Source organism: Perna viridis, chromosome 10 (assembly GCF_037379345.1).
Source record: "Perna viridis isolate PV_CMFRI_1.1 ecotype Kerala chromosome 10, ASM3737934v1, whole genome shotgun sequence".
Lineage (NCBI taxonomy): Eukaryota > Metazoa > Mollusca > Bivalvia > Mytilida > Mytilidae > Perna > Perna viridis.
The window spans coordinates 18896710-19018155 of NC_142454.1; the positions used below are offsets into that span (position 1 = coordinate 18896710).

Here is a 121446-nt window from a genome sequence, read left to right on the forward strand (position 1 = left end):
AAAAAAAAAAAAAAAAAAAAAAAAAAAAAAAAAAAAAAAAAAAAAAAAAAAAAAAAAAAAACCAAAAAACAGAGAAAAAGAACAAGATTTAATCATTACTAAGTATTATTTATAGTACGAGTGACTGCCTGTATCTAATTTACAATTAAAGGGCTTGGTTTTGATCGAGCCCGACAGGACGAGATCATATCCACAGCACTTAGTTGTCAAATAGATATAGACTGTCACGAGTGATGTTAATGATTTGTGGATAGGTCCAATCAAATAAATACGCGTCTTTGTCAATATTTTCACGGTACTTAGGGTTTAAAAAAATTGATAAGCGGCATTTTTTGTTAGAAAAAAAAGTGGTCTGAATTGGCCGATTTAGCTTTCCTTTTGACGTCGGAGTAGGAAGAAAGCACCATGTATGAAGCAATGCACTGAATCGTTAATTTTGCAAATTTAACCGCTGACAAAGAGCAATCAATCTGTGAAGTCATGGGTTCTACAAACTTGATGGAACCGGATTAATCATCATTGGACGACATAAAATTATCCCAAATAGCCGAAACAATGGTGAATGAACATTCTGTATTTACTGGGATTCAGGGCATTTCAATGAGTCAATCAATACGAACATTTTTTGACGAACCGCTTGATTTAACTTTTGATATCTTGCTTCCAGAAGTCAAATCATAAGCTCCAAAACAAGAATCGGATTCCAGTAAATCTAGAATTCAAAACTCAGTAACGGACAGCACGTTAAAACATTAATAGAAAACCATGAGAATTTGAATACGGAAAGCAACGCGAAATGGGCATTCAAAGGGTTTGGAAAGAGGAGGGAAAAGCGATTAAATGAGATTTCAGAAATTCATAACATGAACTTGGTGACAATGAAATACTGATTACAAAGGCTTATTGTGAAGTTTTTATACTCTTTTTAATTCAAATGTTCATGTTGTTTTTTTTCTTGATTAAATATACATTTCATATTTTTCAATTTATTGCAGCTAGAAATTGTCAGAATAACTGTACAAAATCTGGAAATACAGACAGTTATTGTACTGTTGTAATGACACAAGGAAGCTCCGCATGTGTTTCGGATTTACAATAACCAAAACATCTAAGAGACCGACCTACAACATTCACAAAACAGATTTGTGTGTCTCAAAAATCATTAACGAAATATATAGAAAGAAATGTTACAGTTGCGTCCCTTAATATGATTATTGAAACAAATGTAATAAAAATATATAATAGAAACGAGACACGAATTAAGTGAAATTACGTGTGTCACTGGTGTGAGAAAATAAGAAATGAGGCTTGATAGTCTTGTAAAAAATATTTGATATATATGCATGTAAATATTTCATCTTGGTAATTTGAAAAGCCCGTTGCAGATATTTCAAAACATAAATCAGGCTTATTTGGTTGAGTGCGTATGCCATTATTAGGGATATATGGTAGGTGATGCAGTTAAAAACAAAACTGGTCGTGACCTTGTTTTGGAATATGAAAAATACAGTTGTAAACTTCATGACGTATAATCATAATAAAAAGTAATCAATTGAACAAAGATTATAGCGGAAATCAAAGAATCTAATCCAAGGACAAGGACCAGACATGCAAAACGCAACAAGGAACATAAAGTAACTAATAGAATAAATACAAGGTAACAAAAGTAAATGAGGAACTCGGACTCCACTAAAAACTGGGAGCATGGACCAGGTGTAGCGGTAGGGTAAGCAGCCTGTGCTTTTCTAGAAACACCCGCCGAGTTGCTCATAAAAAGTCAAGTCCGGAATAGACGAAAGAAGAAAGTAAAACTTTAACAAGTTGAACAAATCAGCAGTTTTCATGATGCAGATGGATACACCTTAATGATTCACGAGTTCATGATGACGACCATAAAACTTCTGAAGTGATGACTTCAACCTTGTAGCAACATAACCCTGTTCCAGAAGCCTAATTGTAAGAAGTCTAGCGTGATACAAAAAAATCTGCTTAGTTACGACAAGACTGGCATAACTTAGGAGTTGTGATATGAAAACTCCATACTGGTGCTGAACGGATGTCGCCACAGTTGAAAGAAAAAAGTCATCGCGTTTTTCGTATAATATATTCAATAGTTTTTCTTCACCATCGATCCCTCAGTGTAGGTCGGGATATGAGGTCTGATTTCACAGTGTGTATAGTATCCTTTATTCAAGTTCTGTGGGGTAGATGCGATGTATCAAATCCCCGAAACTAGGATCGTTTAAAGATAATATGTAAACTATAAAGCGGAAACTGAGATCAAAGGATCTAATGTTTTAAGTCGGGATTTTAACTAAGTATGGGGGATAGAAGTTTACAGGGTTTAAAAATCATAGGATTTAATGCTATTAAATTCTGATATTAATTTCGACTTGAGGGCCTCCAGAAGATCTTTCGAATTTTTTTCCGGATCCACATTGAATTAATACCACTCCGTCAGTGTTGTGGTAGGGCTACAGACCCTATTTGACAGCTACATGTATGTGTATAGAAGTTAAAAGTTGTGAAAGAGGTTTGGTGGTAAATTTTGCAGATCCAGCTATGTAACGTTATTTGTATGGATTCTTTTGGGGTTTAGGAGTCCAGTACATAGAAAATATTACACAATCATCGTCTTTGGTAGAAAGACCAAAAGAGGATAGCACAGATTTATGGTTTTCCACAATCTCTTCTTTGGAGAGTGTGATAGCACTATATCACTGTTATTTTTTTCTACGTCTACTCCTGATGATAAACATTGGATGTAAAATGTTTTGCAGACAAGAACAATTTTGTTTAGGGCTTAGTCTGCTGGTAGGATAATATATTTGTCATGTAGTAGCCAATGTTTTTGCTATATCGGGGTCTTTGAAAATTGATGTAGCATTGGCACTCATTGACCGTCTTAAAACTTTAATTCGTTTCAAAATTAAAGAACTCACGGCCTTTAACCACTCTGCCAGAGAATTAATGTCTTCTTCTTCTGGCTTTATCCATGTTCTTGCATAGTCCTCTACAGCATCCATAAGGACTTTAAAGTTATCATTCCAGTTTATGGAGAAAAATCGTTTTCGATGATGGTTAAATCTCCAGTAACGACGTGACCGGAAGAACCATATTTGAATGGAGAGTTTTTGCAAGAACAGTCAGGTGGTTTAGCTATAGAAGTTAAAACTTTTAAAAGAGTTTTGGTGGTACATTTTACAGACAAGCAGTTACAACTATATACATTCGACAATATCTTTTGAAGAAAATTTCCTTTAACTTATCATGTTTAGGTTTCTTTTTATTTTTGGAAAAATGCTGCAAATATTAAGTACGAGGCTCCATAAGAATAAGCCGACTTGAAAAATAGACAAAAAAAAAAATAAAATAAAATAAAATAAAAAATAAACAAAACAAAACAAACAAAATCATAATTTAAAATACTAGTTTCATTGTAGCCACATTTTACTTACAGTAAGAAGGAAAACTAGATTGGTGAATTCACTTTCGGGTATTTACGTGCAGAACTTTTCAAATAGCATTTCGTCCTTTTATCTTCAATCTGAGTACTCCATCATATTAAACCATACTGTTCTTCTTTATATTTAGGACGTTGGTCTGTGACGTCTTTCAAAGAGCAAAATCTTATAAAGTCATACATTAAAATTTTCAAATATTTATGTTTCGGGGCTGTTTATGTCTATTTCTAGGACAAAATATCCTTTTTGAATGATAACAGTTGTAACTGTCTCGATGTTTTGATGTTTTGTAAATGGTAATATTTTGTTTTGATTTCAAAAGTTTGCCTGATTCTTGTAATACTTGTACCTAGGCTTTATGTACATAATGAAGCCAAGTCACATATTAAGTGAAACGTGATATAACATGAATAAGACATTAATCCTGCTGGTAATTCTTTGTGAGTTGTGGCCTGGTTATGAATAAAAAAAAGGAAAATGGACACGAATTCAATTTTAGAAGAAAATAAACTCCGGAAATAAAGTTTTCTAAATATGGATTGCAATTTAGAATCGCAAAATAACGGCTACACTTATATGCACAGCTCAAATAAGTTTCTTGTTTAATTATTGGAATACACAGACCAAATATTGAAGTAGGAATATTCAACAGGTCTTGAAAGATTGATTCATTGCAATATTTTCTTGCTTCGATATTATGATAAAACTTTATTGTTGTAGAAGACATTTAAGGAAGTAGACCTATGGTAAGGGACAAAAGTCTTACAAACCATTGGAACGTTTGTATTCGCCATTTTACATCAATCTCGTGTAGCATCAAGGAAACTTGGACTGATTTCATTTTGTTTCAAAGGAAAGCTTGGAAAGCTTTGGTGAAATTGAATATGAAACAAACATATCACTGATTTTAAGAGTTATGTCCCTTATCTTAGGTCCTCCTGAATAATATTGTTTTAAATTAATAGTTTTATCTAAGCATAATAGATATTCAATGAATACGATAATCGTGAAAAAGTCGACAATATGGCGATGGTAATCATATAACGTGTAGTTTATTCTATAGTTTTTCAATTCCAAGGATGCGTGTCTCACTTTTGTATCATCGTACGTAGCCGTGAAGACACAATCCATTCATTAAAATAAGATATTACATTGTGTTATCTCTATTCTATAAAATCTGACGGCATTTTCAGACCAAAGTGTGAATATTGCATCCTTCAAATATACGATGCATCTATGTTGCATCAAAGTACAAATGATCTACCACAAAGGTCATGATTTTTAGAAAAAAGAAATAAAAATACAATAACACGGACTTATTTACTTTAAAAGTAAAACATATAACAATTGTTGCATTAAAAATACATATATTGCTGTCTACACTCAAACAGGTACAGGAAGTTTACAAAATTCAATCAGCATCTTTTATTAAAAATGCTATATATTACTTGTTGAAAAGGAGTAATCAAGGGAACCAAGATTCTAGCAAAAATCAAAAGAATGTAATTATGGGACAAAAGCAATTTATTTGCAAGGCGAAATTGACAATAAATGTCAATAATTAAATATCTTGGCTGACAAATTCTAATACATGAATGCATACCTTTTATAAGCACAGAATTTCCTAATAAGGAATCTGAAAACCAGAAACAAGATTTGAATTTCTTATGAAAGAAAGTTCCATTTGTATAGAAATACATGAAATTTATAGAAAGATAAATTGGAAAAAATGAATCAACAGCGTGTGGTCTCGAGTTCCAATGAACTCCAAGATTAAACGAGTGTGCGCTTGAGTTCAATCCCCAAGTGTAGTCCACAAGAAATCATATTTTGGTTAACCACGAGAATGAATTGACTATTTTCTTAATCATATGGATGTTCTCTTAAATTTATACTTATTTTCTAATAAAGTTTGAAATGAGTGTTCAAAATCAGCAATGCTGTTACATAAGTGCTCCTCACAAATTGAAAAGTATAATAGTTGGCGATTAGGAAGGATAAAGAATTGAATTGCAGGCATTATTTTTCACGATTTGATAATTTCTAAATGCAGTGGTTGATCAAATAAGTGTAAACTGACCTAAAGCAAGTAGTTCATTTTTTTTTTGTGTCGCGGAGTGCCAAAATAAGTTATACATTATAACCTAGTTTGTTCAACCAATCAGAAAAGTTTTAAAACTGTATAATATTTCATTTACTTAAAATCTTGATTTTAGATGACGAAAATGTCTCAAATTGTGATTTGTACCAAAAACAAAATTTCTGTTTTGGTTTCTTTGTATTGTTGTGGTTTCAATATTTGCATCACCGTTACAGTAGTCCGTTACCTTCGTTTTCATGTTGACCGTGACGTTCTTTTTAAATTGCAGATTATATGTTTTGTTTCTTTTTTATTTAATAAATACCAAACTAAAATATTACAGGTGTAGATTTATTGGCCGCAATACATAGATTGTATATCAATAACATATTTATATAGATTTGATATCAAAAAGTTCCAAAATATTAAGATTAAACGATCACTTTCACATTAATGTCATATCATATTTCTAGTAGAAGAAAAAAAGCAATGGAATTTTTTTTTATTTGAAAGGGGTATAGCACTGGTTTTGTCTGCACATTTTATTACATATTTTACCTCATGTATCCTTTACTAGAATTTTTCATTTGATATTCAGTGTTCATTCCGTAAGCGAAATGCCTGAAGCTAACTTGTGAATTTTGTTTGAACGCGGCTCTCTTAGTTTTCATTTTGCCTATTTCTTGAAGGACAGATACTTGTTTAAACGATTCAAAATTCGTAATATTTAGACCCAGCTAGAGTTTATGTTTATTCTTGTTTACTACTGATAGAACATCATTTTACAGGACGTTGTTGATGCAAAACCTACCAGGGTCCTTATTAAGATGGAGTGGATGATATAATCTTTTTGTAGCCTTAACCACATGGGAAATAAAGATCAAATCATAAACACAGTATTGAATGATAGAATCTTGATCCGTTCATCCTTAATACGGCTACAGATTCAACTACCGTTGATGCATAGCGTTTGGTCCCTTAGAAACAGTTATTAAAGGAAAGTAATCAGAAAGCATCTTTTCACCAAAGGTCAAGAGTTGCAAGACAGTAAATTACTTTAACAGTGACTGATTTTTATTCCCCGATGAGAGTGGCTAGTTCTAGTTATCACAAGAAACAATAATGAAATTTTCCAGGGTAGCTTATGTGTTATCATTAGACTTAACTATTACTGTTTTTTTTTCAACACAACACAATGTTTAAACCTCTGTTTTTATGATGGAAAAAAAAATCGATGGCAATCAAAAAGTAGTTGTCATTTGAAATACATATAACACTTTAATTGACTTTTACTTTTTTCTCGTGTTTAATTTTGCAAGTGACCAATGTATTCAAATCGCAAAATTGCTTTTTTTCCGGGAATGGATACCCCATAGGGGTAACGGTCTTAGAATATTAAATGTATAACGTATAACACCATATGTTTAGACATCATGCGTCAATTTCACAAAAAAGTCTTCAGTGTAAAGTTACGTAAGTAATGACGCCACAACCTAAAATAGCATTGTGGCGTCATAATTTACGATCAATTTCACACTTATGACTTTTTTGTGAAATCGACGTCATGACCTTAATGTTACGAAAAAACGAAGAGCTATCGACGTAACACGTCTACGTGTTGTATGTTTCTATAACAATTTGGATTTATCTAGGAGGGTGTCAATGAAAATTCCAGGCAGTGGGTGACACATGACAAAATTTGTTCTAAAAAAACGTTTCTTATATTTTTATTGGAATTGCATTCTTTCTCAAAGTTGAATGTAGTTTTTTTATTAGCTGCACTGATTAAGGAAAAGTGAATTACAGAAAAAGCTTTTCAAATTAATTGAAAAAGGGAGATAACTCTCTTTCATTTTGTGCAAAATTAGGTTACTTTTTATGGAAATACTAAATCATTTTCTAAGCAATCCAGTGTCAATTAAAAAACAATTATATATGACATAAAAATTATATTGTAAAAAATAATTCAGTGGGATAAAATTTACAATGTACCACGTCCCATCTAAATCATAAGAACTGCTTGGTTTCTAAATGGACAGTAAAATAAAAAGAAAATATCTGTACGATTCTTTTAATGCATTTTGGTTTTTTTTTCGTTGTTATCTTATACATTAAACTGAAAAGAAAAAATGTAAATACAATTATCAAATAACAAGATATGTTTTACTTCAAAATGGAAATATATGTATGTTACTTGTCAATTACTTTCGCTTTGTGTCAATATATTTTAATACTGTATGCATCAAATTGAAATTGATACGTCGTCTGATGATACCAAATGCCTTCCTTTTCATATTTCATTAAATATTGTCTCTGAATGCGGTGGCTATCTATCTTCTGACCGAAATATGACGGTTTGTATATCATCATCGGCGATTATCACGATATCGCGTTATTATAATCCACCAATATTACTGTTGCACCCTGGGATGAAACCTGACCTTCGTCTAGTAACCCATTCATCATTCACGATGTTTGATCACAATCAGAGGAAAATTGCTATCTAAAATTGAGAACAGGTTCCTCAAGTGTCAGAGAAAATGAGATTTGTATTTTATAAAATGTTTTAATCTGGACATTATGTATACGGGTCTGTCATTTTGATATTCTAGATGTTGATGAATCGGAGAAAATTGTTCTTTTATGCAATTAATTGATTTAATTCCAGGCAGGTTCATGTCTGTGTGTAATGCAAATATTGTTAATAAGTTTGTTTGGATATATGCATTCAATTATATCATTACAGTACTATTTTTCAATCGTTTTTTAACACAGTTTCTTTTTTTTTTTGAACATATGCAAATATTTTCATTTTTTTTTTATAAATTTTGATCTAAGTAGGACCTGGGTATACACACCGTAAACAACACATGATCATTAATTACCACTTCTGAATCTAAAGTTAAGAGAAACTTCAAATTGTTTGTTTACTGACACAAAGTCAGTACATGTAACCACTTTGTGTTATAAGTGTCCTTTTACACTATTGGCCGATCAATCTAATTCGAAACTTAGTCAATCCCACTCTCCCTTGGTATTTGACAGTGTTAACAGTATTTTAGTTGAAGTTTGGTCATATATTTGTTGAATTGTTCTGCTGAGGAAAAGGATCGACTGATTTGATACTTGATGCAGAGTTGGTGTAAAAATCACAATCATTCTTTCTGGGTTTATCAGCAATTTTTACAACACTCAACCTCGGTTTGAATCTAAAAAAAATAACTTACTAATACTGTGTATTCATTGATTCAATAATATTGCTGTCCGATCGACATATAGTTTTATGTAAAGCAAATAACCCCATAGAAGTTTAGCTATTAAGGATAATAAAGCTATGTAGAGATTACAAAGACCAATTTATTCCAGTTTCATAAATGCGTAACTTCATGTTTTTCAACAACCTCTTTTTGGCATTTACTAGGCTTAAAGTATCATAAGCTGCTAAAATTGTATGACTATTTGAAATATATATCCAGAATATTTCAATTCTACTTGGTAAGTAGAGAAATGTGACAGGATCTTTGTGAATTTGTGTTTGTTGTGGTCGGCCTTTTGACATGTTCAATCCTTCACTCCCGGTTGATCTCAAAAGTTTTTTTTTCAGTTTCACAAACTTATTTATTTCAAATTACAGCTGAACGATTATATTGGTCACTTGCGAGTCTTAATTTTGCAACCAATAAATGTTAGTAATGACCTATCAATAATTAGTAGTGCTTGAAATGATGTAAAAATATAATTTGTATGGTAAAATGATAAAATTATTGGCAAAAAGTTTTGTCAAGGGGAGATAATTGGCGGGACATTGTTCTCAAGAATGAATGGCGGATTTCATTTTTTTTTCAAATTATGCAGCAAAAAGAGTTCGATGGCCACCAGTTTCCTTTTCAAAATATGAAGAATGTCAGTTAAGTATTCTTTTATATATTTTTTGAAGAATTCTTATCTACCAGTATATGTAATAGTTTGCGCAATAGTAAAATCAAGTTAATTGTCCTATGTTTTTTTTTTTATATCAAGATTATCAAGTATGTCATTTTTGAGGAAAACAAATTGTATACAAACACGTTTTTGATGTTTACTATCTACCTTAACCGTTGCCGACATTACTATTGTCTCCTTTTTAAACAAAGTAAAATCTAAGTTTTATAACATTTACCAAAGTATATAATTTGAAAAAAAAAAATTCAAAATTAATTCTTTTTCAAGAGGAATGCCATGCTTACATAATTTAGGGAAGTTCCTGTTGGGTACACGAAGTTTGAGATGTTTTCAAACAACCGAAATTATCAATAAATATAAAACAATAAAACAAATATCGGTAAAATCAACAACGGATTGTAAAATTTAAAACTTAAAAAAAAAGTAAGAAATTCTCCGTTTCTGCCATGCCATGCCGCCCATTTTTAAACATTTTATAGCAATCTTGTACGTATACAATTAATTGAATGACGTCAAATAAAATAAAATAAAAAAATGTCTTGTGAACTTATGTACATTCCGTATAGCAAGTGATACGTAGTAAATCTGAAAGCGGTTGTAAGTCTGCGGAGGCAACTGGAACTGTCCATAAAATGACAAAGAAAACGTATCATAGCAAATATATTTTGGCATTGAAACTTAAAGTTTGCTGTAAGATATTTAAATATAACTGTAATCATGAGATTCGTCATGCTTATAGCCGTTTTTGATTGGTCGAGAACGTCGCTGCCAGAATGTTCATACATGCATTAACTTCGCCAGATCGTTCATACATGCATGAACACCAATCAACTTGAAACCATTATGACGGCCGTGTAGTTCGGAAGAGGGTGGCAACGAACTGAACGACATAATATAGCCGTAAGCATACTTTTTACATGCACATTGGTTTCACCGGTCAAGTTTATTTAAAGAGAGTAATTTTCAGCTCGGGGAAAGAAACTTTTCACTGAGTCTGACCGAACCCTTGAAAAAACCTTGTTGTTCTCGTTAATAATTATATTCCTGCTGAATTGTTCACACCTCTTATTTGTCAATGCCAACTATCACTTCGTCCATGCTGCCTTCAGTGTCGTGCATACGATTATGTGTAAAAACGTGTGCAAGGGAATGCCTGTGTTTTGAAGCGTAAACATAAACACAGTGTATCAATATAACCGACTGATGCTCTCAGAGGGTAACTTTGACTATTGGATAGAATTATAAGGGTTGAACAGCTATCTCTCCACTCCTAAACATTACATGAACGGCCGTTCACGGAGTTTGGGAGCTCCGAGATCCGTTCATACATGCATGAACGACCGAAGATAGCTGTTTAATCCTAAAATGTAACAAAAATTCACTATGTATCTCAAACTTTGGAATAAGAAATTCGTGTTCACATACATTTAAAGGTAATAAAAAATTTATTGGACTCCGTGTGGTTTCGGTTGTTGATAGATCGATTGCGGTGCGATTCATATCCATGAGTTAAAGCAATTGAAAACTGCTACTTATTCCCAACATACAAACATGCGAAAAGAAGAGTGACAAAAAATTGATATAAAAAGCAACAAGCTTTCTCTACTACCTAGACTACTCCCTAAAATAATGTTTAAATAAATCTGCTCAGCGTGTCAGTCAACATCTATAAAGTAGTGCTCGTAATATTTCTTTTCCTGAAACTCATGATTTGTCAAGGGATATGATACCATTCGATCATTAAATCGTTCATGCAGAAATTGAAATTTTTATAGACTACATGATTAAAAAACATGCACAGTTGCATGTTCGATAATGTATATTCTAATATCTATCGATATCTCCTTTTGATCAATCATATTACGTGAAGAACTCTATCGTACTTAAAATACAATATACACAAGAATCAGATAAACATTAAACAAAGATAATTGTGTACATGCATTGTTTTTAGGAGTTCCCTATGATATTTTAACAGCAAACTCAGGTTATATAGACGTACAACTATCCAATATGTTATTATGATAAAAAAAAGATCAAAGATATGCTTGGATCTCAAACACGATGAGACTGAACAGTTTTCCTCTAAGGTCCGCAAAGCTGCTTACAAACAATTATTTCTAAAAGTACCCTTGAAGTGAAGCCTCGTTCAATATTTAGAAGAGACATTTCATTTGAAGTTTCTTTTTATATATATTTTTTGGTAATTGAACATAATGGACAACTTGTTGATGGGAAACAATAGTTATATAATGGTTGGTATTAGTTTTCTTTTCAATGACTTTTCCTCGAAGTATCAACTATTCTACAATTAGGAGGTTAACAGTCCCATAAAGAACTATCTCATGAAAGTTATTGTTAGGTTTCCTATGAGTGATTACATTGTACGCCGCTTTTGTAATTATTGGTGATAGAACTGCTTGATCGTTGAGTGTTGATATTGATTTGAAATAATAATAAATTAAATAAGGCTTACATTCTCATTTCTCGTATCTTTCGACATATGAAGGCAATTTATATAGGTGTCGTTGTATAGAATAATAATCATTCGTCGTGCATAATAAATGAAATCAAAAAGATCCTCCGGAAAAATTGACTCGTCTATTCCGTCATGGGTTAGTAAATTACGTTAGATCTGTGAAAACATTAGGCCTTTATCAATCTCTAAAGTGAGCACGAGTGAATATAGGCAATGAGACGATTTAATGGTCCCAAATGATATTCAGGATTATGAAACATAAGGTGTTCTGAATGGTACTTTTACCATACGCATGAGCAATAAGCCAAATGTCAACTTACGAGAGTTTTATCAAATTATGTTATGTGATAATTAGCAATTCTGTTATTTTTACATGAATGTGGTTTATTTAGTTTGAAAATAACAAGTCATGTTTTATTCATTGGAAATGTAACGGTATCTGCAGTTCGTTCCACTTGTAAACTGTGGCTCAAACAGAGAAGTCGGTGTGGTTGGCTTTTAAAGGCATAAAGTAAAGTTATATTTAAGAAAGGAATTAGGAATTAAAAAGCCATGAATTTGGTGGCAGTTGAAGTGACATTTCTTACAACATACATATGGATAGCATACCTCAGCTATGGGCATCGTAGTCTTGAGCATCAAATCAATGTCGGTAAGTACAAATTTTAATTGTTTCCGTTTTTTTTGTATTTATCAGTAACAAGTACATTCCATAAGAAATTAACACGAATCCTGGCTTTGTTATAAAAGGAAATGTTATTACATGTTATTTCTACGACAGCAAGGAAGAACCGATCAGAAAATAATATCGGTTTTTTTTTTGTTTTAACGTGGACGATAATATATGCAAAAGCCAGCTCCACTCAGCGGTAGACGTTATTTCTCTTACTTACCGCTGTAATCAAACCTTTCGAAATTCTCGGTTGTAATTCAAAACATACGTCGTTTGACAATTGGATAACGTCGCGTAAAATTGTTTACTTTTTCCCGATTTTGCAAGAAATCTCGAATTTTCTGAGTTGGCAGCGTATAGACTAAATTTCGAACGTCAGAGGTTGTTTTGAGCTCGATGCTTAACTCAGACATCAATAAATTTGACAATTCTTTGAAGAAGTTCTGGTTCTGGTCTGATACTCAAGTTCTGAAACCAGTTATTTTGATTACATATTAGGGCCATATATGTCTTAATTCATAACCAATTTTAAAGTACGTAGTCATAACATCTTCCTACCAATAATAAATGAGAACTGTAACCTTCATTCTGTGTACTACGAGTTAGCTTCTACAGTTTATATTAGTTTTATTGATATATACCTTTCATTGGTATATTGAACCAAATACTTAATTACTGGGTTGTTTTCACTTTAACCTCCATGCACTTTATCAGCATGGACAGTAGCTTGTGACGTTTATTTGTGTTCTGCTGTTCAGTTTCTTTTCATGATATACGCAACGTTACATAGTTTTTTCCTTACCGTTTTAATTCAAGCAAATTATTTTAATATACCTAACCAAATGTAGCTTAAGATTGAGAGTTAAAATTCATGTTGCTGAATATCATATTTAAACTAAGCTATGATAATTATTGTCAACTATGTATTATTAGCTGCTAAATATTATAGTATTATTGCGTAAGGTTTTCCATATTGGCTGAGTAATTGGTCCTCGGCAAGCAATATTGAACTTCGTGTTATTGGTCCGAGGCTAGCCGTAGTAGACTGAGGCATAGCCGAGGTCCAATATTGCTTTCCGAGAACCATTATTCAGCAAATATGGAAAAATTTATTCAAGTATACCTTTATTGGCTAACTTGTCCAATACGTCATATTTGCATAGGCAAAAATGGATTTTTACCAGGCCAATATAACGTATTGGACGGGTAAAAGACGAAGCGGACGGCATAATCCCTTATTGGATGGCTAAAATCCGTAATGGCGTACTTTTATATTTTGTATTGTATTGTCAGTTTTGATGATATTTAGGTTAATATTCGAACATTAGTCAATAATATGGATTATTGCATAGTGATTTTTATATTGGATTTGTTATAGGTCCAAGGCTTGTCATATTGACATGAGGTAACGCTGGATGCAAACAAGTCGATAACCTGTTACTCAGCCAATATAAAAATCACTACGTTATGATACCTTTATGAATTAACTACAGGTTTTAGTTCTTATTTTAAGTACCGTATAGCAAACTTCCCAAAGTCATTTTGAAAAAAAATGTTCACATTATAAGATTAACTCGACATGAATTACCTTATAGATTTTCCCTACTTATGCTTGTCTTTAGAGTAAGGTTCCACTTTTGCCATGAAGACTTTTACAACATCCAAAGTCATCCTTATGGTCTACAGATCTCATTACATGCAGCTCATAAAGAGTGAGATGAAAGGTCAACTAGTTGAGTTAAAATGTGTCGTAACATCATTTCCTTCATTTGAACTAACCAATTAATACACTTATGTTCTAAATTAGCATATTCAAACAATTCTTCTTGAAAATCGTTTGCTTACATTTCCACAAATCAACAACACCTTGTAGAACATGGAAAATCTAGAGGTACTCGAATATGCTAATATTGGCCTTGTAAAACCTAGGCCAATACTGGAAAAATCCGTATTGGCCTTGTACATTCTCGTTTTGGCATTTAATGACGAAATTATCGATGTTGCAGTTTTACCAGTGGTAAGTCAAATATGTTCTAGTTAATTAATAATGTTCAAGAAAGCTTTCCCAACCATAGTTACAGCGAGTTAAATAGTTAACTTCAAGGACCTTAAGGATAGGTATTCTAACGATTACATGATGAACTTCCTGTGGTAGTTAACTGGCAAATTGACAAACATGTTTCAACTTACAACAAACTACTTAGAATAAAATGATTATGAGATAATAAAATTTTCAATCTCCTTGTTACTAATAATGTGATTGTTACATGTACATTAAGTGCCTAAGACATTTTATCAGGCGATTGTCATTCAAACTAAGGTAGACCAACTCTGTTCCCTGTAAAGTATATTACTCGGCTATTATTTTTCAAGAACAAAATACACAGTTGTCTTAAAAATTAAAAAAAATACAATTCGTTATTATAATTTTTTTAAGTCAATTACTAAACATACATGTTTAAAGGAACTTTGATCATACACCAGAAATTAATTTTAGTTTTTTTTTAAATTCTAAATCATTGCTTGGCAGTAGACCAACGACTGAACATAATTATCTAATATCCAATCTCCCTCGAGAATGTCATCAATACAATATAGTACTTGCTGTTTGTTACACGCTAAAAATCTAGTCACAGATAAGCTGCTCCAGCATTTGTTAATTTGCTAATTGTTTGGAATCCTAGACATTAATGCCTGTACGACCATTTAAATGGGACTTTTATTATGCTTTTAAAGTGTCCGCCTTGTAACAATTAACCCAATGATGCAAAACTAAGTTTATGTTTGTTGGCATCAAAATAAAGCATGCAAAGTTGACTGTTATAAGTACAGAGCTTGGTTTCGTAATTAAAAAAAAATCTAATTGATTTTTGTTTTCACGTTCATGAGTTTTTCCTCAAATCTAAATAGATGAAATTTGGCATTTCCAAAAATGGGAAGAAGCTTTCAAATAGTAGTGTCGGGTGAGATTGCACGTTTGTGCAGATGCAGCGGCGAGATAGCTGTGTCTGTAAAAAACGTGTACTTCACTTTTTGCGCACCAGAGATATCTGTATACATCAAAGCATCAAACCTAACGATTATGACAGATTTATAGAAAATTAAATTGGGCATAAAAATAACAAGAGACTGTATCGATACTCAAAGATTCTTTATATTACTGTTCCCGGTATCCTTGATGTTGTTTCTGCTCTATGAAGTTCTGTAGTCACATAGATAGACGATAACATACTGTTTCTTTTTTACCTATAGCTTAAACGGAACCAGGCTTCGCTTTGTATTCAGATTTTGCTTGCATCCTCAGTATTGTATTGTTTTTTTTCTACTGCTAAAATATTTTTCTGTATCCATATAAAAGACAACGTCGTACGTCTTTACAATTTACACTCATGTGTATATGAATCATTTTAGAAAGAATCGACACAAAATAATTTTATAAACTCTTAGAACAATTTGTTTGTGTATGTTAGTTATTTACCGGATCGTTGTAAAAAAGGACAGTCTTGTTGATATTCTTTTGTATTTACTGTACTGATAACAACGAGGTAACATTACAAATAGCACACTACAAAAAATAGTCTATATGCTTTGTCAATATTAAAAATAAACAGTTACAGGACTGTCGTGACGAATGCTATAGAAACAGCGGGACCTCATTTTTTGATTGACAGGTCAATTTTGGCGTAATCAGATTTCACTATTTAAAAGAATATTATGATGAATGTCTTCCTGAAGGACACAATATTTTGACAAGATTCAATTGATTAGGAAATATTCTTCCTATTTGGGGAGAGCCATAACGCGAGGAATTGGTAAACTCTTCACTTTGATGGGAAATGAAACCAATGAAATGTCAGGCTTGATAAATTGGAGGTTATTCTCATTATGAGTTTGAGTATTGATTGATTGAGGAAAAACCTTGTATAGTGAAGATTTAAGGTAATTTTTTTTCTATAAGACACAAAATATTGGACATTTTATTCTTAATGATACTCATAGAACACAGAAAAATGTTATTCAACGGTAGCCATACACTCTAAAAAACTCTAGAAAGAACTTAACATTTCATTAAAAGAAACACATTTTGCTTTGAGCAAAGTTCTTTGACCAATAAGACCAAAATGAAATCCGATCTTATTTTTATCTAATGAGTTTCTATAAATACCTTCAGAAAATTCACACAAGATCTGACATAAAAAGAAAGTCAAGCTTTTCATGAACTTTGGGCATGGACCTTAGGGGATTTTATTGTGATGTTTCTCTAAACAGGCGTGGAGTTGTTAGGGACATGCCCGTAATTTGACGACTTGGCGGGTGTTTCTAGAAAAGCAGAGGACGTTTCCCCATTCGGTTAACCTGTTCCACGCTCCCAGGTTTTATTTGAGTCCGAGTTGCTCATTTACTTTTGTTCTTTATGTGGATTATTCTGTTGGTTATGTTCTTTGTTGTGTGCGTCTGTTTTCCCTGTCCGGTCCTTGTCCTGGATTGCGTTCTATGATTTCCGCTAGAAACTTGGTTTCCTTCATTCCTCGTTTACAAAGACACTTTAAAAAATAAACGAGAATAGTTTATATTTGTAGTTGAACCGAACATAGATTCTTTACGTCTTAATTACGATGCCCTTTGGTGGATGTGTATATAAATAATGTTGGATAAAGCGGTTTTAGGTGAGGTGGTCGCAACGAAATTATAACAAAACAGATGAAAACAAAAAAAGAAATCTAAAATTCAGTCTTCTCTCTATTGCCCAAAATCCAAAACAGCGTCTGACACTCGATATTGACTCTAGACGCTGCAGCCAGCCCTCTTAGAAAATGCAAGAATCTGACAAAGTCGGGGAAAGGTGAATGATTTTACGCGACGTTATCCGATTGTCAAACGATACCTTATTTGAAAAATGTCCGAGAATTTCGAAAGGCCTGTCTGTTACGGTCAGTAAGAGACGGAACGAACGTTTGCCACTGCGTGGAGCTTGGCTATTGGCAAGGTCTTATTTTTGTGCTGTATTGGAACTCCGGTCAAGAAGATCCGTTGATCAGTTATTGCCGCAATAAGTTCAATTCTTATAGGGAAAAATGAACAGACATTAATGAGAGTTGTACAATTTTTAAATTCATAAGTTTGTTCTGAAAATGGCAAGATCTCCTTACATACAATACCTTTTGGAAGAAATTCTGAGTATTTCTCTAAGAAGGTAAAAAATAACGTAATATAACAGCTGATCAACAAACCAAACGATGTATTGTTATTTAACACGACAGCACCGAGGTATCCTTGAGTGAAGAACATATTTCCCTCTCCGGTCATTCCTAAGAAAAGGTAGGAAATGACTTCGAATTCTATGTATATTTGAAGTGATTCTTATGTCATGTTCTGAAAAAAAAGAAAATTTTATTGCGAATCCATAAAACTAAAAAGTAAAAAAGACGTTATTCTATTGTATTTCATTAAAGGCAATCCTATATGGATGATATGTGAACTCTTACAACAAAGAGATGTTTAATGTTGTCATACCTGTGAGCAGATTAGAAATTGATATAACTATCTAACTCTGTGTGATTTTACAAAGCAAGTGTCAGTCTCGTTTAATTAGAATTTCCCATTGTTTAACATTCATCTCGTTATAATACTGCCTCAGCTTAATCACGATTTTAATAAGAATCTAATGACTTTGTACAGCACTTTAATTTTTTTCAAATTTCTCAAATTTAATCGAAAAACCAACATCCCTCGTGAATAGAACTCTCTCGATCACTTTGATGATCGATGGCGTTACTTGAAATTAGATAGATATGCAAGTTTTATTAAATTTAGAATATTTCGAAATTAATTAAAGTGGAATAGCATCCACTAGTGTAGTATCGAGGGACAAATAACCCACACTGAAAGTAAACATTGACATTTTGTAGGTTTCATCTGGGACTGTGATGCGAATACGATAAAACGAGCTATGGCGATAGCTGAGGCATTGGCAGACAACTCATCATCCAAAGTTAGGATGAAAATTTTCCAGCGTGAGACAAAAATATCAAATTGCTACAACTTGTCAACGGTTGGTAAGTAAAAACTTAATGTAGATACAGCTTGTGAATTTTATAAACTTCATATTTACACCATCTAGCGCCCCAATTCCCCAAAGAAAATTTCATATGCTTCATAGAAAAATTCCTACCCCGCACATATGATTCCAAATTATATTATGAATAAAATACTTCATGGCATTCATTTACATTACCTGAATGGGATAAAATTTCAATTTAATTGGGAAATGCAGTATGAGACAAAAGGGCATGGGTAATATGTGATGGATCATGGGCCAGGGAAAATATGGAATCATAATTAAAATATGCCCACTTTGTTAATAAACTTTTTTACTTAATATCTAAATATAAATTCAGTTTTTGTTTAAAAAGATGATAAGATAACATGTACAAACGTTGTTTATAAAGTACGGGCGATGTTGTAAGTGAAGGGATAAAGGGGAGAGTGGAAAGTTTACCCAAAAGATATCTTTATAAAACAAACATAAACAATTTCTAACAATTTTTACTGTTATCATGATTCTTATACTGGCGTTTTTTTCTATACTTTTTGAAAAAAAGTATTGGAGAGCAGTCTTATTCAATCACTTATTCATCACTTTTTTTCTGCTAACTACCAGTAAATATTATAATCATTGTACTCGTGTGTCATAAATGGTATAAAAAGATAGCAATAACTATAATGGATTCGGTACTTACATACTAATTGATTTCACAAGTATGGCAATAACTTACAAAATAGTACAACAAAAAATCATCGTATTCAATGAAAGTTATGAAAAAAAAAATAATAATAACAAAAAAATAAAACAAAATAAAAAAAAAACTTACTGAATCATTATATTATATTCAATTACACATTTGCTAGTCTAAAATATTAAGAAAAAAGAATTAGTTCAGAGTTAAGGGTAACGTATACTCTTTTACACACGGATTGTACGCGTGTGCTGTCCGTGTATAAATGAGTACAACACTACACACAGAATGGTACTACATTTATTTATATATATTATACATATATAATATTCTACTTGACGGAAACATGAGATTTAAGTAGTGAACTATAATTAGTACAGTGAAATATTAAATACCAATACATATAGAAATTTTATTAATACCTAAGGTGGAATATGAGTAATCAAGGGAACCAAGATGCTGGCGCAAACCAAAAGAACGCAATTCAGAAACAAAGGCAAGACAGGGAAATAGACACATACTAGAAAAGATATAAAAGTAACAAAACAATACGTACAAAGAAAGAAAAATGAATGAGCAATTCGGACGACACTAAACAATCGGAGCAAGGACCAGTGCAACGATGGGATATCCATCTACTGCTTTTCTAGAAACACCCACCGAAAAAAGACAAACATACAGTACAAACGATGCTTTTTCGGTCTGCAAATCAAATTTTATTATGTAACGATAGTCTTATCATGTATTCATATCCTTTTTTGTTGAGAAAACTACACATTCATCTCCAACTGAAAACAAATCCAACCAAATCTAACCAAACCAAGAACGGTAACTGTTTCAAGGTGCGAATTTCACACACAATCTATATAATATTTATCTCGCAAGGGGAACAACCAAATGACACATTTAAACTAGCTGTGTGCTCTGTTATCGTATTGAAATTGGGAACCTCATAACGCCTGATTTTTATAAAGATTACTACTAAACAACAAACACATTAACAAGAGCCTTAGATTTTATGCAGTTTGATTATTTTAAACTTTTAAGATAATTTTCTGTTTCGTTACGGACACTTCCCTCGAACAACATTTATATGCACTTTTTTGTAGTATTAAGACTCTTTTAATAGTTAGCATATCTAAATAGAATATCTGATGAGACGTTCAAGAAATGTATTCTGAGAAATATTAACCAAAATACATAGAACCAAATTATGATCAAAGTGTATATATAGTACAGTAAAATAAGAAACCGATTGAATGAAACAAATCATAAAACTAGACTTCGAGCTACCAGGTCTGTAACGATGTAAAGATAAAATTGATACACAACTGGTACTGTAGAAAATGATTTATTTTTGGTATTAGCAGTTTGGTAATATCAATTATTACGTAAATCTGCCAAAGAAGGTTCGATGCTAAACTGAACAATAGTGAATACTCGCACCTTTAAAGGCCACGGAAAGCAAGTTACATGTAAAAGATAGTGTAACACATAGTACGTCTAAGTAGGAATTATTTTTCTGTGCCAAGGCTGTTTGTTCCAAGTTTCAGCATGTAAAACACCGAACATGGTGTTCGAAATAGACATGTTGTACATGTTCTGTAATCAGTTAAGAAAAATTACGCCTTTAATTTAAAGACACAAATGAAATATTAATCCAGGAGAATTATAGAAAATAACCACCTGTGATCATAATATTAGCCAACCTTCTATGAATTAAATGCAACAGGCTGAAATACATGCATACAGTTATTTAAGTTTACCGCTTAATGAAAAAAATGACCCCCCTTCTTATGTATTGAAACCTGACTGTTCAATGCTAATGTATCGGCAAAGTCATAATTACGGATAAAGAACAGTAAACATATTACTTTAATCGCGTAGTAGTTAACAAATGATGATTCGTACTGTACGATTTTAATAATACGTGCGGGTATGTGTATGGTAACAATTCTTTACAAAGCACGGAAAGCCCAATACTCAAGAAATAAGTCGACTAAATCGTTGAATAGGCTAATTTGTAAGGGATATTATAAGTTATCTACGTTAGTACCCTTAGATACGGAGATTTTAAATCCCTGAAGTACGTTAGTACATCCTGACGCGAAGCCGAAGGGTGTACGGTAGTACTGAAGGGTTTAAAATCTCCATATCTGCAAACACAAACATAGATGACGATTTTATCCTCGGTTTCTCCGAGTATCTCATTTACTTTTGCTACTTTGTATGTATGATTTTAGTTACTTTATGTTCTTTGTTGTGTATGTCTGTTTTCCATGTCTGATCTTTGTCCCTGGATTACATTCTTTTGATTACCGCTATAACTTTGCTTTCCTTGATCACTCTTTCAAGCTTAAACTGGCGTTTTTCTAGGGATTTTAAACACAACATGTAACGCAAAGGTGACGTTTTTTTGCAAGTATTTTTAAAAAATATATAGTGAAATATGCAAATTTTGAGTGTTTCTTCTCGGATGTAGGATACTACCTTTGGTAGAACCCTATAGGTGCCCAAATATAAGGTGTTTTTTTTTATTGAAATAACAATGGAAATCGACAATGTTGTTTTTGAGCGCTACGTCACAGACGTCAAAAGTTCATGGGTCAGAGATGTGACGTCAAAACTAAACTGGTCAGGAATTCCATTGACGATGATGACGAAGAAGCAAAGTCATGTTCGTAAGAAGTCTGAAAAATAGGACAAATTAATGGCATCAAAGGATTAATTCGTTTAAAAGGTACGACATTTAATTACTCGGGATATATGGAGTGCACAGAATTTATCTATCATTGAGGAATGTCAAGTAATTTTACAAAAAACTTTATCATTCAATCACTGAAATTTTGCGCTATAATCGGAGTCCATGTTCATTTGTTTTGGTTAATGTTGATGTTAATAGATCCAATGTAACATCCATGAAATACCGGCATTTGCGGAACAGAGTCAAAGTTCAGCGTGCGCGTGACGTTCCCCGGGGAAATGTCTAGCAACGTCCGGGATATCGGAATTTGAGCGACGTGTAGCTAACCAATAAAATTTTAGTATTGATACTCAGCCGGGTATAAACTTAAGATATTGTTGTCAAATCTTTTGGTATTAACATTGATTTGCTTACAGATTCTATACATAGACTAACACACCTTATTAAAAAGCAGTTTTCAGGCTGGTACGGGTTATTTCATGACTGTATGACTTATTATGTACCGTAATCATCAACACTACAAGGAAAGACTTGGGATTGATATTACATAGCCTTTTGTAGGTTTAAATTGGTCTGAAGCTGGTATGGCAATTAACTGCTAGTAGTCCTTTGTTTATGCATTTTTGTGACGTATAATCAGTTTTCTCATTTCTGACCTTTTTAAATGATTTAAAAGTGTGTTTAATTGTGTAATATTTTCTTCCACAATAGCCGGTTTTCGGGGGGGGGGTAAATCGGGGGGGGGGGGGGGTGGCTATTCAACGTCTGTTTTTATTGCTTCGTTTTCAGTTTATTTTTCTGGTGTTTACGGTGACAACTATTTCGCTCTGGCTGCTTATAATATTGTTTTGTTCTTGGTCCAGCTACCGTAAGCAGTGTGGTGCGAGGATTTCTTCGGCATTTCTTAAATACCCATGGGTGGCCTTGAGCTGACATGTTTGATCCCGGTTTGTTGTCTTCGTGACATAGTCACCAAGTCCATTCTCATCATATTATAAGTATGAAATTAATCCAAATAAAAAAGAAGCATTATATTTTCTTCCGATATCAATGCTGATATAAAAATATAATTTTTTCTCATTTACAATCTTTTACTTTGGTTGATAATGGCAACATGCATTTACTGAATATAGAAAAAAAAAAAACACCAATGTTCAACTACTTTCATACACTTATAGGCAAGTATAACAGCATTACATTTAGTCCATGAATCCTCTTACAACTTCTAATTAAACAAAATAGATATTTATTATGTTATTGTCATCTTGAATACCACGTGTCAATTTCCGAATCTTTGACGACAGTTTGTCTACTCTAACAACAATCAAAACAACAGATCTTCACTTGGCTAAAACAATATTTACAACTCCTACATTTTAAATATACAATGTTGAGATGTCTCGTGTCTTCTTGTTTGATACTAAACTTTTTCAACCTGTATGTCTAACGTACTATTTTAAGTGACCTAGAAATGTCGTCCTTACGTCCTTATATTACATAAGTTGGATAAAAAGAGATTTTGAAAATATAAACATAAAATATTCCGTCAAAAAAAAGGGGGAGAGTGAAACTTGAATACAAACTTACGACGTGTACAATTTCTTTTTGTTTTCTGAAGTTGTTCCTTTAAAGCATGAATAAAAACTTGAAATCTTGATATAGAATATTAATATCTAAAAGTGTGTCTTTTTACATACATTTTTGCAATTTTGTGGGTAATATCATGTGCACCTGTAAATTGGTATAGAACGTCTTTATACTATATAATAAACACGATAATGCACCTGGTATTATGAAAGTATATCACATGATCCTTAAAAATGTATATGTATTTATTACTAGCTTGGCCAATTGGCTGACGTGATCATTATAAAACACTAATTCCAATTTATTGTTTCTGGATTAAACACTTAGGCAGACCTTGTGAACCTATTTTTTGTAAGTCATATTTTGATCGGGCTGTGTAATATACATGCTGAAGACTACGGCATCAAGGCAATATCACGTTAAAAATCTTTTCATTATATTGTATACCGTATAATTGCTTAGAAGTGCTCTCGTAAGTAACGATTTTGGGATTTGACGTCAGCAGTTGGGATGTGGTTGTTTTAACTTTTACCGAAGACGCACAGGTTCCCGTTGGTCAAGATATCAGCGATATAACAGCAAATATCAACAGAGTCAAAATACTTTTATTGGAGTAGAACGTTCTATACATGTATATGTAGGTTCTCTGATCCATAAATGATTCATTATCGTTTTTTTTTCGAAATTAACGTGATTTGAATAAATGACGTATTCAGTTAGAACTTTTAACGCCGACATAAATCAACTGTTTTAGGTAAGTATCGCATATTCCCGTTGGTGGCATTAGCGATATTTCGGTACATTATCAACAAAATCCAATAGAAGTGCAAATAGCTCTATTATAGGCAAAACCTAAAATTATATTATGATGTGAAATACGATATTGAAGACCAAGAGCAAGTTCAGTTATTGATAACAATGACATTTTGGAATGGTTCCAGCTGATACATTGTACGTTAGTCAATTCGAAAGTGTGCGAAATGGATAATGTGTTAAATGCTGTTTTCTGATATCAAATATTTATTGTCTGTGAAAAAGTTCTGTTGTTTGGTGTGAAAATGCATTAGAACTGAAAACAAGTTCACACTTTCTTGGTACAAGTCAGAGCTGTGAAAATAGTGTCATATAAAATGAAAATTGCCTCATCACTGGTTGAGAAACTACGATACATCCTTTAGAGAATACATATTGTTCCAGATAAACATACTGAAATATAACTTTTGATCTTTTATATCACAAAGCGCTGTTGGTGTCTACATCATTCTATAACTATACTGGGAATACATTATGTGTACCCCCTAAAGCTTACATTGATGCTAACATCTGGTTAAATAAATCTACCGTTTTGATACTTTCCAAAGGTGCTAAAAGTTTCACGAATGTATCTTATAATATCTTTTTCTGTCACTTTAATACTAAAAATCCTGATAGAATTGACTTGTTTAGATTATTTCTCTACTAGAGACATTGACATTTTGATGACATAAAACTTATATAAGAAGATGTATCACTGCCCAGTGGTTAGAAAGGTCATATGTATTTATAACCAGCTGACCAAGTTAAGAATATGACGAATATTCTTAAAATGTAACACAAACCCATTTATTTCGCTTGTTGCATACATACGTTTCATTTCATCAAAAATACTTTAACACATGTTTAAGCAAATATGTGCTTGAGATTGATATGTGCTTTGTTTAAGTCATCTATATATCTTCCTTCCAAACAAGTCTGGAGACGACGTTACAACGTTTATCAGTTATCTGTTGATTAATCCCCTTTCACGTCACATTATGGCATTCAAAGGCAAGAGATGACATTACATATTATAGAGTATCCTTCGCAGAAATGCCTCTAGAATTAAAACTGTCATTCCAAATCTCCCATTGTCTTCTGCAAGTTTCAACTGAATCAATTATGGCGAATTAAATTTGTCACAAACTGATGTTTGCGTCATTATTTTTGACTGATGACAGACAATTTCAAAAAGTCGTATGATTAATAAAGCTTTTGTACAATTAAGAGGAACGAAAGGGTGTACTTTCAATTGCAAAACGATCGTACTAAAAAGTCGAGTATTTTTATACACCAAATAGAAATGAAGATATTATTCACACAAGGAACACACACATCAGTGAAACAACTTTTGTAATGTCAATGACTCATGCTACATGACAATATCCTTGGTTAGATAACAATATTTTGCCTACTTTATAATGATCATCCAGGTCATTTTTAAAATTAAGAATACAAATTATTGATAAAGAATTAAGCATTTCGGTTTTAAATACTTAAGTTTAGCATATGAACTCTTATAAATATGGCATTAGTCAGTCATATTTTTTAAAATCAAAACGCATGTCGTATCCTTTTCGAAATAGTATGGTTTTATTAAGCACACTCTGCAGGTTTTCACAGGGGCTTAAAGCGAAATCTTCATCTCAATACATTTTAACAGAAATATGACTGTTTACTGCTATGCTTCCAGTTAATTTGTCTGAACTGTTTATTTACAAACAACGAAGAAGATGATCTAGCCAAATAAAAGAGAACTAAAAACATAAAATATTTATAGTAAGCATTAGTCAAATATGCCATATACATTGCCCCAACAATGGAATTCACACAGTATGTTTTAAACGTGCAAGTTTGAGTCAGTCAAAATTCATTACTGTATGCCATCTATAGACACTAGGCTGACGCATCATGTCAGTTTCCAATCAAATATAGTCAAAATTTGATTAAAAACTTGTGTAGATAATGTTAGCGATGAAAAATTAGTCTGCGATGTCTGTAAATAGGATAAAAAGCTGAGAGGAAAAAGCTACCACGCGATAGTGGTGTTTAGAAGTGTCCTAGTAATTTGTGTTTAGCACGGTTTCTTCAGAGAACTCGTGCCACAGTGCGTCGTATGCTATTGCTGGTTGTCTTGTAATCAACTAAAATGCTTATTCATTCTGAAAGTTTTATAATGATTGATATGTTTCGTCAATTACATGTATCACCAGTAAGGTGTTCAAAGAAATAAAACTAAAACAGCGATAATGACTTAAATTAGTAGATTAGTATTTAACGATAATATTGTTTTCTCCATGAAATAATATTTTTGATGATTGCTATTGAAATCTTAAATAACGATTAAAACTATGAAAACAAAGCTAATATAACCATGAAATCCTTAAAAAATACTGCATTTACAAAAACAGGAACAAATATAAAAAGTAGATTTCAAAAAGATGATCTTAGGTCAAGAAAATTGAACAAGACCCACATACATCCCATTGAAACTAACGAAAAATGTAGTCCTAATACAACAACAACAACAACACCAGCAAAAAAGACAACTTGATAATTGGGTAGGGTTGGATGGATAAGGGATGAGCACGGACAGATACTTCCCTGGTCTGCATTTATGATGGAAAATTATACTCTTTAGCGGTTTTCTGATACACTTGACTTTATTACAATTTTAAGAAATGCAACAGATATAAAGATATTAACCAAATAAAAGCTGAACTTCTTCTATAAAGCTCGGTTAAATTTAATAAAGAGTCTCGACCAGAGATAAACGTCAATTAATTAGGATATTGTTTTTTTACCATATGACACCCAAAATGCTATTCGGATCTTGTGTAAACAACAGGGATTACTAGATAATCAACCGTATTGACAGAGGCGTTACAATATTACATTTAACGTTGTGTTTCCCTGGAGAGATACTTCCATCTATTTCCTCTCAATCAAATCGATTCCATTTTATATAATTTAATTGTAACTGAATAGGCAATGAATTTATGATCTGCATTTTTAGGAAGAGCCGTCATAGTATCAGGCTTACACAAATAGTTTTTATTATCGCTATCTTTGTAAATTGTTTATACTTTTTGCAAATATCTGCCACTGTTTTTTATTAATGGACAAAAAGTGGCACTTTTCCCTATTGAATTATATCTTAAGAGAGTTTGTCACTCGACTGAGTATTACCTATTAACAAGTTTACATTGCTGTTGAAAAAATAAATAATTCAATTCTGATTTTCAAAACTGCATACAAAGGAACAAAAGCACTAAATATTGTATTCTGGAAACACCAATTAGGCGGAGTAAATGATCTCTCTCCAATAAAAGTGATAAGATGGAACTCAAACACATTAACAAGAGAGTAATGTCTCCTGTATTTGATTAATATGCTATTGTTTGATATAAGTGCAGTTGAATTGATTCCTGTTTCTGACAAAATAACTTGTTGACGGATAAGTTTATGTTATTACAATATCTGAACCGTAACTGGTTGACCATCAAGAAATGACACACTATAGAAGGAAAACAAAACCCACAACAAAAAAGAATAAAATTGAATTCTCGACATTTTTCTTGTAAATCACTGTCGATTAAATTTTGCCATAGACAAAAATAAAAGAGAAAATCATTTTGTTTATATACTGAATATATATATATTATATATTATATATTATTATATATAATTATATGTCAATGACAAAAGTGACAAAAACGCATTTCCTTCATGTACAATTAAAATGTTATTAGTACATTCATATGTATTTTGTATTCAAATCCATGTAAACAATGATATCTATCCTAAAACCTTCTTTTGGGATTGGAGCTCAGCAATTATTATTTGTATGACATCTTCAAACATATATTGTGCTTTTCGTTTTGTATTTTTTTTGTGAATGGGAAATATAGAGAAAAATCGTTAAACTTAACATTGTGGAACACGTATTAAACTTGGTAATATTGATTCAATCAATTTCGCAAATCTTATCCGGGAAAGAAGAATGGATATGCTAAAACGCAACAAATGCACAAGCATTTAATCTTACTACAAAAAAGTGAATACTTTCAGAGACCAATGGGTTCCCTAGAGCAGACAATTTCATTCCGGTTGCATTTTTGTCTTTTGACATTCATATCCATATCAGTTCTTTTTTATTCTTATGTGTGTACATGTAATCTTTTTATGAATAAATTATGTTATCAATTGAAAATGAAATCAAGGACCAGGATTGTAACCATAATCAAACAGAACACCATGGGATAAATAACGAGTAGACAAAGAAAAAAACACACACAACAAAGAACATGAAAATGCCAAAATACCACGCGCAAAGGTACAAATGTAGGTGAAACCCGGATTCCACTAAAACCTGGGGAACAGATCAAGACTGTCGTCAGGTAATCGTCGTCTGCTTTTCTAAAAACACACGCCAAGTTGCTTTAAATATCATGTTTGGGGTAAAAAGAAAAGAAATCTGAAAGGTACGACACCAAAAGTAATCAATTCTACGGTACATGTAACAGAACAATGAACAATAAAGACATAAATTTATAACACATATTTCCGGAATTTGGACAGACTCAAGAAGTCAGGGAAAACGGATACCCTAGTTTTTCAAGGCCTCAACCAACCCTCACTTTTTCTGTAACTACAATTTTTGTCCGTATTTTCTATTTTTTATGAATAAATAGACAATGATTGTGTTGCACAGTAAAGGTAATGTCATCATTTTAAATGAAAGAAAACAATTTTTGGCATTTTATGTTTTAGTACGATAGTAAGTACACTTTTTTGTAAGAATGGTTTTAACGGATAAAGCATGTTCAAAAATAACAGAGATGGTCAAAAGAATTGGCCATTTCTCTCCTATTAAATCCCCTACAGATCAATGAGGACACAAAATCGACAATGACATGGAAACGAGTCCCAAAGCCCGTAACCTTATAGCAATTGTGATCTTTGTTTATGGTTTGCTCCAAGAATGAACTACAAAGATGTCAGAAATAATTAGACACGCAATTCTTAAATTATAGAATTGTTTTCTTGACATTGTGTAATGGGTAGTCATAGCCAATTGATAATAAAGACAGAAGTGCATGTTACCCTTTTATTTAGAAAAATCACACGTGAAAGTAACATTAGAGAAACTGATATTGGCATTTTCTCGCCAAAATATCAAAAAAATATTTATTTGATGCTAGGAATAATATTACACATTATTATGAATAATGCAAAAAAGTCATTCTTTGAAAATATTCTGGAAGGTATATAATAATTTCTTAGTAATACGAAAATGAAGCAGCACCATTTTAAATTTTCTGTTTAGCATCATCTCCTTTTCATGTGGTTTTATGAAACATAAGAATTCTCAACAGATTGCAAAGAATTCATTGAGATTTCGGAAATCAATAAAACCCGATTAATTCCCGCTGTCCATCTTTTATGTCGGAATAATTGTGTAACGCTAGAACCCAACCAATTCAATTCAAACGTATGATTAACGACGAGAAGGATTTCACGAAGCATGAATATCCTATTATGTAGTTAGTTTTTAGGAAACAATTGATAATTCACCTACAATGTCCACACGACAACTAAATATGATCTTTATTGTTGGTTGTTTGTTTCCTGTGTAAATTCATTCGCGATGGTTATCGTTCATACTTTTATTGAAAAGTAACTGTAAAGTGCATCTAACACTCAATTTACATACAATAATTAATTATTTTTTCACTTTGGAGATTACTTGTACATGGTGTATGACCATTACCAAGCCTAACTTTTATATTTAATCTGAAAGTAAGGTACTGATCAAACCATCAGTAACAAATGTATAACAAAGCAAATTTATCTTAAGTGTTTGGTTTCATATAATGTATAAATAACAGTCAGTAGGCATCTTTTGGTTTTGATTATCTTGCTAAAATAGATACTGGATAGATGAGACACAATAGATGAGACAGGTATTTATATTAACCTTAACAGCATATGTCAAACATTCTAAAAACAATACTTTTAATAATAGGCTAAAGTGACAATGGACATGACAAGAGTTTATTTTTTTCAAAGATAGAAATGAGTGTCCTTTTTTTTTTATTGTATTAATGTATTATTGTATCTATAGAGCCCAAACTCACATAATCTTTGTTATAGGCAAGTCTGACTGTTGTACTGAATTGAGCATAAACAATATCGTAACTGATCATGTTTCCATACACAACCATCATGTGTTTGTTTACAATAGTATCGTGTTAAAATGTTTACATTTGGTTAAATGGATTATAAAATATTATTTGAAAACTAACGGTGTGATTGACTGATTGATGGATGAATGATTGAAAATAAATCTTCCGTTATTCTGTCATTAATTTTGCTATTTGTTTTCTTGTATAGTGGTATATAAAAAAAAGAATCTCTCAATCTACTCTTCTTACAAATATAATAACCGTCTTTTTCGAAAAGGAACAAAATAGTTTTAGGGAATATTAGTATGGTTGTTCAATTATTTTTTTTACATATCAAGTGATTGTTTTTTTTCGGTTTTTATGATTTACCTCTTTAGAGTATATAATTTCTTGCTAATCGATGAATTGATTAATGAAGATTATAAAATTAAGGATGATACTGTTTTCCCTAACATTGGGCGTGACCCCCCTTTTCTTTTGACTGTTCCTTTTGTCTATTGCCTAGATTTTATCAGATTGTTAATTATGTTATAACCCTTCATCCTTAATCCTTACAAAAATTTACATTTTATATTTTCTTCTCAATTTTCCATTCAAATGTTGTCGACAATACACGATCTTTTTGTGGAGAGAAGATCTAGACATGTTATATTTTCTACCTTAAGAAACACCAAAGAAAATCGATTGTTAGAACCCTGTGACTTTCAATCCACGTCACAGGTAAATGAGTAGAATTAATTAAAACTCAATTCCCAATTTGACGACATTACACTGTCTAATATTTTCAAAGGCTTAATAGGATTGTAATCAAATTGTTGAAATGAGATTTAAGTTTCCTTTGAGAATCATGAAACGTATTTATGTCTAATGTTATTTAAATGCATACACCATGAGAATACATGTATATGTACTTAGTGCAAAAATGATTATTCCAAAATACATATTGCATTAATGGTTTTTAGGTAAATTGATTTTGTACTTTTTGTAGAAAACCAGAGGACTGACATGTTCGATACTGAAAACGATAACGTTGTTTGCATATACATAAATTCAAATAGCGCCAAGTTAAATTGTATTTATTTTGTCATTAAGGTTCAATTCGGCTGTGCAAACGCGAGTGATGACGCGATATATCCTACATGTGGAACATATCTGAGGATTATTATTCCTTTGATGTTAAATTCAGACATGCATTACAAATATGTGGTCATGTAAAGTGAACGCCAGTCAATTATTTGAACATAAGAAAGTATGACAAAATGCGAATTTAATACGCATCAATAATCAAAACTAGACAGATAATACAGTGATTGAAGTAGTGTGTTAAATTAAAAAAGCAGGCAAATTTGAATGAATAATTACACATTTCATAGTATAGACCCATAAAACAACTTGATTACGAAAATGAAAATATGTAGCCCTTTTTGGGGTGTATCACATTTTCAGATTTTGCATGATTCTTACAAAGACTGCTACTTAACATTACTAAACTGGATTTCAAAACATTTCATAGGAATAAAACAAAAAACAATATTCTTAATTTAAGTTTGATAAGGAAATGTTTTAAAAAAAAAAAGCTTTGCCACTTTCCAATTCCTCAAACTTCTTTAAGACGAGTTAATCCAATGATATTAACTACAGAAGAAGTAGTTCTTATATGCGTTTTAGTAACTCTTCAAACAATTAACTCATCCAACTGCTGACTGATTTTCTTTTTTTTTTCGGTGTATTATCTGTGAAATGGACAGTTCACTTCTCATGTAAAATGTAAGTTGAAGACGCTGTAATAAAACAATGGTAACAAATTGCTATTATGACTAAATTGATTCTCAACTTTGTATGGAATTCCAACGTGTAAATTTATGGGATGCTTAAAACTAAGAACAGAGTGTTTGTATAACATGTATAACGGCTGCTGAATATCGTAAATGTATTTCCTCTCTTTGACTATTTCTAAATGGTAATGTTGTTAAACTTCCGTTCAATAAAATTGGTTTTGTAAAATATATAACGAGAATAGGAATGATGAAATGCATGTTTGATGTTAAACTACAGAATGATTTAAAAATCAGGCAAAACAGCAAAAACAATTTGTAAGTCAAATTCTGTAAACCATTTAAAACGAATCAAAATTTGTCGAAATGAAACACTTTCACCTAAAACATTACAATGAAGATTTCTATCTAAGGTTGTACAAGTAATAAAAATAATACTTGTACAATCTTAGAAAAAAAATACTTGTATAAATTTTATTGAAAAATATACACTGTAATTTTCCCTTTCGAAACCAGTCGTTCTTTTAACTTTCCAAACCTCAGACATTATCATTGTTGGTTGTCTATGTTTGATATAACATTCTGATTGTAATTCAAAAATGAAGTTTGCATGGAGTAAGTTTGAATTGCTTCACTTTTTATGATTCTAAATTGTTAAAATTAATCTTTGAAGACTATCTTGTAATTGAATATAGGATACAAAATGTTCAAAGTATTTTTTAGAACCACGATACCTTAATTACTGGTTTTGTGAAACGATGTAACTTTCAAACAAATACACTTTAATCAAATGTTCACTACATTAAATACACATACAAATTTCAAGATATTATTTCATATTATCATCCGTTGAAAAGTATATTATATATGAAAGTAACTTTGTACTGCAGCAATTCACAACCTTTTTTGTCTAGAACAAATGATAAAAGCCGTGCATTGGCTAATGCTTTTTAGCGTTGTTACAATATTGAACAAAACGGTCATTAATTTGAGCATTGCTAAAATACATGACGGAGCTCTTACAAATTCAGTAATACGTGTAGACACACACTGTCTAAGTTACCAACTATTTTAATGCGTGATGTAAAAACATATATCGTGTTTATACTTATTTTTTATCAGCTGGTCTGACAGTTTTAAACAGAAATCTACATACAAAACCTGCTACCATTTGTATCATTTCTTGCCATTCAAACATCTGTATAAGGATGATAAATCATTTCGAGGACGACGCTTTTCTCATTACTTATTAATCACATTACAATAGTCATGCAATTAATCAACTTTTGATATCGCCCACTATTTGTACTGACATCAGCTCACATTTTAAGACGTACATTTCTTTTCAAAGTCTAAGCCAAAAGATTAAAACATGAGACATAATAGGAAGAATATAGGTATTTTTACTTCAATATCATTTTGTTTATGATTTTTTTCAGTATGCTCGTTGTTGAGGGAGACAGTGTACACTATAATTGGGGCAGCAGACGTGACGTCATACGACGTCTTGGAGGCTTATAGTCAAGCTATGCACATACCAATAATTTTATATAATGGCGTTCGAAAGCCTCCAAAAACAAATTATACATACCTTCTTCACATTGTGCCATCTTACATGAATGCAATCGTCGATTATTTGAAGTTTTACAAATGGAAGATTGTATTTTATCTTCACGATAAGAATGACCGTAAGTATTTTTCTTTCTTCACTGTATGGTAAAATGTTAATGTAGAATAAACAAAAATAAACATGGAAGAACTACTTTAAGCAATTTATTTAAGTTTGAACTAAACATCATTACGTGTGTCATATTACAAGATAGAAAAACTAAGTTTTCGATATCTTACAAACTCGTGAATAAGACTATTACCAAATGATCTTATAATTTTATTTTAATCACGGCGTGAATTTATATTTGCATCAGTGCATTTCTTATATATTATATTATACAATGACGTATGATTGCTCTGTTTTTTGTTTTGTGATTGTGTGTGTATGTGTGTGTGTGTGTGTGTGTGTGTGGAAATGATGAATCAATCCTTGGGCAATTTAATAAAAACAAATGTACAAAAACGTTTTTTTTTTTTTCAAATAATATGACCAGCATATAAACACAAACGTAGTAATTTCGTTCTTTTAGCAGTAATTTATTTACTGAAAAGGCATATTTATTTTCCATGTATCTATCTATCTATCTATCTATCTATCTATCTATCTATCTATCTATCTATCTATCTATCTATCTATCTATCTAACACGGATAATTGCTGCATTCACTATTTGTTTGAATGATATGACATCAGTGTTTTGCATCTTAGTTGGTTGAACGTTTTTTTTTATATATATTTGAGCAAATAGTTCATTTTTATTCTAGCTTTGTGGGCTTGGAAAGTGTCGGAGTTTTTTAGTTTAGTGAGTGAAAATGATTTACACATTATACAACGAAGCCTTGATTTTCCCTCGTTATCCTATGAACAGCTACGTTATTTAGACCATATTGACTTATCTAAGGAACAGATGGATAAAGTTTTTGTTGTAGATATTACAGATAAATCTTTACAGTTATTTTTTACTCAGGTTTGTATGATTAAATCTATCTTACATTATGAACAACATAAGTTGAAAAATGGTTCAGTTAGTCGTAAATAAGAATAATGTGGAAGTGAACAGTACCCACAATAAAAGGAAACCAAATACAAATAAAACCAAATAAAACGTTTTGAAATACTACAAATGATGCCCATATTTCTACCTTATGGCCTTTGTCAGTGTAAAAAAGTTCTAAATATGGACAGACAGACCACTGTTGACCCAGAGTCAGAGAAAAGGTAGAATTCATTGTTTGTGATATATTTTGGAAAAGACACGTCAAGTCCAAGATTAGCATAGTGAACTAATGATAAATCAGTGAATATCGTGATTGTGTAATTAAATAATGGGAGTTCTTTTTTACATCAATGTGGGCAATTCTAAGAATACTGAAGTAAAAATTACTGAAATCTCGGACAATGTCATACATAATTATTCAAAGATACTTGCAGTTTCTTTAATGTGACACGCTGTTTGAGACTTGGAAAACGATTTTCAGAATAAAACACGACATCCATTTAGGAGAAGTTTGGAGAAGGTCTAATTATAAAATAGTTAAACGATAACAAAAATTTTAAATGAGACGTTCCACATACACAATGTAGACAACAAAATTAAGTACAATTGCATATGAAATTTAAAGAAGAGAAAAATGTAAGCACAGGTAAATGTAAATGAGCTATTGATGTTAAAACGTTTATTGTAAGGACACAAATCATGCTATTTGCTGTAAAACGTTCTTAATTAGATAACCCAACAAAGCTAATGAAAAACGTTATACACAATAAACTACAAAACGTTAGTCATTGGGATAGCTATTGACCAGTGACCGATTTTCAACTTCTTTTTATCTTTTTGAAAAAAAGATTGCAAACCTCCTTTGCGGTAAACATTGACACCAAAAAACATTTATTCTTCGAATCCATCTATTTAATGCCACAAACAAATTCTATTAGCAAATATAATGGAAACATTTCTTTTTTATACTTTCAGATAATGCAACTGGGAATGAACAGAAAAGGATATCATTATATTATTGGCGGGCTGGTATGAGATCTTAATATTGTTTATGACTTTTTCTGGTCATAGCGTTTTTTGTATTTTTCATGGACAAGAGAGGAAATATTTTCTCCGTGGTTTTTAATTATTTTTTTTTGTATCAGTTGTATAGTTGTATATCATTAAAGTATTATAAATATACTGCAAATATCGAATCTATTTCGATATTAGCATTTTTGCGTAAAATGTAAATAACTTACAGTCGCAATAAATATAAGCTCTCAAGTTTCTTAAAACCGCATTGTCGGCTTAAATTACAAAATCGCAGTATTTCGATAATGGCATTTTTTTTTATGCATATTTTTATTATTACAAAAACTGTATTTGTTTGTGAACTAGTTTAAAAAAAAAACCTTGAACATGTCCAGTTGATAAATGCTGTTGAAAAGCTAAGAAAATACAAACGTTTTCTCAATGTCTTTAACAGTATATGCGTTTACATATGTATATATTTGATACCCGTATTGGCTTTTTCTACATGTTTTGTAAAGCATAATCACAGGAAAAAAAAAAAACTATTCTTAATTTATTCCCTAAAGGAAATAACATCGGTGGAAATGAATAATTTGATACACGGTGGATCTAGAATCACAGGTTTCCAGCTACCTGTAAACAAAGAAGCGCAGTTAAAACTTAGTCTTTCCTGGAACAAGACAAAGTCAAGAAACGACAGAAGCCCTAGACCACTCTCGGTAAGGAAATCAAATTGACTTATATGCAGGTGCCCATGCAGTTGTATTATCATGGGTATGAAAAACAGTTTTGCTACATGCTTGGTGTAGCAGCTGAATCGAGCAACTTGTCTCTAAAATGTGATATAGATCACGATCAAATTTCTGATAAACTTTTGAAAGTGCTAAGTAATACGGTTAAAACTTTTTGCAACGCCTTTTAAAAAAAACATACTGAAAACAATCTATTTCGACTTGTAATCAAATAATGATTATTTTGTAATAAAAATCTCTTCTATTATGGAAGTTATACATTTCCATTTGGTTTGTAGATGAGAGAGCTACTTTTCTTCGACACTGTATGTTTTCTACAGCATTCTCTTGAAGTAATACATAAACAGAGTGACAGCATTTTTCGAACTCGCGGAAAGGGACTGCATTGGAATACTAACCGTACAAAAGAAGTCATTTGCCATAAAAATTGTTATTTGGAAAAAGGAGCAATTATTATAAAATATCTTAAAAGGGTAAGTATTCCCGTGTTTATCTATGACCACATAACTCTTTTAGTATGATTATCTAAACGTAAAATGCAAATACATCAAATATGTCGAATTCAGTTTTGCATCATTTCAATAACTACCCTCGAAAAATTTGAAGTCATGAATTATCATGCATAGTAAAATCAAAATAATTTAGTTCTTAAGGACCTATAATTCTAAATACATTTTAGTTGAATACATATCTTACCGGAATGACAATTCCAACTTGACATTTAACTAATTCAACTCACTTCCAATCTGAAGATTGTCGTTTGAGAACCCATCACATGCTTACCCTTCCAGAGCTTCTGATATTCATACTTTTTTGTGAGAGTTCTTTCAGTTTTTGTGAGCTATTATGTTATTCCAATCTTCAGTTTTAATCATGTTTTCTATCTTGTATATTGTGATAGTCTCTGTTTCCTGTTTTCACGTTTTTATTGTGTACATGGATTTTGATGTAACCGAATGGACCGAATATTATGATGCAACCAAATATTTGCCGATATCTTTTATTAATAAAGAGTCGAGTAGTCAGAATATGGCTTTTAAATATTTTTAAGTGCAATGTTTCTCTAGATGGATTAAAAAAGGAAAGTTATGGTCTTATCAGACTTAATTAACCCCACCGTCGGGAGATGTCGGTCATTAATTTGTCTTTAGAATTGTTATATTACTTTTAAGTCTTTTTTAATATATCATCATTCTGTAACCGCGGGATATTTTTTGTTGTTGTCGGGGCCTTTCAGAGATTCTTTTTCTGAAAGTATTTACTATTTTGTATTTAGGTTTTGCGCTGGTCAATTTGTAAGATTTCACCAAATCCGTTTTTTTTTATTATCGTCTTAATATTGTTGTTAGTAGAGTGAAACATTTCCTAGTGGAACCCTTCTTGAACTTAAAAAATGGTTCGGTTCATACAGAAGTTCAGTTGACCCAGGTTCAAAATACATTTAAATTATATAAAGGACCTTTCATTCTCAGATTCCGCTATATAAATGACGTATTATTTTTAAACAATACTAATTTCGGGGATTTGATACATCGCATCCACCCAAAAGAACTTGAGATAAAGGATACTACAGACACTGTGAAGCCATCCTCTTATCTTGACCTACACTTAGAAATCGATGGTAAAGGCATCGAAAACTATTGACCACACTTTACGACCAACGTGATTACTTTTCATTCAGTCAACTTTCCTTTCATCTGTAGCAACATCCCTTCAGCACATGCGTATGGAGTGTTCATATCACAACTCATACGTTATGCCAGATCTTGCCGAAACTACGCAGACTTTTTGTATCGCGCTAGAACTCTAACAAATAGGCTTCTGGAACAGGGTTATGTTGCTACAAGATTGAAGTCATCACTACAGAAGTTTTATGGTCGTCATCATGAACTCGTGGATCGTTATGGTGTATCCATCTGCATCATGAAAACTGATTTATTCAACGGGTCATAGTTTTCTTTTCTTCGTTTGCCTACCCCGGACTTGACTTTTTATGAGCAACTCGGCGGGTGTTTCTAGAAAAGCAGAGGTCGCTTACCCTACCGGTGCACCTGGTCCATGCTCCAAGGTTTTAGTGGAGTCCGAGTTGCTCATTTGCTTTTGTTTCTTTGTTGTGTATGTTTGTTTTCCATGTCTGGTCTTTGTCCCTGTATTACATTCTTTTGATTACCGCTATCACCTTGGTTCCCTTGATTACTCTTTTAAAGAATGTTTGGATTAGACATGCAGTTTTTGGAAATTTGTGGATAACATTTGAAAGTAATCACTGTATTAGCCTTTAATCTTAAAGGTACACGAAGGTAAACGGCAGCAACGATGCAAAGCCGACAATGCACATTTTAAATGTGTTTTACACAATACGCTATTTTTTGAAAGCGTTGAAAGCGATACTTGATGTTAAAACCAAGTCATAACATAATGCTCTTAAAAATTGCTTACAGACATATTTTCTTCTTTGAAAAATTATGTACACAAATGAAGTAATTATGGTGATTTCTAATGATTACTAGTACGTGTTTGTTTTCAGACACATGCATCTTGTTTAACGGGTACAATTGAATTTGACGAAAGAGGACGTAGAAAAAACTTCGCCCTTGAAGTATATTCGATGAGTAGGAATCCCTTACACAAGGTGAGGTGGGGTTCGATGTCAGGGTTAACAAAATAGAATTTCGATCTCAAAGGATGAAAGGGATGCAGAGATGACAGAAAAAAAAAAGACGAATGAAATAAAACCTTTCGGCACAATGAAAATAAAATTACATATCAAACATTTGTATGCATTATTTGATTGGCACACTTTAATATCCTAAATAGATTCTAAAATGTCAACGTAAGTTAATTTAATTTTTATAACCACACTTTAAAAGTTTTTCGTAAAAGGCATTGTACACTTAAGATGATTAAAAATGAACAAAGGCCACATGTTCTTGCCTTTACTTGTTGAATAGTTCAATCAAAACAAGGGTAGCAGGTGAGGTCAGAGACGATTTTGGATTGTTCAAAGAAGTATTCAAATAACAATTATCAAGTATGATTGGGAAATTATCCCTTACATTTAATTTCAAACTTGGAAAATACAGCGTTCTACAGTAGATATAATAACTTAAATGCGTCACTAATGGATATTTGTCATTGCAGTCGAGTGAAAGACGGAATTTATCAACACTCATGTACGAAATCTCAGATCATCAATACGTACTTATTAAACACCTTTTAATTTTTATATTACATTTGTCAAAGCAAACAAAAAAAAGCTGAACAAAAAAAGCAATAACACAAACAAAACACAAAAGCAAATGCCACATCGATTTTTATATCTATGCTATACCGTTTTACATGTTTTTGTTAAGATAGGAAATTGGTATTCCGAAAGAGGTTATGTAGAGTTAAATCCGATCAAACACCGAGGAGACACACCACAGGATCCTTATATTGTAACTTTAGTTCTAGTACGTATAAAAAAATGTTTTTGTTCAACTATTTTTTTTCACATTTCTTTCAAATAATGGCTTATACTTTCTATTACTTGATATAAGACACCACATTATTGGTATGAAATGCTTTTTGAGTAATCATTTGGTATTATGTGTCTTTTGATAACCCTATTGATGATTAAAAATAACATTTGATAATTTTTGTAAATTTTATTTCTGATAAGAAAAATAATATTAAATGATTTTGTTTAAACAACAGGAACCCCCATTCGTTATTAACGACACGGACAAACAAGGAAGAGAAATATTTGAAGGATACTGCATAGACATGTTTAACAAAATAGCCAATAGCTCCAACCTCAAACTTAACTATGTCATTCGGAAACGGAACGATACGAAATACGGGAACATAGTAAACCAAGAGACCAATGAATGGGATGGGATGATATCAGAACTTATTAAAGGAGTAGGTAAACACATTCTTATCTTATCACATTAAAATCGTTTGGTTAGATCCTTCGATCTCAGTTTCCGCTATGTAAATGACGTATTATCTTTTTTATCTAGGTTTTGCGCTGGTCAATTTGTAAGATTTCATCAAATCCGTTTTGTTTTTATTATCGTCTTAATATTGTTGTTAGTAGAGTGAAACATTCCTAGTGGAACCCTTCTTGAACTTAAAAAATGATTCGGTTCACACAGAAGTTCAGTTGACCCAGGTTCAAAATACATTTAAATTATATAAAGGACCTCTCAATCTCAGATTCCGCTATATAGATGACGTATTATCTTTAAACAATCCTAATTTCGGGGATTTGATACATCGCATCTACCCAAAAGAACTTGAGATAAATGATACTACAGACACTGTGAAGTCAGCCTCATATCTCGACCTACACTTAGAAATCGATGGTAAAGGAAAACTATTGACCAAACTTTACGACAAACGTGATTACTTTTCATTCAGAAATGTCAACTTTCCTTTCATCTGTGGCAACCTCCCTTCAGCACCTGCGTATGGAGTGTTCATATCTCATACCTCATACGTTATGCCAGAGCTTACGCAGACTTTTTGTATCGCGCTAGAACTCTAACAAATAGGCTTCTGGAACAGGGTTATGTTGCTACAAGATTGAAATCATTACTACAGAAGTTATATGACTGTCATCATGAACTCGTGGATCGTTATGGTGTATCCATCAGCACCATGAAAACTGATTTATTCAACGGGTCATAGTTTTCCTTTCCTCGTTTGTCTTCCCCGGACTTGACTTTTTATGAGCAACTCGGTGGGTGTTATTAGAAAAGCAGAGGTCGCTTACCCTACCGGTGCACCTGGTCCTTGCTCACGGTTATTAATGGAGACCGAGTTGCTCATTTGCTTTTGTTACTTTGTATGTATGATTTTGGTTGCTTTATGTTTTTCGTTGTGTGTGTCTGTTTTCAATGTCTGGTCTTTGTCCTTGGGTTACATTCTTTTGATTGCCGCTATAGCCTTGGTTCCTTTGATTACTCTTACTGTTTCTTCTTTTTTTTTGTCTATTTACCGCAATCTTGAATTTGAATTATTCTTTGCCGCAGATAAAACTTTGAAAGAGGAAAGCAAATCGTGAAGCAAGCGGTATACGTTGAAATTTTTAACCTGAAATCGAAGTTCACAATGTAGCATACCTATATATGGGTCTGTAAAATGAACAAGTGGGTGATAAAATTACATGCTTACATATAACAAATAACAGGGAAACGATTAGACAAACGGACAGACGGATGGACAGACATGATGGTTACCAAAAAGACTTACAATGAACGTATTAAGGTTTATCCGTGAACTTTTAATGTTTAGTTTACTAATCGGGATTAACTATTGAATAAAGCTGACAAGTACTTTCTTAAATGCGAATAAACTGCTGTATATGAGATTGTTTTATTGAAGTTGTATGAGAGTTCTGTCTTGCTTTCAGTTGTTTGTTTCTCACGACCGCGAGTTGACTTTAGTTTTAAACCCTTTTTCTCATTTGTTATCCTTCATATGCAATTCACTATAGAACATTTATTTTTGATGTGTAAAGACAAATACAATGTACAGGTACATCATGTATTTTTCTTCTTACTACATAAATATATGTATTATATAGTAGAAGGCATATAGTGAAGCATAAATGTATTTCCGTTATAGGAAGCTGATATAGCATTAGGAAGTATAACAATCACAGAAAAACGACAAGAAGTTGTGGACTTTACAAAACCTTTTATGAATACTGGAATCAGTATTATGATCAAAAGGCCGGACAAGCAGAAACCGAATGTATTTTCATTTAAAGAACCATTTTCAAACAGTATGTGGGCTTGTATTATGTGTGGGTTTGCTGGTGTTAGTTTAGTGCTAGTGCTTATTGGACGATTTAGCCCATACGAGTGGCATAATAATTCTGACGAAGGACCATCTGAAGACTTCAGCGTTTTAAATTCTCTGTGGTCATCATTTGGAGCCCTCTTGCAACAAGGTTCCGATTATCTTCCTAGGTAAATGTTTCTAGTGCACGAAGTAATTTAGTTATAAACACAACGAACGGGAATAAGTGATTATTTTAAATTCTTTGTAAAACAATAGGACCCCCATTGTCATATAAATATTCAAATTAATAAAACAGAATTTTTTTGTTTAATTGTTATATATACAGTAGCTCCATCAGAATTTTAATTTGGCTGATATACCTCAATAAATAAAATCACTGATTGCACTGCTAGTGGGCTCAGCGACTTTTTTTTTAAAAATATGAGTAGAAATGTCATGTAAAAATATACAAATCAAAATCTATTTCATATCCAGTTCACTTTAAAGCCTTTACGAATAAATCAAAAAGAAAGCATGAAAATTCCTAGACAATTTAAAACTTGTGTACATCGTTTATATATAAGACCAATATGACTGTCGGTTGAATCGGTTTTGAAGTTTTCTCTAACAGAGATGTATACAATTTGGCATGTACATTCAGTTTGCAACTAATGTGTACAAGGCGGCTGCAATAAGACAAATATATAACTAACATGGAAGATCTTACAAGAGAAAAAAATGAATTTCTTACCATCAATTATGAAAAAACGTATCAAATCAAACGTATCTCTCCTATCATATACCTATATACAGAGCCTCATCTAGACATTGATGATTACTTTCGTTTTATTAAATTCTGTTTGAAAAATTATCATATTGACATTTTTGTCTAGGTAACTTGTTACAAAAAAATTTCTACCTGTCAAGTACAAATGGAAAAATTAAGCACAAACAAGGGTAAGCTTTTGCTCATTTATCTCTCCAAAAGAGAAGGCCCTGTATATATATTTCAATATTTTATGATAATGCTTTCCGTTGACTGTTTGATTTTTATTTTGCAGTTCAGTATCCGGACGGATAGCAGAATGTGCCTGGTGGTTCTTTACACTAATAATAGTATCATCTTATACAGCCAATTTGGCAGCTTTTCTTACTGTTGAAAAACTAAATATTCCTATAGATTCAGCTGATGCCCTCTCAAGGCAAACAAAAATCAAATATGGTTTTAAAGAAGGAGGAGCAACAAATGAATTTTTCAAAGTAAGATTGTGTTCGTGTTTCTACAAATTATAGGTTGCAAAGTTATAAATAAAAATTGAATCTTTAAACTCATTTTGCGAAATATCAGGTAGAACATTTAATGTATTCGATAACTTTTATTTCAAATGATTTATTAGGAAAGCCATCATTTACCTGGAAACTGTATAAATATACAAATCTTTGGCTGGTTACTTAAAAAAAATATTAAGTAGATTGTGCCTTTTATGTTGAGCATTCTCTTCTGGCACCTTGCAAAATCATACAGTAGAATGTGTTTTCAATAAGTAAAGATGTTTGAAATGATTAAAAAAAGTTGTCTTTAAATAATTTTTTGGCATAAACTTATATATAGTAAAATAACACTTATGTAAAAAAAAATATTTTTAGGGGGAGATAATTGGTGGGAAAATGTCCTATAGAAACGTAACTGGAATTACAGTTGTTCTATATTATACTAAACAAAGTTAAGTGGCCCCCAATTTTCGTTTGGAATGTGAAATAATATCAGATAAATGTTCTTTACACATATTCCCGACATTTTCTCTTCCAGATTTTTTATAGTTAGCGAAACAGTGAAAATTTCTTATAGAATCTACTTAAAAAATGTTGTAAAAAGTCCCCTATATTTAGGCTAAATTTTCTCGATTAAATTTGGTGACCTGTGTTTTTTTTATTGTTTAAAGTTGTGTAGTATGTTCGTTCAATGTGGTCTATGGGGAAAATAGGAAAATCTATCTATTAAAAAAAATAAAGTATGATCTACCTTAAATTATACCGTGTTCCACCAAAAAAAAAAAAAAAAAATCAACGTCACTTGTCACTACATTTTTCAAATTAATTTCAAAATGTTGTTGTATAAATGTATGTTGCGTTTAAGATAAGTACTTACAACAATCACAATCAGTAACAATTTGGTAGGATACTATCAAACATGCGATACGTGAATATATACATATATATTTGTGTGTGTGGTAACTTTATTTTAGAACACTATTGTTCCTACATATAAAAAGATGTATCAATTTGTGGAACGTACTGTCCCTTCACCCAATGTGCCAGGCAACAGAGAAGGTTGGGAAAAAGTCAAGGACGGCAAAGGAGAATATGCCTTTCTTTTAGAATCAACCAGTAACGAATACTATAACCAACAAAAACCATGTAAAACAATGAAAGTAGGCGATGATTTAAATCAGAACGGATATGGTATAGCGACTCGTAAAGGCAGTTCTTTAAGGTAAAGTTTGTTTGTTCAATACCGATACTTAACATGCATGTTCAGAAATGGAACTTATTGTTTGATGTTCCGATTTATTTAACGAAACATATGCATTTTACTTCACTGTTCGTACGACAAAAATCGTTGTTTGACTTACTGAGAGAACAGTAAGTATTCGGGTATTTGCATATATTTTTTGCTAGGTTAGGACGATCACCAGTCCTTCAGTAACATGTTGTTAAATCAGTCACGGACGGACAGGGAGCATTGGCAATTTCTTTTTTTGCCGTTAATATTAAACCAGATACATTTTATTTGTTTACTACGTTGTGATTCATAGAAAGCAATTTTTATTTGAGGGGTCGATTTAAAAAATGATACTGGTGGTGGTGGTGGTGGGGGGGATGGGTTCCAATCAGAAAAAAAAAAGATGGACGCGATTCTGAGCCACAATTTGCTAATCCTTGTCGAAATTTTGCACAACATTTACATGATTTTTTGCATCGGAGGCGGGATTCATACCCTTGAACCCAGCCAAAGGATCAGCATCTTTCTATCCATATGTTTGTTTTCAGTCGACAGCTGAATTTAGCTTTGCTTCGATTAATAGAAAAGGGTGAATTGATCAACCTTAAACAGAGGTGGTGGTATGATAAAGGGCAATGCGGTCAGTCAGTGGAGGTAGGTTATTTGGCTAAAGAGTAATCAAGGGAACCAATGTTCTAGCGGAAATCAAAATAATGTTATCTTAGAACAAAGACCAGACCTGGAAGAGTAATCAAGGGAACCAAGGTTATAACGGTAATCAAAAGAATGTAATCCAGAGACAAAGACCGGACACAGAAAACAGAAACACACAACAAAGATCATAAAGTAACTAAAATCATACATACAAAGCAACAACAGCAAATGAGCAACTCGGACTCCACTAAAAACTGGGCGCATGGACCAGGTGGAAAGCAGACAAACATAACAACGAATATAAAATAACCAAAATAATACATACAAAGTAACGAAAGTAAATGAGCAACTCAGACTCTACTTAAATTAACAAATATATATGATATAAGCCTTTGTTCAATGTGTTTCGATATCTTCACCGATATTTGATTGATGATTAATACAACTCTTGTATCAAAGTAAACGGAGAATCAACGAAAGCCACGATTAATTCTTAAAAATAGCAGGGAATATGACAATGAAACAAAAACGGAAAAGGTCATTTACTTTACTTCTTAGTCTTATATCTGTAAATGCAAAGTTTACACCTTTCTACATGATCGCCTACATGTTTATTTTAATTCTTTTTTTTTCATAAAATGCTTGTTTAGTAGTTTGGCCCAAAATTTTAAGCATTTTATTTGTCTTGATTACAGTCAAAAGGGAAGCAATCACTATCATTGAGCAACGTAGCTGGAACATTTCATATTGTCATTTTGGGACTAGTCATTGCTATGATATTTTCGGCTTTGGAGTTTCTTTACCATTACAGAAAGCGAAATAAGTCTAAGAAGAAGGTATTTCATAAGTAATATGTATTTTGTGAAAAGAAGGACTTGTTATTGCAATAGAAAATATGTGTACCTGTTAAATTAATTGTTATAGTAATATATACAAAGTAATATTGATATATTGCAACAACATGTTTCAATATATAAATTAAAGGTGCAAAACTAACATCAATTTAACAAAAACACAAATACTTGATTATTCAGGATAAGAAATTTATTGAGCTTTTGTGCTAAAAACTTTCCAGCAATCATAATAAATGTTTTACTGTTAACCAAATATTTATTCTTAATTTGTGCAATTAAAGTATATTATCATGAATACCGTGCGAGATTTAGTCCATTATCGATACTTAATTTTTCTAGGTTATTCAAACTGTGTTAATAACAGATATTGACAAAGATATTGAAGAATCCCAGCCCTTAAAGGCGACTGTGAATGGTGCTCAAGATAATCAAGGAGTAAGTAATACTTATCTAATACCAATAAATCATCTGTGGCCCTTTTCACAAAAAATCGTAAGAGTAAAATTAGACGTAAGTTATGACATCACAATACTTTTATTTACTAAGACGTCATAACTTACGACTAATTTTACACTTAGGATTTTTTTTTGTGAAAAGGACCACTGGTCTTTCCTTTGTATAGAAAAGTAACATTTTCGTCACTTCCCTCTTTTAACTCAATTAACAGGATAAATTATTTAATGTAAAATGTTGTGTCAAGTATATGAATATTAACTGTATTGTACATAGCGAACGCTTAGTTACTCCATATTAGAACAGTAGTTCGTCATAAATTTTTGAAATTCTTTATTAGCCATGAAATGAAACAAAATGAATATGTATTTGCAAACAATGCACATGCAGAAAAAGCGCCATGTCATACTGTCAGCATTCTTTACTCTCATAACAGCATTGTACAACACGCATAATATTTTCTACTACAGTTTAATCATAAATATAGTACCATTACCGTCAAAGACATTTTATATGTATATATTATTATTTTTGAATATCTGAAAGAAAACAAAACAAAACAATTACTTCATGATTTTTGTGACTTTAAAAGCATCCATGTTTGTTCAAAGTGAGTATTAATTGCTTCTGTAGACAGTAGATAGCAATTAGACATATACGTATGGTAATAAAAAAAGGTTGATATAAAATAGGGTTTGATTTATACATCCACACTATATTAATACATTTTTATGTCGCAATTGATGCTGATATTCCCCTTAATATTTTGAATATAAACTTAGGTTGTAAAGATTTGTATCCTGAGCTCATTTTTCTCTTCTCTTAAGGAGGTAGACTTAGAGAATAACACAGAACTCTTGAAATCAGGGATGTATTTGTATTATATTTAATTTCAACAAAGCCTATCAAGCTTTCATTTGAATCAGAAAGAAATCAGTCCAAGTTATTTTCATGCTTACATGATATTGAGGTAAAATGCTGAATACAAACGTTCCAATCATTTTTAAGGTTTGTGTCCCTTACATTAGGTCTACCTCTTTAATATAAGATTTGAATGTCAAGTGTGCTTAAATAAAAGACATATACATTGTACTTCAACTATGCAGTCGTTTGTAAATTGAGGTTATATTGCAGTTTAACAGTAGTTTTGGTTATTTTAGGGAAAGCATACAATTTTTACTGAACAAAGAGATATGGTTTGTTTTTTGTTGACTATTGCATGCCGTTCATAAATGGATTACAGAGCTAAATTCATATTCAAATTTTACACATGTTGTGCTATTGAATTTTGGTTGATAAAATCGTAAACGTCTATGCAGACCTTATTTTACAATTTTTAATCGTAATATTCTAAGCTATATTCGGCATATGAGCACTTAAATAGGGCCTCTACTAGCTCTACTGACACATTGCAAGACAGGACAATTTACTTCCTTAATATCCAGAATTGATTAATTCTTCTGAACGTTATTATTATAATGCAGTTATTTGGTCCTTGTTATTGATGAGTCAACTGTACCTAAAATCAGTTGCCTTCTAATATAGTGAATTACTGGCTTTTGCCGGTGTACAATTTTGATGGTGTTAATAGGACGTAATCGTTTGCCTCAAGTCAGTACAAGTTTAGTAATCCTGCATATTGTAACACTATTGTATACTTGTTGTGCTAGAAGTGGTTGTTTTAGTACCTTATATTTATTAGAATAAAGAATAGAATAAAATAGTCCTGCTTTATTTTCATACTTTTATCGGAAAAGTATAGAGGCATCAATAATTGGACAATTCAAATACATTAAAGTTCAAGTACATGACCAGGATGTGGAAACAAGAACAAATGACATATTAAAACAAATTTTCCCAAAAAAAAATTTGTCCGATATTTCCAAATATTTTTTCAGTCTATTTGTAAAGGCAAGGTACCAATTTTTAAAGAGAAAAAGAAACATATATACATTTTATCATAAGTAACTTTCTTGCATCTTGTTTATTTGTGTATGATTATGATATTTTTTTTTAATTTTGTAAATAAAAGCAATAATGACAATTATTTTGTAAAAAAAACCGTAAATATCGATGTTTTGTCGCATTTTGGCTTAACCATGCTCATACGTTTAATTCTATCTTCAAATTATTATTTGTTTGCAGTACCAGACAACCATGAACTCTCCAGCAAACTTGATTATGTTTGAGTCCATGACAGAAAACGGCTCGACGATGTTATGATATGTCATTTCTAACCATGCAATGAGAACTGAGTTATGATGTGTATTCTAATGATAATTGGTTTTAGAACGAAAACAGACAATGGACGTTACTGTCTGAAGCTACAAGAAGACGTCACTAACGGGACTTGTAAATTTGAGATACACGTATACAAGATTGTTATCGATTGAAGTAAAATAAAATACATACTACTAAGGGGTAATCAATTTATCAGCTGTCCTGATTTACCTCGTTCTTAAAGCTCTTCTATCAAATTTTGCAAGGCACATGAGCATAGTTGTTTCCCTTGATCTCTACACATTTACATACATGTAAGGAGCGAGGTTAAGAAGTGTGTGTCGTTGATGTTTTAAAGTATTAAAATAGCGAATTTACCCTCTGCACAGAAAATGAGTGTTTATTATATACACCCGTCTATAAAAGTGTACTCTTTTCGACATTAAAATTGTTCGACATTCCAGACCTTAAAAAGTTATCTGATTTATACTCGACGTCACATACAGCACATTTTCGAATTGAAGCCCTACTTTTTAAACCGTCGGACTTACCGCTAGAGTTGTCTCTCTTTTATTTAATCTGAAGATAGTTCGCATATATGCATGACGTGTTAGTACCAACGAGTCGCTTATTGGCTTAAATCGCGCGAATCCGCCATGTTGGTTTCTACGGGACGATTTGTTTACAAACGAAGTTCGTAAGTTCCCGTCGAACTCCGGTGACAATCGTCTGCTTGATCAACTTCTCGGTATTGTACGCGTAAAATAAGTCCGAGATATTCGAACTTACACCGAAATGCATTCTGGGTTCTTTGGTTTTTGGACAAACCATTTAAACGTAAACAACATCTCCTAGCAACCCGATCATTGTAAACATGGCCGACTTTTGACAATATAAATATTGGGACCGAGAATTAAAATCTCACCGGAATTTAACGATGCAATGTTTAGGGAGAAGCCGTTTGGCTAAGCGAATGAACAAGTCATTTAAGACAATTTAAACGACGGTAGGTGTCAATGAAGTCGTAGAAAATATTTTTATTCAATTTTAACAGTATCTTATTTATGTGACGCCGAGTATAGACAGAATAGAATTTCAGCTTTCTCTATTTACATATGTGTGTGTTACAGACCATAATATTATTAGAACCGTTAGTGTAATATCAGGAATATATATTTGTCAAGTGTACATGTGTGTGAATGAATTTGGAAATTGACCAATTTTGAAAATCACTTTCAGATCATAATGTTTAATTAATTAATGCATTTGTTGTTAAGAGGTTACTTGTAGAAAGCACGTATCAAAATGTTTGAATGAAATATAAATTATAAATAATGTAGCCATGTGTAATTAATCCTTGAAAATCGATTCAATTGATTTTTAATATGATGGGGACATAACAGTTGGAACGTTTAAAATGGTCTGGAGTTGGCATGTCAGTTAGCTGGTACTAGTCCTTAGTGTGCATATTTGTGTAGTTTACATTCAGTTTCTTTATTTCCGGTGTAACAAAGAACTCAGACCTTTTTTGAACTGATTTTTAGGTGTGTTTAATTGTGTAATTTTTTCCACAGTGCCAAGATTTCAAAGAGGGAGGGTTGTGATCAAACCAATATACTTCAACCCCACTGCATATTTTTGCGAATGTCCCGAGTCAGGAATTTCTGGCCTCTGCATGTCTTGATTCATTTTCATCTTTTGTTTATTGTTATGGTACTTGTGTATATAGGGACAACTCTTTCGCTGTATCTGTGTAAGATAATTATGTTTTGGGGCTAGCTGCATCCTGTCCAATGGTATGAGTGTTTTCCCGTTGTTCATTGAACACCAATGGGCGGCCTTCGGTTGACATTTTTATCCCGGTGGGGTTATTGTCTCTGACATATACACCATACCTGTTCTCGTTAAAATAAAGGGAATGAGTTGCGTAAATGTACACTGTCTTTATACGGAAATCGGTATGACAATTTGCATATGGTCTGGGGATATACTTTTGATAAATTGTTTGTTATTATAAAAAAATAATTTATACTCACAGTATTTTCAATATGCGTAACTTGAATCAAATGAGATGAGACGCCCTACTTGTCTTGCCAGTTATGTTTTTGCAAAAATACAAAAATAAATGTAGAGCTGCTTATTTTAGTAATTTGGTTTAAAACTGTTTATGTATCATCTCATTGCTATTTGTTATAAACATTACATGTGTCTATGTACATTTATATCAGTCATTACTTTTTGAAGAAAATCAAATTTAAATAAAATAACAGACTTGTCCGTCTTTTGGATATTTAATAATTCATACACAGTTTCATTCCAACTACCTCGCTCTAAGTACTTATCTTATGTATTTGTCAAAACTATTGACATGACAAAATATACCAGAAATCAAGTAATTCGTGTGAATTTATTATACCCTCACATTGCAAGTTATATAGTGATGGGATGTCCGTCCTCCCGCTCGTACTTCCTTCCGTTAAGGAAGGGGCTCATTTTTTTTTCGTTACTCCTCCTATACCACGAAATGAAATTGAAAGAAACTTTCACAGAATCCTTATTAATTACATGTTCCCATTGTGCACCTTCTATTTTAGAAGTTGATCCGAATCAATTTTAGTTTTTACATAGCAAAATATGGGCGTAGTCATTTGTGTATTCGGGGACAAACAGATTTATTAAAATATAAATTTAGGGCGATTAGATTTTGTCGTCTAGTTTCAGTCCTACCCCTGCTTAACACTAGACAGTTTCATTTTTATACTTAATGCTTCATTGACATTGTGTGTACTTTATTTCACTATTAAAACGACAGGTATTAACAGAAAAAAACGAGGGATAATCCGTAGGTCAACTAATGTCAGACAAAGAGTAACTGATAAGTTCACACAGTCAGACGAACCCTAATCAATCTGGAGTGAAACAAATTTATCCATTAGCATAAAAGTTACGCTTCATGCAATCTAGCATTCTATTTGATTAAGGATGTGAAAGAGAAACATATTTAGCGTGTATATTGAAATGGGAGCTGTATTTCGTTCAATGGGGTAGCTATGATGACCGTTAAAACTAGTTAACACAATTTGAACTTACATCCTAATATATTGAAATGACTTATATATTCCACGGGACCACTTCAACTGATTAAAGAAAAACTCAACTGTTCAGATTTTAAAAAGAATACATTTATTCGATTTCAGGACACATTTAAAAACGCTACAAACTAGCAAACAGACGAACAAACACAAATAAACAAAAAAAAAAACAATAAAATAATTGAAAAGCATAAACAAAAACACGAAAAATTATAAAAAAATATAGTAATAAAAAGAGAAATCCGAACGAAATATTGCAAATCAAAATATCTGAGATCTTGATTGAAAATTGAAGGCAGGGATTTTTATAAGGAATCGAATATATATTATTTTTTTAAGTGCAACTATATCAAAATAAAACAAATATTTTTTAAATGAATTACTTGCACGTCTTGGAATATAGTTTTAAATTTATACCAATCAGTAACCTCAACAAGTATATACCAATCAGTAACCTCAACAAGTATATACCAAGTATATACCAATCAAGTAACCTCAACAAGTATATACCAATCAGTAACCTCAACAAGTATATACCAATCAGGAACCTCAATAGTTTTCCTTTCCTCGTGTGTCTACCACACACTTGACTTATATGAGCAACTCGACGGGTGTTTCTAGAAAAACAGAGGTCGCTTCCCCGACCGGTGCACCTGGTCCATGCTCCCAGTTTTTAGTGGAGTCCGAGTTGCTCATTTGCTTTTGTTACTTTGTACATATGACTTTAGTTACTTTATGTTCTTTGTTGTGTATGTCCGTTTTCCATGTCTGGCTTTTGTTCATGGATTACATTCTTTTGATTACCGATATTAACTTGGATCCCTTGATTACTGAACGAAATGGATGAACAAGACTATAATTGAACATTCAATAAGATGGAATTTCTTTGAATCAGCTAGAATGTAATTTTTATAGGTTTAAAAAATCAATATAAGAACGAAATTTTCTACACAAAATCTCAAAGAAAGCTAATGCATTTGTGAATTGTAGCAATATCATGTTTCTATATCAGAGCTACTTTAAGATATTAACTATGAAGCATGGAGAAACATGTATTGCAACCTTTGTCACAAGCAGTTACCTTTATTCTATACAAACATACACTGTAATACGCATATATGATACGAGTAAGAAATTTTACGATAAAAAGACTAAACCAAGATGATCTCTTACTTCTCTTTCTCTTATACATAATACATGGAAGTATCAAATATATCAAGATACACAGGAAGACAAGACACATTTGCCGTTAATTGTGGTGAAACCTGGCTTCTTGCGTTTTTTTTTTTTCATCAAACCATATTCAAGGCTATACCATAACTTACTGCATGTACAACATTTTTCAGTTTCAGATTTTCTCCATATGTAGTAAAGTATTGGATAAAGCTTTCTCTAATTTTGCTTCAATTTTCATACCGCTTGACCGGTTTGGAAAAAATGTTCTCATTACTAGTGTCTTTTTTGTTCTCAGAGTTCTATTGGCTTAGAATCGGTTGTCTTGCATTCTATCATGATTCGCCTAGATTGCCATTGTAGTTATATTTCAGTTAAACGAGATAATTTTGATGTTATATTACCTTAAATAAGAATTATGAAGTGACTCAGGACGATTTCTTTTGCTTTGATATGTTTGCGTTTGTGTGACGTCAACATGTTTCCTACGAATCGGAATCATAACGTTTCGCGCGCTTTTTTTGGTATTTTTGACGTTTTAAGGGCATTAAAGAAACAAAATCTACACTCAAAGCCTATTGATTATAAATTTCGCACATCTCATTAAATAAATTTTATAGTTTGAATAGCTTGGCAAGTCTCGCAATCAATACTATGAAAATTATTTCACTCGGTGTGAGAAATTCCATAATCAACTCGTTATCGTAGATTCTATATACTTTATCATTCACTTTCTTAATAATAGTTCTAATATAGTTACATTGTTTATCTTATGTTTACTACATGACTTGATCGGGCAGTGTTGTTATGTTTAAATGTATAGAGTTTAAAAATATATATGTTTTAGCTTTCAGCAATCGAATTATTCGATCATGTATACAGAACTTGACACAGATATTTTTTTTTGATGCCTAGACAATAATAGTGCACCGACTTGACATAATACTGAAAAACATATGAGGCTTAGAACTACGGGAAAATGTGCGATTGTGCCGAGAATTCTCATCGGTTTGAGCCAAATTCATATATCAAAGTTTTTGTCAAGTCAATGCACTGTTACTATCTTTATACTGCATCAAAATTCTAAAAGAAAATGCTGTTTTATCAAGAAGAAAAGTTTTTTTTATTTTAAGTGAACAACATCTTTTCAACTTCAAAACAATGGAACGCTCATGGAGTCACAAAACAAAAGATATATTCAGTCAGTGACCATATATCATTTGCAGTAAATATACAGTCAATGCATTTTGACTACTCAAATAGAACGGATGTAGTATACTTTCGCATATGAAATTATCTGTACTAAATAATGAATAATACATGCATTTAAGAACACAAGATGATTAATGTTCCACTAACAAAATTGTAAAATTCAGTCTTAAAAGATAAAGCCTTTGTTTTTTCCAAACAAAAATTTGAAAGAGTAATCAAGGGAATCAAGATTCTAGCAGTAATCACAAAATGTAATCAAAAGACAAGGCATCGAAAACAGACAAGCACAACAAAGAACATAGAATAACGAAAATAGTACAAAAGTAACAAAAGTAAATGAGTTACTCGGACTCTACTAAAAACTTGGAGCATGGACTAAATGCACCGGTAGGGTAAGTGTTTTTTGCTTTTCTAGAACCACTCACCAAGTTGCTCATTAAAATTCAAGTCCAGGTTAGACGAAAGATGTACGGAAAACTGACACGTTGAATTAATCAGTAACGTAACGATGCAAGAGTTCATGATGACGAACATAAAACATCTGTAGTGATTACTTCAATTTTGTAGCAACAACATAACCCTGTCAAAAAGTCTAATTGTAAGAAGTCTATCGCGCAACTTCTGGCATAACGTATGAGTTGTGATATGAACACTCCATACGCAGGTGCTGAAGGGATGTTGCCACAGATGAAAAACAAGTTGATGACAATTCTGAATGAAAAATCATCAAGTTTGTCGTAAAGTTTGGTCAATAGTTTTCCTTTACCATCGATTTCTTAGTGTAGGTCAAGATACCAGACTGACTTCACACTGTCTGTAGTATCCTTTATCTATTTAGTTCTTTGTGGTAGATGCGATGCATCAAATCACCGAAACAAGGATTGTTGAACGATAATACTTTATCTATATTGCGGAAACTGAGATTAAAGGATCTACCTAAACGATGTTCCTTCTTTTGGATCTTTTGGATCAGATCAACTAATAAGAGTGAATGAATAGGCCAGAAGGAGCACAATTTGTTCGATATTTGTTCCCATTGGTATATCGACCGTTTGTTGAAAAACAGGAAAATGATGTTTTTTTTTCTTTTTTTCTTTTTCTTTTTTTTTTTTTTTTTTTTTTTTTGGGGGGGGGGGGCGGGAATTACAATGATTACAAATTTACTAAAGACAAAACCTTTCATATATAATTTCCACCAAAACATCTATTGTCAACCAAAACGATAACCTTATGTCATACAGCAAAAGAAAAAAATATGAGAAAGTAGAACAAGCAACGTAATCTTACTCATTTCTGATTTTTTTCTGCTACCATAAAAGTTGACCTGAAGTAGTTACTTATTTCTATATTTCACTTAAAGTTATCCTTATGTCATCAATTTCTTCTTTGCATCTGTTATGTTCGGCAAATACAAAAATAAAAATGTCTAATGCAATATTGAAATTAATTTTTGCATCATCCAAACAATTCATTTTCATTAGGCAATTAGCGAGGCCCTTATAGGCATACCCAATCTCTCTGTGTTTTGGATGACTCATAACACCTTTATATGTCATTACTTTCAAACATTTTTCAAAATAAGGCAGTGCTGTTTGATATTTTCCAAGTTTGTAATTTACCTCAGCAATGGACATCAAGGTCTCGGCTATATCTCTATCACGTGGAGCAACTCTTTCTTGAATTTTAAACGCATCTACAAAATAGGGCAATGACTCTTCTAATTGCCCATACATGTTTAAGCATTCCCCAGCATGAAACATAGCACTCGCTGTGCGCTTATGGTCGCCTAATGTTTTCTCATATACATCGAAAGATTTCAGGAATTCCTTAGTACCATCAAGAAAGTTTTCTCTTCCAAGTTTGTAATGCATGTACCCAATGTTGAAATGCATGGCCCCAATTAATGCATGGTTCTTGTACAAGGTTGTTAATATATCTAAAGCTTTCTTGTACGATTTAATTGCATCGTTATAAAGCCTTTTATTCTTTAGAATTAGACCAAGCAGTGATAAAACTATAGCTTTGTCATGCTGAAGCCCAAGATCATCAAGCAGACCAATCGCCGACTCTACGAGAGATTTACCTTTCTCAAAGTTGTCAACTTTTTCAGCATCTTTTGTCCATCCAGCTCTTGATGGATACAAGGCAAGAACACGACCCTGTATGCAGAGTGCGTAAGCAGTTTCTCTTGTAGATTGTTTATTTAAAGTCAAAGTTGTATTTACAATCATGTCAACTTCGGCATCAACTAATTTCTGGATCTTATTGTATTTGTCTTTATGATGATAAAAGAAAACATCACCTCTGTCACCTTGGAGAAAAAGCAGTGCCAAATATCTAGGAACATCTTTACGTTGTTTGGCATCCTCAGCAGCATAGTCAAAAAACGACGAGACAAGTTTATCATCGAATCCAAACATAAATAAATCAGCTGCAGATAAAAGCATATCATAAAAACTTTCGAACAGAGACGATATTGTTAGGGCATTCAAAAGGGTTTTCCTAAAATTACTATCGTCTTCAGAAAATGCAACAAGGGCAGTTCCGGGAGTTGTAGAAAAAAATCGATCTGTTATTAACTTAATTTCATGAATGAAGAAGCTATAAAAACGTTCTTCGGTGTTCTTTACCATTGTAAGTACTTCATCATTACTTCCCAATTTGGATAAAGCATATTCTTGAAGTAGAGGATGCATTGAATACCTTTCTTTTTCTGCATCTACACTCATGTAAATGTCATTGAGAATATTAAAATCTAAAAGACAAGGAATTTTTGCCACAGATCCAGGAATTACAATGCCGGCAGCCTTATCTGAGAAGGAAACTTGAAATACTGACAATGCAATAAATGTTTTTTGTAAATCTATGTCAATTCTGGAGAAAAGTATGTCCAGACAATGCATCATACTTCTTTCGTCAATTTCGTTGTCGTCATTTAGAGTCACCAAGACACTGTCCTTTCGTAGTTCCTCTAAAAAATCATCAATAATTTCCCTTTGTCTGATACTGCTTTTTGCATGTCTGATATCATGTTTCAATTGTTTACCAGCAATACTCAACAATAAAGGAACACCACAACATCTTCTTGCAATTTCATATGCAGAGTCCATGAATGATTCTTCCGATAAAATAGGGCACATGTACGGGGACGATAATACCTTATAAGAAGTGTCCTGGTCAAGGACGTCAAGTCGTTTTACAGTGACGTCATAATCTCCCAAGCTATCAATTTGTTTTCTTGATGTCAAAAGGATATGAACGTTTGTGTTATACGCGACGATACGTAATAAGAGTTTTTTTGTTTCCCTTATCAAATCTTTAGTAAGAATGTCCTCAGCATTATCTATAATAAGCAATGTTTTTTCTTGGAGTCGATGTCGAAAGAGATCATCAAAGGCATCGTCGTTGAAATCACGGTATTCCCCACAGAAAGCCTTGAAAATTTTCTCTGTTACCCTGGAAATATCTATCATACCTCGAACCTCAACAAGACTTACCGTAAAGTTATAATTATCACGGAGATCTTTTGCGACAACTACTGATGTAGCAGTTTTTCCAATACCTGGTTGACCAGTAAACATAGTTATAACTGCACCATTCCAAATACTGTTAACGGTCTCTCTGATAACAGAAGACCTTCCCTGAAAAAAGGCTGGTTCAAGACGATTACCAAAGTCCGGGACAATGTTCCAGGGTAAAAGATTTTTTTCCATCACGTGCAGTCGAAGCCATAGATAAGCTATACACAGACCTAGAATGAATAACCCGGACACCTGTAGAATGAAGTAATTGTTTTGTGAATGAGCAAAGTCAAGAAACTGCTTCATGAGATTCAAATCGTGTTTTGATGGTGGTTGGAGGGTTTCGCGGAGAGACGAAACATCTTCTTGGATATCATAAAGCTTTATAAGACCCGTAAAAACACAGATACAACTGACAATTACTACTGTCACAAACATTATGTTTTGCCAAAGTTGCTTTCGTTTTTCGTTTTTTAAAGCTTGCCTTACAATATTGAATTCATCAACTGTAGGTTGGGTGGTTTGGTTTTTAATTGCGATCATTTGATTTAAGTAAGTCTGATATATTCCATTTTGTGCAACAAGATTTCGCATCATATTTTCTATGCCCGTGTACACGTTGTTAAATTCTGTGGTATTCATTGCCCATCGTTCAGAATGCATTACTTTATTTCGAATTGTTTTTAGTTGAAATATGTACGCTCCAAGGGTTGGCTTCGTGTTTTGGAGGTCTAGAGGTTTGGATTCAAGTAAAGCATAGGTCAATACGGATATATCCCAAGTCTCCCTTTTCCCACCAGACCTTTTCATATTTTTAGTCTTAAAGTTCGATGACGACTTTCCTTCCTTTGCTATGAAAATGTTTTGGCTTGCTACATCATCTAACCAGGGAGTTGCAGGGTATTTGCTGTCCCATTCAGTTTTAAAGACAGTACGTAGTGCATCAGTGACGATGTTTACAACGATATAAGCAAGTTTGAAAAAATTCTGCTCCTCTTCTTTTGACATTTCTACAAAAATATATAAACCATTAGGTTCATATAGAGAGTCAAGCTCCGTTAGCAGCGGGATACAGACTTGTTATCAAAGACAGTTTTTAAATAAAACATCGTTTGACGATCGGATGAAGTCGCGTAAAACCATTCATTTTTTCTATAAGGACTAATTGCAGCATCTAAATCATCCGAATATATGACCACTTCTGGGCATGGCCAATGGTAATATAAATTAAGCTACGGAATACTACAAAATAATAAAAAAAATGTACAAAAATGCCTCAGAAGGTATGGATCTCTCTTGCAATGTTTAGTTACGGTTTTAGAGCCACATGCATATTAACCTTGGAGATAACAACCTTAACAACATTTATAATGACAAAAAAATGTAAGGTTGTTTTATCTTTTTCTGTTTTTAATTGTGCCTCAGCAAAGCTGCCTTTATTTGATATAAGCCTAGAAAAAACATAGACAAGATGAACTTGATTATTTTCCATCAAGTCATTTTTATTATGTAAAACATTATTATCTCTGAAAACTGCATTACTTCCTTTTGTGAAAGACTAATCAAGAACAAAGATTCTAGCGGAAATCAAAATACAATGCAATGTAATTCAGAAACAAAGACTAGATATGGAAGACACACACAACAAAGTAAATAAAAAAACTAAAATGACACATAGAAAGTAAAGTAAATGAGCAATATGGAGTCCACTAAACACGTGGAACATAAACTACGTTTTTTTTACACAACGCAAAATAGGGCATGGGGCAATGGGCTATAGGAGATAGGCCATGATTATTTGACAATATGGCATTGGTAGAAAGAGTAGCCATTGGCAGCTGGAACTTCTTTTTGTACATGTTAATGTTTATAAAAAAGTTTTACATTTAAAGGTGTCATAGTGTATGTTTCATTGGCACGTAAAAAAGCATTAACTGGTGTATGTTATGTTTCTGACATGTGCTTCGGTCAACGCTTTTCACGCTGATGAATCATAAATGAAACATTCAATTCAATACAAAAGTTTTCATTTCATTTGGATGCGTTGTTTACTTTTTTAACAACGTATATAACGTCATTTCATGTTTTGAAATTCATTACAAGCCTGTTCAACATTTTAAAATAAATACAAGTTAAAAAAAGAACACTTACTACAAACCAACTGAAGAAGTTACCAACACACAAATATTGTTCAACACAAGAAATCTTTAAAAGTTATTGAAATTTAAACGTGTACACACGTTTATGCTAGGAGTCAGTGACCACACCGAACAGAAAGAAATTTAAATCCACACATTCAAGAGATATTTGATATTTATATGAAAATTTACCTTAAGCTTGCATTGTACAATGTAATGAGAGTGTCCAACGACGACCAGCTGGTTTTTAAATGTATTTATATTTAGGCCCTAAATCCGATTATAAAATTTATATTGATAACCAGGTATGACATATAAAGGTCATGAAACTAATTCACAACCTTCCAAGCTGATAGTTCATATATTATGCTTGGTATTTTAACAAATAGGTTGTAACTCGCAATAAAAAAGCAAATATCAGAGTTTAAATGAGACTACCTACATTAAATAAATAAGATATGACTTCTTTTTTTTATTTTGTTTAATTTTTAATAATAATTAATAATATAATCATATACATTGAGCCCTAAAACAACCTAAAAAGTTTGCTTAAGTACTGATATATGAAATCGCTGCGTGGAAAAGAAGCATATAGAGAAAACTGTAGCAAAAAAAGTAATTAAAGATGGACGAATGAAATGACAAAAAAAATATGATAATTATACATCTCCCTAATGAAGGGGTATACTTGATTATGCTTATCCTATAAAAGGTAAAGGTCGGGCTATTCGTAAATTGCAAATTTTTACATAAAATTGTATATAGAATGAAACCTGATGCTCACTGCGACAACAAAACTGCAAACTGAAAGTGCGCTAAAGACAACTAACACATTTTGCTTGTTTATATCGGTCATTTTTGTGTCTACACTCGGAACTTTACTTGTGTCAATATTTAGGTGTGGCATTTTACACCACATGAGCCGCATGCTTTACGTCCACCTTTTTAACATGGTAAGCGGTAATCCGTTTATGTCCAATATTTTGTTTGTTTATATCGGGCATTTGCTTGTTTCTACATTCCGAAATTGATTTAAATCTACAAATAGGGCTCTGGAACAGGGTTATGTTGCTACAAGATTACAGTCATCACTACAGAAGTTTTATGGTCGTCATCATGCACTCATGGATCGTTATGGTGTATCCATCAGCACCATGAAAACTAATTTATTCAACGGGTCAAAGTTTTCCTCGTTTGTCTAACCCGGACTTGACTTTTTATAAGCAACTCGGCGGGTGTTTCTAGAAAAGCAGAGGACGCTTACCCTACCGGTGCACCTGGTCCATGCTCTCATTGTTTAGTGGAGTCCGAGTTGCTCATTTGTATGTGTTACTTTGTATGTATGATTTTAGTTACTTTATGTTCTTTGTTGTGTATGTCTGTTTTCCATGTCTGGTCTTTGTCCCTTGATAACATTCTTTTGATTACCGCTATAACCTTGGTTCCCTTGATTACTTTTTTGAACTGGACCATACCTAGAAGTTAGGTCAATAATGAACGTATTCAGAGCTGCTATGACCTCTTTCAATTAATGTTAAAAAGGAAGAGTTAAATATAAAGTGTCATGTAATGCTCATAATTTAAGTGCAAATAAGACTTAACGTTTACGTAGGGTACAATTTTGAATTTTGTAGGGCGGGGGTGATATATTTAAGAAGTAGGAAAATTAGAACATTAGGACAAAAAAAAGGGGTATGTTGAAACGCAACAAATACACCAACGTATAACCCATATACAAAAGAGGAAATTATTTCAGAGGTATCAAAATGTCATTAGCAAGTAAAATTCACCATACTGGCATGATATAAACGGCCCTGAAAACAAAATAATAAAGACCACGAAAACAGAATGATGGAAATTCTTCAATTTCAAACTTAAAAGGACTAATAACGACACAAAGGCACATACATGACAAACATCTCCTAACTGGGGTAGGGTCAAATAATCAATTTAATAGACCTCAAACACCCCCTTAGATGTAAGGTAAAACATGATATGAAACCAGGCCTGTGGTAATGGTTATTTGTAATGGTAAACTTTAATGTAAAACAAGAACTGAATCATGACCTTGTTATGTGTAATGCTAAAATGGTAAAATGTAATGTAACGTGGCCAATTTTAATCTAATTGTAAAGTAATATTTAATGAGCCCAATTTTGTTTTCAATGGTAACGTTATATTATGCACTACTTTAGAAAATTAACCAGTAATGCTCCATAGCTTTCAATTAAATTTATATTACAATTAGTATTTTCATTTCTTTATTGTTTTGTACGAGCTGTAATTGTGGTAATTATTGTAAAATTCATAAATTACATTAGATAATGCAATATCAACAATTAAATATTATATAACACCTTGAAAATGAAACGATGTTAAAATAAAGACAATCATTTGTTGGACAAGCTAGGATCATTCAATGCATCTGTAATTATAGAATTTTGTACTGCAACTTTCATTAACAAAATAATGGTACCAGTAGGACTGGCCTTTACTTTTGTTACTTTGTATGTATAATTGTTCATATTTAGTTGCATTTCTCTTTATCAATTTTAATTAATACTAATTTGTTTATACAAATATATTACACTGTTACAAAATATGTCAACAAAACTACTCAAAACAAAATTCTTTTTCATTTCAAATCAGTTTTGTTTTCCGTGTACCGTGTATCGTAAACCGTGTACCGTAAACCATGTTCCGTGTACCGTGTTCCGTGTGATTTGGAAAGTTGATTGATTCAGGGAGAGTGCATGGTTTTTATTAAGTCATATCTTGTAATTAATAATCAAGAAATATGCCACTTCATAGATGTTTATTCGGAGACAAAATTACCATAGGGAACTTTCATGGACAAGATACATGTAAATGGACCATTTTGGAAGAGTAATCAGGTGAACCAAGGTTATAGTGGTAATCAAAAGAATGTAATCAAGGAACAAAGACCAGATATGGAAAACAGACATACACAACAAAGAACAAAAAGAAACTAAAATCATACATACAAAGTAACAAATGCAAATGAGCAACTCGGACTCCACTAAAAACTGGCAGCATGGACCAGGTTCACCGGTCGGGTAAGCGTCATAGTCTTGACAAGTGCTAGAAATACAATGATACCTGTCTAAACCAAATCTCTTTTTATGTTACATGGAACGATGTGTTTGTTCATATTTGTTTAAACATCTCAAAGATAACGATCTTATTTATAGATAAATATCAGGTGTTCTACCCTCAGCTGTCCATCAATTGATTGAAATGAAAAATAATATTGCTAATTCGCTTCGCTAAAAAAAGGAAATATCAGCTGTTTCGTATTCTGTGACTTTTTGAAGGCTTTCGATAAGGTATGGCATACAGGATTACTTACCAAAATGCATGGCTACGGTATACAAGGAAATATTCTCCAATGGTTCGAAAAATTATTTAGAAAATAGACAATACAAAGTTGTAATTGATAACTCAACTTCTCAAAGAGTAATCAAGGGAACCAAGGTTATAGTGGTAATCAAAAGAATGTAATCCATGGACAAAGACCAGACATGGAAAACAGACATACACAACAAAGAACATAAAGTAACTAAAATCATACATACAAAGTAACAAAAGTAAATGAGCAACTCGGACTCCACTAAAAACTGGGAGTATGGACCAGGTGCACCGGTAGGGTAAGCGTCCACCCGCCGAGTTGCTCATAAAAAGTCAAGCCCGGGGTAGACAAACGAGGGAAGGAAAACTATGACCCGTTGAATAAATCAGTTCTCATGGTACTGATGGATACACCATAGCGATCCACGAGTTCATGATGACGGCCATAAAACTTCTGCATTGATGACTTCAATCTTGTAGCAACATATCCTTGTTCCATAAGCCTATTTGTTAGAGTTCTAGCGCGATATAAAAAGTCTGCGTAGTTGCGGTAAGCTCTGGCATAACGTATGAGTTGTGATATGAACACTCCATACGCAGGAGCCGAAGGGATGTTGCCACAGATGAAAGGAAAGTTGACAATTCTGAATGAAAATTCATCACGTTTATCGTAAAGTTTGGTCAATATTTTTTCCTTTACCATCAATTTCTAAGTGTATGTCAAAATATGATGCTGACTTCACACTGTCTGTAGTATCCTTTATCTCAAGTTCTTTTTGGTAGATGCGATGTATCAAATCCCCGAAATTAGGATTGTTTAAAGATAATACGCCATCTATATAGCGGAAACTGAGATTAAAGGATCTAGCTAAACGATACTTTTTCTTTCGGATCAGATCAGCTATAAAGTCAACCTCATCAGAGTGAAGGAATATGTCAGCAAGTAGAGGAGAACAATTTGTTCCCATTGGAATGCCGACCGTTTGTTGAAAAACGCGTCCACCACACTGGACAAATATGTTGTTGATTTAAAATTCCAGCATTTTGTAAACATCTTCTCCTGTATATTTGGAAGATGATTTGGAATTGTTTCTTACAAAGTATGAGGAATCTCTACCAAGAACTATATCTTTGTATCTAGGTGTACCATCTTTTTTGGAAAAACAACGATGTATAATGTTTCTATGTCAGCATTTTAACTGAGTATGTGGAATAGAAGTATTCAGTGTTGAAAAATCATAGGTTTCAATGCTATTATTTTCTGATAATAGTCTTGAACTGATTGTCTCCAAAAGATCTTTCGAATTTTTCAGGATCCACATTGAATTAATACCATCACGGGAGTAACAAGTGTTGTGGTAAGACTGCAAACTCTCTTTGACAGCTGTGAGTATAGAAGTTAAAAGTTTTTAAAGAGGTTTGGTGGTACGTTTTGCAGATACAGCTATGTAACATATTTTGTATGGATTCTTATGGAGTTTAGGAATCCAATACATGACGGTAAATCACAGTCATCGTCCTTGGTAGAGAGACCAGAATAGGATAGCACAGATTATGGGCTTCACAATTTCTTCTTTGGAGAGTGTGGTAGCAGTATAAGTCTTATAACTGCTATTATTTTCTACGTCTACCTCTGATGATAAACATTTTGGCTTTGTCTGCTGGTACGACAATATATTAGTGATGTATAGAAGACAATGTTTTTGCCACATCAGTGTCCTTGAAAACTGATGTAGCATTGGCACTCATTGACCTACTTAAAACTTTCATTCGTTTCATAACTAATATTACCAAAACGTCATTCAAGGTACATTTTTGTAAAAGTAATACCTACATTACCCACATGCAAAACGGATCGTTTTTTATCCCAATCGAGAAACCTTCGAGCGTGCTGTCTACGTCCACCGTTTCTGGTGACAAATGTAAAGTTCAACTCATTAGCCCCATTGTGCAAATGGTTGAAATGGCTAAGAAGACCTTGGAGGACGAAGGCGTGGATATAAGAGAGAAAAAATGCAAACGAAAAATCAGTCGTAAGGACGGTGGAGCACGGAAAAAAGAAGGTGAAAAAAACAGGGCATAGAAAGGATACCTGTTAACAACACAAAATTTTACCGGAGCGCAACCGAGGGAACTAAAACTGTTTCAATTACAACCGTACCAGTTGGGGGTTGACTCCATCTCGCAAGTAACAGCATATAACCCCATCGAGTTGAGTTGATGGTTAGGAGTATATCGATCTAAAACGCACGAAATTGTACTTGAAGTTGAAGGAGAAACATGCTAACGGTGACAACATTGCCCTTGACGCCTCCATCCCAACGGTAAATGGATTTTTCTATGCAAGTGGACTGCTACCTACAGGGATCGTTAGTAACATTAACCAACACCAACTTTCCACACTAATGTGTGATGAAAACATTACTTTGGTAAATTCTGTTTGATGTCCGACGATGTCGATTCCGATCACGACATATCCATTGAGGACATTGTGATTAAAGTATGTAAAATCAATAATTTTTGCCCACTCGAAATGACTGATGAGCGGGAGTACAAACGCTCTCTGGAAAACATATTCCAAGACGTTAAACCAAAACGCATCGTCATGGGAATGATTTCATCAAATGCCCTAAATGGTGACTACCAATCAGGACCATAGCCAGGTTTTCTGAATGAGGGATGCGAACTAATCACTGATAAGCAATTGTACTTGGTTATCTGGTATGATTTCTCTTTAAGTACAGGCTAAGATGTAAGTCAAAGTTGTTGTTTTTCAAAAGGAGCTGCGATCGCAACCATCGCACCGTCTGGCTACGGCCTTGCCAAATTAACCTCAGGAATTTTAAACATTATGACTTACTGCATATAACTCTGTTTTGCGACGGTGTGCCAGTTGTCGTTATTCCTCTAAAACTAGATTTTGACGAAGACAGAGGACCCTCGAACATTGCAGCTTACATTAAAATGTTTGAATATTGTGGAAAGTGGGGTAACGATTCTGGAAACGACACCACCAGAACGGACTTTAATTAAGGTTACACTTTGTTCTGCTAAGATCTAGAGCCTCGTTTTTCCAGGCCAAAGTCAAACAGGGGAAAACACGTCTTGAGTGTCATCTCTCTCTCTCTCTTTCTCTCTCTCTCTGTTTCAAGTTGAAGCGGATGCATAACTTTTTTTATTGTGTATATTTGTATTTTTAATGGTTTGTATTTTCGTTTTTTTATTTAACAAACAGAAATAAACCGTTATACTTTATTAAATATATATACAAATAAATAAAAAAACATAAAACATAAAACAAAATAAAACAAAAAAAACACACACACACTATCATAACAAACAAGACGACAAATAGTAAAGTCAACAATATACATATAAAAGAGTAACATCTATACGGTATTTGCTTTACATTGTCTTTGTGTCCATATGCCTGTGTTTCTATACCATCGTCACACATCCAACGTCTATCTTCAAAAAGTACCATACTGTTTTTGCTGGTGACTGCGCAAAGATGTGATGGCGATAGCCACAAATGGTGGTCATTTTGGTGCTATACATTCTCTGCTGTAATAAACTCTCCTTGTACATCTGACGAGTGTTATTCCTTTCGCCGTACGTTTCTCCCCATCCTCGAAAGAATAGAAGTACATTTTGGCTCTTAGACCCACAAAAAAATCGGCGATGATTACACCTTGTGTTTCGTCTTTGAATTTTCCCAGTACTGTTTGTATTCTGTTCTGTTAAAAAGGAAGTGTTCTTTTAAGTTGTATACAAATGTATATGGTACAGAAATGAATCGGTGTCGAAGAAGCAGCTCTGAATTCGACTTTTTGTATAATGTTTATATGGTTGTGGTGAAAGTCATACATGAGGAATTTGGATAAATTTATGATCATGACCCCATGAAGATAGGTTGATTCAAAAACACATTGCTGTGAGTGTTTTCCACCGCAACTAAATTGTCGTTAAACATTGTGCAATTTTTGGAAGACGGTCGTGAGACGTATTCCAGAAACTTCCTGTTGCTGTGACATAGTTTCACTGACACGTGCTTGCGTATCTTCATTAGGGTTCGACCAAAACGCTCTTGTTCAACAATTTGTACAGTGACTTTTCAAACTTGTTTCTGACAGTTTCTCTCTTTTCCGTGTTAAATTCAACGCACTTTTATACCATGCTCTTTGTCTAAATATCAACATGCGATGAACTCTTTTCACTTTCATTACCCAGACTAGCGTACAATTGTAAATTTCTGTAGCGTAAAACGAACTTATTTTTATCGTACAGGTTCGGAATCAGTTATTTACAAACCAAGGTATGAGTCTGTATCGATTATCGATTTGTTTACAAATCCTCTTTTCGCAAAACACACACACACAACACACACACACACACACACACACACACACACACAATGTGAAAATCCTCCTTTAATTGTATACATGTACAGACTGAAGTATGATTCCGTATCGATTATTGTTTTCTCCTAAACCTCTTTCCCTTTTAACTTTAGCATACGTAAGCGGTAGATTTTTCAATTGGTTTAATCATATCTTTACATTAAATTCAATTCGCAAACTTTCCTCTCATTTCGTATACCTAAATGTTAGCCTTAAGTCAGATTTGTTACAATCCCCATTAAAATCATCTATCAAATCTAATAGTTTTAGTATTTGAAATTGAAATTTTGAAAGAGTGTGCTCATTGACTATTATAATCCGGAATTAATATGTACCATACTCAGATTTGGTCCGAGGCTTATAAATCATACTTGAAACAATCAAGCGTGGCTTATAAATCTCACTTGAACAATTAAGCGAGGCTTATAAATCTCACATGAAACAATCAAGCGGATATCCGAATGAGACCACAAAATTTGACAAAAATTTCTATCGAAGATTTCTTGCACACTAAACAAAACAACCACAGCAAAATGAATAGAACACACCACATATTAATAGCAACACGCAACACAAGAGTGTATTTTTTTACTTAAGCGTACCAAAGGTACTTGGGATCGGGATTTTGTTTTGTTAAAAAGAAAAAAAAAACGAAATCATGTGTTATAACAGCAAATAGTGCACTTATACTGTCCATATGAAGTTTTCTGATATATGGGGGGAGGGGGGCGTTGCTACTTTAGTATACTCCAGTCGATCCCCATATATCATAAAACTTCATAATGTTAGTAGAAGTGCACTATATGCTGTTATAACATACATAACACATGATTTCGTATTTTGTTTCTTTTTAACCAAAAAAAAAATAATCCCGACTCAAGGTACCTGCGACTAAATCTGCAGTATTTTTTTAACTTCCCTATAATGGAGTATACATTTTCGTTTTTATACATAAATATTGTTCAAAGTTACATTAATCTTGGTTTTATACTTTTATGAGTAACAGCTAAAAACAAAGGGTTGATATTGCAAAGGGTTGATATTATTTTTATAGCAAGCTTAGAACTTATATACAAAATAACATGTGCACTAGATATTCGCTCTATAAAACCTAAAAGAACACCGTTTTGTTTTAATTAATAATAATTGTAATAATAAGGTCTGATAATACCATGATTAAACCATATCATTTTATTAACGGTAATTTTCAGAAGCAACACTATTTCATTTCATCTCAGTGTCGTTTCGTTTAGCCAATAGAGCAAAAGTAAAAAAAAAAAAAAAAAAATGATGCACAGTTAGTTTCAACAGCCATAAAAATCTAAAATTTTTACTGTGCATGCAAGAACGCCAAATAAGATACGATTTACTAACCTCTTTATTTGTGTCTGTATATGTAAGTAGTTGAAGTGAAAATGACATAGGAAGAGGAAATTTTTGAATATATAAGAGCAATGCTAATTTTAGCCTTGTATGAGGATCATACGGGAAATTGAAATTTCCTCATTCACTGATTGTTCTCTTGTGTATTCTAAATATGTCTGTTTTTTTTTTTATTAAATTGGTAAACGTTTACATTGGGCACTCTAAAACATACCATTGGCCCGTTAAAATCAGGCTTTTAGAAGTTTTTAGTCTATTTTGTAACACAAATTTAGATTTTCCATTATTTTTTTATTCATTAGAAAACATATCCAAAAAAACACATGCGTTGGTTTTTTTCTTGGTATACACAGGCATTTGGTTCATTCTGTTTTCAATTCTGTATTGGTCAAAACAGCTTTTTGCTTTATTCAGTAGTCATTTACTGGCAGGTTTGCAGACTTGTTCTGTATAAAAAAAATGCATTTTTTTAAATTCAAGGTTTTCTGATTTGCTTCATCGGATCAAATTGATACAGGGAAGATAACGTAAGCATAGAAGGGTCTGAAAAATTCCAAATGATATTAGAACTGTCAAATTTGCGAATGAAATTTTGGAAATTTCCTCCATGGGACTGAGGTTGTCCTTTTCAATTACATCATGTGCTAATGTTTGCACTTTAGATTTACTTACGAGGAAGTATTGCTAGATTAATGAAAGTTGTATGTTTTATAGCCTTGTTGGTCGAGTAGTCTAGAGCGTTTAGTTTAGTTTTAACATATTTTATTGGAAATGAAGCAGTAGGATTGGACAGAAGTGATATCCCACGTATTAAGTCATCTCCAGATACAATCAACAACTGTTAGCTACAGCATGATTTCATAATATACATAATTGGATATTATAGTATGTGCATGTTAGGCAAAACTATATAAAACAAAGACTAAGATTTAAGTAAAAAGGGAGTATATGAAGAAAGGAAGTGAAGAGGAAGATTGGAATCGAGAACGCTGTAACTACTATTTAAAATACTAGAAATCTGTCAGATCCTTTAATAAAATTAAGGACATTTTTTGATATCTTAATATTTTCGTCTTCAGACAGTTCAGAACTTCCACAAATGAGTAGTATTACATCTATTTCCTGTCCTTCTGGAAGCCAGTTAATTTATTCATCAAAATTCGTCTTTGTTCAAAATAAAATGGACACTCGAGGAGAAAGTGGTGGACATTTTCCACTGCTGATCCACAACGACAAGATGGATCAGAAATGATATTACATTTCAAAAGATCATAATTTAGAAACGACGCGGAACATCGCAGTTGGGTAAGAATTATATTCAGTTTCATTGGGCCATAATAGAAGGTTTTGGGTGGTATGATTTTAGTATTACAATTCATGTTTTTTAATTCCATTTTAAATTTTGATATTGAATCTGCATGTCTTATTGTTAAATAAAGTGTGTTCCATTCACAAATGGTGGAAGAAATGAATGACTCTGAGGTCAATGAAAGACGACAAAACGAAACAATGATACCGTCACCGTTCCGTAAGGGATATTACTAGTCCTTTGGATGGAAGGGGGACGAGTTTGGTACTATATTCAGGGGCATTGTTATGCTGAATATTTTAAAACATTTGCAATCGCCGTTTTCTTCGTTCTTTACGCAAGGTTCCCATCCAACCTCTCTAAACAAAATCTCTTTACTTGTAAATGTCGGTAGACGAGTTACAATTCTAGCCGCTTCAAGTTGTAAACTTCCTAATTTAGTAATATAGCCAGTACCACAATTACCCTAAACTTCACATACATATTCAAATAAGGGTCGTATAAAAGCAAGATGCAGTTTCTCAAGATTATGTCTTGAAATTTTGAATTTGAGTTTTCGAAGAACATTAAGATGTTTTTGACACTGTTGATCATTGTTTCGACATGGCACCGTCATCACTAAAAGTGATACCAAGATGCTTATGAGTTTTGGACAAAGATATGTTTGTACTATTCATTGTAAATTTGAAATGTGGAACTTTGCTTTTTTTTGTTTGTTTTTTTTCTCGATAAAATCATTATTTCTGTCTTCTCGGAATTGACAAAACATCATCCATTCAAAATACCAGTTATTCAATTCCGTCAAGAGGGTTGGACTGGCGGTGTTGCAATTATTGATGTCAGAAAAGAAAAAGGGTTCAAATCCTGCAAATTGCATCGAAAATAAATTTGCAGTCTTGCATCGATTTAAGAATTCAGCGTAGCTGTTAATCAAAGAAATACCAGTTGCTTGTTGGTTTATTACTTTTATTAATATTTTCTCATTGTAGGCTGAGGTGATCAATTTGTCAGAGTATACCCTTACACATTAATTGATAAAAACTTTCTTTAGATGCAACAAGTTAATTCTTTGTCTAAAATGTTAGGCAGAAAACCAACGTTTCAAATTGAGTTTAGACAGAGAGTATAGTTACATGTAAGTACAGCAAGCTGGATAGTGTATAAATAGCTCTAACATTAACCTCGATTATGCCGAGTGAAGGAGGATGTATAAGTTAATGGTTATAGGAAATTGAAGCACGCAATGATATTATTGTTATAATAAAGATATTATTTAACACGCTTATATTTCTAAGTAGAATAATCCCCTGTAATTTTTGTTTCAGGAAATAAAATCAATTTAGATCGACCGTTTAAAATTTTACGCCTCAAATAATCGTCAAATTGCTAAATAAGGGATTAACCAAAGGAAAGAATGACAATCGACTAATATCTAAAAAAACAAATATTTAAAACTGAACACTAATTTAAATTCACCATCCTGATTACGAAGGACATTCAATTTAATTCAATATTCACGTGACACCATACCGGTGCAACATTATGCGCATTATTTTTGAACACCTTGTTAAATAAACTCTCCGACAAACTAATTGAAGTACAAAATACTAGTTAGCCTCTCACGGTTTCTAAATGTTTAAGTCGAAATTCAGTTTATCGACCTCTTGGTCGAAACTGTTTGTCAAAGTAAAGATAATGGTGTATTTCGGGTCTTATAGGGGGATATACATAATTTTATTGTTTCTGTTTACATTGCCTTCATATTTGCTTTTCTGTTGGTGAACTCGCTTACGCAGGTATTACTTTGCGAGGAACAGAGAATCGGCGGGAGGGACTTTAAACAACCCAAATTCACTTAAAGTGACATCTTTTACTCTTGTCACCAGCTAAGTCAATATATACAAAAATAATAATTAATAAAAGTTACAATAATACAAATTATATACAATTCAATTTATCTTTTAATCATTAAACATAATAAAACATTAATAAGGACACTAACTTTGAGCAGTAGTTTATGCTTTTAAATATTTATTTCCAAATATAAATAACTGAATTAATAACAACTTTATCTTAAAAAATGAATGCTTTATCAAAATAAATAATATCAAAATCACCCGAAATAAATACGCACCTTAAACAAACCAAATTAACTTAAAGTTACATCTTTTACTCTTGTCACCAGCTACGTGAACTTAAATAGTGAACTGGTATGGTGCCTTAAGCCAAAGTGTGCATTGTCCGAAATGTCCAAAATTTTCCAGCAAGTATTTTATTTCCTAAGTTTAAGTCAATAAGAATAATACTTTTTGCCCTTAAGAATTATGTAATATTGTTTTGATTTAGCAATACTAATTCTGTTTACCCGGAGGTTATCTTTAAAACATTTTCAATGAGTATTCTGATCTTATTTATCACTTTTATAATTATAACTTTTGGCAATAAACAATATAATTCTTATTTATATAATAATAATAATAATAATAATAATAATAATAATAATAATAACCACATTTAAACAGTAAAGATCTATATAATAAACTAAAACAATTTCTGAAGAAAAAAAATATTTATATAAAAACTAAGTAAGTTATCAGTTACACCTTTAAAAACATTTGTTTGATAGAAGATATATCGAAATAAATAAACTGTCATTTATCATTGAAAGAAATCAAATCTAAAACATTACCGTATATATTAATTAAAAATTAAAAAAAAATTTCTTAATTCTGAAATTCTAATTCAAACTCCTGTCCAGAGCTATTTTCATAATATATGACCAAATAACCGAAACAGAATGATTTTTACAAAAAAGTAATATCACCAGACTACAGATTTACACCATTCTTGAGAAGATTGCAAGTATTTTTTTTCGAACAATAGGAAGATGAAATGGACAGTGAAAACAATGAAACGGAGAAAGTCGATTTAGACGAGAAAAGGGATGAAAGTGGTATGAAATCCCAAAACAAAGTGTTCGTGCAAAGAAGTCTAAAAGTTTGTTTCCTAGCAAGAAAAGACGATTCAAGTGAATGCGATTCAAATCATTTTAAAAATGTATTGTTTGTCTTTATATTCTCAATAAAGTTTTTTTTTTTATTTTTAGCCTTACCTTATTAATTGATTTCCATACATCACTACCATTAAACGAACCGCGACTAAGAGTTATCAAATAAAAAACAGGGGGAAAATGAACAATTTAAAAGAAATTGGGAAAAAAGTGTGATATTTCTCTATGAAAATTGTACAAGTACAAATACAAGTAGTAAGAAATTTCTTAACACATCCAGTATCCCAATAAGAATACATGTACAACGGGAGGTAATTCAAACAATCTTCATAATCATACGTAGTCAGTCTTGAGTGTTTGAGTGAATCATCAATCTTCGATGGAAGTAATAAGTGTTTAATCTACGAGTGGTTTATCCAAAGTGTATTGAACGGAATCTCTTTTTCAATAGAAGTAATTAGCAACCTCTTCTCTTTTTTAATACAAGTAATGAATACCTTATCTCTTTTTTCAAAAGAAGTAATGAGAGCCTGATCGCTTACGTAATGAGCACCTAATCTCTTTCTCAATAGAAGTAATTATAATCCGCTAAAATCCGAATTAAGGGGAGTCATCCCGAAATGAGGTTACTTGCACCCGTAAATCATATTACTTTTATCTCTCTTTTTACCATGGCTGTTGTCTAGAGAGCTTTGAAGCACGTCATATTAGGATACATTTTTTACAATTTATAAATTCATCTTGTGACTTGGCCTAATATACACATGTTAGTCTTCAAAGTCTATTACCACTACTGTCATAAAGAATTAATAACAAAAAGTCCTCCTTAAGGTTTACACATTTTATTGTATGCATTAGAGTGTGAGATGAATTCTAGTTCAATTTTGTAAAGTACACAATACTTGATATTAGTCGAAGTAAAGACGGAATCTTCATGGGGAATAATTTAGCGAGTTTCATACATGTTAAACCATATTAAGTGCTAGATAAATTGTGTACTGTACATGGTTTACAATACTTGTAACATGTCTTAAATACTTTAAACGGAAAAAAGGATTGCAATACCGCATTAGTATCGTCTGCTTTACAAATGATTATATTTGGTCGATGGCATCTCATAATAAATAATGTAGTTTTAACGAGTTTGTGCATACAATAGCAGGCGTATTATATAAGAAATAATCGACACACTATCTGATTGTTATAAATATTCCCACTATAATGGGCCTATATTGCAATCACCTCTTCTGTCTGCCAGTCTGTCCGTTGCACTTTTCTGTAACAGATTTAGATTTCATAGCTTCTATTAAATGTGTGCATATTGCTTTTGCATGATGAGTAAGTCGCTTATCTGCCTTTTTTTTGTCGGAATTTCTTTGATATTTGGTATACTGCCTAGGCATGATGACCTGCACTGCTCCTCGGAAGTTGACCTCCACTTTTCAAGATGGTTGATTTTTTACTTCCTGTTGACCGTAGGACTTCGTTACTAATTTCATAACATATTTTTCAATTTGAAGGAATGACATGGAATTGATATTAACACACCTTCCACAGTGTAGTTATGCAACTGATCACTAAAAATCCCTTTCTTGCTTCTGCGTTCTTTCATTTATTTTTTTGTGACTGTAATTCTTTTTAGAGTAATCAACATTTCAATTTGAAACTTCCCAATTTTGGCCGGGGACGATGTATAGTTGGTTGAATCTAGGTACACAGGTAAAGATCAAATGATTACCAGATTGCGTAATCTTGTCTAGTGACACCTGTTGTGGTACCCCTAATGTCGATTGTAAATTTAATACCTGCACAGTCTACAGATAGCAAAATTTACATTGAATCTTGTAGTGTATTTAAGAAATAGCTCATTGAAATCAGCTCTTAGTGCTTTTGATTTAATATTTTTTTTCGTTTCTATCAAACATGTACGCACGGACATTTTCCATGTCTTTGTTTTTGTTTTTGTTATGTTTTTTTTGTTTGTTTGTCTTTGGAACTAAAATTTTGGCACGTGAAAATGAATCGTGTGATCGGAGTCAGATAATACAAAACCGGAATATAATTGTACAATTTGAATGCGAGTAGTCTTACTAAAATCTTTTTTCTAAAATAATTATAACATATCGAAGCCGGAGGGTAATCATACTTTTCCGGTAATAACATGGTATTATATACCGAAAATAACTCGATACAAAATCTAACTTTATTACCGATGATTTTATAGACATACAACGTTTTCGAAAATTGACCTTTTAATTGAATCATACATGTACTTTTTGCGGTTCCAGTTTAATTTTATTGAATAATAACTATGTGCACTTGTATTACTAATGATATATAATAGAAGCCTGGTTATATAAATGCCTTTTATAAATTATTTGTCTTCTCGAAGTCTAAAAATGAGAGAAAAGCACACGGAATGGACACGGAACACTGTACACGGAATATGGTACACGGAAATTGGCACACGGTACACGGAACACGGTGTACAGTACACGGAATATTGGTAATGTTGATTGATTCAAGGAGTGTAATTGAAGACCGTTAAATGATAACAATAAATAAGTAAAGCAAATTTCCAGGTCTAATGGGTACTAACCAAATGACAAAAAACAGTAATAACGATTATGTGCAAAATTATATAACCTTCAAAACACCATGAAAGTGAAGTGATCAAAAATGAATTTCTGTATAAGTATTCTTGTGCAATAGAGAATAGGTTTTTTTAAGTGAACTATTTTGCATCAATAATGAAATGTTTAATTTAATGCATTTCTTTGCGTTATGAGAGGCATTTCAGTGACTCCAGTAATATGAAATGCAAAGTTTAATATGCTGTAAAACGCATTTCAAGGAGAAACCTCTCACCAGCAGCACAAGAATGATATATATTGAAAAATATAAATTTAACAATTACGTGTATACAATAAATACTCAAAACCACAACTATCGAAAAAGGAAACCAAATCCATCACTGATCGCGAGAGGTTCTACAAGCTGCAATATGCCCCGTGCAGGTCCGAGTGTTAAAAGAAGAGGCCTGCAGCAGCGCTAAGCTTGTCGTAAAAGGCGACTAAATAGTGCTCAGAACCCTAGCCGGGGGCTATGGCGCTCTGCCCACAGAGTAACTTGGATGTGTGCCCCAGGTGGTTGAATGGGGTACCCCTGGTGTGTTACATGCTGGGGTTGTCAGGACATAATGCGGAAAACCTGACTGCAAACCATAGTGGGGCACCGTGTTGGGAAAGATTTTACGTTCCTCGCACGTTAAAGAACCCTACTGTGGTATTCTCCCGGAGTAGGAATCATAGGGCTCCGTTACAGGAGGCTAAATTGCCCGACCCTACCCACCTCTCCCTATTTCCAGTGGCAATCAAAATTTGTCGACCCCATTGTCCTTGTGTCCCATCCCTTTTTCATGTCATCATTATTCCATGTTCATTTTATCATCAATTTCATGTTCATCGTCTGAATATAGCTGAAATATTGCTGCTCGGACGTTAAACCCCAACAAACAAACAAACAAAACAAACAAGCTGCAATATACACCTCAGTGTTTAGGTATTTAAAAATCGTAACAATGCAAATTTTGATCACACATTTTGCAAATTTTACATGATTTTAATGCAATTTGAAGAACACACGTGCATTTGTAAGTGAACATGTACGCAAGATAAAACGCATACGTTTGCTGCCTTTATACAGTATTACGTTTGTTATGTCCATGTAGCATTGAAAACCAATCGTACTTATTTATACAGAGATTTCTGTCAAAATAGAATTAATGCTGATGATTTCTTCTTTGCATCTATTATGTGTTTCAAAAACAAATTTAAATATGTCTAGAGCAATGTTATAGTTAATTCTGGCATCATCAATGCGATATAATTTTCTCAAGCAGTTTGCGAAACCTTTATAGGCATAACCAATCTCTCTGTGTTTTGGATGACTCATTACACCTTTGTATGTCATCACTTTAAGACATTTTTCAAAATAAGGTAATGCTGTTTTATACTTCCCAAGTTTATAATTTACTTCCGCGATAGACATCAGTGTCTCTGCAGTATCTCTATCACGTGGAGCCACACGATTTTGAATTTGAAATGCATTTTCAAAATAAGGAAGTGAATCCTCAAGTTTTCCATACATATTCAAACATTCACCAGCATGAAACATAGCACTTGCTGTGCGTTTATGGTCTCCAATTGTTTTCTCGTATACTTCGTAAGATTTGATAAACTCCTTTGTGCCGTTGAAAAAATCTTTTCTTCCAAGTTTGTAATACATATACCCAATATTAAAATGAATTGCCCCAATCAATGCATGTTCCTCATACAGGCTAGTCAATATTTTTAAAGCTTCTTTGTAGGACTTGATTGCATCGTTGTATTGTCTTTTATTCTTTTGAATAAGCCCAAGCAGTGATAAAACCATGGCTTTATCGTGAAGAAGTCCGAGACTATCAAGCAAGCTGATAGCGTCTTGTATCAAAGATTTCCCAACCTCAAAGTTGTCAATTTTTTCAGCATATTTTGTCCATCCAGCTCTTGATGGATATAAAGCAAGTACACGACCTTTTACACAGAGTGCAAACGCAGTTTCCCTTGTTGATTTGTCGTCTAAAGTAAATGTGGCACTTACAATCATTTCCACTTCTAAATCAACTAGTTTCTGGATCTTATTGTATTTGTCTTTATGGTGATAATAGAATACATCACCTCTGTCACCTTGCAAAAAGAGTAGTGCCATATATCTAGCCTTATCTTTTCGTTGTTTAGCATTCTCAGCAGCATAGTCAAAAAAGGAAGATATAAGTTTATCATCAAATCCAAACAAAAATAAATCAGCTGCTGAGACAAGCATTTCGTAAAAACTCTCAAATAAAGAAGTAACCTCAAGCGCATTCATTAGTGTCTTTCTGAAATTATTATCATCTTCAGAAAATCTGACAAAAGCCACTCCTGGTGCTTCAGAAAAAAATCGATTTGCAATCCTTTGTATTTCATGAATAAAGAATGCGTAAAATCGTTCTTCGGTCCTTTTGATGAGATCCTTGACTTCTTGTCTATCGTTAAAGTTAGACGTTGCAAATTCCTGTAGCAAAGGGTGTATGGAATACCTTTCTGTTTTGTTATCTACACTGATGTAGACAGCACTCAGTATACTGTAATCCAAAAGTTCAGGAATATATGTAAGTGATCCAGGAACTATTGTTTCAGCAGCAGTATCAGAGAAGGATACCTGAAACACCGATAAAGCGATAAATGTTTCCTGCAAGTGTTGCTCAATTCTAGAAAAAAGAACATTTATACAATGCATCATACTTCTTTCGTCTATTTCGTCATCTTTGTTTAGCGTTACCAAAACACTATCTTTTTGGAGGTTCTCTACAAACATGCTAATCACTTCTTTTTTTCTATGAAAGGTTTTCGCATGTCGAAGATCGTGTTTAAGTTGTATCCCTGCAAGGCTTAGCAACAACGGTACTCCCGAACACCGTTTTGCTATTTCATGAGCTTTGTCGACGAAATTGTCTTCTAATAAATCAGGACACAAAGACTCCGATGTTAACACGTCAATAGAAGTTTTCAGGTCAAGAATATTAAGTGATCTAACACTTACGTCATAATCCCCTATGTTATCAATTCGTTTTCTTGAAGTCAAAATTACGTGTATATTGGTGTTGTACTTAACAATACGTAGTAATAAGCATTTTGTGTCTTTAACCATTTCAGGAATTAGAATGTCTTCAGCATTATCAATTATGATCAAAGTTTTTTTGGTAAGTCGTCGTCGAAAGAAGTCATCAAATGATTCATCATTATACTCTTGATAATTTCCTAAAAAACTTTTAAAGATCTTTTCAGCGACCATAGAAATGTCTATCATACCTCTGACTTCAATAAAACTCACAACAAATGAGTATCTGTCACGAAGCTCTTTACCTACAACAACTGCAGTGACTGTTTTGCCAATACCAGGACAACCAGCGAATACTGTAAATACAGCACCATCCAAAATTTCATTTTCGGTCTGCAAAATGAGAGACTTTCTTCCCCGAAAAAAATCAGGAATAAGGCTTTCAGGGAAATCTGGAACAAGATTCCATGTTTGATATTCAATGTTGTCCTTGACAGCAGGCATGTGCTCATTTTGGACTGATCCCACTCGAAAATATGAAAATACTAAGCATGAACAAATTAAAAATATAACAGATACTAAGAGAATTAAGTATTGGTTTCGAAGGCGAGCAAACTTTAAGAATTCTTTCATTAAGTTCAAATCATTTTCTGACGGCGGATGGAGACTCTCTCGCAAAAGAGCAATTTCCGTTTTTATATCATACAGTTTTTTATTATCCTGTTGAATTTTCGCGAAAACATTGATTATGTTGGGTTTGTCAATCTCCTCATCTTCTCGAAGATATTCTAAGACGTTGTCGTTTGGGAGTTTTTCTATAAAAGTATCCACTATTTTTGCTCTTTTAGCTTTCTTATTCACAAGTTCGCCTTTTAGCAACTTGCTCGTGATATTTAGCAACAAAGGAACTCCACGACATTTTTCTGAAATTATAGTTGCTGACATTGAAAACTCCTTTTCCGCTAATGCTGGGCACGATGTTAATAACAATTTGCGCGAAGTCACTTCATCAAGACGGTCAAATTTTGTTAATGTGACCAAATAATCTCCTATACTGTCAATGTTCTCACGTGTTGTCAAAATGATGTGGATATTTGCGTTTTGCTTAACTAGTTTTGTTAGCAGTTCTCTAGTATCATGAACCAACACAGAATCGAAAATGTCGTCTGCGTTATCAATGATTAACAACGTCTTTTTTGTAAGTCTTCGTTGAAAAAGTTCATAAAAAGAATCAATATTAAAATCTCTATATTCCCCTAAAAAACATTTGAATATTTTTTCTGAAACCCTTTTTATATCTAGCATTCCCTTGACGTCGACAAAACTTATAACATAATTGTACATGTCACGAAGTGCTTTACCGATTACAACGGCTGTAGCAGTCTTGCCAATACCCGGATGTCCAGCAAATACTGTAAATTTTGCACCTTCACAAATACTATTAATCGTCCTGTCAATTATAAGGGATCTTCCGTAGAAATAAGTAGGCTCTAGTTGGTCAGGAAAACTAGGAGCAATGTTCATTGATAGGCACTTAAGCTCAATAGAGTAGACCCGTAACCAGAGGTAGGCGTTTATCATGAAAATAATAACAACTCCAAACACTTGAAGATAAATGTATTTATGTTGTGAACGTGCAAAACTCAGAAATTGTTTCATGAGATTTTTATCATCTTCTGACGGTGGCTGTAAACTTTCTCGTAGATCCTCAAAGTCAGATTGAATATCATAGAACTTAAGAAGTGCAGTAATTACAGCAATAAAAACTACGACTATAGTTGTTACAGAAAGAAATGATTGCCAAAATGCATCTCGTCTCTCGCTTTCAAGTGCTTGTTTTACTTTTTGAAATTCATTTACCGTAGGTAGTTTTGTCTTGTTTTTAATTGCTATCACTTGATTACAAAATTTGTGATCAATGCCATACTGAAGAGCTAAACATTTCATATCAGTCTCTATGCGGTTGTACTTAATGTTGAAATCTGCAGTAGATATTGACCACTTTTTAGAATGCATTATTTCATTTCTAATCCTCATTTGAGTCCTCACGATAGCAGAAAGTGTTGGTTTCGAATTATCAAGGTCAAGAGCGTTAGAATGTAATAAAGCATACCCTGAAACAGGTATGTCCCATTCATCTCTTCTTCCGTTAGATTTTTTTATAGAATCAAATGCGTCTATAGACATTGATGGTCGATTTACGGATTTTGCTCTTCTATTGCTATAACAGCGTACATTTGATTTGGTTATATAATTATTTAGGCTTTCAACATCGTCTGACCATGGCATCGTTGGATATCTCTTATCCCATTCAGTTTTAAAGACTTCTCGGAACGTCTCAGCTACGATGTTTACAATAATATATGCAAGTTTAAAAAAGTTTTCCTCATCTTCGTTTTCCATTTCCTCACTCAAATGACGCTCTAAAATGAAACACACACAAATTAGCAAAAAAAGGGGAAAAACCCTTAAAAATGCAACAACCCCCCACCATAGACACCAAAACAATTAAATAAAAAATAAAATAAAATGGAGTGGAATTAAAACAGATTAAATCAGAATAAGAACAAGAAAGGAGCAGGAAAATTAAAACAACAGGAAAATAAAACATGTACTCTTCTATTACATGGGAATAATGGTAGTTTATTAAATTACCAACGTATATTTATTATTGATATATATATATATATATCCAGATAAAATATTAAGTCCTGCACCCAAACAGCTCGTGTAATGCGTCTGAGGCAAGGGAACGGATTTAAACATTTTTTCTTTAAATATTTTTCAGACTATTTGATTGCATGTTTTTTTTAATTACCAAAGACATCTTTTTTTCAGAAAACTCGTACATTCCTAATGAATAGTTTTCTTTCTTACCTGATACGTTTTCCTAAAAGAAAAGTAACTTAGTATACATGTTTTGTATCAGTTTTAACTGACAAATAATATCATTTGAATTAGGTTACCTGTCCTAAACATAACCCTTATTGACTTTAATTTGGTTCTAATTAGACAGGTGTGGTAAACCGAGGTTCAAAATTCATAAAATAAATATATGAAAGAATTTTAGAAAGTGTCTGTATTTTGGGCCGCTTGTCTCATAGTTTTCAAACGACACATGTATAATATATAATATTTGATTGTAATTAATCGTCCTTTGTTGATTTGTTTATGCCATTCTTTTCTGAATAATGTGTTATATGTTTCATAAGCAAGTAATTATATTTTTAAACAGTTAAAAAGTTCAGGGCGCCGGTTATCGACTTTTTTAAACAACGATATTTCGCTAAAGTTACATAGTTATGATGTATAATTTTAAACATTTTACAAGTAAATTCAAACATATGTAAACTATTCAATGAATTTAAATCCACTAGATAATACATTTATCGTAGTAAGTTTATAGCTGTACACATCTAAAAATAGGTTTACTGACAACAATGTTATACATCAAAATAAATATATGGCTTTTAAATTAAATATAGGTCGACATATATAAATGATCAATTAGCACGACAACATATGAATATGTTTACAATAAGTGCATGTTCGGATATATTGGCACGAAAATACATGTATAACTTAACTTGTTCATTAGACCAATTGAATGAATTCTTTTATCATCGAGATATATACGTTCACATTCTGATGAGTAAATATATACATACAATCAGCAAATAATTCAAGTACCCAAGTACTTAGTTATACTTACTGTGATTTATAATACATTGAGTGTATGTAATTGAAATTACAGGTAAAATGTCCGCTTTGTTAACAAATTTTCCATCATATTTGTTGTTCAAATAGCGTATACACAACTTTTGTTAGGCTTGACCGGCTATTTAAACTTCTACTAACGATAGTTACGGTTATAGGATATGTATTTCATAAATCGATTTTTGTAGTTCAACATTCTTTGAATTTTAATATCGAATCGCTTAATAAGTCACCTGAATGTAGGTACATATGTACCATAGTATGTATACTCGAACTGAATTCGGGATTCAAAACACATGAGGAGTTTTGGAATAATAATTATATCACGTTAAATTCCTATAATTATCATATCTGGCTGGGTAGCACGATATGGAAAGTCACAAATTTGGAGACAATATCGACTCAGCAGTAAAACTATGTAGCCAGTTTGATGGGTTGTTTTACGTAAAATCACCACCAGAAAGCAACGATAAATTGGAGCTAAGATTTAACATTACTCCAGTTAAGACTTTAAATACTCTTGTCAGTCGTATCATATATGAACATTGGTGCTATAACGACATTGTTTAATGTGATTACAAGAGAGAATGGAGTCCAGCTTTCGAATGTGCTACAAACTCTGGTTAAGTCGCTATGCATTTGAACAAACGGCATTAAAAGAGGATTGCACATACATAAACGGCATTGTATCATAATACGCTAAGATTGCTTATTGGGTATTTAACTTGACATTTTGTCCTGGTAATCTCAAATTTGTATTTAATTAGAACCGTCCAATTCTGCTCGGTTCATATGGTAATCATGTTATAATTTACATATTACAGTCACATTATTATCATTAGATTCCCATACTTTAATTTTGGCTTGGAAACCCAAGATTATCATATGCTTGTGAAAAACATAAATTTATTACATTGTAATCATGCAATAATCATATGCAACCAATATCATATCATATGTTAAAATCATATGATTTTCATTTGTGGATGTGTAGTCAAATCGTTTAAAATTCGTCTAATTTACTCATATTTGTTAGTGGTTCTCTTTCAATATGTAGATTTCTTATAGCACCGTCAATGCGTCTTATTGTGGTCTTACTTATACAGCACCGTTAATGCGTCTTATTGTGGTCTTACTTATACAGCACCGCCAATGCATCTTATTGTGGTCTTACTTATACAGCACCGCCAATGCGTCTTATTGTAGTCTTACTTATACAGCGCCGTCAATGCGTCTTATTGTAGTCTTACTTATACAGCGCCGTCAATGCGTTTTATTGTAGTCTTACTTATACAGAAGATGATTATTTTGATTCATCTTGAACAAAACAATGCATTGACGTAAAAAAATACTTCAAATAGAAGATATCATACACCAACACGTGTGTATCGAAATATAAATTCCAATTTAATGAAAATACTTTCTATTGAAAAGTAGAATGTTTCGTCGATTTTGTATCTTGTCCATATCATTGTCTACATTTATGGATCGTAACGGTGTATCCATCTGCACTGTGAAAACTGATTTGACCAATCTGTAATAGTTTTCCTTTCCTCTTTGGTCCACCCGGACTTGACTTTTTTATGAGCAACTCGTCGAAAGTCTCTAAAAAGCAGGGGACACTTACCATACCGGTGCACCTGGTCTATACTCCCAGTTTTTAATGGAGTTCGAGCGATTGTCTGTTATCCATGTCTGCTCTTTTTTGCTGGATGAAATGTGAATTCACAAAGAAATCACCATACACGAGAGACAAATGTATATTATTATAAATTAATAATAAAAAATTAATACATAATTGTAACTATAAAGCAATTATCAAGTATTTTAACTGTACTTCTAGAAATTTATACCAAGGGACAGGGCGATAACAGAAAGAACTGGCCGACTGATGTTCCAACGTTTGAGTTCTGAAACAAGCGTCCACTTGTTTGCCCAAATCTGTTCTATTTTCAAAATATTGCATTAGAATTCAACCGATGTGCAGTCTTCAAAGCTAAATGACAAATATGAATAATATATTTTGGATCAAAGTCAAATAATAGAGATAATCGGATAATTAACATACGTACTTAACGTTCTCACTCAATGAAAGAATCTCAGAAGAGTCAGTATTTTAAATTATGGTTATCTCCCTTATCTCATTTTTTTGTGATACACCGTAACAGTTAAGAATCAAATTAGAAATACATTAAGTTTGATATAAAGAAATTATACAGTTTGTTGTTTTGCCTTGTAAAAGTGAATTCTAACCGTATTTTCGGCCCATGGAAAGTATATTCGTTTGTATAAGTCTCTGCACCCACCACCAGTTTGGATTATAATTCTTATTATAAGCATGATCTATTGTTAGCCATGAAAATAATGGGTTGACACTTTATTTTCAAATGTTTGAGTCTTAGCTTATTTGAGGAAATGTACAAATGACTATATAGGTCATAAACATCTATATATACGTCTTAAAACTATTTACTAATATATAAATTACGTGTAGCAATCTTTGACATATGTATGTAAAATTGTTTTTTTTTTGTTGCAAACTTTAATAACATACACGTTTTCTACGTCGGGTACTTTACATTAAAAGATAAAATGATCGGTTAGCATTGAACATAATGTAATATTACTCAGTCTCTGATTCAGACACACGGACTCGTTACAAATTACTATATAAGTCATAAACATCTATATATGTGTGTATTTCTTTTTGTGGATATGCATAAGGCCAAAGTTGAGAGGTGTTATTGGGGCATTGTCGTCCACAGATAGGTCTTCTCACTTTTGAGAATACTGAACAACTTCACAGCAGTAGATGTTGCAACACATTGTCAATAGTACCAAAATTAGTAATCTAAGCGAAATGCATATCTTTACAACACCCGTGGCCAGAGGGTTCATAAGTTTGTTAAGATTCCCCTCACTTTAAAACAAATAAGCACTGTTTAAGTCGAAGTATTTTTTTGTTTGATTATTGACTATTAAAGTCGATAGCACTTCGCGATGCGAGGCGCAGGACTCGCTTTGCGAGTCCACATAACCCCCACTACAAACTCCTGCCTACGATCCTGTTTACTTCCGGCGTCGTCTATAAATGTTTTTCTAAATCAATCTGATACGGATGGTAAAACGAATCCGCGTTAGCTCCAAGGTATGAAGAAAGTGATTACTGTATAGTGAAGTCAATACGACATGCACGCTGACGTTTACATTACATACATATATAGTGAATACACACTACTTCCGCCAAAGACGGATAGGACGTGTACAATGTTTTGTTGCATATTCATAGATGACAGCTTACTTGAGTCTCATTTTCTCTCGCTTTCCTGACTTGTTACTTAATTGTTGCTTAGCCCATGTGTACACACAGTTGTTGTGACATAAATGTAGCTGCGCCACTCTTGTGAGTGAAGAAAAGTATACATGTACATGTATACCAATTGATATTTTAATCTCAAATTTTGATCTCTACTGTACATTCGCTCTAGTTGCTCATTTGCTTTTTGCTACTTTGTATGTATGATTTTAGTTACTTACTTTTTTTTGTTGTGTGTGTCTGTTTTCCATGTCTGGTACTTGTCCCTGGATTGCATTATTTTGATTACCGCTATAATCTTGGCTCCCTTGATTTTGCTTTTTCAATTTTTTTCTTGTAGACAGTGTAACTTAGGTTTTTTTTCTTTTTAAATATGTCGGTAATGATTGTAAACATATATGCATAATATACCAATTTGAAGATGATTTGGTTTATAATTGGTCAAAATTGTTAACATATCATAACTTATATGTGCTTTTTGGAATGTTTTAAAATTCGGGTTAGCATGTCCAATATTTTTGTAGGCATACCTCGCGAACCGCGAACTAGTTAAACACAAACAGGAAAAAAAAACAAGTACTATCTTTGAAAAAAAGATAGCCGACGCATTAAAATTTTACTTCTAAGTTTCTACATTTCTTCAAGGAGTTATAGAAAATATTTATAAATCCTTGAATTCTTTCAAGAAAATAACACATGGCACGCAATTTCAAATTTTCGATACAGTTTTTTCGAACGCAATTTCAAATTTTCTATACAGTTTTTATGAACGCCACTAAGTTATCTGTATTTGGCCGATCGGGAAACAGAATTGCTATCAGGTGACTTGCGTTTCAATAGAAGAGCGTCCTTAAGGTCAAAGGGTAAAAAGCGAAACTATACCGACTGCGTCGAAAAAAAAGACCTAAAAAATACCGAAATAAAAGTATTCCCCTTATCCGCCACGTTATCATTTGCAGATACTTATGAACTCAACAATAAAATGCATTTCCATTTTGAACTAGTATGTTTTGATGCCAGGGTTATAAATGTACAGGAGGTTATGATGTTTTAATTTTGTTAATTTTGAATTAAATCACATTCGGAAGATACCGATACAATTAGTACGGGAAAAAAGATTGAGTAATATCATATATCAACGTTATTAACCTGATATGGAGGTTCACCACCTAAAACATCACTGGATTGTATGGGGCGGTAATGGTTATACGTAACCTCTGATTTTACAGTTATATATGTTTTAAATGTTTTTGTTATAGTTTTGGTTTTGTTATATAAACCCCGCAACTGTGTACTCTCTGGAGAAGTACTAGAGTTTGGGTGGTTTAATTTTGACCATACCATATTTTAGTTACATGCATTCGTCAACTGAAAAAATAAAACAAACATAAAAAAGTTCCGTATTTGAATTACATTGACAAGAATTTGTCCATACATCGCTCCATTTTTACTTCTAATTTTTTCCTCTTTCTATCCCTCCTTTGACTGCTTCATACGCTTCTCTTGCCAGTTCATTTGTAGATTTTCGTATTGATGGTGTTGGTTGGTCATCATCATCCGGAGAAACATCCCCTCCTAGTTCTTTTATATTCACCGGAAGTGCTTCCTGCATTAATCCCCCTCTGGCTCATTTAGTTCACGATTTAGACCAGAAATGTCCCTCCTTATTATCTCTACGACTTGCTCTTCTATTTTCCTGTGGTCGAATGACCTCTTTATAGCCTACCAATTGATTTAAACTTTTAATAGTATTTCTCTCATGCATAAAACAGTTATCTGCACAAAACATGATAAAGTTAATGCACACTGTGGAACAGCTGAACCTTGTGTATGAATGTTTAACATCTATTTTCATTGCCCATTCATGTTAGAAACGGAGTTCTTCATTTAGTTGATAATAATGTAAATTTGAATAAAATGAAGTAAATAAATAAACTTGTGCATAAATGTTAAGTGGACAAAATTTATATTTACAAAAGTGTGAGTTAATTCAATGACACGTTACTGTCTTTTTCAATAAAATATCATACTATTCGAGCAGTCCGCAAATAATTATGCTTAGCTGTCGCATGTAATGGATTTGTACAAATCGAGTACACGAATGGAACTAAAGTTTATTCGATTAGGTTATTATCAATGATTGTACTGATACAAAAAAAGTATTTATTTGAAAATATAATTTTTTGTCTACGGTCAATCCCGTATTTAATAAAATACATACTTTACTGGCAATGGTTTTTCTTTGAAGAGGATGTACTCCTTTCCCTCCAGAATAACGCTCCTCTAAATCTCTGATTCTGCTTACAATTTCTTTCATGTCATGGGTAATGATAACAGCTCCTTCTTTTGTAAGCTTTCTTTTTTGGTCCGCCATTCTGCGCTTCAGACGTGGAAAGTCTCCTGTCTTGTACATGCGTTGTGCAGGAACTGGTAAATCATCCAAATTATTTTTATTTTTTGTAGTAAAAATTGTTTATTGGGTTTGTTTATTGGCGTAAATAACATAGCATTTAGTTTGGTATATCAAAATACCTATAAAATGGATCTAACTATCGGTATTTGAACCTAAATGGGGTACATGTACATGTACATTACGTCCGTAGGTTAAGTTGTTTATCAGATTATCTCTAATATAACCTCACGCACAATCACGACGCCAGTTATACACTAAGTCCAATCATGTAATGTAACATTTGTTCATGGCTTTCACTAATTATAGCTGCATCGGGTCCGTCCTTTTAAGGCTGTCACCAATCTTCACTCACAAACTTCCTGACATTAATTGTCAACTATATAACAAATCAACAATCCCGATATCGCACAGAAGATCAAGAAACGGTTCTTTTGATAAAAACAACATAAAATTGAACAAATAGCCCGAAGAAGGCCAAAAACAACGTATCGGAGTAACTGAACCGGGCCGTTTAAAATGCAACAAGCGAACCTACCAACAATACAAAAACCCTTAAATAAAATCATTAAAGTCATTTTAACAAACAGGACAAGACTTCGTATCACATAATAAACTACTCTTAAAGGTTTTCTTATCGCATAGCGAGCCAATTGAGTCGGTGCATGTTTCAAACGGGAAAGAACCCGTATCAAAGTAGCCATGAAAGACTAATAAAACATGCCGAGCAACACACCATGCACACTGAACTAATGCACTAGAGTTAGAGTTATCATTTGTTCGTTGCCTTTATAATAACGCACTTTAACAGGTTCTGTTGCATTTTTGACTGAAAGGGGATCTGGGAAAAAGAAAATCGTTCAAAGAATACAAGTCATTGTAAACAACTGACCCCCATGTTCTATATATATTTCTAATTCAAATTCCTAAAAGATACTTTTATTGGTTTAAACTCGCGACACGCCATGTTGTTACAAAAGAACAAACAATACCCATTAACCATTAAAGTGAGATACTACTACTGTAGTTATACACATTAAATAATACTTGGAATTAATATTTCACAGTTCTTGCTTGCATAAGCTGAAGTTGTTCTTTTTCACTTTGTAATTGGTCGACAATACAATAGTATGCACATCGCCTGCCTTTAATTTAGCTATTTTACTTACTGTTTTTTCAAACATTTTATTTTTATATTTGGCATAAATCCTTTTTGTTATGATTTTCACACTGTTCAGTTTGTGTATACAATTTTCTGATTCGCTGAAAGACTAATGAAATATAATTTTTCTACTTTCGATATTTGATATTTGATCCCCTAATGTGAAAGTAAACTGAAATACAATAAAGAAAAATTGTTTATTAAATAATCATATTGAATTCGTTATAGGGTGTATATAAATATGTAGCCCCGTGCAGGCCTGGGTGTTAAAAGAATAGGCCTGCAGCAGCGCTAAGCTTGTAAAAGGCGAGTAAATAGTGCTCAGAAACCTAGCCGGGGGCTAGGCGCTCTGCCCACAGAGCAACTGGGATGTGTGCCCCAGGTGGTGGAATGGGGTACCCCTGGCATGTTACATGCTGGGGTTGTCAGGCAATAATACGGAAAACCTGACCGCAAACCATAGTGGTGCACCGTGTTGGGAAAGATTTTACGTTCCTCGCATGTTGAAGAACCCTGCTGTGGTATTTGATAGGAGTAGGAACCTTTGCGCTCCGCCACAGGAGGCTAAATTGCCCGACCTTGCCCGTTCCCCCTTTTTATAGTGACAGTCAGAATTAGTCGACCCTATTATCCTTCACTTCATCATCATTTCATATTCATGTTGTCATCCACTTCATGTTCATCGTCTGAATATAGCTGAAATATTGCTGTACGGACGTTAAACCCCAACAAACAAACAAACAAAATATAAATATGTAAATAAAAGACTAAATTACTACCAACAATGATTGTACACACATTTGTACCCTACTGGTTGTTGTTCATGTGAACTTTTCACGGTCAAGTTATGGTATATTTTATTGTGACAGTGATATTGTCTGAAAGTTAATTTACAATAATGTCTCGATCTGAGATCATAGATGCCTTCTACTCAATAGCTTTTTTAATCAATTTCTTTTGTCCCTTTCACAATTTCAAGCGTTATCTTTAAATACAACATTCAATACTTTGACTTCTGATACGGGATATACACAGTTTGCAGCACTCTTCAAGAAAACAAAACTGTAATGCATGTAATTGTTCCTTGTAATAATAAAAATCTTTCTTAACAAAATATATGTTAAGTTCATGGTACTTGCTCAAAATTTTATAAAATAAATTTAAAAAAAAATGTAGCAGTTTCTCTGGCGACTCTAGATAACGTTATCAATCAGCTTGCAACCACATGAAGTAATTAATCCTGTATCTTTTATAAACACCTTGTTCTCCGATTTAGAATTTTTTTTAAATATATCATCTGTCTATATAGGGTCATGCAACTGTATGGGGACTTGCTATTTAAGAATGGAGTATAGATATGTTTTCATAATGTATGGATAAATATGATTTTACTGTTTTATTTGATACACATGGATGTTGTGAACAATATTATGGCTTAATTAATTGGTATACGATACCAGGTTTAAAATTGGACCATGCGTAGCAGAGGGATAGCAATTTTGTTTCGGAATTCCTTTGAATATAAGATTTATGTGGAGTCAGTTTATAAAAATCGAACTGACAATAAGGGACTGTCAATGAAGAAACCAGGCAATTCCAATGATATGGATAGCACATTATTAATTTCATCCCTCGATATTATTTTGTTCCAATATAATGTTTATATCACATGTATGTCAAGTATTACTACTAAGATTTTCCTAAATCGACATTGCATGGCTCAGAAAATAAATTTTAGTTCCCAATGAAAGCAACAAAGTTTTGCACAAAACAATAAAAATTATCTCCCTTTTCAAGTATTACTACTAAGATTTTCCTAAATCGACATTGGATGGCTCAGAAAATAAATTTTAGTTCCCTATGAAAGCAACAACATTTTGCACAAAACAATAAAAATTATCTCCCTTTTTCCTATGAATTTCTATGCAACGTATTTTCCTTTAACCGTTGCAGTCAATCAAAAACCAACATTTAACTGAGAAAGGGTGCATTTGTGATATGAAATTAACAAATACTTTTCTTTAAGAAACAAAATGTGTCATATGCCATACACGACCTTATTTTTCGTGGACGACCTCTTAAAATGCTAGAGTATCAAGTTACACTTGTGGCATTGCATGACCCAAACGAGGACAACACATATATTTTTCTTGACCTACGAGATAAAATATACTTATATGAAAACTCATCAATGAATGTAGATGGGGATTGAAATGTAGTACAAAATTATGATCTTGATAGACTCAATTATATCACAGAAAAGTCCAAATACTAAACATATGATCGATATAGTATTTTAGATAAGCAGAGAATGCAACACCCTGATACTTAGATATTAACTTGGAGGGAGCCACATTAAAAAAGAAGACAAGCTACAATACTTGGTTATTTCTTCATTTCTCCAGATCTTGAACACTTGACCAAACCTTTTTTTCAATCAAATACAAATTTTTGAAACAAGTTATGGTGAGAGGTGCATAGAAATTTAATTATAGTTTGTTGAAAAATACTGATTTTTATAAATAAAGTTACACAATATTCAGATATTGAGATTATTATATGAACACGAAGGTGATGCATTTTTTTAACTGATAGTCAGCCTCATATGGAGACCTTCGAGATGAAATAAGAAGAGTAGTTATTTATTTCATTCCATATAAGAAAAATGAAAACAAAAAATCAAAAGAGATGCAGTTTATAGAAACACGAGAGATAGCAAATAAGTCATTGGTAGAAAAAAAGACACAGAAAGGTAAAGATCTGATACTTACATCTGATTATCTGATCTGATTATTTAAATATCACATATATAAATGGATAATATTCTTTGGAGACCCTAAATTCAAGATAAATATCTGAATATAATATCATTAAAACCTTTTATTTTTCAACACTGTATACTTTTGTTCGAAGTCATCTTCCGTATATACAGAAGAAGATGTTTTCAAAATTCTGGAATTTTTGATCGACAACATATTTGTCCGGTGTGGTGGACGCGTTTTTCAACAAACGGTCGCATTCCAGTGGTAACAAATTGTGCTCCTCTACTTGCTGACCTATTTCTTCACTCTTATGAGGCTGACTTTATAGCTGATCTGATTTGAACATCGTTTAGCTAGATCCTTCAATCTCAGTTTCCGCTATATAGATTACGTGCTATCGTTAAGCAATCTTAGTTTCTTGGATTTGATACATTGCATCTACCCCAAGGAATTTGAGGTAAAGGATACTACACACACTGTGAAGTCAGCCTCATATCTTCACCTACCCAATGAGATCGACGGTAGAGGAAAACTATTGACCAAATTTACGACAAACGCAATGACTTTTCATTCAGAATTGTCAATTTTTTTCATCTGTTTCAACATCTCAGCACCTGCGAATGGAGTTTTCATATCACATCTCTTACGTTATGCCAGAGCTTGTTGTAACAACGCAGACGTTTTGTATTGCGCTAGACTTCTTACAATTAGGCTTCTGGAGCAGGGTTTTGTTGCTACAAGATTGAAGTCATCACTACAGAAGTTTTATGATCGTCATCATGAACTCGTGCATCGTTACGTTACTGATTTATTCAAGGTGTCAGTTTTCCATACTTCTTTCGTCTACCTTGAACTTGAATTTTAATTAGCAACTTAGTGAAAAGCAAAAGACACTTACCCTGCATTTAGTCCATGCTCCAAGTTTTTAGTAGAGTCCGAGTAACTCATTTACTTTTGTTACTTTTGTACTATTTTGGTTATTCTGTTCTTTGTTGTGTTTGTCTGTTTTCGATGCCTTGTCTTTGTCCCTTGATTACATTTTTATGATTACTGCTAGAATCTTGATTCCCTTGATTACTCTTTCAAATTTTTGTTTGGAAAAACAAAGGCTTCATCTCTTAAGACTGAATTTCATAATTGTGTTAGTGGAACATTAATCGTCTTGTGTTCTTAAATGCATGTATTATTCATTATTTAGTACAGATACGGTGTAACCATCTGCACCATGAGAACTGATTTGTTCAACATGTCATAAAAACAAGTATGGAACAGACAAAAATAACAGAAAAACAAAACATGTATTCTTCTGTTACATGGAAATGATGGTAGTTAATTAGATTACAAACATACATTTGTTATTGATATATATATACTGTCCTGAACTTTTTTTTTGGACCTGGTTTCGATAAAGCAAGATGGCGGAAGAGCAGTTTGACGAAAGGTAGGTGTTTTATATATCTTTCTTGTACGACCTTATGTATACTTGTAACTGCTTAAAATTGTAACACACAAACAACAATGATATTTTAATTTATTAACAACACTCGTATACTAAAATGACTCTGTCGATTGAAACTTTATTTATTGTGAAAAACACGAAATCAAGCGGAGGGTGGAGCATTCTGTCCATCATTTGTTCATATTAGAGCCCATATTTTTGAATGAAACCGTTGTCTGTAATAATTTTCTTCAGGCAAATATCGTTCATGGCGCAGATGGATATACTGTAACTATCCACGAGTTCCACAAAACAATTATTGCTGTAGAAAAGGCTTCAAATAGATGATATCATAGGCAAATACGTGTGTATCAAAATATAAATTCCAATTTAATGAAAAGACTTTCTGTGAAAAATTGCATGATTTAAAAGTGGAGTGTTTCTTCAATTTTGCATCTTATCCATATCATTGTCTACATTTATGGATCGTCACGGTGAATCCATCTGCACCATTAAAACTAATTTGATCAACATGTCATAGTGTTCCTTTCCTATTTCGTCTACTCCGGACTTAACGTTTTATGAGCAACTCGTCATGTGTTTCTAGAAAAGCAGAGAACGCTTACCCTAGTTTTTAGTGGAGTTTGAGTTGCTCATCATCTTTTCCAATCAAACTGTGATGGCGACGAAAAACTGCTCAAGTAATGATATCAACATAGTCTGAACATACTCATAGGACTTCATGGTCGATCGCTCTTCATAGCTATAGGCTAGACATGCTAGCGCATAATTAAAACACGCGCGAACTAAAGTAATCACGTTTCATTAATACTCGATTGCAACAGCCTGTATCATCTATAGAATGCTACATGAGAACTATTACGATTCAGTCCACGATGGAACTCTTTTAGTAAGGATTCATTTGGTAAGATGTGATTTATCTTTGCATAGATAATGCATCACCTATTTAACGAAACTTGAACTGAAGTACAAGGCTAGTCGCTTCTCCTTTTCTGTGATAATTCCTGTGAAACAAAGCAGTAAAGGAAGTAACATAGCGACAAGCAGTGATGCACAGCTTGTCCTAATAATTATTGCAATGGTGTGTTGAACTACTAGTCATCTTTCATTTTTAACTCGACAAAAACGTTACCGACAAGGTATTCCTAAACTTGAACGAGAACGGACTTCGATTACTTATGACGGGATAAATGTGTCATTTCATACAGTTAACCAGGTTTATTGCTCACATAATAAATAACATGAATATTCTAGTCTTTGAGGCTTAATGAATAAATGAAATAATGTAAAACTATATGGATTTCGTATTAGATGTTAAAGAAGTGTATTGAACAAACGACGTTGGAATGATCCTTGCTGCGCTAGATATTTTTACCAATATTTTTTATTGAAGCAGTTAAAATGAATAAGTTATGATACAATTTAATGTACATTATCGACATTATTGCACTGGAATTCGTATTGGTCAAGTCGTGTATGTGGCGTGTTTGCAATATGGACGAGTACTGCGGTGAACACTAACCTGTGATATGCTACAAAAAATGACATATATTACCTACTTCTGCAAATTGATATCGCATCACAACAGATTAATTTTCTTGTATTACATAAATAAAGTAATGCATTAAAAGCGTATTTCTAACAAATAGGCTTCTGGAACAGGGTTATGTTGCTACAAGATTGAAGTCATCACTACAAAAGTGTTATGGTCGTCATCATGAACTCGTGGATCGTTATGGTGTATCCATCAGCACCATGAAAACTGATTTATTCAATGGGTCATAGTTTTCCTTTCCTCGTTTGTCTACCCCGGACTTGACTTTTTATGAGCAACTCGGCGGGTGTTTCTAGAAAAGCAAAGGACGCTTTCCCTTCCGGTGCCCCTGGTCCATGCTCCCAGTTTTTAGTGGAGTCCGAGTTGCTCATTTACTTTTGTTACTTTGTATGTATGATTTTAGTTACTTTATGTGCTTTGTTTTGTATGTCTGTTTTCCATGTCTGGTCTTTGTCCCTGGATTAAATGTTTTGATTACCGCTATAACCTTGGTTCACTTGATTAAAAAACAGCATTAAGATGAATTTCTTCGTATCAAAATCTATCGTCCCATTCATGAACATATTTTGCAAATGTTATAATTGAGTGAAGATGCACAAAATGTGAGCAAATTAAACGATCACATGTAAGTACCCGTATTTAACGTAGTTACTAAAGAAATGCATGGTAACGTTAGAAGCCTCAATATCTTGATATTTGTCCTTATGGTTAGGATGACCAACCAGAGGTACGCCGAATACATAGAATAACTCCCCCCCCCGAAAAGAAAAAAAAAAAAAAAAAAAAAAAAAAAAAAACTGCGATCACTCTTTATAAACTACATGAAATGATATAGTTTGTTCTAATTGAATGAACTGCGATATTTTGCTTTAAGTTTAAACTGTGATAACATCATTTTTTTATCATAAGTAATCGAACAAAAGTACGATGTGCATCAACATTAAGTCCATCTATGATGTCAATGCACATGCAATACATTAGGTTGTTTTTTTTTATCCTGCAATGAAATAGCTATTTGATTTTAAATATATAGATTGATGTATAATTTGACCTTTTTCGATCTACCTAATAATTTTTATCTTGTAACAGTGAATGTTTTAGGGATTGTTGTTTGTTCATCATTGTTGAACAAGTGCGCTTATTCGTGGTGAATACCTATTTGTGATATCTGAAAGTATTCATTATTTGGGATTCAGATTATACGCGTTTGTAGCATCAAGTCCCTTTTTTCGCTTCCTTGAAGACAATGCTTTTAAAATAGTAATCAATACAATGTTTTTACATGTAACTAGATTCATTATTTTATACAAAACACTTAACTGTATTGCCTATAGTGTACAATAAATGTAACTAACCTTGCCATTCCGGTCCTGTCAAATTTTGGGAAACATATTCAAAGCTGAGTAAGTATATTATCAATCCATCTTGATAGTAGATCTGCAAATTCAACCATTGGGGCGAAGAAGACTATATCGGATCCAAATTGTTCGGACTACAAGAAGAATAAATTATGAAGTCAAACAAGATAACAATAGAATCAAAGGCTTCGAGACTACAATACAACATAGTTTACGTCAAAAGTTTATAAATCGTGTGTTTTTTTTTTCAAGCATACATGTATTTAGTTATCATGTTTTCACATCTAACCCAAAATAATATGTGCAAAATTTATGTTATAACAATACTAATGTCCCTCACATTGCATACTGGAAGAAATTAGTCTGTGATTATGATAAAATCAATTATATAATTACTATGTGTCTCAGTGTAGTTTACATGTAACGTTTTTAAGCATAAAATTATGCATTTATGTATGTATTAATGATAAACCATATAGTCTCTGGTAAAGTATATAGTTTTAATTTTGAGCGTTATGACATTGCCTCAACATTGCCATTATTCAATACCTTAACTTGACTTTTGAAATGTATACATACTTCGCATTGAAAATCCTAAGGATTTTATGGATATTTAGTATCAGTAATAGAGTAATATTTCTAAATTTTAAATTCTACAAAATTTCTTTAAAATTTACATCGCTTAAGCATTGCATTAAAAGCCACACGCTAATTTCCCTGTACTTTATCGTTTTAATTCAAATATAAAAAAAGAGTGTAAGCGATCTAATCAAGTGTCACGGTTTGAACGATTCTTAACTGAAATGTAACTTAATAATATGCATGTACTTGTGGCAGGGCAGACTTAGATGTATTCTCTTCTTGCCATCGATAGAAAACCGATGCTGCTTCCTCTGGAAGTATAAGTGTACTTTGGTTATATTTAAGCAACGCTGACAGTTTTAAAACAATCTGAATACAATAACGTAGTACATAACTTAATTTTTCTCTGAATTAGTCAAAGCATTAAAGGTATACATTAAGACTTTGTAAAAAAGCTGCTATGTTAATGGGAAACCCGATTTTTACAGGTTAGTCTCAAACTACATTGAAATATAAACGTATAAAGTGTTATAGGTGTATCAAGTCTCATAACGGAGAACATCGGCTGTTTTAATTTTTCTTTAGCATACTCTATAGATTATTCCTCTATCTTAGTAGGATTTTTCGCCATTTTAACTGCACGAGGCATATTAAGTCGCCAACTTATTTCCTCAGGGAATATCAGAACCGGATGTGTTGAATCTCACCATTTCTACGTAGACCATTAGAATTTCTTTCATGCAAGATCCCTGGGAGTATCGATGTTATCAAAATCGAAAATAGGAAAAAAGCACTACTAAAACATAATTTTAATGACATTTCTAATTTTGACGCGAAGTTATTGAATTTGCACCTAAAGCGCCATTTAGTGCTTTGATTCCCAAAGGAATTAGTAAATTTACTTAGATTGATATTTAAATGTAATATTTTTAAGTAACTTGATGATATATCTCAGATACCAGAATATTACCTTGAACCTTGAAAACAAAATTAACTGTACTCCTATTTCAAGAAGGTACCTATGGTTGTGTTGCTGAGGGAATTTAAATTCACAGTGACAAAACAAGACAAAGACTTGATTATTGCATGTGTTCCTATAACAGCTACATGATTTATTTTCTGGTTTTACGGTAAGAGATAATTAGAGTGGCACATAAAAAAACATGAATATCATATGCGTTTCCTCAAGTGTTAAATTATTATGTCAAGACAAATTTATGATTAAAATATGTTTTTCCATGGAATAAATATCTACAGTAATACTTCAGATCAATGCATAATTTTAGAATGTGTTGATTACCTTCATGGAAAATTATCTACAACGCCAAGAGTGCATATCTTAACAAATATTACACTATAATACAATGTTATCTCAGGAAATAAGTATCAGAAGAACCATTTCAAAATAAGTATCAAGAGAACAATATCAAAACAAAAAAAAAATATAGCTTGAGCATCTGTTCAGTATCTACCTTGTAAATTTAAGACAAATACATGATTATAATAGTACCCGTTCCCTCGGGCAATAAGTATTTATATTAGTACCTTATCAGGAAATTGACTTGCTTTTGTACGACTGTAGAATCTTTTAAAAAGTCATATTTAGAACACTACCTTGATTAACTGACGTATATATCACTTGTATCATTTGTATGTAATATTACCATGTCATTAATTTTATTTTGTTTGATGTCAATTTTGTAATTTATGATTTATGTTGGAAATATGTATATATTGCAGAACCATATTGTAAACTAGCTATGTTATTAAATACGCCAATCCTATTGAAATAAGAAATATCATTATTATTATTATTATTATTATTATTATTATTATTATTATTATTATTATTACCTACCTTTTAGTCACTATCTACAAATTCCCTTACGTAATCTACATTCAAGTCTTTATAAAATGATTCCCTGGGATAACCAATACTTAATTCTTTAATTACTGACTCCCTGAGGTAGCCCCGTGCATGTCCGGGTGTCAAACGAATAGGCCTGCAGCAGCGCTAAGCTTGTCGTAAAAGGCGACAATAGTGCTCAGAACCCTAGCCGGGGGCTAGGGCGCTCTGCTCACAGAGCAACTGGGTTGTGTGCCCCAGGTGGTGGAGTGGGGTACCCCTGGCGTCTTACATGCTGGGGTTTTCAGGCTATAATACGGAAAACCTGATCGCAAACCATAGTGGTGCACCGTGTTGGGAAAGATGCCACGTTCCTCGCACGTTGAAGAAACCTACTGTGGTATTCTCCCGGAGTAGGAACCATAGAGCTTCGCCACAGGAGGCTTAATTGCCCGACCCTACCCACCTCCCCCTATTTCCCCTGGCAATCAAAATTTGTCGACCCCACTATCCTTGTGTCCCATCCCATTTTTCATTTCATCATCATTTCATGTTCATTTTATCATCCACTTCATGTTCATCGCCTGAATATAGCTGAAATATTGCTGCTCGGGCGTTAAAACCCAACAAACAAACAAACAAACAAACAAACCTTTACTTCAATCTCTTTCTACTGACTCCCTGAGGTAACCTTTACTTCAGTCTTTTCTACTGACTCCCTGAAGTAACCTTTACTTGAGTCTCTTTCTACTGACTCCCTGTGGTAACCTTTACTTCAGTTTCTTTCTACTGACTCCCTGAGGTAACCTTTACTTCAGTCTCTTTCTACTAACTCCCTGAGGTAACATTTACTTCAGTCTCTTTCTACTGATTCCCCGAGGTAACTTTTACTTCAGTATCTTTCTACTGACTCCTTGAGGTAACCTTTACTTCAGTCTCTTTCTACCGACTCCCTGAGGTAACCTTCACTTCAGTCTTTTCTACTGACTCCCTGGGATAATCTTTACTTTGGTCTTCATCTACTGCTTCTCGGAGATAACCCATACTTTATTTGCTATTTACTGATTCCCTGGGGTAACCCATACTGTAGTATCTATCCACTGATTCCCTGAAGTAATCCATACTTTAGTGTCTTTCTACTTATTTGCTGAAGTAACCCATATTTTACTTATTTACTGATTATTTGGGGTTACCAATACAATAGTCTCTTTCTAGTGAAATTATCCAAACTTGAGTCTTCGCAAAGACTATGGTTTTATAATTTCGATAATGCATTTCTCGGGAATTGTGTCATTTTTTGGTATGATGTTATTGCTTTTTACAACAATCATTCAGTTTGACTATTTTTACCATGTGTATGTAATTACAATAGAGCTGTAGGTGCGCAGGTCTCGTTTATGTAAAGGTAAAGATTCAGTAGATGAACGCCGCATAGCGGTAACTATGTAAACATCACTAAGAAAAACGGCGCGAAATTAATCTTTGATGGTGGTGCACTTTTCCCGCCAGGCTTTTTAAATGTTACATTTCAACGAGAACCAGTTTAAAGCTTATCTATTATATTTAAAAAAAATAATGTAGTTGGAACGTGAATTAATTTTCGCTTGTTTATTGCCTCGATGTTGAATATTTGTTTCACGATAAAATCATTATTGACGAGAAAACGGTTGAATCTTACGACATACAAGTATAGTAATATCACGAGTTGATGTATCATACTGTCCGATATGTACTGTTAAACATGCAACGGAACTTGTATTATCCGGCACACAAGTATTTAAGGATCCTTAAGAGATCACCAATTATCAAGTTGATACAGTCATATTTTTTTACACAATGAGAGAGGTAAAATATCAGGAAAACTCAAAACGACTTTTAACTGCGAATGTAGGCAATTATAATTAAATATAAACTGTAAGAAATGATTCAACAAGAAATAACAAATAACATCAATTTAACTAACATGTTACTGCATGTGCTTGAAAAGCATGTATTATGATTAAACTAGATATTGAAGTCATGTCATGTTTCCTCATTCAATGTAAATAAAGCATGTCCAGTTTAATATGGCACATTTGCACAGGTTGTGTCTGGACAGCATCTGACAGTTACGTTTGGTTTAAGGTAGTCCTATACGGTGATGTCAATACTGAAAATATTGTCTTATTTTATCGACATAAAGCTGTTTTGACGAAATCCGCACATAAACTATCAAGTTTTTTTTCTTCAAAAAGTACATATTTTTCTAATCCTGGCGGATGGAGGTTCACGTATTTTATAAGTAGTTAAGTGATTTTTGTTAAAAGAAATTCAGTACCCATTGTAACGTACAGAAAAAAAAATATTACAGAGTTTTAGCACAAATCAGAAGTACCTTTCCAAATACTATGTTAGAGTTTGAATGAATTAACAGACAGATTCGACCTGCAAGTTCATAAACTAGGAATGACAAAAAATGAAATAGTTTCTAGTTCAGTATACACTAGGTGCTCCATCTAAACAGATACCAAACCTGAATATTACGCAAACTGGCGCACTGCTACGATGCATGCTGAATTTTGGTGTGTGTATGTGTGTGTATGTGTGTGTTTAAGTCACTTGTATTGCAATCATAATTTTAGTACTATATATTCGTATATGATTTACATAATTATATATTACTACACCACCTTATGCTGCAGATCGGAGAAAACCATCGATTGATTTGGAGTTAAGTTTAGTAGAGTATTGAGTTTACCTAGATTTGAAAGCCAGCCAAAATAAGTGGCATAGATATTTGACAATTAGCTACTTTGAAGGGTTCAGTTTTTGATATTTAATGTCCATCGGTCACAGAATGGTGAATTCGAAAACAAGACAAATAATTCAATATTAACCATTTATAACAATAAGCTTGTGTTAAAATTCGTTTTAAGTAAGGTCGATATAAGGAATACTATGCAAGGATGCTGACTGATAATATACACTCAAGTTCTTTTTCATTTCACATCGTTTGTCATCGTACATTTGTGCCTTACAGCAAAATAAGTGTATTCCTTTTTCGAAAATAGAAATTTTATAATGTAACACAACAGTTCGTAAATTTAAGATCGGAAATCCTCGAGTGACTCCGAAAACTGTCCAAACTCAAGCCAAATTGCGATATGCTCTAAACTCGGTTGACTTCGTAACCGTGATGACCCAAATACAACTAGTATCCTCTGGATCGGAAACTAGACGTCTCTCAGCTATAATACATACTATTCAATGCTAACCGATCATTTATATTTAAGTAAACCTCTCGCTCTCATACAAGTAAAAAAAAAACACATAAAACACGTGTGTATGGTATTGAAGTGGTGCATTTTTATATAGAAATGACGGTTCTATATCAGCAAAAAGTGGTGTATTGTATAATTATGAAAATCATATCCAAATGTACAGTGCTGAAGAAGGGTAACAACAAAATAACCGAACACTCATCCGATTCATAATCAAGTCAACTCGAAAATAGATCTGGCAATTGAAAATAGATATTATAGAGGAAACTGGTACCGCAATGATCCTGACTAGATACAGCTATTTCAAACGAAATGTTGGGTTTCACAGCTCGCTAACCCCCTCCCCCTTTTAATTAATTAAGTATAAGGATAACACTAGTGCAGGAGATAACGGGATATTGCTGCTTAGGGAAGGAAATTATGAGAAAAAGAAATCGCTAATAATATTAGCGACTTAAAAATGGCTTTGATGCTAATAAGTATCTAAATATATACTGGATAACATTTCACACCAGAAACTATTCGTATCATATACACCCAACTTTATTAACTCTTCTGACAAAGTAAAAGTAAACGAAACAGACACATGAATGTTTGATTATGATGATATTGTGTATATGGAAACAGCCATGGAACACATTCAACTATCATAAGATACATGTATCCCGGATTAAATCTAATATTTATCTTATTCTGGTGGAAAGTATTTCACACAGAATACTTTTGGACGTTGCTACTGGACTGATACTTATTGTGTTTCCTGAAGAATAATGATTATGATGATAATATTTATAGGAGAAATTCCCTAGAGGAACATTGTATCACGTGTTTATGCGTCATTTTGTGTGCATCTGGTTACATGTAACATTTTATAAAGTAACATGAAGAAAAACATGACAAATAAACAGTATCTTGATGAATTGCATTCTCCTTTTATAACAACGGGAAAATATATTATTTTCGTCAATGGCCCCAACAAGTGTAAATACGTCTAAAATAGCGTAATATTCACAAAGAAACTACTGAATACTCAGTGAACGAATTGACAAGCTTGCAAAAACAACAATAGTAACCGTACAGGTCACAAATTGTCATTGGATAGCCAATAAAGCCACAGGTATCACTGGACAAGGTAAGGTAATCTGGTATAACTTTCTTCTTTACTTGTACAACTGGGCTATTGATACCAGTGGTATCAGTACACCAAAGGCTGCCCGAGTCGTTTATTCGAGGATTTTAATGAATATTTCTACTTTACCGGTAATTTTATTATGTTTATAGGCCGTCAGAATTATTCAGAATACCTTTATTTTAAGTATAGGCCCTATAAATGATGTTTGTAGGCCAATTTGCGTCATAACTTTTAAAAAATCTGGAATAATGTTAATTAATAAACTCTCTAAACTCAATGAAATAATAATCCTCTTAAAATAGTATAGTTATATATAATAATCTATTGATAAAATACAAGGACTTTTATTTATAGCAGCCTTACGTATACAATAACTAGTGTGAGTAATATTCAACCCGCTCGAAAGAATCAAGTTGTATTAAGATAGAATATAGCAAAATACTTTCACTCAAAGCAAGACATTCAAACAATCTTCTTACAAATAGTTTCATATGTGAATAGTATTTCTCTTTTACATACATATACCAGTACTTCAATAATTTAGCTAACATCCTCAATCACAGAAAGGTCATAAAAAAGTTCCTCCTAATTTCAAAGACAATTAATACCGATAATTTCATATTTCTATACTTCACATATTGTATCAAAAGTTTTCAATTATAAAAGACTACTGCAGTACCTCGAGAAGGAGGACTTCAGGGCTAAACCACCTGACCATTCTTACAAAAACCATTTAATTACGGTCCTTCCGGGCACGTCATAACGGGGGATTTAAACATCGCAGAAAACGAATCTCTATGTAATGTCCTTTTTAAAGGTCCCAAATACCGTGTACCATGCGTCATAAATTGATTTTATAACTTTAAAATTATTTCAGGAAAGAAGATGTTTCCAAAATGTTTAAATGTTTTCTCCACAAAATATATGTTCAGTGTTTTTCAACAAACGGTCGGCATTCCAATGGGAACAAATCATGCTCCTCTACTCGCTGACTTTTCCTTCTTTCTTGAGGTTAACTTTACAGCTGATCTAATCAAAAGGAAGGATTATCGTTTAGCCAAATTCTTTGATCTCAATCCCATTATATAGATGACGTAATATCTTAAAACAATTCTAATTTGGAGGATTTTATATCGCATCTTAACCAAATAACTTGAGTTAAAGGGTTCTACGGACACTGTAGTCAGCCTTATATCTTGACCGACACTTAAAGATCAATGGTAAAGGAAAACGTTTGACCAAACTATAGGACAAACGCGATATTTTTTCTTTCCGTATTGACAACTTTCCTTTCATCTGAGGCAACATACCTTCAGCACCTACGTATGTAGTTTTCATATCACAACTCATACGTTAAGCCAGAGCTTGTCGTAACTACGCAGACTTTTCGTACCGCGCTAGATTTCATACAATTAGGCCTCCATAACAGAGTTTTTTTGTTACAATATTGACCTTATAACTACAAAAGTTTTATGGTCGACATCATGAACTCGTGGATCGTTACGGTGTATCCATCTGCACAATGAGAACATATTTGTTCAACGCGTCATAGCTTTTCTTTCCTTTTCGCCTACGCCGGACTTGCCTTTTATGAACAGCTCGGCAAATGTTTCTAGAATTCAAGAGGATGCTTATCCGAACGGTTTTTAGTAAATGAATTCCGAGCTGCTCATTTAGTTTTGTTGTTTTGTACGTATTTTTGGGGTTATTTTGTTCTTTGTTGTGTATGTGTCTTTTTTCAGTGTCTTGTTTGTCGCTTGATTACATTCTTTTAGTTTCAAACAGGATCTTAGTTTCCTTGATTAATGATTTACGTCCTGAAGTATCCAAAGTCAGACCTTTTAAACATTTCATATCGATATTTTTTTCTGATTTATATGATTCAAGTTTTATCAATTAAAATGCAGTCATTTTCAAAAATTTCTGGAAAAACTTGGAGGACATTTATCTAGTATAAGGATCGCGTACATAGCTTTCAGGTCTAAGATTCTTACAAAATGTTTGCTTTTGCAAAAACGGATATAGACTTCTAGACAGTTCTACATCCTAATGTTTGACCAGATGCATATACTACATATAATAGCTGTGTTGTAAGTTACTTTGAATTTTGGACTCTCTGGTCATTAAGTAGACCAAATTTCCTCTGACCCTGTAACCCTCCTTTTTTTATTTGGATATTAATATGTCGGGTTGGGGTCAAAACGATGTGCCATACAAAAAGTTGGAGATTTAGCAGTACAGCGGAGTACCACCCTTCAACCGCTTGTAACAACTTTCAAGTTGAAATTGTGCATGTCACACCTACCTAGTTCGATACCGGAATCATTTTCCTGTATGCTGATACCAAATTTGCATACAGCATACAGGAAAATGATTCCGAAATCGAACTATGCAGGTGTGACAATCATGCAAGGCACCTGTACCACACAGCTTGTACAAAAAACTTAAAACATAAATCGCATTAATATTATAACAAATCTTCTAGAAGTCATAATAACAATTTGTTCCCTTGGCGTACAGACAATATATCACCTGTCCTAGGAGGGACCCAAAACCTAAGGTTGAAATTCATAGACCAATATCGCTTTGCATGTAATACATTATCGTGAATAACATTATGAACTCGGAAAAATAAAAAAAAAATTATTTCAGTAATACAGCGTGATTTTAGACTAAAACCCCCATGCAAAACACAACTGCTAGAAAACCTATACAAACCTATCCTATCCAGCAAATTTTTAAAAATCATTTTCTATGATTTTAGTTTTGGAAAGAGAGTCGTATGGTTTAGCCGTAAAGGCATTGTAACTATGATTTCCTACTACAAAAGTAGTACCAATCCTCTAAATACTGCTCTTTCTGGTATGCTACACACGTGTATAATGTTATCAGCATCATTAGAACCACATACATTAGAGGTATCTTTTTATCTTGAATTTTTGAACCATGTCAATTGGTAGATGACCTAGATTCCTCCCAGCGTTTTCATCGAGATCAGTATAATCGAATACCTTTCTCCAGAAGGAAAAAATCTCAAGTACATTGAAGAAGCTTGACTGAAACGCAGACAGAGTCTACTCAAAATGAATGTTTACTTGATATTGTTTTACACATGTCACAATGATTAACACTTTAAATACTTGATTGTAAAATTAAAAACAAGTCAATCGAAATCACTAATGCACTTGCTGAATGAATCTTCGCCGAACAATTCTTTAAATCTGTGAGCCCAATTCAACTGTGATATACTCAGATCTTTAAAAAAAATAAATACATTATTTCGTGTACATATTTCATTGCATTTAACGAAAATAGGTATTGGTATATAGCATAGAGGCAAGAACCCAACTGGGATTAAAATTTCAGCTCAAGGCAACTTACTGGTCGTCAATTAACAACCATGAAAATCTCATACCACAGGGCAGGCTGCAGCTGGCCCCAAAACATCATTGTACACAAGTACAGCGAAAAAGTCGTTCCTCACGCTACATAAAAATAAACGCAAGGAGAAAACGAAACAAGAAATACAGAGGGCACAAATTCCTGACTTGGGAAAGGCGCGATAAATGCGGTGGGGTTAAAGTACTTTGTCTTAATACAACCATGACTGGATACATTTGTAAAAAGTAAAAACAAAACTGTACATAAAAAAGACAAAACAAAATATAGAAACCATTAAAACATGCAATTTAATTGTTGTAGATATTATATCAGTGAAAGTTATTTACTCTTTCACAAAAGTCAGTGGAAAGTTCAATAAAATTAAATAATTAGACACACTTGAGATTTCGCCAGAGCAAAAAACGTTTATGTTCATATGATTTGCGACTTAACAAGAAAAGTGAAACAGCAGAGCTAACGGTCGCTACAGAAAACGAAGCCGAAAGGGTGATACCATTCTACAACAATATTTTTTGCGATTGTATAATGATAATCGTGCATGATATGTAGTACTTACTAAACATGGGTACATCTTTGTCTGCAATGAAACCAACAGCAGTATAAAATGATAAAAAGATGCCAGGAGAATAATACACATTAATATTCATTTTAATTGATTTTTGAGGCAAAGTTTTAATTCACCATTCAAGATAGTTATGTTTGGATTATTAGGGTCCGAGTTAAATTTACCCGACAGATTTTATAACGTCCATTTTTTCCCTATTATTTATTATTTAAGATATCTGAAGAAACAATAAAAGAACATGATTACTTGACAGATGCCAATGTTTCATATCTTAAAAATATCATTTTATATATATATATATATATATATATATATATATATATATATATATATATATATATATATATATATATATATATATATATATATAAATAATGTGAGATAAATACTTTAATCTGATTGGTTTAAATATGTTTTTTTATTTCTGAATGGATAAAAAGTATATTGACACGCCCCTATTCAGTTAAATTCAGAGCTACTTTTTTCATGTTTAAAGATAAAATTATATTTTAAAATTAATTCATAAGAATTGGCTATGACACAAGTTTTGTCTATTGAAAAATAACATAAATTTTCCATCTGTATATTTTGTGTATTACACTTCGCGCAACAAACAATATGCACATGGAAAATGTATGTTATTTTTAAATAGACAAAGTTTTTCATAGCAAATTCTTACACAATATAATGCCTATAGTCTTTATTAGATATGTTTAATTGAACATAGCAAACCACAAAAGAAACAAACCCAAAACAACCACATTGAAACTAAAACAAAACAAAACAAAACAAAACAAAACAAAAATAATCAAATAACGAAAATCAAAATCAAAACAACAACAAACCCGAAACAATAAAAGACAACAAATCATTACCTTAAGGAGGTAGACCTAGGGTAAGGGACATAACTCTTAAAATCATTGGAACGTTTGTGTTCAGCATCTTACATCAATCCAATGGAAGCGCTTAATTAACCTGGATTCATTTTATTCTGCTTCAAACGAAAGGTTGAGAGGCTTTGGTTAAAAGGCATATAATACAAACATATCCCTGATTTCATGAGTTATGTCCCTTACCCAAGGTCTACCTCCTTAAGCACTGCTTTGTACTGTCATAATTTTGTTTAAATCATTATAATTCGAAATTGATAAAATTTTTAACTTACAGTATGGGAAACTTTCATCTCTATCATTGATATCAATGCTGACTCCCCATGTGATCGTTGACGCTGGAGGGATCCATGTGGACTCTCCTTTAGGTAATAGTCATCTACCACAGGCTTATACGACGTCGTCCCTATTAAAGCACGCTGTAAATGAAATGAAAATTATATTACAGAGTAATCAAGAGAACCAAGATTCAAGATTGATTAAAATTGTTGCTTTTGTTCGAATCATGAAATATCAAATCTGCATTCTATATAATATACAAAATACGAAACAAAAACTAATATTTGTTTAATCTTTAAAAAAAAGTAGAATTAATAAAAGCAACCTCGGATTAGTCGTTCTGAACTGCCAATATTGTTCTCTTAGGCAAAACTTTTATTTTCATCAACTTCCAACAGCAATAGCTCAGATGAAGTGCCGTTGATTACTTTGAACTTTATTTTTCAGTAATTATAAAGACAATTTTATTATTATTGTTTTTCTATTTTGTTTTTCATACTACAGCACTTGAATGGAGAAATCTCAGTGTTCTATGACATATGGGGGATCGGTTATGGGTAATGGGGAATGGGGGAAGGAGAATGGGGATGATGTATAGGGGTGGTGATTTTGAATGGAAAGGATGGGTAAATAAGTTTTTAAACATTTATTTGTATAAAATGTTAAATTTTATTTAAGATAACAGTTGACATGTAATAGAATTTACGAACATAAAATTCAACGATAATGTCTAAGATTTGATAAATAATATACAATGGAGACTCTATGGAATTTTATTATTGGGAATGGGATTTTTTTTATGGGAAGTGAGGATGGGGACAATGGGGAATAAGGAATGGTTGAATGATATATGGTATGAAAGGGAAGTTCTAACCATTCAAGAGTTAAGTTATAAACCACAAATATCATGTTTTTTTTTTATTTTGTTTGTTTTTTTTTTTTTTTTTGGATTTGTCACACATCAAAGAATAATTAAGGAAACCAATATTATAGCGGTAATCAAAAGAATGTAATCCGGGGACAAAGACTATATATGGAAAACAGTCATACACAAGTATGAAAGTTGTCCTTGTAATAAGGATTTTTTAACACCAATGATTTTTGTCTGTTAGGGTTTTCTAGGTATGATCAATAGGAAAAAAAAAACACACAAAATATGTGAATAATTTGTCTTTAAGAACGATAACCATAATTATGACCAATCACATAATTTGGACCATATGCTTAGTCATAAGGAACATTTCAAAAACAGGAAGTGGTTATCGAATTACAATCTCAAAACCAGAAAGGTACTTGTAACCATTTTTGGCATTCCCAAGGCAAAATTCATAAAAGAGATCATCGTACACTTAGACATAAAGAAAGTGTTAACATGTATTTTCGAGTATCTTTTCATAGTTTTGGAGATATATGTAGAAATCAATGACATGAATCATATGATTCAAGGATGGCATTGTTGTACGCTATATCAACGTCACCGTCATTATTTCTATAGAAAATACCCAAAAAAATGCAGGTGACCGAATTTGGTAAAAATCAACATAACTATTTCAGATTAATTTTGTTTTGAAAGAAAGGTTAACGATAGAAGGAAATGGTGCGTACAAATTCACGACAGCAGCTCACAGGTATGTACATTGTACAATGATTATACTTCTGCACGTTTTCTTCAGAATGTACAGTATTGGGCAGGTTATACTTTGAATGTCAAATATATTTGTTTTGACGAACAAACAAACGGACATTTACACTGGATTATATTTATATAACCCTTTAAATAACCCTTTAAATAACTGTTTCCTTAAACTGATTTCGTACTTTACTTGACAATATGAACTTATTTCAAGTGAGTGCTAAAAAGCAACCCCTCTTTAAAAAAAACGAAAACAAAAACAAACTCGTCATTTTTAACATATACCACTCTTAATCCCCATATCTCATTCCATTGTCCCAACCTCATTGTCGGAATGTTGGAACGCAGAATGGAGTTCCCCAGAATGCAAGTGGTGAGCCACTGTGAACGATAGAGTACCGGAACAGTCCTAAAATTAAATTATCATTTAAAAACTTATATGCAAGTGTAATGATGTGTCATTAGAATATGCAGCTCATTGAGTTTTTATTTTACAGAACAATTTCTCCTTCTCTCTTTCTATTGACAAGTTTTGAATCTTACGGAAATATACATTCGAGCTACGAATGTATGCTATCTAATTTTGCTATCTATTTTTGTTTATTCTGCTGTAAAATAATAATTACTTTAAGTTACTATAATCAATTTTGTAATTAAGCTTATTTGTATTAGTTTGAACTTCTTTATTTAATTATTCATTTGTATGAGTGTTATTTCAAAGCATATGTTAAATTTCAAACAACTTATTCATACTTGTTTAGTTAAATAATATTAGTAATATATTTTTATGTCATTTTATGAAATAACCGCCTCATTAGTTTCAGGGTAGTGTGATCGCCTAGTTACACCATACCAAAGTCACATCAAATACCTCAAAATTGGTAGCCACTTCTTCTCCGCCAAGCACGCGCAGTATTTAAGCGGTTCGAGTGACGACTTGTTCGCGTAGAATGTGTCGGAGTAGGGTGACATGCCGATATATGGAGTGTTGATCCTGTGAGCCGCATTTGTAGCATGACAAAGATCCAACTCAGCGCATCGAATAAGTACAAAGGAGGTCCTAATTCTCAAGGAGTTGCCGATTAAATATTTGCATTACCATGAGCTGTTTCTGAGCTACATCTTGGAGTATTCGTATCGATGTTGTTAATTGTAACTTGTTATTTACAGGAAAACCTGTCTAAACCAAACCATGCATTATCTGAAACAAGACGCTTAAAAAAACTCTTTATATCAATTTGATTGTATTTTCAACCTTGTAACTCGATAATCTGTCAAAGCAGAAGTATATTACATTCCAAAATAGGTTCTTTTTTGACAATGTTTACTGTCTAAAAATTTCGCTTAACCTTCTGTCAAATTTGATACTAAATGTATTCCAACATTACTAGCTCCAGCGCTGTGACCATAAATTGTTACTTTATTTGGATCGCCATTAAAATATTTGATATTGTTCCGCACCCATTTCATCGCCTGAATTTGGTCGAGTAGTCCTAGATTTTCTTCTATTCCAGCAGATCTGTCTGCATAAAATCCTGTTCAAATTTGTTTTTACATTTGTATGAATTGGAACATTAAACGTACGTGTTCAAAATTAAAATCTACACATTTAACACGATATGTTATGTGTTGCAAGTAAGCAAGAATCGATTCTTAACATACTTGTCTGACCCCGAATTATATCAGATTTTATTCGTTATACTTAAGACAATTTGCAGTATTTAAATTTTCAAAATATCTAAACACTGGGGTTTCATTCCTTGTTTTGCACACGATAGAACCTCTCAGTGATAGATAAGTTTGGCTTTCGCTTTCGATAATTTTGGTTTTGAGTACTTCATTTGTACAACATTTTCTGGAGTGAGATCTTGCTATATATTTGATTAGTATGTTGCTGATAAGAGATTACTCCATGAAACACCAGTACAACATATCGACATTCGCAATATATATAACTGATACTTTCTTATGTTTATCAAGTTCTATTGTTATTTTCATGTGTATTTTATACTTATACACATATCAAAACATCATTAAAAATAATATGAAAAGAAATTTTGCATAAAAATACTCATATTGAAATAGTTTAAAACTAATATTTTACATTATAATCCCCATTTTACAATTCCTACCCTACCGGTGCACGTGGCCCATGCTCCCAGTTTTTAGTGGAGTCCGAGTTGCTCCTTTTGTTAATTACTTTGTATGTATTACTTTTGTTACTTTATATTCTTTGTGTTGTTTGTCTGTCTTCCTTATTTTTTTCTTTGTCCCTGTATTACATTCTTCTGATTTCCGCTAGAAGCTTGGTCCCCTTTATTACTCTCAAGCACCAACGTTATATTAATTATGAATATTAAACATTATAAACTACATATCTTATCAAAGTAAGGTAAGATATACCCAAAACTCCTAATCTGTAATTAAAATTGATAACTATAATCTGCCCAAATGCTGCAAGAATATCTCCATCAAACATACTACCCATTCCTGCAGCATTACCGCCCCATGAATATATAACAATACTGGTAAGTCTTTTTCCTGAATCTAGACAAGAAAATAAAACATTCGAAACCATTAATTAAAGTTCTATTTGATTTAATAAAATTGTTTCTTCTTAAGTACAGCTCTGTCTAAATTCTGGCAGGTGCATATGATTAGTGATTCAGGCATTTCTTAATCCAAAGTTTTGTTGATTTGAAATACATCAATAGGCCTCATAGAAACTGTATTCGACGATAGAAATGTCAATTAAAGTTGGTCATTGGACATGTTAACACTTAAAATTTTCTACTATAGAAAATTGCGGGAAAATATTTAGCTAGAATTTGTACACTATATAAAATATATAGTCAAATATATATAGCAGATGAATCAAAGAAATGAACACAATAAGAGTCGTTTTTATTACGTAACTAATGTATTTAAACAGTTTCATCAATTATCATGAGATAAAATGAATCACCATCAGTCAGGTTTATAAACAAACACACACTTAAGGAGGTAGATCTAGGGTAAGGGACACAACTCTTTCAAATCATTGGAACATTTGTGTAAAGCATTTTACACATATTTCTTATCTAAGCAGCAAAGAAACTTGAATTGATTTCTTTCTGTTTCAAATGGAAACTTGATAGGCTTTGGTGAAATTGAATGTGAAACAAACATATCACTGATATCAAGAGTTATGTCCCTTACCCTAAGTCTTAAATAACTGTTTTGAATGGATGGTATGACTTTCATTAGTTCAAACTTAACGTGTCTGTACAAAAAAGGAAAAAATATCAATACCATAGATGGAAAAAAGGACAATGTAAGGGCAAATTGTGCAATATAAACTGTCATTTCTAAAATCTAAAAACTTTTTTTGTCCAAAATTCATGTAACAGAAACTTAAATCGCATCATGACTGAAATGATTCACTATAATCAATTCACGCAGTAATTTCTGATTTCTGTTAAACTGGAAAGAACACACAAAAAAAAAAGAAACAGCACGATTATCATTTAAACAAGTGTGCTCTTAGGGGCTGAGCAGATAATGATTTTTGTAGTGTGTGAAAACGTTAATAAAAGTACATGAACTCTTATTGGAACGAGAGAAAAAATGAGATATGGTTTATATAATATCAGATGTACGATATTTGTATGCAAAATAACAATCATTATACTTATTGCATGTTGTAAGAATTATATAACCACATATCTCTCCTAAATACAAGCTTCATGATATATTTTTGTGACTTATTTTTATTTCTTCGGACGCTTATCATCTTTATGGAATTAAAAGTACATCAATGATTAATGAAAGCTTTAGAAGTTTTAAAAGCGAACTCAAACGTCTTTATAGAATCAATTAGATAAAACTGTGATAAGAGACTTCTTACACGATATTGTTACATTAGGTCAATGCGCAAAGGATTTAACAACACCCTATTCTACTTTCTGTTTAAATGTCGTTTTGAGAATCAACTGATTTCCCTTGACCTAATGCTTTCCCAACTGTGAAGACTGCCCTTTTTGAACGTACCTTACCATTGTAATGTATTCAGCATGTTATAATCTATTTGTCGTCAATATTTTGTGAAAATATGTTTCCAAATGTTGGAACTAAAAACCCTTTTTGATGTTACCAATCAGTTCTTCTTTTAGGTAGATTTACAGATTTTTTTGTCAAATGTATCAATATATTTTTAAATTAATAATGACATTTTAAAAATGGTTACACTGTTGTTTGATCATTTGGTAACACATGAACCTACGCAAACATGCTTCAAGGTTTTGGCAATAAAAATGTTGATTAGATATTCTACCAAGGAATCTGCCTTATGGCCAAGAAGCAAAGATTAGTTTTATGCGATTCAGATAGCTCATGGTTAGGCGACAAAAATATTAATTAATATTTTATGTAGCTAAATTTTATCAAATGAACCTTTTTATAATCACGTTTCTTATTTTGATAGCAACTTTCAATAATTTGATGAACTGTTTATTTTTAATTGTTATGTTATGAAATTTGTGCTAATTTCATCTGCACCATGAAACCTGATTTATTCAACGGGTCATAGTTTTCCTTTCCTTGTTTGTCTACCCCGGACTTGACTTTTTATGAGCAACTCGGCGGGTGTTTCTAGAAAAGCAGAGGACGCTTACCCTACCGGTGCACAAGGTCCATGCTCCTAGTATTTTTTTAGTTTTAAGTGGAGTCCGAGTTGGTCATTTGCATTTGTTACTTTGTATGTTTGATTTTAGTCACTTTATGTTCTTTTTTGTTGTGTATGTCTGTTTTCCATGTCTGGTCTTTGTCCCTGGATTTCATTCTTTTGATTACCGCTATAACCTTCGTTCACTTGATTACTCTTACAGAGGAGATCAATAAGGATAAAAAGACGTTCCATCATTGCTAAATTAGGCAAAACGAACTTAATCCATTTAAAGCAGTCTTTCCAGCAGTAGTAGATATTTCTGTCTATTTAAAATGTATTCAAAGAATGAAATATTCTACGCAAACAATTTGGCGTATCATCATCTGTTTCATTTTATATTACTCGGTCATAGATATAATGAAAATGTTCACATCGCAGATAAATTTTATTTCTGTAATCTAAACGTTTAAATCATCACTTAACTTTTATTTTCGTGTTGTTTGTTTTTTTTTTATTTGAAAGTATCAATCTGGAAATTAATAATCACCTGAAAAATATTTGAGGAGAACGGCAACATTTTGCCTTGCTACGTCCGAACTTGTTTTTGTTTTCTTCATTTTTTACAAGACTTTTATGTATGGCATCTAATACCGACAAAAATTATTGTCTGACGTACCAGATGCTAGGCCCTTACTGTAAAGAATTTGGACTGAAATTTATTTGTCGCAGTCACCAGTATGATACAGAGTACTTATATCGACAATTTTAAACATTTTATACAAAACATTGAGACCTTTATGCAACTTTAAAGTGTTCACATTTATACATTTGGAGGAATATGACATTATTGAAGAATTTTGACTGAAATATATGTTAACAGTCGCCCACATGATAGTTATAAATTTTGCATTTGATCAATGATTATAGACCCTTATGGGGATTAAAAGTGCTCGTACTCCAACATTTTGCAGGGATATGACATTTTTAAAAAAAATAGACTGAAATATATGTGCCCCAGTCATTTACATATCATATTGAAAATTAAGCATTTTAGTCATTAATTCTAAAAATTCGTTTGGAATTGCTCGCATTTATACAGTTTGCAAAAATATGTCAATTATAAGAATTTTGATTGAAACTATGTGTTGCAGTTATTATATATTATACAATAATTTATACTCTTGTGGTATTTAAAAGTGATTGTACTCATACATTTGCAAGAATATGTCATTTTAAAAGAAATGTGACTAAAATTTTTAATTCGCAGTCACCCACATGATAGTTACATGTATACGGAAAATTTAGCTTTTAGTTAAAAGTTTTGGACAATTTTGGAAATTAAAAGTGCTTGCATTCATACCTTTTTGAGGAATATGACATTTTGTAAAGAATTTTGACTAAAATATATGTACCAAAGTCATCCACATGATTGTTATACGGAAAAGAAATTAGGATTTTAATAAATAGTTCCCTTATGGAAATTAAAAGTGCTCCCACCCATACATTTTGCAGCAATATGTCAATTCTTTATAATTTCGACTGAAACATAAGTGTCACAGTAACCAATATGAAACTTATATTTACGATTTCTATATTTTCTACACTGAATTAACACTATATGTAGTGCTCACAATCATATCTTTTAATATTTTTTTAAGAATCAGTGACTAGGTCGTGCGCTCCGAATGTTTGAAAATGAACCACAATCAAGTGATCGTGGGATGCTGATCACGATGAGCTCTTTATAATTGGAAATTCAAAGTAAATTTTGAAAACAAGATATTTTTTCTAATCGTATTTGCTAATACACATTAAGTCACACAGTTTCCATTATTAATCACGGACTTCCATAACACTGCAAAGAATGTGGACACTCCAATTTTATATTATGTGTATTTGATGCTATTAGCCTGAGATAATACATTTGGTTTGCATACTAGTTGTAGACGATTTTCACATCACATTGGCCATTTCATCGAATCCGGTTTAAACTGGTTTACGGCTTCATACAATGTACTAGACAAAGTAAGGACACATGATTTGAAAGCTACAAGTACCATAATAGCTATGTGGTCATCAAAATATCTTTTATGCTTCTATGATATATGCAGCACTTCACAAATCTTTGTGGTGTTCGATTCAAGAATCTATTCCCTTTGTCTTCATCGCAATTGTTTACGATTTTATGGCAGATGAGTTCAGTCGTCTTCAATATATATATATATATATATATATATATATATATATATATATATATATATATATATATATATATATATATATATATATATATATATATATATATATATATATAAACTTTTTTCAGAATTAAATGTGATAGTCGTCTATCAATAAAAAATATAAAAAATCAATATTACATTTAGAAGCGTTCGATTCATTTAAGTAATCAATTGTTGCAAAGAATTGCAAAGATGTTTTTAATATTTTAGCATTTTTGTTACGAAATAGTTTTAAAATGATGAACAAACAAAAAACAATTAATCGATCTAATGAAACAGAATGTGCTCTGACTATACCATAGTTCTTATTTGTTTTTTATAAAAGATATACAAAGTCGGATACTAAATATAATTAAAACTATGACGTAACAAGGATATTTTTTGTAACAAATGAACATCTTTCAATATAACAAGTTATGAAAGCCAGCCATTGGAGTTTCAGATTATTATTTCTATACTATGAGTTGATTTGCATAGTCAGTAGTGAGCTGATGTTTGGAACTACTTAAAAATTGTTCAAAACATGTTATGCCCTGGATTTTCTTTAACGAAACAAAACCTGGTTTAACCCACATTTTACTTCGGACTCCATGTATTAAGTCAGGAACATAATGGCAATATAATTTTTTAGTTTATTCTTTACTTTGCAAGTTGTGACATGAATAGGTAATTTGATACTCTATCCTACTTAACGACACCTTGATGGGCTCTCCCGTTCTACAATACATCGTTTACTTAGTTACAACTCTTGATTTACCCTATGAAGAGGAACGACCGGGCCAGCGAAAGCTATATTTTCACATAGCATAGCTTGCCGAGTGGTTTAGAGCGCAAGTGTCTGTGCAGGCTGTGTTGCCATAGATGCCGCAGCGATCTCTGGCTTTGCAAATTTGACAGTACTACCATCATTGGGAAATTTTCAGACCCTTCTATGCTTACGTTATCGTTCCTGTATCAATTTGATCCGATGGAGCAGTGTGGCGAATAGAGTCGTCACATTCTTAGACATATATAGCAAACACAATATAGTACAATAGCATATACACATTGAAAACTGAAATACAAGACATTAAATAGAAATAAAGCACATGCGTTATGAATTACCATATTAAGAACCGTGGTATCATGTGTATCAACTAAAGGGTTGATTACAAACGGTGTTTCTATCTTTTTCACCGGATTGCATTGAGGAAAAGATTGCGATGCAACATTGATTGCAAGCAGAATAATCTTTAGACATCGCGCACACATATAAATATATATATAGTGTGTATACAGCAAGTCTACAAGCATATTTCAAGCCTTTTAGATTCATGACAAAAGAAATTCATTTAAAACTTTATTGAACTCGAATATATAGATATTCATGTCTCAAACGGAATACAAGCCATTGAAACAAGATTTTCAAAGGTACGTCACCCATCAACACCCGACAACCTGGTTGGTGGTGTCATTGGGGAAAAGGAAGAACAGGAAAACATTTTTCTTTGAAAATAAAACTTTGTACATTTCGCAGTAGCTAAATGGTTTAGAATTAATTATTCCAAAGTAACCACGTGCTTAAAGTACATGTATCTACAATAAGGCAAATATTTATGTTTGAAGTTTACTGCTGTCTATTGCTCCATCGGACAGTTAGATAGTCTGTCGGGTTAGAAGGTTACTTCCCTTTACTCAAAATTTAAAAGAACGAGACCAAAGTCGGGAATATGAAAACAAGTCTTTTGTCACTTTTTGGGATATACAAATGAAAATAGATACGCGTATTTTTTTTATCATTGGAAGTTTACATTCGTCTTCAATACATTTCTTCCGTTATTATTATGCTTCTTAGTACAGAAGAACATGGGAGACAGGCGTGTGTTAAAAAGTTCTTTCTACGAAATTCAATAGGCTGTTCAAGAATCAAACTTGCTTTGGAAAAAGTATAGCACCAATAATATTATTCCAATTAAAAAAAAAAGAAAAACATACTTCTAAAATAATATATTGTATAAATGCATTTCATATTAATGTAAGAAAAACATATAAAATCAAGAAAATGGAAATGTTAAAAATACTTCATGGAGCATATCTAAACAACAACGAACAAACTATGTTTTCTTGTGTACAAATGCTATATTTTGATGTAGTGATAAACCTCTCTGGTACCAGATTTCTGATTTTATTATAAACGCTGACACATGCATAAACGTGTAACATGTTGTCTATGTTGTCTATCAGTATTATATAAAGGAAACGGCACAGTAACGAGTAATATTAAATACAAAGATACATACAAATACATATAGAGACCGAAAGGTGATAAATCTTTAATAGCATATCAGATATTCTTTATGTGGACACATAGTCTTGTTAATACATTCAAACTGCAAATAGGGGTAAAACCAAACTTACTGAACACTAATCCGATCCATAATCAAGAACCAAGTCCAAATAAATCTGGCAATACAGATATTACAGCACCGGAGCAGCTGGTATCGCAATTGGTTCTAATTCCACGTATCATGTCAGTTTTAGCCAAGCTCCGAATTGTCACAAGTTCTCATGTCCACCATCTGATTACCTGTAACTCTAGCATTTAACAAGTTTTCTTTCAAATGGTCAAACTGGAATATAACTATCCAAAAGAGAGTGAGCCACTCAACCGCTCTTTGTTTGTTGTTCGGTTGAAAACAAATTATATAGATTGTGTAAGAAATTAGTACTTTGCAACCGTTATCGTTAACAAAGGTGTAATATCCATTAGAATACACATTTGGTACATGTAACAAAATTACATGTACGCACTATTAATCTCCATTTCCAATTGAAAAATAAAGATGGTATAGCATTCCTAAACCTGCTATATTATGCTCGCCTTGTAACGAGAATATTAGTACGAATCACATATATTTATTTTTTGTTAAAATGTCAGTGTAAAGAATCTGAGACAAAAAGTAATCAAAAGAACCAAGATTCTAGTGGAAATTAAAAGAATGTGATACAGGGACAAAGACAAAACATAAAAACAGACACACACAACAAAGAACATATAATAACCATAATAATATATACAAAGTAACAACTCAGAATCCACTACAAAATTAGAAGCATGAACCATGTGCACCGGTATGGCAAACGTCCTCTGCTTTTCTAGAAACACCCGCCGAGTTGCTCATAAAAAGTCATAAAAAGTCAAGTCAAGGATACACCATAACGAATCACGAGTTCACGATTACAACTTCTAATAGTGTGATTTGTAACTGTTTCTTAGAAAATACAATATAAAACAATTTAGGACATTAAAAAAAAATTAAAGCATTTACTTGGAATAAGGTGTAAGTTCCTCGGTACACGTCGATATATTTCATTCATCATTCGAAACGTTTCTTTTTGCTTCGATCTTATAAATTACGTTTCAATTGCGTCAGTTTGCTCTGTGTTTCTCCATTTACTAGTTTACATATAGATTAAATGTATTTAATGTACATATAGCGGACTAATGTAGCTGATTGATTGATTCCATGAAATGTCCCTAGACAGATAAATACGCACTTAAGTAACAACATCTTGCAGGTAAACATAATATAACACTCAAAAATGTAAAAGGGATTCAATCAATAGTTTTGTTATAATCAAAGTAACTCACGTTACTAAATAATTAAACCATGATCGATATGCAATATTTTTACGCTATTTACAGATATTGTGAAAAGAAAAAAAAAACTTCCTTTTCAATCATGCTTGTAA

General features: G+C 32.6%; 4 protein-coding genes across 8 annotated transcripts; 1 reads left to right on the plus strand and 3 right to left on the minus strand.

Moving 5' to 3' along the window:
* The first annotated feature begins 12119 nt into the window (after nt 1–12119).
* On the plus strand, nt 12120–49452 carry LOC148604834 (glutamate receptor 4-like). 3 transcript variants are annotated; one of them, XM_088549752.1, is made up of 18 exons: nt 12120–12617; nt 18548–18694; nt 33864–34112; nt 34800–35002; nt 36008–36061; nt 36613–36765; nt 37077–37271; nt 39326–39430; nt 40152–40250; nt 40495–40701; nt 42412–42758; nt 43632–43830; nt 44817–45064; nt 45622–45727; nt 46423–46563; nt 46921–47016; nt 47627–47644; nt 49180–49452. In XM_088549752.1, exons 1-18 carry the CDS (start codon nt 12518–12520, stop codon nt 49255–49257), a joined length of 2745 nt encoding a protein of 914 aa, XP_088405878.1. In that variant the 5' UTR covers nt 12120–12517; the 3' UTR covers nt 49258–49452. The 3 variants fall into 3 exon arrangements, with proteins under 3 accessions (XP_088405878.1, XP_088405879.1, XP_088405880.1); XM_088549753.1 differs by lacking the exon at nt 47627–47644 and having other exon boundaries at nt 12121–12617; XM_088549754.1 differs by lacking the exons at nt 12120–12617; nt 18548–18694 and adding an exon at nt 21915–22115.
* A 2962-nt stretch (nt 49453–52414) lies between these two features.
* On the minus strand, nt 52415–69584 carry LOC148604835 (uncharacterized). 3 transcript variants are annotated; one of them, XM_088550569.1, is made up of 2 exons: nt 69534–69560; nt 52415–59262 (listed from the first exon to the last, which is right to left on the minus strand). In XM_088550569.1, exon 2 carries the CDS (start codon nt 59258–59260, stop codon nt 56075–56077), a length of 3186 nt encoding a protein of 1061 aa, XP_088406695.1. In that variant the 5' UTR covers nt 59261–59262; nt 69534–69560; the 3' UTR covers nt 52415–56074. The 3 variants fall into 3 exon arrangements, 2 of the variants coding, with proteins under 2 accessions (XP_088406695.1, XP_088406694.1); XM_088550568.1 differs by lacking the exon at nt 69534–69560 and adding an exon at nt 60404–60517; XR_015916170.1 differs by lacking the exon at nt 52415–59262 and adding an exon at nt 66998–67496 and having other exon boundaries at nt 69534–69584.
* Nucleotides 69585–77461: 7877 nt separating this feature from the next.
* LOC148604836 (uncharacterized) lies at nt 77462–83555 on the minus strand. Its single transcript, XM_088550564.1, has 2 exons — nt 83214–83555; nt 77462–81924 (listed from the first exon to the last, which is right to left on the minus strand). The coding sequence occupies exon 2, from the start codon at nt 81902–81904 to the stop codon at nt 77615–77617; it is 4290 nt and encodes a 1429-aa protein (XP_088406690.1). The 5' UTR covers nt 81905–81924; nt 83214–83555; the 3' UTR covers nt 77462–77614.
* Nucleotides 83556–111152: 27597 nt separating this feature from the next.
* On the minus strand, nt 111153–114072 carry LOC148604837 (neuroligin-4, Y-linked-like). The gene is given in 5 exon segments (XM_088547520.1): nt 111153–111238; nt 112179–112364; nt 113233–113337; nt 113340–113376; nt 114028–114072. Coding segments are annotated over 5 exon segments (459 nt in total).
* Between the last annotated feature and the right edge of the window lie 7374 nt (nt 114073–121446).

Bases quoted from the DNA above. Each gene is read 5' to 3' on its own strand.
- LOC148604836 (XM_088550564.1), bottom strand. From the start codon at position 81,904: ATGGAAAACGAAGATGAGGAAAACTTTTTTAAACTTGCATATATTATT.
- LOC148604834 (XM_088549752.1), top strand. From the start codon at position 12,518: ATGAATTTGGTGGCAGTTGAAGTGACATTTCTTACAACATACATATGG. The intron at 42,759-43,631 runs GTAAATGTTTCT...TTTATTTTGCAG, and splicing joins GGTTCCGATTATCTTCCTAG to TTCAGTATCCGGACGGATAG. The intron at 43,831-44,816 runs GTAAGATTGTGT...ACTTTATTTTAG, and splicing joins CAACAAATGAATTTTTCAAA to AACACTATTGTTCCTACATA.
- LOC148604835 (XM_088550569.1), bottom strand. From the start codon at position 59,260: ATGTCAAAAGAAGAGGAGCAGAATTTTTTCAAACTTGCTTATATCGTT.